The sequence below is a fragment of the Podarcis pityusensis genome (genome assembly GCF_964106645.2).
Source record: "Podarcis pityusensis genome assembly, chromosome: 2".
Classification (NCBI taxonomy): Eukaryota; Metazoa; Chordata; class Lepidosauria; order Squamata; family Lacertidae; genus Podarcis; species Podarcis pityusensis.
The window spans coordinates 73,984,301-74,128,041 of record NC_138029.1 but is presented as its reverse complement, the minus strand read 5'-3'; the positions used below and the strand labels follow the sequence as shown (position 1 = coordinate 74,128,041).

The 143,741-nt window shown below is 44.3% G+C and overlaps 3 protein-coding genes and 2 long non-coding RNA genes across 6 annotated transcripts; 2 read left to right on the top strand and 3 right to left on the bottom strand.

The window, feature by feature from the left end:
• Positions 1 to 3,696: 3,696 nt before the first annotated feature.
• Positions 3,697 to 13,322, top strand: CISH (cytokine inducible SH2 containing protein). The gene is made up of 3 exons (XM_080994280.1): positions 3,697 to 4,566; positions 10,985 to 11,211; positions 11,995 to 13,322. Exons 1-3 carry the CDS (start codon positions 4,520 to 4,522, stop codon positions 12,489 to 12,491), a joined length of 771 nt encoding a protein of 256 aa, XP_080850406.1. The 5' UTR covers positions 3,697 to 4,519; the 3' UTR covers positions 12,492 to 13,322.
• A 1,562-nt stretch (positions 13,323 to 14,884) lies between these two features.
• Positions 14,885 to 28,945, bottom strand: LOC308471516. The gene is made up of 3 exons (XR_013982991.1): positions 28,730 to 28,945; positions 22,650 to 22,716; positions 14,885 to 16,274 (listed from the first exon to the last, which is right to left on the bottom strand). It is a non-coding gene; the product is annotated as an uncharacterized lncRNA (long non-coding RNA).
• Positions 28,946 to 34,130: 5,185 nt separating this feature from the next.
• Positions 34,131 to 37,467, bottom strand: LOC308471785. Its single transcript, XR_013983154.1, has 2 exons — positions 37,123 to 37,467; positions 34,131 to 35,434 (listed from the first exon to the last, which is right to left on the bottom strand). It is a non-coding gene; the product is annotated as an uncharacterized lncRNA (long non-coding RNA).
• Positions 37,468 to 76,420: 38,953 nt separating this feature from the next.
• HEMK1 (HemK methyltransferase 1, mitochondrial release factors N(5)-glutamine) lies at positions 76,421 to 130,531 on the bottom strand. Of its 2 annotated transcripts, XR_013983239.1 has the most exons (12): positions 130,406 to 130,531; positions 128,059 to 128,526; positions 126,165 to 126,256; positions 118,604 to 118,697; positions 100,401 to 100,562; positions 99,859 to 99,923; positions 93,593 to 93,642; positions 91,260 to 91,365; positions 90,700 to 90,795; positions 83,803 to 83,916; positions 82,791 to 83,024; positions 76,421 to 77,893 (listed from the first exon to the last, which is right to left on the bottom strand). XR_013983239.1 is itself a non-coding variant. In XM_080996473.1 (11 exons), the coding sequence occupies exons 2-11, from the start codon at positions 128,308 to 128,310 to the stop codon at positions 82,970 to 82,972; spliced, it is 1,086 nt and encodes a 361-aa protein (XP_080852599.1). In that variant the 5' UTR covers positions 128,311 to 128,526; positions 130,406 to 130,531; the 3' UTR covers positions 82,723 to 82,969. The 2 variants fall into 2 exon arrangements, 1 of the variants encoding a protein (XP_080852599.1); XM_080996473.1 differs by lacking the exon at positions 76,421 to 77,893 and having other exon boundaries at positions 82,723 to 83,024.
• A 2,263-nt stretch (positions 130,532 to 132,794) lies between these two features.
• On the top strand, positions 132,795 to 143,204 carry LOC308472034 (uncharacterized protein C3orf18). The gene is made up of 5 exons (XM_080996509.1): positions 132,795 to 132,922; positions 135,420 to 135,825; positions 136,622 to 136,647; positions 137,007 to 137,136; positions 139,314 to 143,204. The coding sequence occupies exons 2-5, from the start codon at positions 135,592 to 135,594 to the stop codon at positions 139,383 to 139,385; spliced, it is 462 nt and encodes a 153-aa protein (XP_080852635.1). The 5' UTR covers positions 132,795 to 132,922; positions 135,420 to 135,591; the 3' UTR covers positions 139,386 to 143,204.
• The last annotated feature ends 537 nt before the right edge of the window (positions 143,205 to 143,741 follow it).

The window sequence follows — 143,741 nt, the reverse complement described above, 5'->3', positions numbered from 1 at the left end:
GAACCACCGACCTTCTGATTGGCAAACCCTAGGCTCTGTGGTTTAGACCACAGTGCCACCCGCGTCCCTGTGCTACTAATTCCCAGCACGTGCCTTCCAGACTAAGCTCTGTTTCTCAAGGGTGCCATCTAGGCTTCAATAGCAAGCTGGCAAGGATCAATCTGGCTCCACCAACCAGCCTCACTATGTGATTTTCAGTCACAGCAGGGCCTTGTCCTCCTCTCTCATGCTAAGCCTGCCTATCTTGAACAATGTTGTCCACTAGACCTGGATTGTGCCACTGGTCCCATTAGACTGACTGTTACTTTCCACCCCCTAAACCCTGAAACCTGATTACTTGGGGCCTGAGACCTCTTGAATCAGGAGCGTACCAGCACATACATACACACACACCCTCTGTAAGGGTTTCTGCACACAGGCTATTATGCTGGTGCTGTTACATTATTGTTATGTCTTGGAGTCAAGAAACTTGATCTCCCAAAGGCCTTTGATGGTATCTTCCTGGACCAACTTAGTGGGATGGATAATGGAGGCACTGTATTTTGGTGGTTCCACTCATAACTTCAGGGTTGTGTCCAGACAGTAGCACTGGATGAGTGTTCCTTGGCCCCCTGGCACTTCTGCTATGGGGTTCCACAGAGTGCTATTCTCCCTCAGTGCTATTTAATATTTTCAAAGCCATTGGGCGCAGTCATTAGGAGTTTTGGAGCAAGGTGTCATCAGTACACTGATGATACACAGCTCTACTTCTCCATAACATCGGAATCAGGGGCATTTCAGTTCTTTTGCCATCAATTCTAAAAGATCCAGGTAGCTATCAGCCTGGATATATAGCAGATAATTCCTTCCTATAGCAAAATCAGACTGAGTGCCAACAGGAATGTAAGTGGAAAGCACAGAGGATTATATATATATATATATATATATATATATATATATATACACATATATATATATCATATTTAATTTTCATAAGGTCAAGTGTATCGTCACTCTGTAGCAAGATTGTGCCTTGCCACACACACACACACACACACACACACAGCCCATATTCAGGTGAACCTCATAGTATACAGAAATACAAAACATTTTCTTTTCTTTCAAATAAAAGGCACTGTAGAATGAAGTCCATTGTGGAACAGACAAACAAACATGTTCAGTGGATTCCAGGAGCTATGGAGCATTGAGTGACAGAAAAGAAAACCAACGGCAAGGGAATGAATTTGTCTGTTTGCAAGGCACAATCTTGCTACAGAGTGACGATACACTTGACCTTATGAAAATTAAATATGAAAGAGATGTTTTAAAAATACTCTTCTCTCAAGGAGGAAATTCCTCTCAGAATGGATTTCCAGATTTCTCAGAATGTGCAGGATCAATTCACGTGGAAAAAGCAGCAAGGTCTTCCTGGGAACCTTGAAATGCAATCTGGCAGTGGTTGTTCCACATGTCGTCTGCAGCAGTATGCTGTGCAACTCTGGTTATTTTCACTACTCCACTGCAAGCCACACACCAATGAAAACATGGACTTCAAGATGGGAGGGATTCAACTAGCAAGCCTCACCATCAGAAGCCAGCACAATGGCTTTTGATAGTGCAGTGAGGCCTATCTCATCTCATGGCTCCAAACAGTTAACTTGGGCGGGGTTGGGGGGGATCAGGAACAGTGCAAAGTGAGAGGAGTAGACAGATAATATCATCAGGCTAGCAGAAATGCCTGTGATGATGGAGTGATCTGCCTAGTGCTATACAGTGGTACCTCGGGTTAAGAACTTAGTTTGTTCTGGAGGTCCATTTTTAACCTGAAACTGCTCTTAACCCAAGGTACCACTTTAGCTAATGTGGCCTCTCACTGCTGCCGCACCGCCACCTCACCATTTCTGTTCTCATCCTGAAGTAATGCTCTTAATCCGAGGTACTATTTCTGGGTTAGCGGAGTCTGTAACCTGAAGCGCCTGTAACCCAAGGTACCACTGTACTAAATTTCTTCCCCTACATCTGAAACTTGTGCTTTGACACCGGACTATGACCCTGCCCTTTAATAAAATGAGAAAACCTTGCTATATATGCACTCTTGAAAATACACCATTGTAGCCCAGTGTTGCCTGTTCTGAGTTGTAATGACTCCAGTCTATGGTCTCAGGAATGGGTGTTCTCCTGCTTTGCCACTGAGATCTTTTAAGTGGAAAGTCTAGGAATTCAATTTAAGGAAAGTCTAAGCTCCCTCTCAGCCAGGAGGGTTTGAAACCACAACCCCATAGACAACAAGCAAACAAGCGTGCCACAATTAGTCCAGTGAGTCATAGGTGGAATAGCCTCCACATTGTGGCATTTCAAGCAGCCAGCACATGGCTGCTTATTCTTTGAACTGGGCCCGGGATGACATTCTCATTCAACTCTAACGAAAGCATGTGAAGAATCATGGCCTTTGGCCTTGGCTCTCAAAGCAGCATCATGGTGCAAGTCTCATGGGCTGCCAAGCAGAGTGCTTGTGGGAAAATAATAGACCTTGTGCTGCCTGGAACTAGGCAAGACAGTTTATTATTTTATGGGTGACTATACTATATACCCATCTAGATCTAAGACACGTGACTCACTCTCATTCAGAAGTGACAGGGTGGGATGCTCCCTGCTGAGTAGTTTGCTGTCAAGGGCACCTTAAGGTGTGATCTTCTGAGCTTATTACCACCTAGTTCTATGTGGAGCGTACTGGATATTTAGGATGTCTTGAAAAGGAATTCAGGCTGTCAAAATAAAATAAAATAAAATAATCAGGTTGTGGCTGGGAATGGATTAATAATAAAATTGTGAGTCGAGTCCCGTCCCCTTAAAAAAAGGTAAAGGTAAAGGACCCCTGATGATTAAGTCCAGTCACGAATGACTCTGGGGTTGTGGCACTCATCTCGCTTTATCCCCCTTAGGCATCTCAAATACACGCCCCAATTATTGTTCTTTTTTGGGTGGCTTGTAACTATTTCAGCTATGACATTTGTTGCGGCCGTGTTCGATTCACTCGCAAGCTTTATGAAATTGTACTTGAAAGGGGTGAAATCACATGAGAGTATTTTTTTTAGTGGGGTGAGAGTATTTTTTTAGTGGGGTGTGTGATTCTGATCTACTCTTGAATTAAAGGAAGAGCGAAATTCCAGGAAGAGGACGTGCCTTATCTTTCAGCAGCAATGACTCCACTTTCTGCAGAGCGTTATAAAATTGCTGTCGTCCAATTATTATTTATTTCCCAATGCTGCGCCAGGAACAAACGTGGGGTGTAAATCATAGGCTTTTTCAAAACTTCGGCGGAAGGAAACCATCAGCCTAATAAAAGAGGCGGCCGGCAGCTGCCCCACTACTCAAGGCAGGGAAACGTGCTGCTGCTCCTCGCCCTGTCTGGGAGCCTCAAGAAAGAAGCGGCGGGCGCTTGGCCCCTCTTGCCAAATGGCTACTAGCAACGCCCGCCAGGCTTCCCGCTGCTGCTCCCCGCCTCTAACGCCCTTCCTTTTCTGCCTCCGCGTTGGCGTGCGGGTTTCTCCGCGTGTCTACTGGGCTAGGATCATTGCAGCATCCGACGTCATCCGCCCCTGATTGGCAGGGCTCCGAGGCCCGGCCCTGCCCTCCTTCGCTCTGATTGGCAGAAGGACGCGGTCCGGCCCCGCTTTCCTGGAAAGTTCTTGGAAATCTATCAAAGGTATTTCCTTGAACGCAGAGAGCGGCGGCAGCCAATGCTGGATAAGCCTGAAAACAACCAGCAACTTTTTCAGCCGGATCCCTTGAAAAACCCTCTCCCTTTCCAGCTGGGGGATATTTTGGTGATCTGTTGGGGGAATTATTTTAACTCCAGGAGAGCAAGCCTGACAGCAAGGTCTCTGCTACGGACGCATCTATTTATATATTTCTCTCTTTTTTCTTGTTAATGTCGGCACAGTGATGTGAATACAATACAATTCCAGGAATCCACCACTTCCTGGAATAGATTAAAAGGGAGCAAACAAAAGATTACTTAGTAGTGGCTTCCCCCCTCCCAGAGCTTCAAGATTACTTCAAGAGGCAGCGTCGAGGCGAGCTGCAACTCTCTCTGCTCACTTCTTCCACGCGTTTAAGACGAGAGAGAGATTTATTTATTGAGACGTATTTATTGATTTTTCTTTCCAGTTGTTGCTGGTGATTTTATACGCCACCGGGAAGGAGATTTCTTTCCTTCTCTCATATTCTTTTATTTTCCCCGTGTAATTTTTTTAAAAAAATTCACCTCTGCAAGAGTTCAGTGGAAAACTGCTAAGGTTACGTACCTTTTCTTACTCGTAACTTGCTGAGCAAAGACTTTCTGGATACCTCAAACTGTCTGCTTTTCAGCGAGTGATCTCCAAGGTGCTTTTGAGAAGGCTTCTGGGTCTTCATCCAGCCTTCTTTTTCCGAGTCACTTGCTAGCCGATTGTGGTACCTCCTGTTTGGGAACAAAGACCGAGCATAAAGAAGACAACCAAAAGAGGGAGAGCTTTTCCCCCAGTTCCCCGAAGACTTGATGCTCTTTCCTTGGTCCTGGAGTGACATGATCCTCTGTGTTCAAGGGTAAGATCCCTCAAAGACTTTACAATTTTCTTATCCCACTTTAAAAAGTACTGAAAAGGTATTGTGGAACAAGTCCTCAAACCCCCTTTTCTTTAAATAAGGGATTTCAATTCAAATCAGTGTGTGTGTTTAAGTTACTTTATTTCAGTTGAAGGTCACCCTTTGTGCAGGTTCCCATTTTAAAAAAGGTAAACATGCAGCACATCAAGTTAACAAAATTCAATACGCTTTTAAAAGAAGTGGAAGGAAGAGAGTTGCTGTTTCTATTGTGCGTGTTTGATTAAAGATGAACAGTGCAATCTTGTACATGTCCACTCAGAAAAAAAGTCCCACTGAGTTCAGTAGGCCTGACTTCTAGATAAGTGGGCATGCAATTGCAGCAAACAGGCTTTATAATCCTTCTTAAACTGAGGAGCGGTGTGTGGGATCAACTGGAAGAGAATTCCAAACATACAGAAAATACTCTTGAGTTGGTACAGAACAGTTTGTTGTGAGTAGTAAAGGGCTACTGTTTTAACCATCTTCAGATAATTAAAAAAACCCCAACAACACTGCAAAAATATACATAGATTGCTGTAACTGATAATAGCTTATCTACCCAAGACTCTGTGTGTGTGTGTGTGTGTGTGTGTGTGTGAGAGAGAGAGAGAGAGAGAGAGAGAGAGAGAGACAGATGTATACATGGCATGCTGGTCACACAACTATCTACATGATATTGCATTTGTGAAACTTAAGGACAGCACAATTTTTCAGTTAGACTAGATGTATCCCACTGTTCTTATCATCACACCGATGAGTCCCAACTAGAACTCATACTCGTGCTGCCAGACTAACATTTACAGTTGCTTCAGACATCAAGGGTTGGTACCTGTACACTAAGACTGCATGTTGTCTGACATTCCACACTCAAGCCATGTAAAATACTTACCTAGTTATAGTCATTAAGAGCTATGCCATTTAAAACTATTCCAAAAGAGAATCTAGAAGTTTTTGCCCCTTTCCACTCTGGCAAAGGTGGGGGTTTCCACCTCCTCTATTGCTTCTGTGTATTGCTGGCTAGACACCACAACGATTTTCCGATTTCTTTGTTTTCATTGCTAATACTTTCTGTTCGTGTGATGTGTCTCAAAACACATCTGCTCTAATTTAGTCTTTGTCCTCATTCACACCATACATTTAAAGCACTATGAGACCACTTCAGTCATGGCTTCCCCCAAATAATTCTGGGAGTTGTAGTTTGTTAAGGGTGCTGAGAACTGTTAGGACACTCCCCCCCCCCCAGCAACAATTCCCTGAGTGATTTTACAATCAATCCCTCTTCACAGGGAGCTCTGGGATGGGATGGGAATAGGGGGTCTCCTAACAACTCCCAGAATTCTTTGGAGGAAGCCATGACTGTTTAAAGCGGTATCATATTGTTTTAAGTGTAAAGCATTTAAAATGTAACACATTTTAAAATTGCTGTAATGGTGTGAATGTGGCCAAAGACTAATTTTATGTCTTAAATAAAGTGCCAGTAGCATATCTCGTTCCTCTTCCTCTGTTGGTTTACAGTTCATTTGCTTCCTGTGCTGGCTTTTAACCTGGGGCTCTCTAGAATTTTGTGCAGGTTAGAAGCCACTTGTCTCCTGCTCACTTAAGCAGAATTCCCAAGGGAGAATACAAAAGCACCCAATAAAGCACAGGGCTGGAGAATTTCCTGAATCTTCCTATCTTGCCATTTAACTTTGGTTTGCTGGGGAAGTAAGCAACTCCAGAACTTTCAGCTTTAGTTTCAGTGCTGCTAATTTATTTTTTATTCCCCAGTACTAATAATTATTTGGAAAAGGTTTGCAACCTTTCTTTAAAAGTGTGGAATGCCTTTCACATTTTCCTAAGTAGCTCAGCTTGAGAAGTGTACCGGTAGTTGTGTTAATTTCTGATTAAATCATTGTTGCTATTTTGATAGGTTCACCATTCATTAATTTAGAACTAGCTAATGGACCACATGTCTCATATCTCTTTAATCTTAGAAAGACTGACATTCCCCCAAGGGGCCCAGGTGATAGACATGTGGTTCGTCCTCAGAACAAACCTGCAAAGTAGATAGATCCATTGTGCTTCATGGATATAAGTCAAGATGAGAACCAGTCCAGAACAATCAACTACAGCACACTGGTTCTCAGTCTGTGTCCTTCCTCTGAGCAATCACACTTTGATGATGTAGAAGCTTTTCTGATACTCCCTAACCTCTTTTTGCAGGGAGGGTACAATTTCATTTTTATTATTGTCCTGTCTGCCCTGTGTTTATGCCCAGTCTGCTTCAGTGTATGTTCCTCCCAGATCATATTTAGAAAGCTACTACCTCATTTGGCATGAACATTTTTATCTTCTTATCTTCTTGCACACCTACTCAAAGATATTCCCCGGCTTACTACTCGCACCAGCCTTTCTCGTATTCCCAGTTGCACTGGCAGAGCAAGGCAGGTGCGGTGCGCACCAGGTGTCAGCCGTGAGGGCGGGTGACATCGCCGTGCCACACCCACCCCCCCATGCTCGTAGTGCGGGCGGCGGGCCACTAGGGACGATGCTGCCGTGGGCAGCTCTCACACGTCTTCATCATTCCTTCTTTGCTGCAAATGCCTTTCTGTCTCACCCTGGTTGCCCTTCACTTGGTTGAAGCACAAAATTTCACTCTTGTCTCCCTTTCATACCCTAGTTAAGCAGCCAGGATGCATGGACTGCAAGGACTGTTTCTCTGAGGAGACCGAATGCAGGGAAAGACCTAGCAAAAAATGGTATTAACATCACAGAGCACAGCATCACTCCCCCTGCTGCAAAAACAAAACAAAACAAGGGGCAGACTAGAATACTTTTAAAATGTTATTTTAAAGAAAGGACGTGTGCTGCAAACTCCATGAATAAGATTTAAAGGACTGGGATAAGGTTATTTATTTCTACAAACAATAGAGGTTTGGGTTAAGTTACAGAGGAGACTGTTTCCACCATGTCAGGCCCTTTGCCCTCTCTGCCTAGTATTTGTAATCCCAGCAAGCAGACCTATGGTTCAAAGAAGCCCATGCCAAGTATCCAGTTCAGAAAATAAGATGGGTTACAGGGCCTCATGCCCTCTTCTCCTTTTGGCCAAGAAACTCTGAGGCCTTTAGAGCCTGCCAGCTGGAGTGGCTGTTTTGTTAGCTACTATTTGGGGTTGGTGCGTAAGGCTAGCTCATTGTCCGTTTGCTCATATGAGTGGTAAACATCCATCTCTAGGAGGGTGAGAGGAAAGGACGACGACATTACATTTTGTGCAAGAAAGATGAAACCACACAACAAAAGCAGAAGCTGATATTATTAGGATTTCCCTCCACCCTTACTATCAGAAGCATATTAGGAACAGATTTGGCCATTCTGTTCCTATAATATATGGGACAGGGTTTCCTAAGAATCTCTGGATTTTGTTTTGTTTTGTTTTGTTAATCTTTTAAATTATTTATTATTTACGTATGAGCCATTAAAATACACGTAGCTCTGCTGAGTTTCATAAGCAAATAAATGCAGAAACAAAACCCAGACTGAGAGCTTACAGTCTAAAGTAGGCAAGGAAGAAGACAGGGGAATGGGTGACAGAGACAAGGGCTGCAAGGGATTTATGGGCACAGATGCTTAAACTTGATTCCAGTTGGGAATGAGAATTAAACGTTATGCCGAAGATTTAAATATTTAGATTTCTACGCATGTAGCAGAATTCCCAGGACTGCTCAACATTTCCCTCATGAACCAGATATTTCCGAAAACAGACGGGCACTTTCGTTTGCGAGCATGAACCCTCCCACCTCATTATCTCTAATTCTGTGGGACTCCACATCTCCCCTCCCACAGAAAAGTATTAAGAACAAAGCAGATTCAGGTAATGGTGACATTCAATGACATTTCTCTCTTCCCCGTATGGGTGGAAGCAAAAATGAGTGCATCACAACAGAGAAAAGATCAGTCCAAAGTGTACAGTATTCCCTATTACAGGTACTGTAATCTTTATGGACTGCCCATTATAGTAACATTCAGGTCCAGTGATGGACCTGAACCAACTGAATTTGGAACGGAGAACTTCTGTAACGAAGCCTTGCTGGTAATTACAGCTACTTCCTGCCTTTTCACTTTGTTAGTCATTTACTACCATGCAAATTACTGATACGTTCAGATTTGCCGGTTGCTATCACACCCACTTTGGAGAGTAAAGTGGTTACACAAGGTACAAAGAAACTAAGAGCCCGGGCCAACATGTGTAGGTGCTTTTGAAAGGCGGCATTAGAAAAGCTATGGAGTGGAACAGAATTGAGAAACTGAGTTGGCAAATGGTTCTTGGTCATGGTTTGCCTGAGAAGGACTGTGTCTCATGGTTATGGAGGAAAGGTGTGGCCCACTGCAAAACTTTAGCACTGTGAATTTCTAGCAATGTCTAAATTTAGCACACAAATCATATTTGTTACTGTACTGCCTGCCGCCTTGCAGTGGGTGTGTTCCAGATAAGGTTTTTGTGTTTTCGTGCATTTCCCCTTTTGGGGAGGTGCAAAAGCTTGCAGCTCAGAAAACAATTACTTAGAAGAAGAAGAAGAAGATGATCACGGCATTCACATCCCTTGCGGGTGATACATGCACTTTTCTCTGTGCTTTTTTTGTTGACTCATCTTTAGACTTCCATATTCAACTGGGTTAATTGAAGGAAACCAAGCAGCAAGACCACCAGGCTATGTGGAGGGAAAAAATAACAACCAGCAGAATACAGTGGTACCTTGGGTTACATATGCTTCAGGTTACAGACTCCGCTAACCCAGAAATAGTACCTCGGGTTAAGAACTTTGCTTCAGGATGAGAACAGAAATCGCACCGCAGCGGGAGGCCCCATTAGCTTAAAGTGGTACCTCAGGTTGAGAACAGTTTCAGGTTAAGAACGAACCTCCAGAACGAATTAAGTTCTTAACCCAAGGTACCACTGTACCAATGGGAAAGGATGGATATGTAACCTTATCCCTTGTTTTCATCAAGGTGTGGTTGACACTGCATGCAATGTCTGCCATGCGTTGGGGTGGGTTTTTTCAACCAAAGAAGTGGCAGGCTGTACAACCAAAGCAGAAAGGCCTTTTGCAAATGGGACTCAAACACTTTGACTTTGACTTTGCAGCAGAGCTGGATTTAGGGCAATGCAGGCCATTGCCCTGCACAAGAATGCCAGGCAAAATCATTCTTCTTTAACCAGGCCTTTGGCCAATGCCCTTTTAAAATGTGTTTTGGAAGGGGGGGGGTCCTTTGTTTTTGTTTTTATTACCCGTTTCCTGTTTTTTATATTGTAAGTTTATGCCCTGAGATCTACGGGTATAGGGCAGTATACTACTACTACTACTACTACTAATAATAATAATAATAATACGCAGAGTAAAAGAAGGGAGGGCACCCAATTTTGTCCTCACTCAGGGTGCCATATTACCAGAGTCCACCCCTGTTGCCAGTTCCACAGGTTTTCAGACAAGTTCACTTGGGGCTAATGAACAAGCTTCCAGTTTGTATTTCCTGATGGGTGCAGGCTTGTGGGTAGCTGGAAAAGAGTGGTGGGCCGTGGAACTGGCAGAGGAGGAGGAGAAGAGGGGCCAGACAATAAGTGTAGCAAGAACAGATCTGACTGTAGGCTGCCTGTAAGCTTATATGCTATTCTTTGACTCTTCACCTCTTAGAGATGTTGCATAACACACGTGTACACACAAAATCGCTTCAACACTTTCCCCTGCATATGTGTTGGTAATTATTATTCAGGCACAGTAATGTTTGAGATGCAGTAGAATATTGAGCACTATATTTGAATAGCATAAGAGTGAATTTTAAAACTTATTCCAAATTTCTCTTTTAATGGGATATATTTAGGGAATCAAGTGAAGTTCTGTATGCATCTACTCAGAAGTAAGTGGATTCAGTGAGACTTGTTCCCACCTAATTGTTTATGGGTTGCAATCAAAGAGAAAGAAAAAGACTGGGTCTATAGGACTGAAAAGCCACAGGCATGGAGAGAGTGTTTGAGGCTGCAATCCTATATACAGTAATCTGGGAGCAGTTCCACCGAACTCAATAGGACTCTTTCTGAATAGACATGCATAGGTTTGTGCTGTCAGTTATCCTCTGTCTGGGGACAAGCCTGCATGACTCCATTTATGTTTACTCAAAAGCAGATCCCACTCCCTTCAGTGGGTCTTAGTCCTTTGTGTGCTTATTATCACAGTTAAGTGGTGTGCATTTCTTCCCTTTCTTCCTCTGTTTATCTGCTTGTGCAGTGTAACAGGCTGTCACATAGTGGGTTAGTACAGTAGGAAGCAATGCGTTGATTCAACCTGGTTGCCAGGCAAGGTAAAAAAACACACAAAAAACTAATTCTAAATGCCCTTCCTTTCAGATCCCATCCTTTGCTGGCAGAGGAGAAGATCAGGAGCCTATCGCTTGGGGGCTTTGCAGCAAATCTGTCAGAGCAAGTCATGCAGCCTCTGTCAGTCACACCTTTCCAAGAAGAGCCTGCTCCACCCTTCGTGGCGCCCACACCGGACAACAGCCCGCCTCAAGCACGAGACCCAGAAGAGGATCTGCTATGCATTGCCAAAACATTTTCATATCTGCGGGAATCTGGTAAGAGCCCTCAGAGACTCGGTAGTGGAGCATGCCATGTGTGCGAAAGGTGTAAATAACAAGGAAGTGGAAACATTCATGCGGTTGATGGGCAACAATGACTGTTGAAAGCTGCTTGCAGTGGAGATATGGATGACACACCATTGGGTGGCAATGGCGACAGTTCAGAAGGGCATTATGGGACTTGAGAACTGGTTGGCTTTTCATTAGATCTCAGTGCAGCCAGGCAAATGGTGCCATGTTCTTCTGAAAAGCTGGCTTGGGGAGACTGGACCTGCAGCACTACACCATGAATCCCTGCTTAGCTCATTGGGACTTACCATGTGGTCTAGTGGGTAGAGGGTCCAGCTTGGGAAAATGGGATCTGGATTCAAATCCATATTCAGCCACAAGGCTGCCTTAGACTGTCAGCCTGGATAAGTGGGGAAATCCCATAGAAGCCACCGTGAACGTACTGCAGTATGCAGTAGTAAACAAATACATCTCCTTCCCCTGTATTACTTTCTTTTATGATCGTAGATCAGGGTTTTCTAAACTTGGGTCTCTAGCTGTTTTTGGACTACAATTCCCATCATCCCTGACTACTGGTCCTGCTACCTAGGGATGATGGGAGTTGTTGTCCAAAAGCAGCTGAAAACCCAAGTTTGGGAAACTCTGTTGTAGACCCTGCACTGAGCAGGGGGTTGGAATAGAGGACCTCCAGGTCCCTTCCAACCCTATTATTCTTTGACTAGTTTGTACTTTTTCTTCTATGTGTTTCTTATCTCTCTGCCTCTCTTCTAGGCTGGTACTGGGGCTCTATCACAGCCAGCGAAGCCAAGCAGCAGCTCCAGAAGATGCCCGAGGGGACTTTCCTGGTACGGGACAGCACTCACCCCAGCTACTTGTTCACCCTCTCAGTCAAGACCAACCGAGGCCCCACCAACGTGCGCATCGAATATGCTGACAGCAAGTTCCGGCTAGACTCAAACTGCCTCTCCAGGCCTCGCATTCTGACCTTCCCGGACGTGGTCAGCCTGATCCAGCATTACGTTCTTTCCTGCACCGTGGAGAGCAAAACGGACGCGCCTTACCCGCCTCCCCTGCCTTTGCCTCCTATGCAGAAGGAGGTCTCGGCCGTGCACCTGAAACTCATCCAGCCTCTCAAGCGCAGGGACAGCCCTCCTAGCCTCCAGCACTTCTGCAGGCTACAGATCAACCGGTCGACTGCCAAGACAGACCAGTTGCCTCTACCAAAGAGAATGAATGACTATTTGAAACAGTACCCTTTCCAGCTTTGAGGGCGCTGCTGGTTTGCCTCAAGACAGACTATAGAAGCAATTTTTTTAAAAAACAACAAAAACTATAGACATAAAATAAAAATTAAAAACCTGATGGGACAGTGATGGGGCTTTGTCCCACTGACATGGTGTGGTATTATTTTAAGTGGGCACAGTAAGTTAATGGCCAGCAGAAGAGATGGCGTCCATTATACCCTCCCCGTATTTTCTCCCCAGCTATCCTAATTCCATTCCAGTGCCAAGGAGGAGGTGCTGGAATTGTGGCCATTCCAGTGCCCAAACCTCAGAGCTTCTCTTTATTTTCTGACTTTGTCTTTGAGGAAAACACACTTGGCATGTGCACACTACTTGAATTTCAGAGTCACCAACACACCGGGAATGTCGAAGCATTGTTACTGTCGTTATTTATATCCATGGTAGCTTTTATTCTTTTTCACTACTACTAATTATAATATAGATTATTACTATTACTATTATTACTATGTTTGCTTCTTTTTCAAACAAACCTGTAGCTATCCATAGTAACCCTTGGGGGACTTTGAATATCAACCAGTTAAGTTGTCTTGCTGTAGCCTTCTCCTTAATCTATGATAGTGCATTCGTACCCAGATGCCATTGGAAGCCCATGAAAGTTGACCCTAGTCAGCTGTCAACATCTAGACTTCAGGTCCCGTCATCGTAGCACACAGAATACTTCCTTCCCTCCCAAACAAGCCTATTGGGCTCAGACAAATGAGCGTATTTTTGACTCTTTCTATCTTCCCCTCTTGAAGAGGACACACCCATTCTGAAGTAGCCAATTATATACTAATGATTTGCTTTTTAGAAAAATAACACAGTGAAGGCTCCTGAGTACCTTCTGCATGGGGCTGAAGCATTTGTCTTGGTGGGGTGATCCCATCTTCAGTACTCAGACATAGCAAACTTCTATACATGTATTTATATATTTATTCCTTCCTTCCTTCCTTTCTTTGGGGGAAGGAGCCCAGCAGAAAACAGGGCACCTTTCTTCCACCATCCCAATAACACCGCCAACCGGTTGGTTCTTAAGTTTTTATGTCACTGCTTTGTTTAGTACCATGTGGCTTCAGAAAGAGCTGGATCCTGTTATTATTCACTACCTCATTGGCTAGGGGTAGCTTGACTTGTAGGCTGAAGCAGATAGTTGCTTTTTGAATAACAGTGAAATCAAAACAACTAAACTTTAATGTACCTTTTTTTTTTTTTTGCTTCCCTAAAGTTTGCCTGTGGACACTTAATACACTTTTATTCTGATCCTTGTATATGGGGAAGGGAGAGGGAGAAAGAAGCAATCAAGTGTACCATATCCAGGCAACTCTAGCACACTTTGAGAGCCAGTGTGGTGTAATGGTTAAGAGCGGTAGTCTGGTAATCTGGGAAACCGGGTTCGCGTCTCCGCTCCTCCACCTGCAGCTGCTGGGTGACCTTGGGCCAGTCATACTTCTTTGAAGTCTCTCAGCCCCACTCACCTCACAGAGTGTTTGTTGTGGGGGAGGAAGGGAAAGGAGATTGTTAGCCGCTTTGAGACTCCTTAAAGGGAGTGAAAGGCGGGATATCAAATCCAAACTCTTCTTCTTCTTCTTCTTCTTTATATTTCTTAAGTTGCTGGTGGTGCCCAAGACCCCAGAATTTGCTGCGCCTGGGCCAAGATAACAAGCTTGGCATTCATTCTGCCTTCCTCAGCCTTGTGACCTGATCACTGGGGGCAGAGGATTTGTACATTCAAACTAGAATGGTTGGTCTCCCATTATATATCTAAATCCTCAGAACAAAGATGGATACACTTTCCCCATAAGCCTAGAGCTGAGCTGGAGACGAGAGATTTCTGCTATGTTAAGAGACTGAGATTCAGGTAGGGCTAAGGCCCCTTTGCATCAGAGATGGGGAACCTGGAGCCCTCCATGTATTGTTGAACCACAGCTCCCATAATCCTTGACTGATGGGGCTGGTATCCAACAACACATTGGAGAGCCACAATTTTCCCGTCCCTACCTTAAAACAGGCTTGACCAACCAAAAGCTTTCCAATGGGTTTTGGACTACATCCACCGTCAGCCAACAGCCATGCTAGCTGCAGCTGATGTACGCTATGGTCCAAAATGGCTGAAGGGCACCGAAGTTCTACAGAGTAATTTGAAAGATATATCAAACCTTCTGCTCCCATTGCCAATCCAAATGACCTGGGACATTTAGCTAATGTCTGTTTCTTTTTGTGTCCCCCTAACCCCTCTGCCTGGATTTCTTTTGTATTTCTGGTTTTATTTTGGATACTTTGATGACTGACAGAGAATGTGTGCCTGTGTGATGTCTGGTTTGTTGCTCACTGAGCTCTCCCCTGTTCCTGTTCACTGTGACAGACTGAGCAAGGGCAAATGAATGAGAACAGAGAATATATTTAAAAACAACAACAAAATACAATAAATGATATTTTTAAATATAAACAAAACACTGCAATGTTTTATTTCTAGCCTGTTGCAGAAGCCTTTTAAGCATGTTTCACTTTGCTCTACTAAAAGTATTGTAGTTACTTCAGGAAACTCACCTGCTAATATTGCAGTCCTAAATCCTGGCACCAGTGTGTCAGTTTGCTACAGTACAGGGATGGGGAACCAGTGACTGTCTAGGCTTGGCTGGACTGCAACTCCCATAATCCCTGACCATTGGCCATGCAGGCTGAGGCTGATGGGAGCTGGAGGGCCACAAATTCCCCATCTCTGCTGTATAATTGTCTATTGTGACATTGCAAGGTATTAGTCAAGGTATAAAGCTAAGGTGCCAGTATAAACCTAAGGTCACTTTTCATTGAAGAAGGTATTGCATCTGTCGTGTAAAGGTTGGAAGCAGAGGAATGTTGGAACCAGCTGGGGAACCATCAAGGGAAGAAGGCTCAGAACCCAGGGAGTGGTGGTGGGATGACAGGGGTCAGAGGAAGTAACAGGGCTTAGCGAGGTGGGAGAGGTTGTGGTGGAGAGAAGTCCAGAATCAGAGGCAGAAGCTGAAGCAGGTGAGTGGGAGGAGGGAGGCCAAGAGGCAGAAATGAATCAAGCTGGTGAAGAGTCACAAGTCTTGCCCCCTCCTGCTGCAACAAGCTCCCCTCCCACATTGTCTCCCAGAACGAGAAGAGGCATGAAAAGGACAGAGGAGACGTTAGCTACGCGAAGGCACAGTCTCTGATTTCTTGGGAAAAGCCCTAAGGAGGCAGGGTCTTTCAGTCTTGGCAACTGATTTTCATGCAGGAAGACCACCGGAAACGAACTGCTCTGCTCATTAGGCCCGACAATCAAGTCTGTGGAGATCATGTTTTTGCTAATAAAGAGTTAACTCCATCTTTGAACGGTGTGATTACAGGCCTGCACGCTCTTGTGACAGCATCCCTACACCTACATATTTAGACCCTCTGCATGTTTAGAAGCTGAGGACAATTGACAACAGTCTCAGTAGGCTCTTTGATGCAAAGAGATCTTATTTCTTTGGCGTTCCAATGGCACAGGGAGATCCAGTGCCTTAGTTAAATGGTGTAGAATTTACACATTTTCAGGGGCACTCATGAGTCATATCAAAGGAAGACATCTTGTTAGCGCAAAGTCTTCTGCCTGTGCAATGTGACTTCCTCTCCCTGTTCTTTTGCCTGAGAGACATTGCTCTAGCATCCAGGGGCTGCTGGAATCCTCATAGGGTGGGATTAGATGACAGACCCTCTGCCTCAGCATTGGTGGACTGGAGACCATGCATTGCTTGATGGTGGATCCTGCACAAGTAGATCCTGCTAACATGAAAAGCCACATCATCATAATAGCACAATTTCTTACAACAATACAACAGGACAACCCCCAAGAGTTTTATTACATCTTTACATTATTATAGTAGGTCTTCAGAGCTAAAGCAGCCTGTCTGGTCATGCCTCCCTAGCTGATCTCCTATAGGAATATACCCCACATACCTTTGTGGGCAAACATCCAGGGCCCACATGCCACTTGATGGGTGTGGGTGGAGCCACAGGCAAAATAGGCGGAGCAATAGATGTGATTCTTGCATTTGTGCAGTAGGCTATGCAGCAAACAGCCATGAAAAACCCAGATACACCCACCCACCCACCCAACCTCCAATCAGACAAGCAAGAGGGATTATCATAGTTCAAGGGTACATTCCAATCAGACAAAAAGCATTCAATGAGGGCATAGAGAAGGCTAGTGTGACTGTGGAATGATCCCAGGAGTGTCCCAGAAGCTAACTAAAGATGACTGGAGAGTCACATTTGACCTCTAGGCCAGGTGCAGGTGGTTCTTCCTGCTTAAGTATAGAACCTTACATATGTCCCTAGTGAAATTCATTCTGTTAGTTTTGCCCCAGTTTTCCATTCTATTAGGGTCATCTTGAACCCCAATTCTACCTTCTGCAGCACTAGCTCCACCTCCCAATTTGGTGTCATCTCCAAATTTGATGAACACCCTCTCAATTCCTTAATCCAAGTTATTTATAAAGACGTTGAACAACAGTGGGTGCAGGACGGTATCCCACAGCAGTGGCGGAGGAAGGGGGGCGGTGGGGGCAGCCCGCCCCAGATGTCCTCCCTGATGGGGGGGTAACATTGGCACGCCTCTCCCCTGGGACGCTCACCACTCACCGCGGGCTGCACCTCCCTGTGACGCTTGCCATGGGTGGCTAGCCCCACCCTTGGGTGCACAGCATGTGCGCCGCTCCGGGTGCCGGAGCAGCTAGTTCCACCTCTGTTCTGCAGCACCCTACTTGTCACTTTTTGCCAGGATGATGAGGAACCATTAATGTCAGTCAACAAGCTACAAATCCACCTAACTAACCCACATTTTACCAGCTTCTTTGCAAGAATATCATTGGGGACTTTGTCAAAAGCCTTTCTGAAATCAAGATACACTATGTCCACAGCATCCCCATGTTCCACCAAGCTTGTAACTCTATCAAAAAAAGAAATGAATTTTGTCTGGTGGGACTTGCTTTTGAGAAACCTATCCTGGGTCTTAGTAATCACAGCATCCTTTTCTAGGTGCTCACAGATTGTTTAATTATTTGTCCTAGGACCTTTACTGGCATTGATGTCAAGCTCCCCAGTTGGTAGTAAACTGGGTCTTCTTCCCCACCCTATTTAAAAATAGGGACATTTGCCTGTCTCCAGTCTGCAGGGACCTCACCTGTTTTCCAATAATTTTCAACGACTGTAGACAGAGGCTCTGAGATTTCTTTAGTACGCTTAGGTGCAGCTCATAAATGCGGGTATCAGGACCACACCTTGCTGCATGCACAGTTTTTACTCCCTGCCTTTTAGCCTTGGCCATGTTCCATTGCTCTCCTTTGAAGGCAAAGGAGTGGGGAGAGACTGAAGTGTGCCAGTTGGCTAATAGTAAAGGAAGAAACTCCCTCAACAGCAATTTCTGGCTTAGAAGGCATCGTGCTCATCATACTTTTTCATATGGTGAATAGAAATCCAGAGACAGAATGCTGGCTTAAAGCCACAAGAGCCCTAGAAGGTTTGGCCAATATTATACTCCACACCAGAGGGGCCATGTTTGTGAGGGTGCTGAAGCATTGATGGTAAGGTGAGTCAGGGAAAAGTACACTGGGTCCAGGAGACCTGGCTTTGAATTCTAGCTAAGACAAAGACCTGAAGCCTACATGTGACCTTGGACCAGCCTCGGTCTTGCAGACTAACTTATTTCATGGGGTTGTAGTAAGGATAAAATGGGATAATCCTATGCAGGCCACTGCCCTGAGCTCCTTGGAGGAAGAGAGGAATCCATGTAATAAACAGATGCCATACTCTACTGGCTTCCAACATTTCACCAGGAAAAGCAAAGGCATTCTTGTGTGCACATAATACAAAGTCTCATTTACCTGGGAGTAAATCCCATTAGACTCAGTTGTGCTGTAAACATCCACACCAAAATAAGAATGATTCCAACTGACAATAGAACTTGACATTGCATCATTTCCCTCCAGCCTTTTCAATAAACATTAATAACAAACAGAGTGGTGCAGATTCTTACTCTTCAGTTGAAGGGCCTCATTAATTTTAATTTTCAAAGAAGTGCTATTAGGATCACAGCTTTAGCCACAATATGAATGTGGCCCCAGGGAAAACTGTGTTGTGTTACATTGGTATAAATTTGGAGTAATTCAGAACAAAATTTGGGATCAAAACATGTAACCCACTCAGCTGCCCCACTTCTAAACATGTTGCTGCAATGTAGCAGAAACTGCAAAAAAAGAAGCTTTGTTCTAATTACAGTATAGGCCCCTATTTTTCTAGATGCCAAGGGCTTCACATGAACACATTGCCTTGCTTGCTGTCACAATAAATTGTAGAGGTCAAGGATGTATCTCTCTCGCTGACTCCAACTTATTTTATCTTTAATGACCATTTCCCATTCCTGCATTTGGGGAGTTCTTCCAAAGCAGGCATGCTCTGGATCAAAGAACACCAATTTTCAGTAGAGACTGAATTCATTTGTACAGCTAAGTTATAAATCCCTGCAAACAGAGGTGTGAATGGCTATGCAAGCAGGCCTTTAATTATACCAGCATGAGATTCCCTGCTACAATATGCCTTTCACTGCGATAAGCCATTCATGTGATGTTTGCACAATGAAGCACACAAATTAGATTAGAGCAGCAGATTTTGCACAAGCAGTATATTGAATAAAGATTATAGGCATGTGGGGAGTGCATACAAAGCACAACTCAGGTTAGTTCATTGGGGGAGGAAGTAGGGGTAGAGGGGAGGCAGAGGTCGTTGGGGGTGGTAGATGCAGCCCGACTGTCACTGTGCAATGTGTCCGAGTGGAGTCAGTAGATTTTCCTGCCAAATGGTAAAGGAGACTCACACCACTTTTCTTCACCTGATCAGAAACCTCTTGTACATGAACCCTAGAGGCTCATAGTGTGAGGTGACTGCTAAATATAACACAGAAATAAATAGTAAAAGAAATTGGCAGGCCCAATACAGATAACCTGTCTACTGCAAAGCAATTACTTGCACTCTGCAGCAAACCACTACTAGGGAATTGCCTCTTTTATCAGGCCTGAGCCACATCTGTCCATGTGCTCATCCACCACTACCACCAAATTCTAAAGTGTCTAAAACTATTAGGGCTCACCCACACTTCTCCTTTTCCCTAGAAAGCACAGGTCTGAGTGGTTTTGCGTTTGCCTTGCTGCTTCCCCTTGGGAAATCCACTCTTTAGTGCTAAATCGGAGCAAACATCAATCCAGAGAAAACCCTATTGACGTTTGCTCCAATTCAGCGGTAAAGAGCAGGTTTTCCCAGAGGAAAGTGGCAGGGCAGGCGGAGCGCTTTAAAAAGTAATGATTCCCTGCCCTTAGGTTCACACTCTAAAATCAGCAAAAACCAGTGCCAGCAGAATGAGGCCATCTCAGCATCAGCATCAGCTGCATGTGGCCTGCCCTGCAGCCTAGTCAGCTGCCTTCAGGTGCGCAAGAGGATGCTGCTGTCCTGTCTCCAGTACTGAAGAAAGACCAGTTGGCTCCTGAACACACAACTGGGGGTGGGACACACGCCATCTTATCCTTTGTCTCAGGCAGCAAAGTGTATTGAGCCATTCCCGAACAATGCAATAAACTAAGAGGATTAAGAGACTAGGCGGGAGGGATGAGGAAACATGAGCTTATAGAAGACAATGCAGTGCAGAATACACAGGTGTTTTGTTTTTTGTTGAAATGTTTAAAAGAAGAAAGAGAGGAGGAAAGATGATAGATACCCTACCAAGTTCATATGCGCATTGTCAAGGCTGGAGTCAGATGCAGGTCAGAAATCCTTACTGTGCAGTTCAGCCACCAACACACCAAGAAATCAAAGGGTTAACTTATCCTTATTTTGGTCTCATCTAGATTACATGCCACTCACATCCATACTTCCCTCTGGGACATTCAACACTCAGCTGACTAGTTACCACTTGCCATCAAAAGAAAGGATTGGCTTTTTTTATAAGTGGCTTAGAGGTTTCATTGCAATGGATTCATCACACCCACTTGCACAGTTCGGGATTAATTTCTGGGTTCATCTGACCTGCTGGGTAAGGAATGCCATGTGGTGTATATGTTACTGGTGGAAAACTTGCTAGAGAGTATCATGTGTTGGTTGACACTGACAGGGTAACCCTATGCATATTCTCTCAGAAGCAAGTCCCAACTAGTTTGAGAGGGTGAAGTGGACATAGAATTGGGCTGTGAAAGCCATTTCCCAATCCCCCACAGTTCTTGTGGAGGAGGAGCGCATAACTACATAGGAAGAGGCTGTTGGATCAGGCCAACAGCCCATTTAGTCCAGCATCTTGTTCTCACAGTGGCCAACCTGTGTGAAGACAGATGTGTTATTTTTTAAATGGTGATTATAAAATTGAAAAAAAAAGATCAAAGGATTATTCAACACAACTTTCTAAAATGTACACTGCTGGCTACAAATAACTTGGAGGAAATACGAAGTGTTAAGCCAAAACAAAACAGTCAATGATGACTTGACTGACAGGAGTGCTCTGGACTTCACTATTTTGGTCTTATTGTTCCTCAATCACTTGCTCTGGCCCAGATGGGCAAGCAAACAACGACTGTGGTGAGGTGGAGGAAGGGAAGCAGCTGCAACTGCTGGCTTGCTTATTGGTTCTGGCAAGCGAGAAGGTGGCACAGCTGTGATGAGGCCAAGGAGCAGGAACATCTGCCAGCAATGGCAGTGGGAAGGTAGGCTCCCTGCAGGAGGAAGGGCCTATGGAGAATGTCTTGCCCAAGGGCCCCTCAAGACCTGGAGCTGGCACTGGCTTTTTTCCAACAGCAATTAAATTCCTCGCAGAGCTCCTTATTGCTGCATTCAGTTTAACCCGTTTTTCCAGACCACCTTGCAATTCTTGCTGCTTGCCTTAATTAAACTGAGATCCTCGCGGCAAAGACTCTAATAGCAACAGAAAGTACTATTAAGTCATTCCTTGACTTAAGGAGATTATGCGGTTTCACCCAGGAGGCTTTCGTATTTGGTCCATTAATTTGTCACGGCTTCAGGCTTAGACCGAAGGTAATGTCTGCAGACGGTATGTTCCCCAACACCCGTCTCCATCTGACACGGAGGTCCTCCTGACTCTGAAGCTTCTGGGCCATCGCAATAAGTTCAAGATCACCCCCGTTCCCACCTGCTGCGGCAGATGTCGAAATATATCGACAGTTATTTCAGCTGAGCACTGTTGCCAGAAAGCAAGCTATCCATTTTTTGCTCCGAAATACAAAATGTCTGTTAGCTTTCAGTACAAAATGGAAGGAAAGCGGTCTTTAAGGAAGAGACCTGTTGTGGCTGGGTAGCCTGCATCTGGTGTGGTGGGTGGGCCTCAGTCATAGTCCCACAAATTTACAGCGAAGATGGGAACAAGTTCAGCTGTGACCTGAAGCTTTAGTTAGTTCATTGTTCCAGAAACAGTGGCAATACCATGGTGGGGCAGCTGCGGACAGCCCACCAACACTTGAACAAGCCCCTTGCCTGGTACCAAATTTACCAAATGGCTGCAGTGGTTTGGTAATTCATTATAAAACAACCTTTTGATATTACCACTATGTCCCAGAATGATGCTGCACCAGGGTGTTAGGGGAGGGGGCATGAAAAGAGTGGGTTGCTTGCAGGCACCTACTGCAGATCATAGTGATGCAGTGCTTCTGCAGACACTTACTGCAGATGTGGGTGTTTCAGGAGTTGGGACCTGCAGGATTTCTCTTGGGGGTTGAAATTGCACCTGGAGCTGGCTTTGAATTGGACTATCAATTAAAACTTGAAGTTCTCCCTTCAGTTTTAAATGCACTGCACCCACAGTTATTTTGCACAACTAAAGAAGAACCAAACTACATGGCTACTCTGTCAAATGTGAACTATGACAGTAGCTCCTCAGTCATTAAAGGACTTTACTATACAAATGATAACCAATGAAAAATAAGCAAGTAAGGGGGAGAGAGGGAGAGAAATGCTCAGTCTCCCACATTTGGTTCTTGTGTCAGAATTTTTCACCTCATTGTAGTTTTATTTGGTAATAATTTCTAAAGCATTTACACAGAGGTGGGATGGGGGGAATAGGAGTGGCTGGCATGGTGGTACAGAGCTGCCCTACAAACCACTTACCTGAAAGGTGAAGAGGTGCAGCGGGCAGGTGGAAAGATCAAGGCTGGGCATGGATACCTTCTTCAGCCTGAAGGCAACATTTAACACTATCAGCAATATTTATACTGATCTTCTTATGCCGCTTATGGCTTTTCATTCTTATCTAACAACAGCCCAGTTCTCAAGGAGCCCTGTGGGTGCAAACCTGATTGCACTGAATTTCGTGCTCCTCCAGGTGGCTGTTTTCATCCCAATTTGCTTGCTCAAAACAGGGAGTTTATATGACAACAAGCATTCATCCTAATTTGCTTGCAGGATATTCCCAGTGCTGTTTTTCCAGAGAAAGAGGTGCTGGATCTTACCATGAATGTCTCCCTCGTTCTCTAATGATGGCAATGGCACCCACTTGAGAGGTGCAGGTTCCGGCTGAAAAAAAGGCGTTGCATCTTCCCATTAATTGTTTGTTCGCTGCATTTTCAATGCATTTCCCCATCACTTTCCTAACTGCAAAACTTGTGTTTCTTTTTCCAAAAGCAGATTTCCTGTGCTAGGGCAACAAAGCACTTTAATCCGTTTTGAATGCACCAACTTCAGTTTCCCAATATGTGCTTGAATCCCTTCTGCCAAATATAGACAGTCTGGAGGCATCCTCAGTCATCTGAGGATAGTTTGCACAACAATCCTTCTAGCAGTCATGAGAGAACCTGCTGCTATTGAACTCCTTTGTTAATCTTGGAAACTTTTGCAATCTAGAGAAACTTCAAGACACCTCAAATCAGCATAAGTCTATAATCTGTCTATCTATATTTTGTTTCATTGTTCCATGGTTGCTCGTTGTCCTGATTGGTAGGTCATGATTGTGACACACTATTTACAAAGTTTCAGCCTTCTTTAGCCCCTTTGTGCAAGCACATCTGGAGAACACAATGCCAAATGCCACGTCACACATTAAATTTTCAGCGCGCACACACACAAAGTAAAATGGGAGTGCTGAAAACACATGGATCATATGGAATCTCTTATTACTGCTGTGATAGCTCAGCAGTCGATAGGGCATGAGACTCTTAATCTCAGGGTTGTGGGTTCGAGCCCCACATTGGGCAAAAGATTCCTGCATTGTAGGAGGCTGGACTAGATGATCCTCATGGTCCCTTCCAACTCTACAGTGTTGGACTGGCTGCAGGTTCCTGGGTTTCCTCCCATGCAAGGTGTGAAGGGGATTTGAATTCATTTCTCAAAAGAAAGAGGGAAAGCAAGCAAGCAAGCAAGCAAGCAAGCAAGCAAGCAAGAAAGAAAGAAAGAAAGGCTAAGAAGTGAGTGGTAGCACAAGCACATTCATAAACAACCTCCGAGATTATTTTTTAGACCTTGATTTTAACACCAGCCATGAAATCCGTTGTCACTTGGGAGCTTAGCTGTGCCAGGTCAGTAATGCCCACACTATTTTGTACTACCTGTTCCCACTGCAATTTGTCCATTAGTGCACAAGCCGTTCTCTCCTTTTTTTAACTGTGTGAGTAACTTCTTGTTAAATAAGCCACCTGCCCCCCCCTCCTACGCTATCTGCTGCAGTCATTCATAGGCACTATGTACTCAATAACTCGCAGAAGTTGTAGCCATTCCAGCTTGCTGGTATCTACAATGGTGCTCTAGCTACTCATTAGTGTAGCTCGGAAGAAAACTGGGCCAGAGACTGTAGGCCTAAGACAGACTTACGCAACAGCCTTTGGCTTCCTGAGAAAAGGATGAGGTCTGCTTGCCAACCAGAAAGTTCATGTAAAACATGAGGAGGAGGAGGAGGAGGAGGAGGAGGAGGAGGAGACAATGTGACTATTAAGTATTTTACAGGCTGTTGCAATCAGACCTGGAATCTTATTCAGAAAAGAGCAATCAAAATGATCAAGGGGATGGAGCGTCTCCCCTATGAGGAAAACTATGACATTTGGGGCTTATTAGTTTAAGAAACGGCGAGTAAGAGGGAACATGACAGACATTTATAAAATTATTCATGACATGAAGGAAGTGGAGAGAGAGAGAGAGAGAATTATTGGATATCCAATGAAGCTGAATATTGGAAAATTTAAAAGAAAAGCACTTCTTCACACAGTGTATAGCTAAACCAAGCATCCCCAACCTGCGGCCCTCCAGATGTTTTGGCCTACAACTCCCATGATCCCTAGCTAACAGGACCAGTGGTCAGGGATGATGGGAATTGTAGCCCAAAACATCTGGAGGGCCGAAGGTTGGGGGTGCCTGAGCTAAACCATAGAATTTGTTCCCACAGGATGCGGTGATGGCCACCAAAAGAGGATGACATACTGTTACACAGGTGGTACGCCAGCCCCTCAACTTCTGCTGAGTGGTAGCAAGAGTCCTTGGGGTTCCAGGTCCTCACCCTTGGGTCGTGTTGAGAATCAAGACACAGTGGAGGCTGTCGTAGCTTTAAGAAACAGAATCACAGAATGGTAGAACGGCAGGGCCCAATCCCCTGCAATGCAGCCATCTCAATATGCAGTCTCCCATCCAATTTGAAACCATACTAGAACCTGCTTAGCTCTTCAGATGTGCTAACAGTTTTATTGCTGCACCGCTATTTATTCACATATTTACACCTGAAGTTAGACGGCTGGAGTTCAGCTCTTACAGAATGGTTATCTCAAGAGGGCCTTGTTCATGGGCGTAGCCAGGACTTTTGTTAGGGGGAGCAGGCCTTTTGTTGGGGGGGGAACAGAACTTCAGTTTGCCATGTATTTTTATTGATTTTTTATTGATTGGGGGGGGCAGCTGCCCCTCCCTACCCACCTGGCTACACCCATGGGCTTATTTCCCACAGCAGTGCAGTCAAAGGCATTTCTTCAAGCCAGCCTTCTGCCAGCCTGTCAAGATCATTCTGGCCTTTGTTCCCCTTCTTCTTCCCAAGCAACTTCTCCTCATCCATCAATTATCCCAAGCCTTTTTTAAAAGAGGCACATTTTCCCTCTGAGCACAGCCTGCCCTCACTCCCTTTAACAACCCTTGTCTGCCCAGGCCTACGATGATGATCATCAACACCTTTTGTCATGTTAAGGCTTGGAAAGGAAGCTTAGCTTGTACTTTTCCACTGGCATGGAATCTCCCCTTCAATACTCCAAATATTAACTAGATTCTGACATTCATTAAATTCTTGGGTTTAGGAGGTCTTCCCTGCAAACCTGTAACAATACATTCGTGGAAGAGAATGCTAACTATGGCTACTAGCCACGATGTCCATGCTCTGCCTCTTGTGTTCGGGTCCTGCTTATCATAGAACTGTAGAATTGGAAGGGACCCCAAGGGTCATCTAGTCCAACCCCCTGCAATGCAGGAATCTCAGCTAAAGCTTGCTGGTTTCCCATGGGCATCTGGTTAGCCACTGTGTGAACACAATGCAGGACTAGATGGATCCGGCAGTGCTATTTTTTCTAGAAAAAGAGGTGCCGGAACTCGCCATGAACGCCTCCCCTGTTCTCTTATAATGGCAATGGCACCCACCTGAGAGTGTCGGTGAGTTCTGGCTGAAGAAAAAAAAGCCGTGGCTGTTCCTATTTTCTTATGATTCTAATCTCCTCTGGCACATAAATAAATAAATGAGCAGAGTGATATTTAACAACACCGAGAGATGAAACAAATCCGTGGTGTTATATAAAGGCAGCAGGAAGATCGACGTTATGCTGTTGTGTAACTAGCTTTTCCAAGAATACTATCTTAGTCAGACGTCAGTTAAGTGGAGGCAGGGTGGAATAGGACTTGCCTTTGTAATATTATGAAAAGGGAGTGGCTCATTAATAATAGAGCTGGCTTTCCATGAGAAGCCCATTAGCTACCAAAAGCAATTCATCTGCGCAAGCATTTTGAGCACTGCAAAATAGTGACAGCTATGGCTGGAGGAATTCCCACAGCACTTCTCCACATTTGGTTATGGATTTCTAAACTGCTGTCTCTTGCAGTTTTCCCTTTGAGTGATGTGGGGCTGGCTTTACAAGCCCAAGCAAGTGGGGACCCTATTAGATTTTAGAACTACAGCAGCTCAGTTGCCACTGGAAGGAAAGGAATAGACTTCCTAACAGGATGAATAAATAGGGGGCGGGCAGGCTCAGAAACAGATTTGTCTAGAGCTCGAGGACATGCTTGTTGATTTTTGTTAAGCAATTTCTAACAGGAAACTCACCAAGCAAAGGCAGGAAATTGTTTTGTTCCACTGTAGTGGGGATTCCCCAATGGAACTTTTTTTTTAAAAAATGTTTTTATTATGTTTTCTGCAAAATTTTACAGACAAACCACACAAGAGAAACACTAACAACTTTATGAAAAAATAAAGGCAGGAACAAAAAGCGAGTGCCTGCTATTTATATCCTGCTCTACAAGGGAAAGTTAGTTTGGAAAGCACCAACAAAATACATAATAAAATTAACAACAACAACAATAATAAAAGTTCAAGCTGGAGACCAACACTGTTATAGAATTGTACCTAATCCAAACTGAGCTTTTTAATTTAGGTGGAAGGATTTAACCACCTGACTGCAACACATGAACGATCAGTTGGTACCCTGTACTGTCAAGGGTTTGTTTTGATTTTACTCATCTCAATAGTCTGTTACATTATGTTAATTTATCTGCCATGGTCAAAAAACATACTTTCCTCAAATGGAACTTAAGAGAATATATGACGGGTGTTTGGGGAGTTTCCAGAAAATTGGGACTGTGCCAGAGTCCTGAAACCCCACTGTGTTGTTTTCCTGGGAACAGAAAGTTGGATAGGACCATGGAGGTTATCTTTTCCAACCTACTGCTCAGTGCAGGAGATAATAATAATAATAAAAATAAATTTTTATTTCTATCCCGCCCTCCCCAGCCGAAGCCGGGCTCAGGGCGGCTAACAACAATAAAATAAGACAAAAATTTAAAATCATTTCATTAAAAAATTACTTCAAATCAAATTGATGGCAACCATTGGGTAGAGTTCTGTGAAGATTGCCAAAGGAGGGAGTCAGGCTGTGCCCTGGCCAAAGGCTTGGCGGAACAGCTCTGTCTTGCAGGCCCTGCTGAAAGATGTCAAGTCCTAATCCAAATTGAGGTTTTAAATTTAGTTGGAAGGATTTAACCACCTTACTGCAACACATGAACGATCATGGCAGCGCGTTCCACCAGATCGGAGCCACAGCCGAAAAAGCCCTGGCTCTGGTTGAGGCCAGCCTAACCTGTCTGTGGCCTGGGACCTCCAAGATGTTTTTGTTTGCAGATCGTAAGTTCCTCTGTGGGACATACCAGGAGAGGCGGTCCCGTAGGTACGAGGGTCCTAGGCGGTATAGGGCTTTAAAGGTTAAAACCAGCACCTTAAACCTGATCCTGTACTCCACTGGGAGCCAGTGCAACTGGTATAGCACCGGGTGAATGTGATCTCGCAGCGAGGACCCCGTAAGGAGTCTCGCTGCAGCATTCTGCACCCGCTGGAGTTTCTGGGTCAGTCTCAAGGGCAGCCCCACGTAGAGCGAGTTACAATAATCCAGTCTGGAGGTGACCGTCGCGTGGATCACAGTGGCTAGATCAGGGCAAGAGAGGTAAGGAGCCAACTGCTTAGCTTGGTGGAGATGAAAAAATGCCGCCTTTGTTATAGCTGCAATCTGCGCCTCCATGGAGAGGGAGGTGTCGAAGATTACACCCAAACTCTTAACAGACGGTGCTGGCACTAATTGCACCCCCGCAAGAGATGGGAGTTGCCCCCCCCAATCCCATATCGTCCCGACCCAGCCAAAGGACCTCTGTCTTTGGAGGATTTAACTTCAACCGGCTCCCACGCAACCATCCAGCCACAGCTTCCAAACATCTGATCAGTGTGTCTGGGGCCGAGTCAGGATGGCCATGCATCAACAGATAGAGTTGGGTGTCATCAGCATACTGATGGCAGCCCAACCCAAAACTCCGGATAAGCTGGGCGAGGGGGGGGGGGGCATAAAGATCCAGAGCTAGAATATACCAAAAAATGAATAGTTACTCAGTCTCTGCCTAAAGACCTCCAATGGCAGAGACAACTTCCTCAGCTTCCCCCTGAATTGCTGGTATGTTGAGCTGGACTCCTTGCATACCTTACACAGCAGTCTTCTGAATGTTCAGTCATGTAGCTACCACACCATCTGTGCTCTCCTATTGGATAACTAGCAGCTTTGCTGGGCGTCACTTGATGAGGAAAATGGACATCAGGGCAGGGTTCAAGCCCTCCTCTAACACCCACTTAGCACAGTGCATCCCAATCATATTTAGGCCCACCATTTATGATTTGTTCATGGATCTTCCAGTGTCTCTTTTCGTGGCTTCCACAGTGCGAAGACCTGTGGAATTCCCGCCCCCCCCCTTATGTCACAACCTCTGTGACATAGCCAAAGAGCCACAGGACAACAGCCCTTCACCTCTTGCCCTTCAGTTTGTGCCGCAAATAAAAATAAAGCAAATCATTTGCTTTTTTTTTTTAATATATTTTATTAAGGATTTTCTTGTTTTACAGAAGTGTAGTGCCTCGTATTTTTTTTTTCATGTAACATTTTTACAAATCTGTTTCATTTGTTGAGGCATTAGGGGGAGAAGAAAAAAGAAAGAAAAAAGAAAGGGGGGGTGGAGAGAGGGAAGATGGATAGGGGTGGGGTCGGGTGGCGGTGTTTCTATTATGTTTAATGTATGTAGAGTTTGGTGTCAGTGTTGCTTGTGTTGTTCACTTGTGTTCCTTTGGTGGTGAGAGAGGTTGGGGTTGGCCTAGGGTGTGATTGTTTGCTTGTGATTGGCTGTGGTGATCTTTGTTTTCGTGTGTGAGTGAGGTGGGTGGGTGTTTTGGATCAGGTTAGCCATATTGATTTGTATGCTGTTGGTGGATTATTGTCATTGTCCTGTTGGGCTGTGTATGTGATAAAGGGGAGCCATACCGGGGTGGAGGCATCTTCTTCTGTTTGTCCCCGTGTCAGTTTCAGTTTATTAGTTAATTTTTCTAGTAGGGCTGTTTCCCATACTATTTGGTACCATTGGTCCATGCTTACTCCTGACAGGTCTCTCCAGTGTCTGGTTATGGTGTTTCTGGCTGCTGAGAGCAGGTGGGTTATGAGTTCTTTGTGGTGTAAATGGGCATTGTTGTCTTGGAAGATGTTTAGTAGGGCCAATTCTGGGGTGATGTCTATTACTTGCTTAGTTATTTTACATATTTCTTGTATGGCTGTTGTCCAGAATAGTTGGATTTTGGGACACTCCCACCACATGTGGAGGTATGTGCCTGTGGAGGTGCACCCTCTCCAGCATTTTGGTGAGGTTCCTGGGTGTATTAGCGCTAGTTTCCTTGGTGTTAGGTACCACCTGTAGGTGAGTTTCAGTGTGAGTTCTTTTCTTTTCGTTGATATGGATTTAAAGGGGGGTTTAGACCACATTCTGGTCCATTGAGTGGGGTTAATCTCATAGCCTATGTCATTCTCCCATTGTTTTTTGATTGCGTCTAGGGGATTTGCGGGATTTTGGAGTAGTATTTTGTATATTGCGGATACCGTCCCTTTACCGTTTCCCTTTGTTGTTAGGAGGAGGTTTTCGAAGGTTGTCAGGGGCCTAGTTGCTGCTGATTTTACTGTTGGGTTGTTTAAGAGGGCATGAAGTTGGTGTTGTGTTAACCAGGGCATTTGGGTGTCTTCTAGTTTGTCTTGTATTTCTTGTGTTGACAAGGGTTTGTTATTTTTATAAAAGTCTATTAGGCGATATAAGCCTTTGGTTCGCCAGGTTTTTATCTTGGGGTTTTGTGCTGCATGGTGGAATAATGGGTGGTACGCCAGGGGGATTAGTGGGGATGGGGTTGGGGATAGTTTGCCTATTTGTGTTTTCCATGCTTTGAGCATGGTCTGTGTGTACCTGTTAAGTGTTGTGGGAATTTTCTTTAGTTTGTTTGGGAGGAGTGGGTATGTTGTGGTGCAGGTGTTTTCAATTGTGTCCCTCTCTAGGTGTACCCATTGTTTTGTCTCATCTTCTAGTATATATGGGATTATATGGCGTATTTGGTTGGCATTGTAATATGCTTCTATGTTGGGGATTCCCCATCCTCCTTCTGAGGTGGGGAGGTGCAGGTATTTGGGGCTTATTCTTGGTTTTTTATGTGAGAAGATGAAAGAGTGTAGTTTTCTCTGCCAACTGCGAAGTTGGGTTGAGGGGATCCAGATTGGGAGGGTTTGGAATAGGCAGGTTAGTTTTGGGAGTGTGATCATTTTGATCATGGCTATTTTGTCTGAGAGAGTGAAGTTCATGTTATTCCATCTCTTTAGGTCTTTGTTAATTTGTCGCCACAGGGGCTTGTAGTTGTGGAGGTACAATTTATTGAGGTTTCTGGTTATTTGTACCCCTAGGTATCTGAACTTGGTGTGGCAAAGTTTTATTTTGGTGACCTTCGTGAGTTCTTTTTGGGTGTGAGGAGGGGTGTTGAAGCACATAGCTTCTGACTTTGTAAAATTTACCTGTAGGCCCGACACCATTGCAAATGTGTTGAGTTCTCTGATTAGGGAGGTTGCTGTGCTTATGGGGTCTGGTGTTGTGACCATTAGGTCATCTGCAAAGAGCCCTAATTTATAGGTTCTGCCTTTTATTTCCACTCCCTTGATGTCTGTGGCTGCTCGGATGCGGATTGCTAGGGGTTCCAGAGCCAGGATAAATAAGAAGGGAGACAGTGGGCATCCTTGTTTCGTGCCTCTTTGGATAGCTATAGTGTTAGAATCCATATTGTTAGTTCTGCATTTTGCTGAGGCTTGGGAGTATATTTGTTTGAGGATTTGTAGGAAGTTGGGGCCAAATTTCATGTTAGTTAGTACTGCTAGTATGTATTTCCACTCCAAGCAATCAAAGGCTTTGAGGATGTCTAGGGACATAATTGTCAATGGGAGTTTGGTTGCCTTGCTGTGTTCGATCAGGTTCAGTAGTTTCCTGATGGGGTCTGTTATATTGCGGCCAGGGACAAAGCCAGTCTGGTCTGGGGCTATTAACTTGTGTAGGAAGATTTTTAGGCGGTTGGCCAAGATTGATGTGAATATCTTGTAGTCTTGGTTTATTAATGAGATTGGGCGGTATGATTCTACTTTGAGGCTGTCTTTTAGTGGTTTTGGGATGGAGACTATTTTGGAGTGGGTCCAGGTTTGGGGGATGGGGCCCCCTTTTATGATGTCGTTGAATAGGCGGGTCATGTAGGGCATCAAGGGTTCTTTGAATTTCTTATAGAATTCTGCTGTGAAGCCATCTGGGCCTGGGGCTTTGTGTGGTTTCAGGTTTTTGAGGACCGCATCTATTTCCTCTGGGGTGATAGGGCTGTCCATGAATTCCTGTTCCTCATCAGTTAGGGTAGGCATGGTCAGTCCTGCTAGAAATGTTCTGATTTCCTTCTCTGGTGGGTTATGGGAGGTGTATAGGTTGGAGTAGAATTCTGCAAATTCTGAATTCTGAGGTTATTTCTTCGGGGGAGAATGTTATGTTGCCGTCTTTTTTGGTGATGCAGTGTATTCTTGTTTTGAGTGTTTTTTTCCTACATCTATTTGCTAGTGATCTGCAGTTTTTCCCTCCATATTCGTAGAAACGTTGTTTAGAGTATAGAATGTTGATCATTGTTTTGTTAATTTCTGGGGAGTCTAGTTCTCTCCTTTTTTGTTCTATAAGTTTGAGGAGTTTTTTAGATCCTGTTTGTTTGTAGCGTGATGAGAGGGCTGTGATGTCTTGTTCTATTTTGCTAATTTTTGAGGAGGTTTGTTTTTTAAGGAATGTTTTCTCTTTTATGCAAGTTCCTCTGGTGACCGCTTTCATTGCATCCCATAGGAGGGGGGTTGTTATATTGTTTACATCGTTTTCTTTGAAGTAGTTTTGGAGGGTTTTTGTGAGACTCTCTCTAATTTGTTTGTTTGTACTTAGGATGGGACTGAAGGACCATGATGGGGTGGTTTGTGTTCCTTCTCCTATTTTAACAATGACTTCTACTGGGGCGTGGTCTGTGATTTTAATGTTACCTATGTTTGTTGATTCTACTGAGGGGATCAGACCCTGTGTGAGTAGAATGCTGTCCAGTCTGAACACTGTATCATGGCGTCCCGATTGGAATGTATGGCTGATGTCTCCCGGGTTTTGCTCACCCCAAATGTCGTAGAGACCCCTGTTTTTTAGCATTTTTAGTAACTTGTAAGAGTTCCTGGTTGTTGGGGGTTTCCTTCAGAGGAAGGTTGCCCATGGGGTTGTGGGGTGGATATCTTTCAGGGATATACCTTTCATATTTAGATTGAGGTCCCCTCCTAGGATTGCTTCCCCTTCAGAGAAGGAGAGGAATTTGTTTAGTGTCTTCTGGAAGAATTCTAATTGTTTCGTGTTTGGGGCATATATGGAGCCGATTGTCAGTTTGATTTTGCCATCTAGTGTCCCTTTAGCGAAAATGAATCTGCCTTTTTTGTCCTTGAGGACTGTTGTGGCAGTGAAGTTCAGGTCTCTACTGAGTATTATGGCTACACCACGAGCTTTCCCTGAGCCTTGTGCGACCCACTGTTGACTGAAGCGGGGGTCGCTCAGGAGTTTGCTGCCTTTGGGTGGGTTGTGTATTTCTTGTAGGAAGGTGATGGGTGGTTTCATGGTGTTTATGTATGAGGTGATGCGTTTTCTTTTGATGGGGTTTCTGAGCCCCCTCACGTTTAATGTAATTGCTTTTAGGTTAGCCATCTTGCTTATCTATTATGTGGGGCGATTCCCTGCCAACCCGTTTGGGTTGTCTTGTGTCTCTCTCTTCGTGTTGTTTAAAGAACCAGTGGGGTTGCGCTGACCTAGGGTGTGGTGGGTGGGGGGCTAATGGGATTAGAGTAAGATTTGGGTTAAAGAGTAGAGGGTAAGTTGTAGAGAGTTTCCTATATGTAGTCATATAGGTGTTTGTTTGGGGTATTTTAGGCCATCTGGCATTTAGCCAGTTAGTCCTAGGTCTCAGCTGGTGCGGAAGGCCGTGTTCAAGGACAGGCCATCCCCCCTGTTGTTTGCGATAGGGGGTGATCAGTGAGACAGTGTGAAGTGACTTTGTAACGTCGCTGTCAGGTATAAGGTTCATAAGCAATGTTGCCAATGTTATGAGCAACATTGTTGGTGTGTTGGGGTGGGGATGTGGGTGCTGGTACGCTCTGGTGCCACCATAGTGCTGGTTGGGTATCAGATTTTAGCCTGATTGTGGGTTGTGTTATTAAGGTTGGAGGAGTTGTTTTTCCCTAGTATGGAGTATGGGGGTGTTGAAGGTGTGGGTGATGGGGAATGTGGTTGAGGTCGTCTGGACTGGTGTTAGGGTGGGGATTCCTGTGGGGGTGCGGGGCTGGGGGGATGTTGATGGTGTTAACTAAATCTATGTTTTTTGGGGGGAGAGAGGGGGAAAGGGGGGGGGAATCACCAGTCCTTCAGTTTGTGGTTTTTTCCTGGTTGCTTCATTCGGCTGGGGTTGTTGTTGTTGTAGGGTTGTCCATCTGCGATGAATTGGTTTGGTTAATCTTGGTCTGGTTTCTTGTGTCGTATGGCCGGCGGGACGGTTCTGAGCATGATGCTTGCCTGTATTGGTTTGCGTTGTTGTGCCGCTTCTGTTGTTTCTTTTTCTTCTGTACCGTTGTCCAGTTGTTTGCTGTTGTTTCCTCGTGGTTGGGGCTGTCACTTGGTGGGTTTGTCGGTTGCCATTCCGGTGGGAGGTCGAGTTCAAGGTTCTTTAGTAGTTGCAGGGCCTCAGGTATGTTGGTAGCCATGTGTTGTGTTGTATTGGTTGTTACAATGAGGCGGAAGGGGAAGCTCCATCGGTATTTGATCCCTGCTTGTTGGAGACGCTGGGTGCATGGGCGCAGGCTTTTCCTCCAGTTTAGGATATCCTGAGATAGGTCCTGTAAGGCCAGAATGGGGGTTTCTCCATATCGAAGGTTGGTTGAGTTTTTGAGGTGGTTCCATACCTCTTCCTTCTTTTTGTAGTGTGTGAAGCATACAATGATGTCTCTTGGGGGGGGGGGCGCTGGGTTTTGGCATAGGTTTTAGGGCTCTGTGAGCCCTCTCCAAGTCATCTGCCTCAAGTTTCAGGCTTGGGATTGTGTTTTTCATCCAGCGTATAATCAGGTCTGCTGGGCTTTTCTCCTCTGTTTTTTCAGGAAAGTTGCGGAAGCGGATGTTACAACGTCTATTGCGGTCTTCAAGGTCGGCTTGCTTAATTTTCATCTCTCTGTGTTCTGCTTCCATTTGGTTTACCAGTTCGTCCAGTTTCTTGTTCACACGTGCGTTCTCCTCCCGGTATTGCTCTATTATTCTTTCTTGCATTTGGTTCTTGTTCTCTAGAGCTTCCACTTTGGAGGTTAGATTGTTGATTAGTACCTGCATGGGAGCCATTGTGGCCTTCAGTGTTTCTTCTAATCGTGCTTCTAATCTTGCTTCCATTTCCCTCAGATCTCGTTTCGTTATTGGGTGGTCATCATCTTGAAGGGGAGTTACCATCTTAGCATTGTTTGCCATCTCCCTGGTTGGTGTCATCTCGGTCTCCCTGATGGTTTTGGTTTGAGGTTGGCTTGGCGTCCTCTTGGGGTAGGGCGTGTGGTGGTTAGGAGTTGTGGCAGTGGTGATTCCTGGGTATTGTTGGGTTGCTGAGCTGATCAGGCTTTGTTGGCTGGTGGCTTTTACAGAGCGTTTGGATTAGGTGGTCATTTGTGTCACTTCTAGTCTGTGTTTTAAGAACTTCTCTAGGGCTTCTGTAGATGCCTCAGAGATGCCGCCGAGGCGGGGGGGGGGGCAGGTAAGCAGAGATGGGTAGACTAACGGACAGACAGTTCATATAAAGGGAGGGGGGTTAGCAGGTAGAGATGAAAGAGATTAGAGGGGTGGGGCCAGGGGAAATATGTGTTTAGGAGGGGCTTGTATATGCCCAAAAGGGGTATTGGGGTCCAGTTAAGGTGGAAGTTGGGGTTGGGAGTGCGCTCAGAAACAGAGACAGACAAATAGGCTATATGTAAAGGGTGGAGGGAGAAAAAAGGGAAGAAGAAGAAGAAAGAAAGAAGAAGGGGGGAGGCGGGGGGGAGAGGGGAGATTGGAGTAAAAGAGAAGAGAGAGAGAGAGACAAAAAGAGAGTTGAAAGAGAGAGGAGAGATAGTACAGTAATATCAGCAGTATTAGAGTGCAGCAGTAGTTTTAGCTATAGTATGAGGGGGGCAAATTATGATAGGGTGATATGAATGTGTGTATGTGTTTCCTTTAGGGGAAGGGGGGGATGGAGAGAGGGAGGAGGGAAAGAAAAGGAGAGGAGGAGGGGGAAGGGTGGGAAAAGGAAGGAGAAGAAAAGAGAGGGGGAGAGGGGAGGGAGGAAGGGTGAGCTGCTGAAATGGTATGGGGGAAAGTCTTATTTTAAAAGAGGGGGTGGGGGGAAAGGGCTCCCCTCTCAAAAACAAACTGACGAACAGGCTAAAAAGGGGGGGGGTTGATTTAAAAAAATAAAAGGGATAGAAAACAAAATTGGGGATGGAAAATGAAAGGTGGGATAAAAGGAAAAAATGAGGAGGGGTGAAGAGAGAGGGGGGAGAGCAAAAAGGGAGAGAAAAATATAAAAGGGGGGAAGTTGAGGGGGAGAGTATCAATAGCAATAGCAGTGATATGGAGGAAATTTTTGTTTTAAAAGAGAGTGGTGGTCGTAGCTGGGGGCGAAAGATTCCCCCCTCAAGAACAAGCCAACAAATAGAAAAGAAAGGGCTTTAAAAAGAGAAGGGGGGGGGAATTGTATGGTGTGTTGTTTTTTTTAAAAAAATAATAATAATATTTCCCCCTAATTATTGTTATTATTTTTTGTTTGTAAAAAAGTAATTAAAAATGTATGGGTAAAAGATAAAAATGAGAATTAAAGGTAAGGGGAAAAAAGGGGGGGTTGTCTTTAGATAGATAGATAGATAGAGCTTTTTATTTTATTTTTTTAAAAAAATGAGTAAAGTATAGGTAAAAGAGGATAGGTAAAAGAGAGTGGAAAGTCTGGGGCGAAGTGGCAGTCCCAGGAAATGGCCTGTGATGGTTCAGGGCTGTTTTCTGGGTACTGCCATTTTAATTCTTAAGAGGGGAGTTTGAGGTGGAAATAAAATGAGGTTTAAATTGAGGGTGTGTGTGTGGAAAAGTGTGTCTTTAAATAGTGTGTGGAAAAGATAGAAATAAAAATAAAGATTCAAATAAAGGGTGGCTGCAGCAGCAGTGGCCCCTCTTTTAAAAAGAAAAGTGATAAAAGTAGGTATATGGGGGGGGGAGGGATAAAAAAGATATATATATATATTTTTTAAAGGGGGGGAGGGAGGGGTTAAGAAAAAGGGGTTAAAAAAAAAAGAGAGGGGGGAAAAAAGGTAGTTTCTTCCTTTCTGTGATCTCCTTTGTTATGCAGCTTCTCTGTGTTTTCCTTGCCGCTGGAGCTGTCGGGCTCAGCCACGTGGTTTTTTTTTGGAGCCTTTTTTGCCTTCCCGTGCTCACCTACCTCTCCTCTGCTTTCCCATCGGCAGAGATGGGGGCAGCAGCGGTAAGTTTGGGGCTCCTTTTTCTTTCTTTCTTTTTCTTCTTCTCTCCCCCTTTCTTTCTCCCTCTTTGCGTTAGCTCCACTGTCCTCCTGGTTTTGGAGCTCCTCTCGGCTGTTGGGGGGTGGTGGTCGGGTGCCTTTCCAGCTCAATCTCAGTCGTGGGGGGTGTGTGTTTTGGCTCCTTTGATAGATGCCCGGGCACCCCCGATTCCTCTCCGCTGGCGGTGCTGGCGGCAGCAGTCCTGGGAGCCCGGGAGTCGGCTAGACAGAGCCTTTTACTCTGGCTGGCTTCAGGAGCTCTTTTCTGCTGTTGCAGCCACCATGCTGCCTCGCCGGAAGTCCCCAAATCATTTGCTTGTGAGCTCTTAAATCTCTTTTTATAGTAGCCTTTCTGATGATCTGCCTTGCACAGATCACTGGCCATGCACTCTACTCTCATGAGCAGAGTAAAGTTGCAGTGGAAACCCCACATGAGCCTCTTCCATGAAGGGGTGGAGACCTCAACATGTAATATCTATCCATGAAAGTGATGTTGTGATCTTACCTCAGCTCCGTCATCCTCACGTGATTATAACACTTGCATTGGCTGTAATTTGCTTTAGCAAGACAGCAGCTGATGATCATGGGAACAGATCCTTCCATTATATTTTTGTTTCCCACCCTTATCCCATGCCTGAGGTAATACGCACCTGGGATAGCTGTGGAAAATGTGTACCATCTTTTATCCATCCCACCCAAGTAATTTCTAATCCAGCAGGCTGTATTCTACTAGGAAGGTCAAGGAGCGCAGACCATTAGCTCCTGAAGCTGGCCTGAGAAGATGTTTATAGCATTTGTAGTCCATGTATTCAATAAATAAATAAATTTGGCTTCAACAGCATTACCCCAGGCCATTGTGAATTCAGTTACTCCTAATTTTCAGGGCCCCCACTGAAATGGTTTCCACTCCATCTAATGCTATTTTCTTATGGTTATAGCATCCCTCTGATACTTTCTGCCATTTTATGTGGCTTGTGTTTCTCTTCAGTGTATTTTTACATTTGTTCAGGATATAAGTTCAGGGCCTTTTGTTATGGTATGGAATTCCCTCCCCACAGAGTTCCAGCTGTCCTTTACATGAACTGCTTCTGAGTTCTAGCTCAAGACATAGCTGGTCTCTTGGGCCTATGGAATTGGTTGAAAGGTTTGTTTGTTTTTGACTGGCTGGAGGACTGCTTTAAATGTCTTGTTTTTGTTTTAATATTTGGCTTATGTTGCTGCTTTATGGCATTTCTACATTTTATATTCTGTCCTGTACTACCCTGAGAACCTTTGAACGGAAGGGTGAAATATGAATTTACTAAATGATCATCATCATACAAAGCAGAGTGATTATATTCTCCATTGCTGGACCTGTGCCAGTACTCATGTCCATAGAATGGCTCCTTTCTGCTACACAAATCGGTGTGTTTGAAAGAATATGCCAAATGAAAAGCAAAGCTCTATTGGGATTCTGCTAATGCCATCTCTTCAGTGAAGTACAGGAGTGTTAGAAAGGTAATTCGCTGTGACATAGCTAGCAAACACTCAGTTGACAAAAGGAAAAACAGAATGAGTTTCTCGTTTCCTGCATAGACTTATACCTTTCACAAGAACCAGGCCTCTAATTCCCAGAGTCAATTATACTTTCATCATTCATGCTTTTCCAGGAATTCTAACCAGATTACCGAAGGAACCTAATTAAGCATGTTTTATAGCAACAATGCCTTTGTTACTTCTTGGGAGTTTGTTTTGTGAGCCAATACCCTGTAGTAGCACAGCTACAAAAGAGAAGGGGCTGTCCTGTTCTTGGCTTAGGTACAGATGCGAAAGTCAAGCATAGTCAATAAAACATTGGTGCCCAAAGGTGTAAATGTGCACACACCTGTATAACCTCCCACAGCAGAATGCAGCAACTGTTCATCAAGTCACAGTATCTTTAGGCGAGCCAAAGAAGAAATTAATAGCAGAATAATAATATAGAATGCAATCCCTTGAAGGCACACCCATTTAATAAGCAAAAGCAAAAAAAGCAGTGACTATACATATTTCCCCTAAGGGAGTTAATTAAAAATATCCTGAAGCTTAAGTTATTAACACTTCATCTGAATGACATTTTTAATTACACCTGCAGTTACACAGCAATGACCTGCTAGTAAGGACTCTGCTTCTTACTGAAGAATAATTAGTCATTTCTAGAAAGTCTCTTATTTACATTACTCATAACCCTGCCTAATCTTGCCTAGTTGGATTGGGAGAAGGTTCACACCATGACATGTGAACCTTGCAGGATGCACTGACTTGATTTCGGTCTTTTTTTCTAATATTCTGGGTTTGTCCAGACAAGCGACCTTGTCACGTGAGTGTATGTGTTGTGAATTTTGTAATCCAACCTTTGTATGTTTATTAAGTATCACATTTCTTATTTCGAGAATGGCATGCCTGAGGTTGTTACCCCACCACCATTCCTAATCAATGCTTGTTTTGCTGCGTTTTCCAGAAATAAAGACAGATGACATATTGGCTAGGAAAAAGGGAAGCACAAGACATCTGTGCAGGTGGTGACAAATTAGTGATGCTGGCGAGACCCTGACATACTTTCCCCTGCAAAATGGCAGCCAAAGTACACTTTCCTTCTGAAGTTAGAGTGGAAACACACTTCACTTTATCTCCTGAACGAGTTTACTTTCAAATTGTCGGAGAGCAAGGATCACTGAGAGGAACCCATTCCCATGTCACTGAGTCACTGATGTCGGTGTGCTTCCTCTAGTAACAACATCAAAAAGCAACAACACTAAAAGCAGTACGGGGGGAAATAACAAGAAAAGAGGTAGTGTAAAAACATTGGCAGTCTCATCCACAGTATACACTGGAATTCTGTTGCCACCTGCAAATCTGCCATGCTTCAGGAAATCTGATCCCACCCACGGCAGGCTGCCAGTAACAGATAGACAAGAAGATCTTACCAGTGTCTTTTTTTCAATATTCAGAGAGAGGCTTAGAAATGCTGCCTCTTGGAGTAATGGTGTTGATCCGAGTAAGCTTCTCAATTGTCAGCAGCACCACCACCCTTACAGTGGCTGCTTAAGGCCATTTGCCTCTTAGCTCTCTGCTCTCCTACTTTCACTGCTCGCCAGGTTCTGGGAGAAGGGGGGTCTGGAATGCTTTCTAGTGATAACGTGTCAGCCAACTGCTCTGGCTCTGCTTCTCCCCTCTCCTCTTTTCCCATTATCCCCCAGCTTTGCCCCTCTTCTATCTCTGAGCTGTGACCTTCTGCAAACCACTATTGTAAATCTATACTGTCTTCCTCTTCTCTGGAAGGTTGAGGAGGAGTGGGAGGAAGTCTCCACCATTCCTCCTCCGTCCAGTCCCTGACAAAATCACAACACCACTCACTAAATGACACCCTGCATTATCCCTGCATAGAAATCACCAGTCAGCAGGAGGCAGTGACATGAATGCCAATATGACCATGCATTTCACACCCTCCCTCACACATTGTCCCTCCAGGAAGAAAACATGCCTCCCTAAATATACCATAACTAACACCCTAATCCCGCGGAAAGCCATATAATTAGATTTTAATTTGATCCTGACTTGTTTTTAGGAGGTAATTTAATTATTGTTTAATTTTATACCAATGTTATATATTTGATGTTAGCCGCCCAAATAAAAGTTGTTGTTGTTGTTGTTGTTGTTGTTGTTGTTGTTGTTGTTGTTGTTATCATCCAGGGATTAGGTGAGAAGCAACCTACACCTTCAGTGACAAGTCCCCACCCTCTGACAGGAGTGCCAATCTCCTAGTAGCCTAATCTCCACCTTTGCCAGTGACTAGAAAGAGATAGACTCTGATCATCACAGTCAGCAAACAAGAGAGCCGAGTATCATAGAATCATAGAATTGAAGAGTTGCCAGTGTAAGGGGTTTAGTAGCCATCCTACTGTCAGCCAGCAAGTGTCACTTAAAGGTAGGACTGCACCATTCAAAACCATTGAAAGAAAGCTGTGAAACAGATCCATTTCCTGTGAGAACTGTGCATAAGAATTGATAGTGTAAAAACCATGTTACCACTGCAAATTGCAGCTTGTCCTAATGAACTTCCTGCCATGTCACCCGCAGTGATTCGGTGGAATGGCAATCAATTGCACTGTCTTTCCTGTGTAGAAATCCACCACAGATTATATGCTTAGTGTTTGAGCCTTCACTGTTGTTTTAACATGAAGTACCTTTGGTGTAAAATGTGCAGCATGTTATGTAGTAGCCCGCTTACCTTTGGATGAGTTGTTTATTGTATTGATTTTCCCTCATTACTCTGTTGCAGATTTCAGATTGTTCCAAGGAAGATAACAGAGTATCTATCTCAGCTCATAGGAAATGTCCTAGCATTCTGAGAAATATGTTCCTTTCTCCATAAACCAGGGAGGGGGACTCTGTACTGCTCTCTGAACTGCTGGAGAGCAAGTGACAACTGAAAGCGCCTTAGTGGATATATTACCTTAATTGCTTTTCAGTTTTTATGTCATTTCCTGCTCTGAAGAAAAAGAGCATGTGACAGTTGCCTGAATGTGGGGAAATGGTTGTAAAATTAACAGAGGGAGACAACATCAAAAAACAACACTTGCTTGAAGAACCTTCATCATGAAATACCCAGATTCTCTTCACGTATTACATTTGTTGAGCTGCCTTCCTAAGCTGCTTCAGTGTACAGCTGTGAGAGGAGTGCATGAAATGGTTCTCAGATCACTTTTTGCAGATGAGACTTAAATACATCTTGTTGAAAATCTGCCCCTAATTTAAAAGCAAAACAGTGGCCAAGATGTACATTCCCATTTCCTCTTCAGATTTCTTTCTTGCATCAACAGCACCACAAACACCACAACTGGAGGTTCAAAAGTGCTTCTCATTGTCATGCACGAAATTATTTTGATTATATATATATGTGTGTGTGTGTGTGTGTGTGCGCGTGTGTGTATATATATATACACACACACACAGTAGCTTTTATGTTGATCTTGTTCTGTGAACCGCCCTGAGACCTCTGGGTATAGGGTGGTATAGTTAGTTAGTAAGTAAGTAAGTAAGTAAGTAAGTAAGTAAGTAAGGTTACACACACACCTATGATCCTGGGATAAAGACACATCAGTCCAACAACTCGAATGAAACACACAGGATGGATCAGCAGAGAGCAGAAGCAAGGAGAACTTCAACTGTCTTTGATTTAGCAAAGCCAGACATTAATTTTGGTGGCGTACAAGGTAAAAAAAAGTCAACTAGAGTTTAATTGTACAGTATTACTTAGTGGTTGGAAGGGAAATAGCCCTTCCAATGCAAATTCCATATTCGAGGAGAGAAAAAGCATCTTCCTTTGGCTGTAGCTTCGGCCCTGAACAAGCTAGATTCAGAATTTATTTTGATGTTGTTTCTGAAGTGTGCTGAGTAGCATGCGAACGTGTTCCCTTCCGCTTCAAAACCCACCTCACTCCTGAATTTATTAGGTGGATTTAACTATCTCTCAGGCCTACCCCACATGCCTTGTCCTCATTTGCAATGCAGTAATACTGATCAGCCTTGCCAGATTGATGTGAGGATCACTGAGATAATGTAAGGGGAACACAATGTAATTGTGGCTATTATTATTTCTTTTTGCAACAATTGTGGCCACTACTTGTTTTTTTGAAGGGGAAAGTGTGTATCTGTATGGATTTCCAGCATGCTCAGAGCACTGTTGACTGCTAACCTCTCAGGAAGCTATGATCAATAGCTGAAAACCTTTACCCATTAACCTGATACCCTCTTTCCAAAGTCCTGCACCCCTCGGGGGTTAAATCTTCCTTCTCCGTTTCCACGGTCTCTCAGAGTTTCAGAGCTAAATGAAGTAAGAACATATCCACACACACACCACCCCCGCCACTGCTTGGCCCTGGTTTTATAATTAAGCCAGCCAGACAACCAAAACAAAATAAACTATTCTGCCTCTTTTATCCCTCCCCTCCACTATAGGCTCTTAAAACTGCTTTAAGGTCACTGTGACAGCTCTTTTGCATCTGCGTTCCATGGAATGGCAGAGAGGATTCCAGGAAGTTTCTCTTCAAGACCAGCAGCCACGATTCCTAGAACTGGAATTCACAGCTGCTGACTCCACAAAGCTCTTCCTAGAAAAACTGGCCTTTTAATTGCCTTAGGGAGGAGGCGGAGGGTGAGGTGGGGGAGCGGAGGAGAAAATAGACACGTCATGAGGGAATGGGAGGTCATTGGCTCCCAAATTGGAGGGGCCCCCTCCTTTTCCATCAAAACACAGTGGACATTCCTATATTATTTCCTTCTGTGTTTACTCCAGTCTCAGTAAAAATGTTTTTCATTGTATTCCCTAAAGGCTGAAGTCTCTCAAGGCATATCTTGGCCCTCAACTCTCCACTGGAACTTTAACACAGCATTATGGCATGCTTTTCGACAGGGTTCCTGTGTCTCTAATAGCTGCAAAACAGGCAGACATTCAGGAGGTGAAGCTTTTCCCCCTGAATTACATTGATTGGACTTGAGACTTCCAAATGTTCTGGGCCCTTGAATTTTCTGAATAGAAGACAGTAGAGACAGTGTGTGGTTTCTAAGCCTGTTTTTGAATTATGAGGCCCAGAATGATCTGAAATAAATCCTTCACTTATCAGTCACGCAGCGCCACAAGTGCTGTGTTTAATGCTCTGCTTAAATGTTTTCTGTGGAGGACAACAAATGGCTGATTCTGTACGGCATAATCATAAGTTTGGCCTCAAATATAAAGGTTGCAAAAAGCTAATACTCCAATTCTAAACATATTTTTGTTGATACGTGCAGTGGATTTTAGTGGAATTTATTTCCACGCAACTGACTTCAGGATCATGGTCTGAAACTGTTTTCACATATGGCACCAAAATTACATACCCTCCAACATTTCTCTGATGAAAATAGGGACATCCCATTCCATAATGATAATTTTACCCTTCATACCTCATGCATCTTACTGTGTTGCCCCAGCCACTCTGGGCCACTTCCAACATATATAAATAATAATAATAATAATAATTTATTATTTATACCCCGCCCATCTGGCTGGGCTTCCCCGGCCACTCTGGGCGGCTTCCAAAAGAATATTAAAATACTATAATACATCAAACATTAAAAGCTTCCCGAAACAGGGCTGCCTTCAGATGTCTTCTAAAAGCCTGGTAGTTGTTGTTCTCTTTGACATCTGGTGGGAGGGTGTTCCACAGGGCGGGTGCCACTACCGAGAAGGCCCTCTGCCTGGTTCCTTGTAACTTGGCTTCTCGCAGTGAGGGAACCACCAGAAGGTGCTGGACCTCAGTGTCCGGGTAGAACGATGGGGGTGGAGACGCTCCTTCAGATATACTGGACCAAGGCCGTATAAAAACATTATAAAGCATTAAACATTTAAAAAAAACCTTTCCTGTACAATGGCACCTCGGTTTACGAACTTAATCCGTTCTGGAAGTCCATTCTTAAAACAAAACCGTTCTTAAACTGAGGTACGCTTTCCCTAATGAGGCCTCACGCTGCTGGTGCCCTTCCACCGTGTGGATTCTGTTCTTAGATCGAGGTAAAGTTCGCAAACTGGGACACTACTTCAGGTTTTTCGGAGTTCATAAACTGAATAGTTCTTAAACAGGGCTGTTCTTAAACCAAGGCACCACTGTACAGGATTGCCTTCAGACAGCTCAGGGGTCGCATAACTCCATACCCTCCAACATGTCTCCAATGAAAATAGGGACATCCTAAGGAAAAGTGGGACATTCCTGGATCAAATCAGAAACTGCGACAGTTTCTCTAAAGCAGGATGTCCCTGGAAAATAGGGACAATTGGAGGGTCTGAAATTATGCTTGCTTACCTTGCACCTGCAGTTTGCATGTAAATTTCACACAGACTAGAATGTAGATTTTATTTTTTAAAAATCTCTCTTCAGTCTCATTCACTGTCATGTACATGTTCAAATATTATAATGAAGTCTGAAAGGCATATTTAGCATTGTGTGTGAAAATCAGGGCTGTGGAAGCTTCACCCAACATTTGGAGATTTGGATTGGACCCTGACTTGGTACAGATAGATTCAGATATGATCTATCTCAATTCAGACCCCAAATCTGAATCAAAATTTGGAACCAAAACAACCACAACCATTTTGGATTTTAACAGAGGTGCATAGGATTCAGAGATGTGGCAGGCCCCTTAAGAGGGGATTAATCCTGACATGCAGGTGGATCCAGGGAGTTTTCTGCAAGTAATATTTAAGGCACCCCCAAGCAACCTGTTTATTGAGAACTTCCGATTTGTTAGCACAAAATCATGCAACCTTGGCTGCTCATTGAGCACCCCCCTTTTTTTTCAGGGAGTGCATATTCCTGTCACTTTCCTTACTGCAAAAAAATCTGGGGATTTTTGCAGGGAAGTGTGTTTGTTGCACAAGAGCTCCAAATCCACTTTAATTGTGCAGCCTGAATTCACTGATATGCCACAGAATCTTAGAGATTAATCTGGAAGCTCCCAAGGTGAGGCAGTAGCAAAAGGTCTGGGAATCATTTAACAGAAGCGGGGGAAACAAATAATGATGATAAAACTCCTCATCTCTCTTTATACAGAGGTTGGAATTTCATCAGTTGCCTGTGATATAGTGCCTTGTAAAAACTAGTATTCACTGAGAGGAAGTGCCTTGATCGGCAGACAGTAAACTCAGATAGCAGGCCTTGTCTAACCCTTTCATCTACCCATGCCATTTACACACATTCTTTTGCTTGCCCACTTGGAGTAGCTGCGAGGATTAGCAACCTGAGAGTGTTCTGTCCTAAATCACTTTAGGGGAGGAGGGATTACAAACCGTCCTGGGAGGTACTGTGTCTTAAACTATGCACATGGAGCAAGTCTTCCACCCCCAACCCCTCCCACCCACAAATGGAATCTAGACGAAAAAACAACACCATTCCAATCTCCAAAGAGTGAAATCTTTGTTCTTTACAGTGAGTAAAGAGAAGGGTATCAGGGGCAGCTGAAACAAGGGTGGAGAAAGGGAGGGCATCACTGACGAGCCATGGCGACATTCTGTTTTTTGAAAAATTGGTGCGTGGGTTTTATTCAGAGCTGAAGCTAATATTTACAGATTTTCAAAATGTGTCCTTTTTAAAAAAAATAAATTAAAAGTTAAATACTGTATGCAATTTTGGGACCTGGACTTTTTACAGTGCAGTCCTATGCAGTTTTACTCAGAAGTGAGTCTCACTGGGTTCAGTAGGGATTACTCCTCCAAGTGGGTTTTCTTAGGATTTTTTATCTGTAATATAAACATTTGCTTCCACAGCAGAATTTATAGTGTTTAAATCAGTTGGAATCTCTTGGATTGTAATCTTGGGAGTAAGCAATACCATAGAATAGACATACATAGGCTTGCTCTGTTGGTTGTTTTTTAATTTCTTCAAGTTTCTAATATATAATTTCCACCATCAAATGCTCAATACTGCTGGGTGTCAACAATTGAATATTTTCAGATACAAAATACTATTGCATGTCAGCTATCAAATTCTGTTGGAACACTGAAATCAATTGTAAACAATATCAAACACTTGGTGAACATTCAACATAAACAATTACTGAGGAGACTGTCAGGGAGCAAATATACTTGACCTCTGGTTTTGCTCATGCATAAGGGCTTTTTGCCAAACTGATGCTACCGATGTGAAAATGTCGCAGTGTAGAGTGTTGCTGTTGAGGATTCCAAGCATTCCTTGGGGAGGGGGTTGTCCCTCCTTTTTGCACACTCCTGCAAACTCAGGATTCCCCCAAGGCTGCTGAAACATCCCTCTTGTGTGAGGGTGGTGCCAGTTTGGATTGATAAGTATCAGCACTCAATTACTGAGAATATGAAATAGATGAAACTACCATAGGCTTGCCATACGCCAGGAAAATTCCTGACATGTCCTGGTTTTCGGGTGTCAAAATGGTGTGGGGGGGGGGAAAGCTCAACAATTTGGGTTCGTTCCCTAAAAAAGCTCAACCATTTTGGTGGTTTCCTTAGAAAAGCTCAACAATTTCGGGGTCTTCCTAAAAAAAAGCTTTGCGGGTGTCAGGAACTTTACTTTTTGAAATATGGCAGCCCTAAGATAACCATGCACACATGCCATGCACATGTCTGTAGCACTATGCAATCTGGAATGAATCATTTGTGGCAATTATTGGGAGTGTTCCTTCCTTCTGGCGAGGGGTTGGACTCAACACTTTTTTTTGCTCCTTTCGCACAATATGATTTATGAGCAGGCATCAGAATTTGATCTCTCATCTCTGGTTAGGTTTCGCTCTGCAGCCTCATTTTACACAGATGCCAGAATCTGTAGGCAGTAAAGGATGCATAAAGCACTACCCCATTTCCCCCGGTCCAGTTCACAGTACAAAGTACAAGTATCAATAAGTGTCATATTACCAACAGTTACCTCCCATGGCCATAAACACAGTGGAGCAGGTTGATGAAATTCCTAACTTTAGATCTAGGAGTTAGGGTTGCCTCATCCTACCACCACACCAGTCATTTTGGGAAGCTATAATCACTAGAAACTCCGTGAATCAACTTGGAAAAAATGCTGCTGGCTGCCAGAAGAGGAGAAAGCGAGGGATCTCATCCATGGCAGGCAAGGGAAAGGGATGTCCAACTACTTCAGAAAACCAGAAAAAGGGATGGGTCCCATGACTGGGCCTGTTTTGCAAAGGAAAAAAAAAAAAAAGTCCCCCACTAACAAATGCTCTCACAAAACAAACACCCATTGTGGTGTACGTTTTATTATCCAGATTACCTCAGTATTTACGAGATCTTCTGTGGCTGACATTCCGTTTCATCAGAAGGCGGAGCTTTTATTAAAGGAGATCTGGATATCTCCTAGTGTGAGTCAGTGCTGGATATAAGTGGGAGGCAAAAGGGGGCATGAGCACTGGGCTGTAGGATGTGGGGGCACAGCAAAATTACAGCAATGCGCTCTATGTGGGGCTACCTTTGAAGGTGACCTGGAAACTACAATTAATCCAGAATGCGGCAGCTAGACTGGTGACTGGGAGTGGCTGCCGAGACTATATAACACCGGTCCTGAAAGACCTACCGTACATTGGCTCCCGGTACATTTCCGAGCACAATTCAAAGTGTTAGTGCTGACCTTTAAAGCCTCAAACGGCCTTGGCCCAGTATGCCTGAAGGAGTGTCTCCACCCCCATCGTTCAGCCCGGACACTGAGGTCCAGTGCCAAGGGCCTTCTGGTGGTTCCCTCCCTGCAAGAAGTGAGGTTACAGGGAACCTCCCTGTGGAATACCCTCCCATCAGATGTCAAGGAAATAAACAACTATCTAACTTTTAGAAGACAGCCCTGTTTAGGGAAGTTTTTAATGTTTGATGTTTTTAATATTCTGTTGGGAGCCGCCCAGAGTGGCTGGGAAAACCACTGGGGTATAAAGATATTATTATTACTATTATGATTAGCCTGCTAAAAATTGCAATTATCACTTTATTTATTGGGCATTGCACAGGAGGAGGGGAGGTGAAAGAGAAAGGAGATGGATGTGTGGGAGCACTCAGATAAATTATCAGGAGAAGGACGGAAAGCAATAGAACGTGGCAATTTTGAGGCAGGTGTTTGGAAGGGGCATGGTGGGAAAAGCAGTAGGCACAGGGGGAGCCTCCATCTCTTCTAATCTGGCACAAACACACTCCATGTCTCATTGACTGGCTCCCTCTCTGTCTGTCTAAAGAATACGTCATAGGCCTGTTTCATGTTGTAGTTTTGCTGCCCTATTACCTTCTGAGAAAAACACTCGTTTACAACTTAAGGAAGTTCCAGTAAAGCAAACCATACTCTGGCCACCAACCATACTGGATGAAGACAATTTAAAGAAATAATGAATGTTTTGAGTAAGAATAATAATTTTTAAAACATATTTCCTTTGGATTTGGCACAAGTGTTGGCATTTCAAGGCCCGCAGTAAGAAGCTCAAAAATGCAGAACAATTTCTTTTTCATACGATTCAGGCCACAGGAAGAAAATCAAATTCCAATCTGCTATAAGGCATGTATGGAAATGGAACACGTGGCCTGGTGCTATTGCTCATGTTTGCCCTGTAAGTACAGGTTTGTTTGTTTTTAAATGGCAACTCTCTAGAATCGTTTTTTAAAAACTCTGTCAGTATTCTTTTTACACACTTGATTATGGGTATTTGCTTATCCAGAGGCTGAAAAGGAAAACAGCACCTACTGTGTCAAAAAACAGCCGGGGAGCAAATTCTGCTCTATTCTAACTGCTGAACTTGGCCAAGGAGCAAAGTTTGCCTGATTATGATTACTTACCCTTTTTGCCATTTGTGTACTGCCAAAGAGCCCACTCTTAGCATTATTGGGATAGGCAGAAATAAATAGCCTGAGATAGAAAGAGCTGGCCATAACAGGTTTTTAGAAAATCCTGTAATGCTATTAGCAAAAAGTTCCATTTAGGAGAGCTAAGTCTTGGAGCAACATTCCACAAGCCTGCCAAATTCAGTTTGAATGCTGGTAGGAACTTTTGGACCTATTTTAAGGTCAAAGTGACCCAGCACACATTACACAACTGGCATCTTTCAAGAAAATTTCTAGACACTTCCAAAGCATGTAAGACACAGAAAATCAAAACCATGGCATTACGCACTAGCTTAAGTAGGCCCTGGGGAACTGCTGCAATATGCCAATCCTCAGCTGAAACCTGTCATTACCTCCAACAGGCGTCAGGTGTTTTCTCTTGCTTTCATTTTACTCTCCCATGGGTCACCAATTTTTGCTTAAAATGTATTGGCTCTTCTATTTTATAGTCCTATTTAGCTCCCCTCCTCATGTGACAGAATCCTGTTAGTATCATAGAATTGTAGAGTTGGAAGGGACCCCAGGGGTCCTCTAGTCCAGCTCCTGCAATGCAGGAATCTCCACTAAAGCATCCATGACAGATGGCCATACAAGCTCTCCTAAAAAAGGCCCCATCCATTGAAGGTGAGTCCACCACCTTCCGAGGGAGTCTGTTCCACCGTCAAATAGCTCTGTTTAGTCAGAATTTTCTTTCTTGTAATTCGAATCCATTGGTCTACCCTCCAGAATAGCTTGCTCCATCTTCCATAATGAGGGGCCTTTAGATATTTAAAGATAGCTATCTTATCTCCTCCCAGTCTCCGCCTCTTTTCCAGGCTAAATATACCCAACTCCCTCAACCATTCCTTAGAAGGCTTGGTTTCCAGACCTTTGATCATCTTGGTTGCCCTTTTCTGTGCATGTTTTGTCATGTCAATATCCTTCTTAAATTGTGGCGCCCAGAACTGGACACAGTACTCCAAGTGTGTTCTGAGCAAGGCAGAATAGAGTGGTACTATTACTTCTCTTGACTGGGGTACTATACTTCTGTTGATGCAGCCTAGAATAGCATTAGCTGTTTTGCTACTGTATCATGCTATGAACTCATGTTAAGCCTATGGTCTACTAAGACCCCTAGATCCTTTTCACATGTACTGCTGGCAAGCCAGATGTCCTCCCCCATATTATATTTGTACAACTGGTTCTTCCTGCCTACGTGTAGAACGTTACATTTGTCCCTAGTGAAATTCATCTTGTTAGCTTGCACCCAGTTCTTCAATCTGTGAAGGTCATCTTGAACCCTAATTCTGTCTTCTGCAGCATTAGTTATCCCTCCCAGTTTGGTGTCATCTACAAATTTGATGAGCATCCCCTCAATTCCTTCATCCAAGTCAACAACAACAAGTTGAACAACAAAGGGCCCAGGACAGAACCCTGGGCATCCCACTAGTCACTTTTTCCCAGGATGACAAAGAACCATTAATGAGTACTGTTTGGGTTCAATCAGTCAACCAGCGACAAATCTACATAATAGCTCCTCATCCAGCCCACATTTTACCAGCTTCTCCACAAGAATATCATGGGGGACTTTGTCAAAGCCTTTTAGAAATCAAGATACATTATGTCCACAGCATTCCCCTGATCCATCAAGCTTGTAAAGCTATCAAAAGAAAGAAAGAAATGTGTTTCATCTTGCATGACTTGTTTTTCAGAAACCCATACCAGGTCTTAGTAATCACAGCATCCTTTTCTAAGGGTGCATAGATCAACTGTTTAATTATCTGTTCTAGGATTGTTCCTAGTATCAATGTCAAGGTTGGTAGTTACTTGGGTCTTCTCTCCCCTCTTTTTGAAGTTGGGGACAATATTTGCCTGGCTCCAGTCTGCAGGAACCTCACCTGTTCTCCAAGAATTCTCAAAGATTATAGACAGAGGCTCTGAGATTACATCTGCATGATCTTTATTTAGTACCCTTGGTTGCTCGTCAGGTCCTGGAGATTTGAATTGATTTAAAGTACATAGGTGTTCCTTTACCACCTGTTTTCCTATTTTGGGCTGCAGCTCCCTCCTTGCATCATTTATTATGTTGGGCACTGCTTTCCTTTTGGGTGAAAACAGAGGCAAAGTAGGTGTTGAGCAGTTCTGCCTTCTGTCTGTCACGCAATAGCATTTCTCCCTCTTCTCCATGCAAAGGACCTACTACTTGCTTGTTTTTCCTCTTGCTTCAAACATAGCTGAAGAAACCTTTTAGTATTATTATTTTTAACCTCTCTTGCAGTCTCAGTTCAAGGCTGCCTGACTTTCTCCTTGCAACTGTTGGCTACTCATGCATACTCTTCTTTCATGATTCTCCTTTTCTTCTCTGTCTTATATATTCCCTTTGTGAATCTCGGCTTATCTGTAAGCTAAGCATAAGGATGCAGGCACACTGGTTTCATTAGATGCCTTCCACTTTTCTTGTTAGAATTGTTTGCATTTGTGCCTTCAATATTTCACCTTTAAGAAACTCCCATCCATCTTGGACTCCCTTCTCTTTGGCCAAGGGATCTGGCCAAGGGATCTCACCCAGTAGTTCCTTAAGCTTTTTGAAATCAGCCTTCTTAAAGTCCAGAGTGCATGTTTGACTACACTCAGCTTTCCCTTGCCTCTGTATAATGAAACCCAAGAGCACACAATCACTTCCTCCCAAGGTTCTCAGCACTTCCACTTCACTGATCAGAGTTTAGGAATTTGTTGAACTTACATTTTTTGACAGTGTTTGAGTTCCAACAGGTATGAAAAGCTTCATCAAGAGGAGATCAGGGACATAGTATGCACATATTCCTCAGCAGTAACAAATATCACCTTTTGCCAGCAACCACATTCCCATAATGCTGATCATTGCTGCTCCTTATTCTGAGACTGAAGTCATGAAATATCCATCACTTAATGAGCAGGTTAGATCAGCATTTGGTTGAATTTGTCAAGGTGGGCTTATAAAGTTCCTGGTCATCATCATGTTAAGCTCAATGCTGTTATTCATTAGATATGAGGTTCAAAAAGCTCCTGGTTATGGAAGAAGGTTAGCCTTCAGTTGAACAACCCATGAAATCCCTTCCAAATCTGTTTTTAAGATTCTGAAAAAAATGCACCAGGCTGACTGCCAGGTACATACAAAGACATCCCACATGTCTGAGGTTCATTTGTATATTTATTTCTTTGGGGTACTTCTATACTGCTGGTCATCAACAAATGATAACAGAGCATTATGTTAGGCCTGCATAAAACCACAATTGCAGGCCCCAGCTTAGGATGAAAAACTCATGCTATAAATGGCATAAACTGCAGTGCCATTATGCCATGTTGCCACTGACATAACAGAATAACTTTAACTTTTTATTTTAATGGATCTGGATTGCTCTGTATGTAAGAAATGCAATATTTATTAGGGCTTGCATTTCTCCTATATTGAGATTAGCATGCACACACACACACACACACACACACACACACTAGAAAGCTTGGAACTGCTTGGCTGGTGCCCATTTAGAAATGCTATGGAGACCCTTTATATTGCAGGGATGAGTCTCCTGACAGCAGCTGTTTGCAAAGGCTGTACAGGAATGTTGCGCTCCAAGAAGTTTCTCAGCCAAAGCCCTTCTGCCATCAGCTTCCCTCAGAACAGTCCGTCCTTCTCCTTTTCGCTTGTGGCTCAAATCTTCCAGGAAACCTGGCAAGGTGAGAGCCAAACCACTCCTTGGATAGCTGTCCAATCAGACAGGAGGGAGCGAGATTCTAAGAGGAGCCTAAATCTCTGCAAAGAAATTGCCACTTGCTGCTTCCCAGGATTCAGCTTCTGTGTAGTCATCGCATTAACCTGCAGGATTGCAAGTAAAGTAAGGCCTGAGATAAGGAGGGGGGCACCTGTCAAATTTGGTTTCTCTGATTCTCATTTTTCCACTCTTACGTCCAGTTCTGTACATTTCCACATCAGGTAGTTTTTTTAAATACTGTTACTACTACTACTACTATTTTATTTAATAGTCCTCATAAAATTCTTCAACATTTTAGTGTGCATCTCTCTTAATATATACATTTTTGAAGTGCTTTTTTTTCTGAGGGTACTCAAGGGTACGCAGTACTGGCACCTGCCCCCCCATGTTAAAAGTGTGACACTTACTGTAACAACTTCATGGTGAGTACCGGCACATTTTTTTCTTTAAAACGCTCTACATTTTTGTATGCAATTCTGCCTAATAGACACTTTTGCAAAACAATTTTCCCTAATAAAATACATTTTTGTATGCCATTTTCATCAATATGCATTTTTATGCACACTTTAATATATACATTTCTGTACACAGTAGTTTGCTGGGGAACTTCACCGAAAATGTCAGAGAAGTGTGAATTTTAAAGGATGGAAGTGAATCAGAGGGAGAGGGAAATGTTTCAAACAGTGCTGTTGAGAAGAGCTTTAAGGTGGTTCCTGCCTCCACCGCCCCCATTTTGGCTGTGTGGGAGCTGCCTTAAATCACTTCACAAAAGATCTGTTTGAAGCAGCTCTCATGTTTCTCCTACCCTCTTGCAGGAGAAGTTTGACTCTAAGGCTGGGCGTTCCAAGTCTCTGCTGTAAACATTTCCTCACAGAACAATTGCTCCAGCCCCTTGATCATTTTGGTTGTCCTTTTCTGAAACTTTTCCAGCCCCATAAGTTCCCTTTTGAGGTGAGGTGATCTGAATGATGCGTAGTATTCCAGGTGTAGTTGCACCACAGATTTTCTAAGAAGCATTACTTATTTATTTCACAAAAATTTTTATACCGTTTGATTGTTAAAAAATACGTATCTCAAAGCAGGTTACAAAAAGAATAAAATGATGGAATGATCAGTAAAAACAGAAAACTTTCAAAAAATAATAATTAAAATAATAATGATACGGACAGTTTTATTTCCAATCCATTTCCTAATGGTCCCTAATATAGAATTCACAAACTGGGTGACATTTTCATTGGGCAGTTTCCTGGGACCAAGGTCAGTCACCTCCAGTTCAGACTTCATGACCTTCTAGATGTTGCTGGACCACAACTCCTATCACCCCTGACCATTGGCCATGTTGACTGGGGTTAATGGGAGTTGAAGGGCTACAGTATTTCTCCTCCTCCCCGCTGTAATGTATTAAAACAGAAGCACTAGAAGATGCAGACACGCTCTAAGAATTGCTGTAAGTGTTTTGGGTAGAATGTATTATCAACTCCATGCTATTTTGGGACGTGAGGCAGATAATTTGTGAAGCAAATTCGCAAAGCTTGCAGACACATCAGTGGATGCTTATGATGGGGATGTGAGAAACCTGTCAAGTTATTTAAACATATCTCTTGAGAACCTTGCACCACACTATGTAAAGTGTGGGAGGCGGTGGGAAATCTAGGTGGTAGTCCAAACAGAAGTTTTTGAGTGACTTTCTAATGTCCTGAGTATCCAGATTATCACCCCACTGGCCCTAATGCCAAAATCTGGCTCAACTGAGATCCCAGGTTGGGGAAGAACACCTGCATCTCAATACAGCTGTTATGATGGATATTGCTCAAAACGGTAGAAATCCCAGGGAGTGGAATGAGGGAGAAGAGAATAAATGCTCTGTTAATCATTTGATCAAAAACCAGCTGCTTCTATGCATCTTAGACTGGATGGTGAAGTTCCACAAAGGTATTTGGCTAGAATATTTTGCAAAATTGATTCATTCTGTTGGGTTACTCTTACTTACACTGGTATAGTGTGGTAACAACAGCTTTAGCTGAGTGTGTTAGTAAAGAAGTATAAGCTTGCCAGCTTCATTCAAAATAGTAGGGAAGAGGGGGCATTTAGCCATGGTAAGAACTAAGTGTGGGATCACTGTCGTGAAGGAATTTGACTACACCATTTTACATAGCTCCTTGTGGATTCAGACGAAAATGTCCTCCTCTCGGTTATATCAGAGAAAGAGTTAGAACCCACAAAGAGCTATTATTTCTAAGGACATATGCTGAATACAAAGTTTATTACTACTACTCTCTGTGTTTGTGGTCTCACTCAAGACTCACTGCAGGCCAAGTCATGTTACTTGATTTAAACCAATCTAGAGCCTTTAAGTCAAAAAGAGTATTCTTTTTGACAAAACATACAGAGAAAAAGACATGAATAAGTACATCTTATCAATCAATCACGGTTCTAACTTCTGTACTTGAGCTTCAAGACATAGAAAATTACTTTCTATGGGATTAGAGCTATAGGCTGGGGCAACCCAGCCAGATGGGTGGGGAATGAATGAATGAATGGAAATAATAATTAGCGCTGCCCCTAGTGATTTTCTACACCCCCATACACTCCCAAAGAGAACCCTCTCGCCTGCCCAACTCAAAGAGCACTTTGCAAGGTAGAATCTTAATTTGGGAATATTAGCCAATAAAATATTGGAAGCCAGGCTCAGTGTCACGTGCTCTTTTAGGCCCAGGTAATGTGGTCTTTGTAGCTCTAGGAATTAATTAAATCACAGGAAAAGGAACAATTGCTTAATGGATAGCAATGGCTGGTAAAGATGGCCATTTCTTTATTTTATTTTATTTTTAAAAAAAAATATGCCTCTTGATTGCAATAAAACCTCAAAGTGGCTTACAAAAAGAATAAAACAGGCTGCATCTGGGAGTGTGAGTGATGGTGTCTTGCTCCCCTGAAGGAGCAGATACATAGTCTGGGGGATCCACAACTGCCATTGGAGGCCCAGGGAGTGCCTGTTGCCAGGTATGGTTGGTTTGCCAGCTATGGACATTCCTGGCCTGGAACAGCCTGGTAACAACATTGCTCACTCTGGTAACCTCTCATCTCGATTACTATAATGTGTTCTACGTAGAGTTTACCTTGGAAGACAGTGCAGAAACTGCAACTCATGAAGAATGCCACTGCTAAAGTATGGACGGGTGTCTCTAGATATGGTCACAGAATCATAGAACTATAAAACTGGAAGGGACCACGAGGGTCATCTATGTAGTACCTGTTTTCTGAGATCTGGACAGGCTGTTTATAGGCCCAATTTAAGATGTAGATGTTATTACACAAAGCCTTGAATGACCTGGGATCTGTGCGTTACATGCTGTGTTATTTTACTGGTTGTGTTGGAAACTGCATTGTCACTAGTAGACAATGGTGAAAAGCGTCTACAGATTCTGGAAATAAGCAATGAACTCAATGCTACTTACTTTTGCATACTGTATAAGATTGTAAGTGGCACGAATGTGCAAAGCATTACTTAGATGCTTCAATAAACCAGCTCAGAATTGTGATTTAGATCTTGCCAAGGTTCCAGTGACTGAGGGAGAGGCGGGCAAGTTGAAACCTGACCTTGGTAACTCAAGCCAGAGAGAATAAAATAGAAATAAACACTATTATTCCTGGAAAGAAGCTCTCCTGCCCCCTTGCTAAAGCACACTGCCATCCAGATCAGATTAGTCTCAGATTCCTTTCTCTGCTCCACCTCTCATTGTCAGGGCAATGTTCCCAGACCTGGACAACAAAACTGCCATTTTATTCAGACCTCTCTTCTACAGATTTGTCAAGTGAGAGAAACATCTGCACACAGGGCACACTCTTTTGCTGAGCCAAGTGTTTGGGACACAAGCCTGCTGATCTTCTTATTTAAAAGGATAAAACAATATTTGACCCTACTAAATCATCAGGCCATGTCACTTGCCTTGCCATGGGTTTCCACACTGTTTTACTCTGGTAGTATTTTAGCACATTAAGAGCAGCACACATACCACATTGTGCTCTTCAGCAGCTGTGCTTAACTAGCCTGGAGGTAACTGTAGCGTAAACTTAGCTTTTGTTTTTGTTTCAAATCCTGATCCCAAAGCCTCAATAACCCTCTCAGAACATACCACTTGTTTATGAACCTACAGTTGCCGAAGACGCTTACACAGAAATTCTGTGCCATTTCCCTACTTACTGCAAGAAAGCATGGGCATGTACACATGTAACCCCCTATCCTCATCAACACTTTTTGTCCTATCCCAAGAGGATATTAAAATGTACTGACAGCATAATTCAATGCAGAAGTAAGTTCCACATACTTCAGTGGGTCTTACACCCAGGTAAGTAGGTCTAGGATTGCAGCTTGAATCCTTTAACTCAATACATTATCCCAGGGGTCACCAACTTTTTAGACCAGCAGGCACGCCTTGAATTTTGACAAAGTGCTGTGGGCACCACTCACAAAATGGCTGCCTTGGTGGCATGGCGTAACACAAAATGGCTACCATGGGGCATGGCATAACACAAAATGAGAGTGCGGTCCTTGTTGCTTCCTCCCCTCTACAGTGGTGCCTGCACTGTGGAACAGACCCAGCAGGCAGCTTCAGTAATGTGCTTCTTCCAGCAATTAAAAACACTTCTGTTTATCCCAGCATATGTGAATTGCTGATCACTGGATCATTTACTGTTTAATTGTGTTTACTGTACAGTTTCTTTTTGGGAGTGTACACTTTTATTAGCTTTAATGAAATTCATAATATTGTTTTAATTATGCTTGGTTACCCAGTGCAAAAGAAAGGAAAAAACCCAATAAATAAAACATTCAGTCAGCAGCCTGCTAATGGGATCCTTTTCAGTGGCCATGTGCTATCTGTCATCTCTCAAAACAATAGTTGACCCAAAACTTCCTTTGGAGCGCTTATGGGTGGATGGATGTGGGCTGATTCTTTCATTATAAGTCAAATGAGGTGACACAAACAGGACTGTTTTGAAGGTGACTAGCTTTTCCTTTCAGGTTTAGAGGCCAAGGCTGCCTGTTACCCCCCCCCCCCCCGGTCCGTACTGAGCTTTGTGACAAGATCCTTTTATTCTGCTGAGCCATAATGAAACAAACATAGCTAGAAGGAAGTGAGTCAGGAACCCCGGTCTGCTTCAAGGGAAAGTGTGATTCAATGCTTGCGACATCGGCCTTGTTCCCCAAAGGCTCCACAGGATGCTGCAAAATGAAATGAAATTGTGTAATCCACAGAGACAACTCACTGTACATCCTAAATCTTCTGATCTTCCCATAGGAGGGGTGCTTCTGCTGAGTACTGTATGTTAGCTGATTTCTTAGAATGAAAACACCCAAAAACTCTGTGAGCGAACTGAGCCGAAGGCGCTGGTGCTGGGCTGCCTGCCCACACTGACAGCTGAGCTAGGAACCACAGGCGTATCAAATTTAAGAAGAGCTCAGCAATGATTTGGCAGAGAACTCCTGAGTCCTGTTTAGTCTATGCTTTCCTCCTCTGCAATGTGCCAGGGCTAAAGATATCAGTAAAGGAGATGGACTGACTGGTGGTACTTATAGGCCACTTTCCCACAACTAGCTGGGCTCAGTGTGGCTTGCAGCAAACAAACAAAACCTTCAAAATAGGGAACACTGGAAATACAGAATACAGTGGTATCTCGGTTTTCGAACATTTCCATTGACGAATGTTTTGGTTTTCAAACGCCGTAAACCATGAAGGAAATGCTTCGGTTTTCGAACACACCTCGGAAATCGAACATGAAACATGACTTCCGCTGAGTGCAAGATCCTGAGACCTAGCTGTTGGCTATTGAGTTTTCAGTTTTCGAACGTTTCATTACTTGAACCATCTTCTGGAACAGATTACGTTAGAAAACTGAGGTACCACTGTATACAAAATACATAATAGTAAATTTAAAATAGCAGGAACCAACAATTTAGCAAGAACAGAATAAATTCAATATTACAAAGAAAAAAACAATCTAGGTATTATAAATACACAGAGAGAAAAAAGTTAACCAACAAAACAGTTGGTACAGCTCTTTCTGTACTCCAAGGAGCCTGGCTTAAATGCTGCTGAGAGGCAAGTGGTAGAAGACATACAGCTGGCATGATGACAGGGGAGGAGAAAGTGAGGCTGAAAGGTGGATAAGGCAGCTCCAGAAGACATGTAGTGAAAGCAAGGCAGCCCTATAATACAATGCAGGGGGAATGGCAGTATCTCAGCGGCCGAGTTTCTGCTTTGCATGCAGAAGGTCCCAGGTTTAATCCCTGGCATCTTCAGGTAGGGCTGGGAGAGACCCCAGTCTGAAACCTTGGAGAGCTGCTAACAGTCAGTGCATGCAATATTAAGCTAAATGGACCATTCAGTATAAAGCAGCTTTCTATAATCTTATATTTCATTGGAATCTGTCAATCCATCATATTACCTGGGTGCAACACTTTTCTTAGTGTTATTTATTTAATGCCTTCCTCTGCATTGTCTCTAATATCATACCAGCCACTTAGTAAAATAACTACCATTTTGGAATTACTGAGATGGAGCAAAAGGAAAACAAGGAGTCAGGTAGCACCTTAAAGAAAAAAATGAATTTATGATTGCATCTGATGGAAGCAGAGTCTAGTCCACAAAAGCTTACGCCATTAAAAATGGTTATTGTTTAAGGTTCCACAAGGCTGTGGCTTTTGCTGCAACAGGGAGAAAAAACAGACATGGACACACCTCTTGAAATTGAGATGGAGAATGTTGCCGAAAGGGTAGGGAAGGAAAGAAAGATCATGAGGAAGAATCATGGGTCCTGAAAGAAGAAGGAAAATAGAGATGTGAAAGTGCATTAAAGGGTCAAAGGGTAAATGCAGCAGAGGCACTGTGGGTGCTTCAACCAGACTTTTAGCAGGCAAAGGAGGGGCAAGCGCTATCTTGAGGTTGCCCTTTCAAGCCATTGCCATTTTCTGTCCTGATATTTGTGTGCATGTATAATTCACCTTGACAAATACCAGATCAAGAAGACTTTATGAGGGTGCACTGCAATGGCATGCTTATTCCTAAGTAGACCCACCCAGTACAAAAGGTAGGGGAGTTTGGTTTTTCCTTAAAGCTGCTCTCCTTCTCCTCACCACCCCCACTGGGGATCTTTAGAGGGTAGCATTATTACTAAGCATACAAATATCATTGGAAAGTATTGTCTTGGGCACAGAATTACTGAGAACCAGCAGCACCTTCAGCCTAACTTTGATTCAGGCCCCTGTGGTCAGCCATGAATTTTTGAGTTGCTTTGGGCTAATCACTCTCCTACCTTTTGAGCTTCAGGGTACCATGTGAAGAATTATAATGTGGTAAGTTTGGGTGGTTGGATGGGAGAGGATGAGTGGAGACTGTAAGGAATGCTGGGAAGTCCCTTAATGGTCTTGGCAAAGCTGCCAAGTACCTCTTTTGCTAGGGAGACTACAGGTAATATGTTTCTGTAGAAACTAGTTGTTAGAAAACCTTCCTGAAGTCTTCTAAAAGAGCAGAAGCAGAACTTTGCTCCTTCACCTCCATCTAGATGTAAAGGTGGACAGGGTTGCTGTGCCTTTAGTAGTTGTGTAGAAGGGGGTGGGATTTCATCAGTTGAAGCTCGTCCTGTGCCCTCTTTCACACCTGACCGGATTCCCTCCATCCTCAACTAAGGATGATGCAATCTATGTGTCTCTGTGTGAAGAGACACAATAGAATACCGAGGTTTTGGAAAGACTGAGACACAAGAACCATCTTCAGGTGTTCAAAGCGAATGTATGAAGGGGCAAGGAGGAATCTGCAGGATGAGCCCCACCACCTTGATGATGCTATGTGTGCCAGACACATGTGATCATTGTTGGTCTGAAGGGAACTGTTTTCATCGGGTCAGCTAGGGTTCCTGTCCCCTTTTTGGAAACCCTGTATTTGAGTAAGGCAGCCCCTTCAGTCTAACACCAATCCTGCATGAGCTGGGAAGCAGGTCTGGCATTTGAAGCATTATGGGAGCAGGGCTTGCATCTTCATGTGTTCAAATGAAATTCCCAGAGAGCCAGAGAGAGCCAAGCATTTGTGGGTACTGACTTTCTGTATCTGGAGATTTGATGTGGAAGCAGTCGTCTCTGGCTGTCTGGTAGAGCGCTTAAGCTGTCCCTCCACCATACTTAACTTCTATATTTTTAAATAAATGCAAACATTGCAAAACTCCAATAAAACTCCACAGACCTTCCAAACGAAGTGCTGCACCCTGGAACTTCTCATCATTTGGAGAAGCAGGGTGAAGCTATAATGGCTTGTTTTGCAGTGTTGTTGTTATGGCGAGCAACACTAAAACAATTTGTACAGAACAGTGCTGCTCCTGCATGGTAGATCCCCAAAGGGCAGGCAGGGCCTGCACTCTGCCCATTTTTCTGAAGAGCCACGGCTGCAACCCAACACAAGATTAGCATGTGTTTCTCTCGATGTCAAAAAAGAAAGGGTGGGTGAACAGAAAAAGCAGATTGAAGCCAAACCCCAGTTTGGAATATAGCCACCCGCAAACATCCTAAGGAGTAAAGAGTGGGCTCACAGTGGAAAAAACTAATCGCCCACTTTGAATACAATAGTATCACTCAACTGTCAAGAATGCAAATGTATTTTAATATGGTACTTTCCAGCTGCTTCTTCACACCTCCCACACAAAAGGAAACCCTGAGTTATGCATCACCCAAAGTGGTTCTGAGTGTCTGCCTAGGAAGTAATACTTTGTATAGGCCACACTGTAACTGCCACGTAACACAAGCAAACAGAATGGACTTTCCCTTCTCAGCAGTGCTGCTGGTTTGTGTGTTTGTGCTGCTGAAGGAAGGAGGGCTCTGCCCAATGTGTGGCAGTGGGGTTGATGGCAGAGGGAGAAAAGGAAGAGGCCTGGCAAGGAAACTTTGCAGTAGCAGGAGTGAAGGATCTGCTGGATAACCCACGCCACCCTGGGGTCGGGACCCACCGAAAGCTAAGGAAGGAAATGGTAGAAGAGGTCATGAAAGACTTAGTTAAACCCAAAGGAAATCCCACTACGCAGCAGGCCTGCACTGAACCGCCAACACAATCCTGACCACAGAGTATCATCAGCAGAAATAAAGTACACTACGGGGGAGGAGGAGGGAAATGAGATCACTGAAGAACAAAGAGTTTGTCGTTGACTCAAATACAAAAAGGCAAGTCATGTGTTGCAGCAGAAAGCCACCATCCATTTAATAAGGTAGCAATGCCCCTTGCAGATTCTTAAATTTGATTCAGAGGAAAATATCTTTTGACCAGAGATATTGGACAGACTGAGCATAGCCGTTGATCAAAGATCACCAGTGTTGAAGCAATGATTCTTCAACATCAACTTTATTGGACTGGTCATGTTGTGTGGATGCCTGATGATCGTCTTCCAAAGCAACTACTCTATTCCAAACTTAAAAATGGAAAGCGTAATGCTGGTGGTCAACAAAAGAGGTTTAAAGCCTGTCTCAAGGCAAATCTAAAAAAATGTAGTATGAACACTGACAACTGGGGAACACTGGCCTGCGAGCGCTCCAGTTGGAGAGCAGCCTTTACCAAAGGTGTCATGGGCTTTGAAGACACTCAAAGGGACGCAAGGGAGAAACATGCTAAGAGGAAGGCATGCTTGGCAAATCCACACCATGATCAACTCCTGCCCGGAAACCAATGTCCCCACTGTGGAAGGATGTGTGGATCCAGAATTGGCCTCCACAGTCACTTAAGGACTCTTTTTTAAAACTGTGTTAATGGAAGACAATCTTACTCAGCTACGAGTGATCACCAAAGAAGAAGAGCCGTTGATCAAGGCCATCAGAATCAGCATCACAGACGGTATCATATCAGACTGCAGGCGAGGATTTGTTTGACTGAATGCTCTCCCGTGCAAAAATAATTCCCTGCACATAGAAAACTAGATGTGAAGAGGGAAAGAGTTTTAGCCCACCCTACTCTTGGACCTGCTGGTTTTAACAAACATTGTACCTTGACGTTTCATGACTGGCATGGTTACCTCACACAATTCTCCTTAGGGTGGATACGTTTGCACTGGCAAAAAAGAGAAAATGCATCACCAAAAAGGAAAGTAGAGGTTTGCACAAAACTGCACACATGCTATTTTGTATGTATAGATGCAAATTTAGAAATCATTACTTTAATATAAATAAATAAAGAAATCTCACATTATATTGGGAGGAGCCTATTGGGACCAAGTGACCTTTGTGTGGTAGGGAAAGATGCGTCCATTTCAGTTCTCCCAATTTTTCATTTTTCCAATCTTAAATTCAGTTAGCCACATTTCTTCAGCATTTTTTTTTTATAAAAAAACCTTCTGAAAAATTGTCAGCAATTTGGTGCAAAATTCCCCCAATAATGCACATTTCTGTATGCAGCTTTCTCTAATGTACACATTTCTGCAAAGCAATTCCCACTAATGTAATGCATTTTTAATGCACACTTTATTATATGCCCTTTCGCACACATTGCTTGCTGGAGAACAGCATTGCAAAATTCAGGGACATGCGAATTTTGAAGGATGGCTGCTTTTCAGTTGGTGTATTGTTACAGAAAGTGCAGATTTGGTAGGTTTACCTTTAAATGTGAACTTAACATCAAATTGCTTCCCCATCCCCAGGGCTTTTTTTCAGCTAGAACTCACAGGAACTCAATTCTGGCACTTCTAATTAAAATATTAGGAACTGTGTTATACATTAGGGTAAAGAGATTCCGGTCCTCCCTCTAGTTATAAACCTACATTCAAAAAATGACAAAGTAGGTATTTTATCCAATCATGCACACTGCAGGTGGGTTCTGAAGGGGTTATTCATATGAAGCTTTCAAGCTTAAGGAGTCATTAGTACACTTTACACTAATTATAGAGAAAAATAAACACCATCTCATAAAGAGAAAGAAAGGATATAAGGTTTCTGAGAGGCCTGAAAATAGGTTGCGGAAAAATAGGCTTATTTGGTTTCTTTCTTTCTTTCGAACCAAAACACCCGAACTTTCTCGGTTCAGACTGACATAACCCAGAAAAACTGGGGAAAGGACAGTGGCAAGGTAGATGTCAGAGCCACTTATTTTTTTCCGCCCAACAACCCCTGGCTACAGAGAATGCCTGTTTCTCACTTTAAGTCCCACGGACTTCCAGGAAGGAGTAGTGAGCTAAGCTGAACTGCTATTCCCAGGAACAACTGAGGGGGTGGCAGGGATAGAACATGACTATGTTCTTGGAAAACCCCGGGGGGGGGGGGAAACCTATCACAGAGCTGTACAAATTCCCTTTCCCCTCCCTAAACTAACTGGACTGAAACCTCAAGCCTACTCAATTTGACCAAATAAACACACACACATTTTGGAGCTGATAGTGGAGATAAGCCGATGAAATAAACAATGCTCTGGAAGCTTTATCCAGAGCCATGTCAGACCTACAGATCCATTGAGAAATACATTAAATGTATATAAATATATATATTTTTAATGAATCAGCTTGTTGTGGTTTTTTATTGGACTCATCTGTTTAATAAACCATGACTTAGCCTGCAATCATAACCCCACTTCTGAGTAGACATGGTTAGGATTGCACCGTTGGGAATTAACTCTTGAATACACACACACACACACACACACACACACACATGCGTGTGTGTGTATGGTTTCTTTGTGTCCAGCAACTTTTTGTCATTAAAAATACAAATTATTTTTTAAAAGTCATTTTTTTTTTTTTTTACATTTAAATCAGAAACAAAAAGTAAGGCATGGATCATGATGTTTATTAACACACTTAACTACAAAAAATATAATCATATATCACTTTTTCAATCTAAAATTCAGTTCTAATAACAATAATAATAATTTATTATTTATACCCCGCCCATCTGGCTGGGTTTCTCTAGCCACTCTGGGTGGCTTCCAACAAAGTATTAAAATACAGTGGTGTCTTAAACATTAAAAGCTTCCCTAAACAGGGCTGCCTTCAGATGTCTCCTAAAAGTCTGGTAGTTGTTCTTCTCTTTGACATCTGGTGGGAGGGCGTTCCACAGGGCGGGTGCCACTACCGAGAAGGCCCTCTGCCTGGTTCCCTGTAACTTGGCTTCTCGCAGTGAGGGAACCGCCTGAAGGTGCTGGACCTCAGTGTCCGGTCAGAACAATGGGGGTGGGGACGCTTCTTCAGGTATACTGGACCGAGGCCATTTAGGGTTTTAAGGTCAGCACCAACACTTTGAATTGTGCTTGGAAATATACTGGGAGCCAATGTAGATCTTTCAAGACCGGTGTTATGTGGTCTTGGAGACCGCATAATGTTCTGCACATTTCCACATTGGCATGGTTTTAAAAAGGCCCTCCTGAAAATCCACCAGTATTTTAGGGCAAATTTATGCCAATACACACATTTTATATGCAATTTTTTCTAATATAAACATTTTTCCTAAGCATATTTTACCTAATATAATGCATTTTATGTTCCACCCCCCAAAACATTATATACACTTTTTTTTTTTTTTTTGCACACTTTAACTTAGTATATGCATTTTGTACAGATTACTTGGCTGGAGAAGTGTATTGCAAAATTCCAGGGAATGCAAATTTTGAAATGTGAACTGAACTGAATTTCTCCCCTTCCACATATATTTCGGAAAGTACAAAATAGTTTGTACTATTGTAGTTTGCTTGCTATGCATCTGGGCACCTCTTTAGTTATCATAACCAAATGATGGTTTTTGTCTTTGCTTGGATACAAGTCAGTAGCATTTTGAATCAAGATGGCAGACGGAACCTTTTAAATCTGTACAGTACTGTTTTTTTCATTTGTTTCTTAGAATTCCCAAAGCAATACTGGAGTCATTCTTTCAATGCTAGCTATTTTCCATTGTTCCAGTATTAAGTACATACTGATCTAGCACTGCTAGCACAGTGTTCTTCTCAGTTCACTATCTGATTTACTGTGAATGGGCCTAGCACAGAAAGCAATGCCAGATCAGACACTGGGATCTTGCATGAGAAGATTTCTTTCTTTCTTCCTTCCTTTTTAAAAAGAAAAAAAAAATGTTTTAAGTCCTTGTAGATTTACAGAGAAGTACAGGTAATAATAAAATAGCAAGTAAGCTCACAAATTCTTCTCGTTACATATCGAACCTACATGCATTTCAGAAGGGCCAAACAATGACCCAGCAAGAAAGATGAGCAAATGAGATTTTTTTAACACACTAGGAACTCAAAATAAAAAAGGAATAATGAAAAACAAGGAAGTACAAAAAGGAAAGGAAAGCTGCTGTCACAAATTATCATGTAAGGGCTACTCTTTCTCCCTCTTCGCTTTGCCCCAATTGATTTAGGTGTCCCAGGACATGAGAACAGAAATTCGGTAGAATGCACATAATTTAAAAAAGAATCATCAAATTTCAGTTTAGTGGATCCCTTGATTTGTGAGGAAATATTATTTTGTATTAACACTTACCAGTCTTTATCCTCTGGTGTGGCCCCTACCAGCAACGCAACAGGGGACAGTTCTACGCTGGAGGCCTTCAGCAATGTGTAATATTGGGGTGGGGTGATAGGAGAGAGGCAGGCAGTGATCTTTAGCATAAGTCTAAAGGAGTTAGAAGGTGAAATATACTCGGAGTCAAGAGTGGATTTCATGCTCTTTATTCAGCTCATAGTGGTGAGGAGGAATGGAAGTTCCCCCAGAATGTCTGCTTTATATACAACAGAATGGGCCCCATGTGGTTGGCTAATTCCGGGATTCACCTGTAGGCCAATCCGGTTGCGGATTCACTTCCACCTGGAGCTGGATTGGGTGGCTCCTGTGGACCAATCAGACTGCTGCATTCTGAATCCTATTGTTCTAGGGCCAATCAGACTGCTGCATTTTGGATCCTATTCAACTCAGAAGGCCCCATGGGTGCCCCTAAAATCAGCCGTGAGCTGTTGGATGGCAAAGAGAAGTCTTGGGGTTTGGGAGGTGTAGTGGAGAGAGGGCCCAGTTCCCTCAGGGCAGTCTGATCTGCAGAAGGGCTGAGAAGCAGATGGTGCCAGGGATGTTTAAAGGTTCTCACCTCATCTCTCTGCAGAGGCTGATGACAGCAGAACCAGCAGCTAATCTTCTGCAGATCACCGAAATGTCCTGAAATAGCTCAACCCCAAAAGTGACAACAACCAAGGCTATCAACCTCTGATTGGCCAGACCTTTTGGCTGGTGTAAATTGTCATTACTTCACTGACACGACAAAGTGATAATAAATTTAACCAGCACAGATATCTGAGCCATTAACTTTAATTAGAACAGGCTGGCTAGGACTCAAGTCTACATAAATATTCTTGCCATTCAAAAGCTTAGGTTTGCATTGACACAGGTCTCTATATTTAATGTACAGTACTCTAAGTGAAGCAATCAAAATAGATCCCCAAATAGACATGCAACTCTGCAGTTAATGAAGGATATAGATGGCTTTCTTAGAATCGCAGACAGAAAGATTTATGGGAAGAAGCCACAGAAGGGAAGCAAGCAAGTCACTGTGCTTACTTTTTTCAAGCCACACACATATGAACCATGTCCCAAAAGTTTGGATGAAATACTGGAGAGCGATCAAAACATAAAGCTTCAGTGATTATGGGTAATGCTGGAGGAATTAGTGACCACATAGATATTCAGGGAAACAACTGTACTTGGCAGAATTACCGTCAGTATGGAGGACGCTTATCTGTATCCAGAGGCCTGGGTCAGTAGCTCCCCCAATAGGTTTGCAAGATAATTGCAAAAGCTGGAAGTTCTCTAAATTTCCAAGATCTACCCTCACAGTTTTGTGACACTCTGGATGGCCTGATAAAGGCATTGCGCTAATATGGATTTTGGAGATTTTCTTATGGGCCAACCGAGTTACATTTATATTTACATTCACAGTTCCGTCCCAGTGTGTTGAACCAAAGGTGAACTCCTTGCTGTGGTGTCCGTCCCGCACATGTAAAAGGCTAGGAGACCTGCCAGGCTGGTAAGTCTACACCTTTCTTAATAAAGCACTAGAATTGATCATGCTGTTGTCTGTGGCACCCCCCTTTTTTTGGCATACCTGCACCCAGCCACTCCCATGAACCTTCCTCTTGGTCTATGGTTTAGAACACCCAGACAGTAGAATACAGAGTCTCTCTTAGCCTTCTTTGTAAAATTGCCATGTAGGTCACATCAAAGCTTAGATCCTCTAGAGCAGGGATGGGGGACATGTGGCCCTCCAGATGTTGCTGAGACTCCATCAGCCCCAGCCAGCATGGTCAGGGATGATGCAAATTACAGTCTAACATCTGGAGGGGCACAGGTTCCCCATTCTGGCTCAGGACAAAGGCTAAAGTAAGGGTAGCCAAAGCGGTGTCTTTCACTTTTACTTACTAGATGTGCGTAGTACAGCCCCCATCAACCCCAGCAAGCAAGGCCAGTGCTCAGGGATAATACTAGTTGTAGTCCACAATATCAGGAGGAAACGACATGCTGTGAAGTCACTTGTTGTTGCACATCACCATTTAAGCCATGCAGTGTGAATCTGCTGGGCATTGGGGCTGGCTGTGCCAGAAGAGGAACAGACAAGTTAAGAGTTGCAGCTGCTGGCCAAACATGTATGAAACCAAACAATCACAATTCAAGGACTGCAACCCTAACTCCTAGCAGCACAAATGCTTTAATATTTCTGAGTCCTTAAATTAATCTGTTATTTCATGTGGATAGTGATGCATAGTTGCCTGCCCTGGGGGCAAGACCAGAACCTGCCTGCAGCTGCTGCCTGGCGGATCTCCCATCTCCCTATACCTGCTGGACCTATGGCCTCTTGGGGGACTTCCAGACCAGGACTTGCCTGCAGTTGTGCAAGTAGGGTAGGGACCAGACCCCTGGGTGGGCAGGCAGCATTGGAAACACCTGCTGCCCCAGCCAGGCATGCACTAGTTGCTGGGGCAGCTCTATAAAGCCTACCTGGCCTTTATTGTCCCTTTGGGGGCAGCACTTTGGAGAGTGTTAAGCACTGAGAAGAGATTAGCACTATACAACAAATCTTGGAAAGTGGTCCTATGTGTTGTACCACTATCTTCTCTCTCTTTATTGTATGGAAATTTATGCATTTTACTAAAACAGTATGGCCAAATGCTCCTTTAAATTAAGGTGTGTAGGCACCTTAGCTTTCCATGAAGGATGAATCACATCATTTCCAGGGATTACTTCATTGCACATCCACCCTACTTAATGCCCTTGTGGGAGGTGTCTGGAATCTGACTGATTTATCGCTTTTATTTCCTTTGATGCAAGGAAATGCTGGGGGAATGTTACCATGCAAAATGGCTTTTATTTAGTTCATTTCCTATTTATATGGGTCAGTTCCCAATAGTTCCTATGTTTCCCGTCTTTGAGGGATACCTGAACGTAGCAGCTGTGAGAGATTGCATGTGTCCTGCATGTAGAAACCAGATCACTGAGAACTGATCCATACAGCTTGAGAGGAATTGTGGAATTAATAAAAAAGTGAGAAATGGAGGTCAAAACCAAGACCTCTTCAACCACAAGTTGAAAACAGCTGCAGGGCCATATCTTTGAGCCTGTCCCTTGTCACACAGTTTTTGCTGGGATAGGGAACTTTAGGTTTGAGGGCCAATCAAGATATAGTACCAGCCTCTGCCTACTAAACTACCAATCATGACAAAATGCCAGTCACTTTCACTAACCAGAAGCTACCCAAAGCCTGTATACACGAAAACTTTCACTGCTCTCTTAAAACCATACAGCAGTGATGGGGGAACTGTGGCCCACCAGATGTTTCCGAACTACAACTCCCATCATCCCTGATCACAGGCCCTGCTGACTGAGGACAATGGGAGTTGGAGTGCCACAGGTACTCCATCTCTACCAAGAGGAAGTGCATCCAGCAGATTGATTTGGGGAGTACTTCTCAATATTCAGATCCAAGTAAATATTTGTGAGAGGATGATGATCAGCAGTTAATTCACTAAGGCCGTATTCATCTCATTGTAACTGCTTACAGCACAACCGCACATTAGCCATTTTCTAGCAGCACATGGATTGAAAATGATTGTGTTAAGGTTTCATGCTACCCTGAGACATGCTGGGGCAAAGAAACATTCAAACTATTGCTGTTGCTAACTCTGAAGGTATGTTGCCTACACAGCAGGTTTCTAAGAAAAGGTGTGGATGCTAACGCATCATTTGCAAAGTGCTATTTTACCCCGTGTTCCTACATCCTCTAGAAACCTATTTCTCCAGTTAAAGGAAGCCTTTACCCCTGGAAGTATAACGACACAGAAATGATTGCTGTGGGTTCCATCATATAGAGTAATTCCTTTAAAACTATGCTAGGAATAGAAGTTCCTAATAGGAACCTGAAGTTCACAGCAGTTAGGCTTGGGACTGGGAGCTTTTGTAAATTTTCCCTCTTGCTGCTGCTTTCTCACTGATGCAGGGACAATAAAAGGAGTATTTATAATCCCTCCAGGCTGGCTTGTCTTTCACATGAGAGCCAGTGTGGTGTAGTGGTTAAGAGCGGTAGTCTCGTAATCTGGGGAACCGGGTTCGCGTCTCTGCTCCTCCACAAGCAGCTGCTGGGTGACCTTGGGTCAGTCACACTTCTTTGAAGTCGCTCAGCCCCACTCACCTCACAGAGTGTTTGTTGTGGGGGAGGAAGGGAAAGGAGAATGTTAGCCGCTTTGAGACTCCCGAAGGGGAGTGAAAGGCGGGATATCAAATCCAAACTCTTTTTCTTCTTCTTCTTCTGTGACTTGTCCTTCCATGTTTTACAAAGGAGAAGAGAAACCAAAGAGAGGGAGGCACTGACTGCAATTTCAAGCTTTTCTATTGGGGATCAAGTTTAACTGGATCGCTGCCCATAACCTGTTCTCCAAAATGGTAAAGCGATTGCTTTAGCACATAGAAATACCTTGCATTCCCAACCTCCGCACAGAAACATCTAGCCTGCTGGAGTAGTTTCTAGCAAGTATGAAGGTTATCAGAAAATAGGTATGTTAGGATAGAGCTGTTCCTTCTATTATTATCTTGGTCAAGCGATGGAGCAGGCATTTTAGTAGGCCATTTTCTCTGAGCATGGCTGAGGTTGGAAAGCCCACAACCAAACCGGGGGGGGGGGGTATGGAGAACAGCATCAACCATCTTGTTCTGTTATGCAGATGGAGATGGGAAGAAGGCAGGCAGGGATGTACTGAAAGGGAGCCAGCCTCCAATAAGATTGCAGCAGGAGAGATAATAATAAAGTAGCAGCTGTCATAGTCAAAGCTAACTGACAAAAGGATCCAGCTACCAACTGCACTGTCTTGCTGGATGTGTCTTGGGAGCAGAGCTTTGCTATGGCGAAAGGAGCTGAGCCAAGAGCTTCTGTCTGAAGTGTGAGGAACATCTGGCCCTCTGGATGTTGCCAACAAGCATGGCCAATGGATAGGGGTGATGGGAGTTGGAGTTCAACATCTGGAGGGCCAAAAGTTCATCACACCAGCTCTAGTTCTTCTACCATTTTATAGTATTTATGAATGGTGCTCTTCACAGCGCAGGTGGCATTCCTTCCGGATCTTACAATATTAATTACACATTGGACTGTTTTGACACCCCGCCATGTTCTGCACCTTGAAAAATATTTCTGGAGCCCTTGAGAACAGATATGGCTGTACCTTTTCCACAAACAATTCAAGAAAAAAACCCAAGATTATTTGTTTAAAATATTTATATCCCACTGAAGCAAGTAACACCACTTCGTAAAATAGTACCTCAGTGAAATAAGAACAATGCTTAAAAATTGCAACATAAATAGCATCCGGCAGCAGCACCTCAGAGGCAATCATCAAAAGTGTGCCATTATCCAGATGTCCGTGATTTAATCTAGACCGGCCAGGTTAATTACCTACATACCAGCCCCTGCACATCACAGATGACATAAATGGTGGTGTGTGGTTTAGAGGCCTCTGCAGATGCTGTGCCTTTCCTGGGATGTGTCAACTTCTTCCCATCCTAGATCACTAGGTAGGGGAGGGAGTAGTCCAAAGGAAATGATCTGCACACGAAAGGACACATAAGGTGATGGCAGATGTGGCAACTTCTAGCCACCTTAAAATGCCCATTGCACCTGATCACGGTATATGTGACTTGTGCCTAGGCTGTTGCCTATTTGTGGCTATAATTATGGAAAAAACAAACAAAACAAAAACCCCACCTACTGGTTCCACACACCCTCATTTCAAACATCAACTATCATACCTCCTCATTACAAAGAATAATACAACAAACAAGGGTTAAAGGCTAAGCCAGCTCTCACCAAAACATTATTCATGGCTAGGGCTGCTGAAAAGTTGGTACCAGTGGAATTGATGTGCCAGCCCCACAGCCCAGGTACATGTATTGTCTGGTACTGACATGTACTGTATGTGCCATACAGCTCATCACTGGCTTCACCCAGAGAATCTGCTTCCTAATATTCCTATGCATTCTTGATTCAAACTTTCCATACAGAAGATTTCCCTCTAATGAGAGCTGGAACCTGGACCATTCTTTTTTCTTCAGAATATGCTGTCCTTTTCTGTAGGGCCACAATCTTCCCCCAAACACCGACTGGCATAGATCCCCTGCTTCTTTCAGCCTTTGCGGGCTGAATTATATTTCCAAGCAGATTTGTTTCTATTCTCAGAAACGTTGGCTGTTGTGTAAACAGGGGTTGCTTAAGGTTGTAGAGAGAAAAAGGTTCTCTTGCTCAAGAGCTCTCACTCTTGCATCTGCATGGGAGATGGAAGCTTTGGCTGATTGATATTATACAGCCTTTTAAATGTGTTTGTGGAAGGGGGGCTATTGTTTTGTGGTTTTTAACTGTTTATTTGTCTGTTTTCTCTTGTGTTCTTTTTATCTTGTGAGATCTTTTGATGAAGGGCGGTGTATAAATTTATTAAAATAAATAGATAAAAAAAAAAAAATCTGTTATCTTGCATTCAACTGAAAGCCAGCGAGGAAGGGCTCCAAAAAGTCAAGATGAAAGCAACAGACATATTGCTACTGCTGGGGCAAACAGTTCTAGTTCTACAATTACGCATGTCTAAGAAACAAATAGAGAGGAGTCTGAGGAAGGCTGCATGCCTGTTCTGTACTTCTTGCAAGAATCTGCTCTCTCCAAAGCCCAGGGCTACTGGGGTCTAGCACAGTGGAGTATACAGTGGTGCCTCGCAAGACGAAATTAATTCGTTCCTCAAGTTTTTTCTTCTTGCGAGTTTTTCGTCTTGCGATGCACAGTTTCCCATAGGAATGCATTGAAAATCAATTAATGCGTTCCTAGGGAAACCGCTTGCCAGGCTGGCGGTGCGGAGAAGGGCTTTTCTCCCCACCGCAAGCCTTCAGGACAGGTACGGGAACAGAGGGGAAGGCGCGCAGCGCTTTCCCTCTGTTCCCGGGGCTTGCGTGGGAGGAGGGTTTTTCCTCCCCACCGCCAACATTCAGAACAGCATTCTGAATGTTGGCGGTGGGAAGGAAAACCCTCCTCCCACCCCAAGTCTTCAGGAAAGCCATCCGATGCCGGGTGGCGGGAGAAGGTGTCTCCCCCCCCGCGCCGCATCCCCGCGCCCGGCATCGGAGCTTCGTTCCGATGCCGGGCAGGGGGGAGGAGGCATTTCCCCCCCCCCGGCCCGGCATCGGAGCTTCGTTCCGATGCCGGGCGGGGGGGGGAGGAGGCGTTCCCCCCCGGCATCGGAGCTTCGTTCCGATGCCAGGCGGGGGGGAGGAGGCGTTCCCCCCCCGCCCGGCATCGGAGCTTCGTTCCGATGCCGGGCGGGGGGGAGGAGGCATTTTCCCCCCCCCGCCCGGCATCGGAGCTTCGTTCCGATGCCGGGCGGCGGGAGGAGGCATTTCCCCCCCCCCCGCCCGGCATCGGAGCTTCGTTCCGATGCCAGGCGGGGGGGGAGGAGGCGTTCCCCCCGGCATCGGAGCTTCGTTCCGATGCCGGGGCGGGGGGGGGAGGCGTTCCCCCCCCCGCCCGGCATCGGAGCTTCGTTCCGATGCCGGGCGGGGGGGAGGAGGCATTTCCCCCCCCCGCCCGGCATCGGAGCTTCGTTCCGATGCCGGGCGGCGGGAGGAGGCATTTCCCCCCCCCGCCCGGCATCGGAGCTTCGTTCCGATGCCGGGCGGGGGGAGGAGGCGTTCCCCCCCCGGCATCGGAGCTTCGTTCCGATGCCGGGCGGCGGGGGGGGGGGAGGAAGCGTCCCCCCCCGCCCGGCATCGGAGCTTCGTTCCGATGCCGGGCGGGGGGAGGAGGTCCGAGGACAGCGGGGAAGACGCGCTGCGCTTCCCCGCTGTCCCGGAGATTTCCCTATGGGCTTTCGTCTTGCGAAGCAAGCCCATAGGGAAATTCTTTTTGCGAAGCGCCTCCAAAACGGAAAACCCTTTCGTCTAGCGGGTTTTCCGTCTTGCGAGGCGTTCGTCTTGCGGGGTACCACTGTACTGCATACTGAATAACTGTTTAAGTTGCACATAGCAACTGCAACATTTGCAGAACACTCAGTCAGGCACTGGTGTGAACCAATCAGTCAACATGCTAACAGGCAGCTCACTCTTCTCTGCCAATTAGAAATATATCAGGCTATTTGGACGTATAGAACAATAGATGCCAACCTTTTTGGACCCAGGGGCACATTTGGAATTTTGAGAGAATGTCACAAAATGGCTGCCATGAATTGGACATAAAACTGGGATTTCTGGTAGGCCTATATAAAAAAACATCAACTGATTGGTTGACCTGAGAGAGAAGGGTTCAGATCCACACTTAATTATGATGTTCAATGGGTGTTTTGGTGCCAGTCATCACCTCTCAGCCTAATGTACCCCACAGGATTGAATGTGAGGGTGTAATGGGGAGGGGCATAACCACGTATGCCACCTTGAGCTGCTTGGAGGGCTATTATTATTATAAATACAAAGCAATACAATACTCAGCATCTCAGATTACACAACATTTTCTAAGTTTAAATATCATGAGTTCTTCCTAGACTCCCACTTCTTTCTCTCACACACTGCTGGGCTGGGGCTTTCTCGGTTCCTCATTTATGCTTGGCTGCTGACCCTTTGCTCTCTTCAGTGATAGCTGCTGCCTTTCCTGATGCATCATCCAGTCCGTTTCACAGACATATGCTGCCACACGGCTGTGCACAGCTAAGGGGAGGACGGAACCGGGAGAACATAGCACTCCTTTCCACAAATATTTTCTGTTTTTAATTATTCTGCTGCCAAAACACTTTCTGTTTTAATTATTGATTTGCTAAACTAGCTTTTATTTAATGATGCGCTCTGGTGATGTGCTGTATCAGAGGAAATGACAAACAGAATATCTCATACCATAAAATGGTTTCTTCACAAGGTCAACACTGGCTTCGGGTAGAATGTGTGTGTGAGTGAGAGAACTGGGGTGAATATTGGGTGAACAAGTGGATCAGACGATAAAGTAGGCTCTGAAAGCTTGACCAACATCCACCATCTACCCAATGTTGGTTGTAGTTGTTTGGGCTCTATTGAAAAGAGACCATTGTAACTTAGTGATAAACACACACTTTGCATTCGTAAGGTTCAGTTGGTCACTGGGCTACACCATCATAGTCTGCACCATATCACTGCCATCCCTGCCAGGATTCCCCCTGTTAGAAACCTTTTCAACCTGAGGACCACATGTCTTTGTAGACAACCTTCCAGGAACCATAGGACAGTGGTAGGTGGGGCCAATGCCAAAGGGAAGTGAGGCCAAAGCCACAGACAGACCCTATTCACACACCCTAATCTCTCTCTCCCAACCCTCTCTGTGACAGCTTGTAATGTGACGGCTGAAGCAAGGATTCCCCAAAACTAAAATTAGTGTGTAGTAACATCTCTAGACAACAGGCTGGTATCAGACAGTACCAGTCTATGTAACAGTTGTGAATAATAAAGACTGATGCAATGCCTTAGAGACAGACATTGCAGGTAGGCTACCACCAGCAGCTATTAATTAACTGATGGTGATGATGATGATGATGATGATGATGATGATAATTTATTTATTTATACCCCGCCCACCTGGCTGGGTTTCCCCAGCCACTCTGAGCAGCTCCCAACAGAATATTAAAAACACAATAAAACATCAAACATTATACATTAATTTTATATACCGCCTTTCATCCAAAGATCACAGGGCAGTTCACAACATAAAAAATGAAAGCATATAATAAAACAAGAAAAGGAATAAACCAATACCTCCCCCCCAAAGCACACACATTTAAAAGTACATAGAATGTTAACTAGCCAAAGGCCTGGTTAAAGAGAAACATTTTCACCTGACACCTAAAGTTATATAATGAAGGTGCCAGGTGAGCCTCCCTGGGGAAAGCATTCTACAAACGGGAATTCACTGCAGAAAAGGCACGTTCTCGTGCTGCCACTCTCTGGACCTCACGTGGAGGAGGCACACGAAGAAGGGCCTCAGATAGTGATCGCAGGCTCCGAGTTGGTCCATATGGGGAGAACTGTAGGTAATTGCATCCTTTCAGTGTACACAAAGCCAGTAGAGGACGCAGGTGGCGCTGTGGTCTAAGCCTCTGAGCCTCTTGGGCTTGCTGATCGGAAGATCAGCGGTTCGAATACCTGTGACGGCGTGAGCTCCCATTGTTCTGTCCCAACCTAGCAGCTCAAAAGCATACCAGTGCAAGTAGATAAACAGGTACCACTGTGGTGGAAAGGTAAATGGCGTTTCTGTGTGCTCTGGCACTAGTCACAGTCCTCCATGCACCAGTAGCAGTTTAGTCATGCTGGCCACATGACCCAGAAAACTGTCTGTGGACAAACGCCAGCTCCCTCGGCCTGAAAGCGAGATGAGCACCGTATATGGTAGCTGGCAGGACAGACATGGATTCAAATCCTTAGTTGACCATAAAGCCCACTGGATATTATCTGGTCACTCCCCAACTCTTAACCTAACTTGTTTCACAGGATTGCTGCAAGAATGAAATTAGACACTTTTTCCCTAAGGAAGGGGAAGAGAGCGATTTAAGGTAGAAATATAATTTTTGTAGCCGGTGATGTATTTTATCGTGTGCAGCAAAAAAAAGCTAAAAGGCCCCTAAAGGCTGTGACACGACTGACAAGGTTTGTTGGTGCTTGTATTCCAACTGCAATGCATGCCTTGTTTGTGTTTGTTTATATGACGCATATAAGCAGGAGGTACCTCAGTTTTGAGCGTCTTGGAAGCCGGACGTTTCAGTTTTTGAACCCCGAAAACCTGGAAGTAATTGCTTGCGTTTTTGAACGTGCCTCAGAAATCGAATGGCTTCTGCTGCGTGTTTTTCGGTTTTTCCAATTGAACTTGCAACCAGCCCTTTGTGCCTTGGTTTTTGAACAATTCAGAAGTCAAACGGTCTTCTGGAATGGATTACGTTCGAGAACCGAGGTACCACTATATTGGAAAAGGATGTAGACATTCTCAGTATTGTGTGTAGACATTCTCAGCATTGTGAGATGCAGTGACTTGCATTTTCCTGCTGTGGTCTTCTCACTGCTGTCAAGAGAGAGAGAAAATGCTTTAAAAATTTGTGGCAAGAGGGCCACTCTAAATTCCCCTTTTGGTTTTATCTTAATGTCAAAAACAACACTGGAAGCCAACACAGGCTAAGAATATTTTGCTAAAGGTTGTGTTTTTAGCATTGGCTGGAACAAAATCTGAACAGCTGACAATGATTCATGCAGTAATTGTTAAAACTACATGTGGTTGTGTGGAGGGTTTCAGAATAAGTTTGAATCACAATTGCTCTTAGGGCAGTGGAAAAGTATTTGGTCCAAATAACAGGAGAAATCAGTCTGTCCTGGACAACTTTTTGTTATGGAGCAGCAAACAATAATTGTTGTTAAAAACAGTTACCCACAGTATACCTGTCATATTGCATCAGGCCTACTTACCCATCACATGTAGCCTAAGGTAGGTAGTGAGAGTCATAACCCAACTCCCTGCTCTAAAAAAGTATAATCTAATACAAGTCAGTCAACAGTTTAGTGCACCATGATACTTGACAAAGAGCAAAACTATCAACCTCAATTAAAAAACACCAAACTGAAGTTAAGGTATTTACTGAAGCACATCCATTCACTTCTTTGGAGGAAGTGTCAATTTCACTTCTGGGAAAGAAACTTGCCTCACATAGAATGCAGAAGGATCAGAGAAATATTTCTTGGAAAATAAAACACAGATGTCTAGTTTGCTCCCCCCCCCCTTGGAAAAACAAACAAACAGCAGACGATCTTATGATTCACTACTTATGGCCCATTATCGCAATCACCTCAGCACTGTATGGGAAGAAAGTCTGCCCAGAAGGACTGCAGCAATTCACAGCCTATGGAAGATAGCTCAGCTCACCTGCAGGTCTGCTCACACTTGACCAGCTTTCATACATTGAATCGTGTCGAACAGGTTGCCTCTTGACTACTTTAGCATATGGCAGCTAGATGAAAAAGCTTGCCCATGTTGGCTGCCAATCCATGCCAAGCAGATGATGCATACAGGCTTCAGATTTGGCACATTCATCTTTGGAGTGGCAGAAAAAAAAGCTTAATTCTGTGCATGATGATATGTGCCCACAACTGGGTCTCTCCCATGATCACCAGCCATGTGGTGAGGTGGCAAGGAGAATAGGCCCTTATTCAACATGTGCAGTTCATGTTGGCTACTATTACTGATCTCGTTTGTTACACTGGCCATTTTCCAAGGAGCTCAAGGGAAAAGGCCCAGTATTATTCCCCTTTCACTCTCAGCAATTATGTGAGGTAGGTCAAGGTGCCAAGCGGTGGACTTATTGGCTGAAGGAGGATTTGACTCTCCGGTCCAACCAAATGCTCTATTCACTCCACCAAATTGGTTGGCTATGCCTATCTGTGCCTGAAAGCTGTGCTCCCAAGACGACTTCACATATACAGAGATTTAAGACTTTTCTTTTATTCAGCCTGCAAACAGAGTTTGGTGATCCGTGTTGTGAGTCTCCACCATTTTTGGGGGATATGGAAGGTAATGGCAAAGGCAATCACAAACATTGCACGGGCTTCAATCAGGTTGTGGTTTCAGTGTGGTGTAGTGGTTAAGAGCGGTAGTCTCGTAATCTGGGGAACCGGGTTCGCGTCTCCGCTCCTCCACATGCAGCTGCTGGGTGACCTTGGGCTAGTCACACTTCTTTGAAGTCTCTCAGCCCCACTCACCTCACAGAGTGTTTGTTGTGGGGGAGGAAGGGAAAGGAGAATGTTAGCCGCTTTGAGACTCCTGAAAGGGAGTGAAAGGCGGGATATCAAATCCAAACTCCTCTTCTTCTATTTCTAGTTTCATTTCATTTCAGAATGGATGGCTCTGTGACAGATCACAGAGCAGCCCTGTCTCCACATCAGGGTCTTCCTGGAGAGAATCACCATGGGCCTGTAGTTGGAATTGCTGCGCCACCTCCTGGTACTCTGGCAAAGCCCATGTTATTTCCAGACACTTTTCCAGGAAAGCTCAAATTGTCAGATGCAGTGCGTTGTCCCCAAAGAAACCTAACCACCAGCAGCCTCAGGGGGGAAAACAAAACCCTCTGTAAATTTCATTTAAGGAAAACACTCCCACCCCCTCCTTGCTGAGGCTCCAAGGAATTGAAAACATGTGCCAACTGACTAGGAATGAGTTCTATTAAATTATGATACAATTATGTAAAATGAGGAAAGCAGTAATATTACCTGCCCGCAGCTTTATGAAGCAATTAGAAACTCTCTAGTGAACTGGTTGTCAAATTACAGACTTTCCATGGTGGAACCTACCCACTTGGGAGAAGTCTTTGGCCTGGGGTGTCACTGGCCCCTTGGAGCCTGTCACGTTAATATGTTCTCAGAGGCTTCTGAGATGAAGTGTTTTGCTAAACGTGTATTAGATGCTGTGGCACACACTGTGCCGAAGAAGGCATGCTTCCTCTACCAGGACGCTTTGGCAAAGAAACTCATGCAAAAGAAAGTGGCAATTTTCTCCCCTCGTGTCCTAAAGAGGTCAGCACATGCCATGTGATCCTAAAGATCATTGGCTCAAAAACTGTAACAAACTTTTATAAAAGGAGACAAAATGGGAAGGTAAGTATAGGCATATAGCAGCATGGACCAGTTGGACTTGGGTTCAATTTCCCTCTTAGCTTGAGGGGCAGCCTTAGGCCAGTTTCTTCTACATTGTGCCCAACTGTAAATTAGGACTAAATGGTCATCAACCTCTGAAGACTGTTGCCAGGAAAGAATGAGATTAATAACTGCAATTCAGGTTGCTTTCTCAAAATGCTTAAGAAGTTAGGAACACTGATATAATGCTGGGATAGTTCAGCCAGTACAGCAGGAGACTCTTAATCTCAGCATTGTGGATTCAAGCCCTGCGTTGGTCAAATAATTCCTGCATTGCAGGGGGTTGGACTAGATGACCCTCATGGTCCCTTCCAACTATACAATCCTATGCTGAGTCAGTCCAGCTGAGTACCATTTTGTACAACGTAGCCTAAAAGGCACACTGAAAAATACAGCTGTAACATATTTAATGACTACACCAGAGTGTGAAATTATAAAGCTGATGGACAGAATAGTTAGCGTACCTCTCAACAATCCCACAGGAGCATGTCATGTTTAGTGTGAGCTCCCTAGTTGTGTGGCCTGAAAATCCTCTCTAAGAAACCTGAACAAGTGTACATATATATATCAGGGTTACAGCTAATAAGAGCCTGTCCTCAAGAATATTCACTGAAATGTTGCCTCTTAGTCCACTTCAGCCATTCTAATTGTGTGAATAAGATAGGTAAGGCGGCAGGATCTACCTGCTCTTTCAGGTTTCAGCTTATAAGATGAGTGGAAAGGAATTCCTGTCTGTGCTCAGAGGCTGCAAAAAGACTCCAATTTACCCCATACAAAAGATGTAGGGAAACAGTAGAGTTCCTGCTTGTATACACATGGAAGCAACAGGTATCCCCTCCCTTACCAAACTTTAGCCCACAGTAGGGTGGTATAGCATAAGAGGCACTTAACCAGTCACATGACCTTTAAAATGCACACTGGAGGGCAGTTTTTATGGATGCAAGGATGTAACCAGCATTTACTAAATCCAGAATAACCAGGATTATCTTATGACTGCCCTCCTTTAAGTTTCTGTCCAGATGTTTAGTCAAACCAGAGTAAACTGCAAAACCTAACTTTTGAGTAGAAGCCACAGGACATTTCTTTCTTTGTCCCATTTGTACCTTCTGTTCATATTCGGTCCGAAATCTTCTAGCTGGTTCCATTTAGGGAAGAAGCTTGACTATTGATACATGCACTTTTGTCCTTTCCTTCAGCAAATTCATCTCCTGTTTCTCCAGACATTCCTCCTGGATGAGTAATTTTCCCCTACCAAAAACCCTGGATAAACAAGTCTGGACTTGGATCTGAACTAGAGGCAGAGGTCTAAATTTGGTTCAAATTCACTGAGGTCAAAATCTCGTAAGTTAACATGCCAGCTCATTCAGGGCTGGGTCAGACATTTTGCTGCAAACCCAAATGTTTTGCCCCGGCGTCTGCTGCCACATTCCAGTGGAACCTGGGGGCAAGCACACTTCTTGCATCACACACAGCATAATGTTTGCCTGCCAAGTAACTGCTTTGGTTGTCTTGCCCCGCATGGTTGGGCTTGCCCGGTACTTATATATTTCTGGTAGACTCCAGATTAAAAGATCAAGAGGAACAGGAGCAAGTTTTCACCCAGTCTTCATAAGCAACCTGTGTGCTTCACTCCCCAAAGATGCAGTGATGGGCCACCAACCTGGATGTCTTAAAATGAGATTTCCACAAATTCATGGAGGATAAGGAGGTTAGAAGGGTATGTTCTGCATCTGCTGTTGCAGGTAGTATGCCTCTGCACACTAATTGCTGGGAATTCCAAGTGGGGAGAGTCCTGTTTCACTCACGTCCTGCTTGCGAGTTTCCCATAGGCATCAAGCTGGCCACCGTGAGAACAGGGGGCTGGACTAGATGGGCCTTTGACTTGGTCTAGCAAGGCTCTTCTTACATTCATTGGAAGGTTCAATCAATTTAAGGTCTTCACATATGAAAACGTTCCCCCTTGACTTTTGTTAATGCAAAGTTGAACTCTATCATATTTTACCAATATAAACTTCTATTCGTTTTTGTGAGGCTTATGGTACCACAGTGTGGGCTTTACTTTCAATGATCTGCTTAACCGTATTTGGATAGTGGCACTATTCCACCTGATGAAAACCACTTGCTGGCAAAAATCATGGCAGAAAGAAAGAGAGAGAAAATGCATCTAGGTTGGATGCAGAGCACACACCTGTCATGTGAGAACAGCTACAACCGTTTGAAAGTTTGACAGTTTAAAACTTTATTTACGTAACATCTATCACACAACGGGGCCTGCTGATCACCTGAATGAAGTGTCCACCAGCATGGAGTGTTCTTACTGGCTGTTTGAGAATATACCATCAGAGTTCACTGGTACAGGTTCCAAACTCCCATCCCTATTGCAGCACTGAGGTCTAACAGAAGGATTCTTTTCTGTGTTGACTAAAACTAAAGGCAGCTGTGCTGGGATGACAGAACTCATTCAGTATCTTCTGTTGTTTTCTCCCCCATGTTTCTGGATATGCAGGAACCTTGGCCTATATAGGAAGACAACAAAACACAGCATTGACCCCCATAGAGAGACCAAAAGGGCTACAATGAACAAGAAAATCTCTCATGGCACAAACCTCTCTGGACTAGAATCCACTTCATCAGATACAGGAAGTGCTCATAATACATTCATGATATGCCTGAGTTATTTTGGTGGAGAGCTGTAGGTGACAAATGGCGTTCACCCTCAGTTACTTAGGCATGATGCCCAAAATGCATTAGGACAAAAAGAGAATAGAGGTTTTTTCATGTGATTAATGGATTTCCAAACTGTTATTTCTTTTCCGAAGGCCGTCCTTCCATGGCATGCATGCCATGGAAAGAGAAAAACATTTGGCTCAAACTTTTGTAGCAGAATACGTATCAGCTGGAGCAGGGGTCAGCAACCTTTTTCAGCCATGGGCCGGTCCACTGTCCCTCAGACCATGTGGTGGGCCGGACTATATATATATTTTTTTTGGGGGGGGGGAATGAATGAATTCCTATGCCCCACAAATAACCCAGAGATGCATTTTAAATAAAAGGACACATTCTACTCATGTAAAAACACGCTGATTCCCAGACCGTCCGTGGGCCGGATTAAGAGGGCGATTGGGCCGCATCTGGCCCCCGGGCCTTAGGTTGCCTACCCTTGAGCTGGAGCATCTTTCCACTGAGACTCACAGCATTCCAAGCAGGGGGCAACACTTGCCAGTGCTCATTACGCTTCTGTGAAACTACTCTAGTAGACAGTAGAACAAGAATGAATGTAAAACAGGCTCTTACTTTCCACAAAAGTCGTTATGGGTGGCAGACACAAAGAGAAGCAAGTCGGGGTGACTGCACAGCCAGTTCTCCACCATCTCTGGATGCCTGCGGTCAACTTCTAGAAACACACTCCTGAAAGCAGAGAAGCAAGAGAATGGGCCAACTTGATCAAAACTTCCTAATAGACAGGGCACTTCACATGATCAAATTGGCATGTTGAGAATGTGGGTTTAGTGGATCTGCACAGAGTTTTAAGCACACACTGAAGTGATTTGTGCAATTGCTCAAATACACTGAGCTTCCAAATGTTTTTGGCAGCTTTGAGGCTGCAAGTTGAGCATGGATTAAATTAAGAGCTGGGTGAATCGTGATGCAATCACATGCCCAGTTCAATTAGGTCATGATAGTTGGGAGCCTCAAGCTACCATACGGTGGTTCATAAAGTCCAATATAGACTAGTCCAATTGATGCAGGCTCCTCATCTGAATACTCACTTCTTATTTCTGCACTTCAGTTCCCAACCTGACAGAATATAATTCAATAGTGATTGAATTAACAATTAACAATGGTGTTGAAGGAATGGTGGTGCAAGCAGTAGAAGATGGATTCTTTTGGTGGAGCAGGGGGTAAAAACCTGTTACTTGGGACCAGAAAATAGAATTCTATGAACCTAAGAACTGCTGGTGCTGAATCTGACCAATGGTATATTAAGCTCAACACACCATCTCCATACAGGGGCCAAGAGCAAGCAAAGCAAGATTGAGAAAGACACTATCTGCTTTTGCCCTAAACACTTAAAACCATATTCAGCAGCTATGGCTGATATTCAGAAGGCTGATCGCCGAAGAATTGATGCTTTTGAATTATGGTGCTGGAGGAGACTCTTGAGAGTTCCATGGACTGAAAGAAGATCAAACCTATCCATTCTTAAGGAAATCAGCCCTGAGTGCTCATTGGAAGGGCAGATCGTGAAGCTGAGGCTCCAATACTATGGCCACCTCATGAGAAGAGAAGACTCCCTGGAAAAGACCCTGATGTTGGGAAAGATTGAGGACACAAGGAGAAGGGGACGACAGAGGACGAGATGGTTGGACAGTGTTCTCGAAGCTACAAACATGAGTCTGACCAAACTGCGGGAGGCAGAGGAAGACAGAAGTGCCTGGCGTGCTCTGGTCCATGGGGTCACGAAGAGTCGGACACGACTAAACGACTAAACAACAACAACATGGCTGATATTCAGTACTTTTGGGTGGGTGTGTAACGCTCTGTGCTAGCCTGAAGCACATTCTTTTTTTCCACCCAAAAAAGCACTGCCATTGGTGGACCTGCCTGCCCTCCCCCAAGTTGGAGGCTACCAGAATCTCTGGTTGCAATTAATCCTCTACGGCAGGCACGTCTAACCTCAGGTTGCCTGCAATCTACCAACAAGTATCAAAAACTGGCAGTGATCTACCACCCTCCGTAGTCATTTCAGTTAAATAAATAAATAAATAAATAAATAAATAAATAAATGATCTTTATTTCACAGATACAGTAGTTATGTTTGGATATCACTATGACAGATCCCAATAGTTACTAGATGGAGAAGTAACTAAACAAGTGAGAAAAGTCAAACTATATTTTTATAATAGTTTGCACGGATCTGAGGAGTCAGCTTCTCTCTCTCTCTCTCTCTCTCTCTCTCTCTCCTGTCAAAGGGTGTCTCGCAGTTGATGGGGATCCACATAGTGCCTTGTGCCTCTCTCTGTCTCCACTCGCCCTTGTGCTGCTCAGGGTTGCATCGCTGTGGAGACTGGCAGCAGCAGCGGCTGCTGCTGCATCTGAGGTTGCAGAGAAAGGCCCCACGATTGACCAGAGACAACCCGGCAGTTGACCGCAGGCTCGCGATCGACATGTTGTACATGGCTGCTCTACAGTATGCATATTGTGAAAAAGTATTTTCTTTCATCAGTCCTGAACCTACTGCCACTCATTGTCATGGAATCACCTGAGTTCTAGTATTATGAAAGAATCCTGGGGGCATCATTCATACATGCCTAACAAACATAATCCCCTCCTTATCTGCCAAATCAGTTATTTGTTCATGCTGAGCATTAAGCATTAATCTGTCCTTGAGTGCAACAAGGGCTAGAACACACAGTATTTTATCTGTGTATTACTGCATTTAATGCGCCCTTCTGCTGTTGTTAATTAGCAGTTGTGGTTGGGAAGGCATTCAGGATTGGGACCGCAGTGGAATGGAAGAGGGTTTTTTGTTTTTAAGTAACAAACAAACCAGGAGAGAATTTCTCCAAGAAAAAACAAGCGCTTCGGGGAAATAATAGGATTTTCCTCAGGACAGTGAAAGGACAAAGCACTACAAACCTTTCCTCTTGTGCCAAGGGTCCAGATTCGCATTCCACCTCTGCTGTGGTTGCTGTTTAACAAGAACTAACCCAGATACATGAAATGCAGGGCTGCAGTTAACATATCATGTAGTTTGGTTCCCAGAGGACATTTTCTATTCAGAGATTCAGGATTCCACACCTGTCACCAGAACTAATTATTTTCTGCTACTGGACTAGGAATCTTACAATCTAAGTTTCTAGTGCACCCTGATAGACATCTTAATGACTATACCCAAACCCATCCCTAATGATTCTCAGCTTGAACACAGCCAATGGCAGTTTTGCAGGCTAAATAATAAACTGATGGAGAATGAGCCAAGCCTAGGCAGTGAGTGCGTTCAGAGCTTTCCCACACGGAACATTCCCTCTGAATCAACCCGGCCCAGTCACACACACAAAATGGGCATGTGTGACCTTCAAAATGTTTTCCCTTCAATTCCTCCTCCACCTTTTTTGAGGGGGGAGTTAATAAATAACTAAAATAAAGAAAAAAACTCCACAGATTCTAGGAAACACTGGTTATGCTTTGAGGTTAACAATGAAAAATGATATTATAAACCCTGGAGTATGAGATGGCAAGATTTGCGCTCCAACTTTGCAGGAGGGATTTCAAGTTGCTTTTCTTTGGCTGTTAAATCATCAGTGCCTTTTTAAAACCCACAAGAATGTAGCAATATACGTACTACCAGTTTTGACTTTCTCATGCTCCGGGAAAAACACTGCCATCCCAGCTCTCTCCCTCCCCATCCCAAGAAACTGCTTGGAAATATTTAGCCACCTTCCAATTATTCGTCTAGGCTTAACAAACTTTGTTTATTATTAAACAAAATAAAAATACTAAGTTCTAAAAGACTTTAAACACTTTTCTCTCTTTTTGGTTAGTGCATTATTGAAGTCTGCTGGTTGAGGAATTCTCTATGCCCAGAGATGATCAACTTCTTCAATACAGTCACTGCCACCATTACATCACTGCTAACCCTCCCCTTCGGTTAGAGTAAAAGGTAAAGGGACCCCTGACCATTAGGTCCAGTTGTGACCGACTCTGGGGTTGCGGTGCTCATCTCGCTTTACTGGCCAAGGGAGCTGGTGTACAGCTTCCGGGCCATGTGGCCAGCATGACTAAGCTGCTTCTGGCAAACCAGAGCAGCGCACGGAAACGCTGTTTACCTTCCCGCTGGAGCAGTACCTATTTATCTACTTGCACTTTGACGTGCTTTCAAACTGCTAGGTTGGCAGGAGCAGGGACCGAGCAACGGGAGCTCACCCCATCACGGGGATTTGAACCGCCAACCTTCTGATCGGCAAGTCCTAGGCTCTGTGGTTTAACCCACAGCGCCACCTGCATCCCTTTGGTTAGAGTACTCTGAGCCAATAAAACAGCCTTTCCCTTAAGCTCGGACAGGGACAGCAGGGAAGGAGGTGCCAGAACAAAGTTGACTTCGATCAGGACAATGTAGTGCCCAGTTTCCTCAAAGTACAGTATATTCATCAGGAACAGCAAACACATATTAGACGCAGCATGCAAAAATTAAATTAATTTAAAATGCATAAAATAAAATGAAAACCCTTCCTGACACAATAATAAAGTGTTTGTTACACGACAATCCAATGATACCTAGTTACTGTAATAGTGATGAGAAGGACGGCCGCTCAGAGCAACTGCTTTGCATTCAGACGGCCCCAGGTTCAATCCCCAGAATTGACAATTTCGACTAAAACCCCAGAGAACCTTTGCCAGTCAGTGTAGAAAACACTGAGCTAGATGGATCAACTGTCTGACTCAGCATAAGGCAGCTTTCTATGTATGTTCCTATTGTGTAAAATTGGTATTTAAATAGTTCCCGACTTCTTGTTTCAGTGCTATGTGGTCAAGGATTATTTCCCCCTTTTTTGCTTTTTTACTGAGTTTTCCTCTCTCGGCACTGTTCTTCATCTAGTGCTGGCACTGGAAGGCCAAGGCATGGCCCAGCTCAGAAGGGACATGACTCTCAGGAACCCTGCACTGAGAAGCACAGCCTAGGTGCTGTGCACCTGGGAGCTGCATGAGATTTCTAAGCTACCCCTCCACTTCCCAGCACTAAAGGGCAAGATAGCACAGGGAAGTGATGCAGAGGCCTCTGGGGCATTACTTCCTATAGTGCTGCGAAGGCAAAGGGCTGGCTGGCTGGCTGAGAAATGCTACCTCGCCCACCACTGCTGGTTCAAGTGGCACTGCCTGATGACACTTTTGACCTGTAAGGTGCCAGGAGTGTAGGTAAAGGAGGATTGGACCCTGCCACTAAGGGCTTTAGGCTAGTTAAGGGGGCACACACAGTTTCCCTCTCCCAGTAGGAAAACAGCCAGGGGAGCTGCCCCTGCTGCCCACCTCCCAGCATTTGTCTGAGGCAAGTGCGCCACACTTACATAATGGTAGGGACAGCCCTGGCGTTGCTGCTGTTTACCGCAGATCAGATCTCTACATGTATTGTTCAATTCGCTTCCACTGGTGGCTGTTCCACTAACCATCCTTTGTACAGTGGAATGAACTTAATTCATTCTGGAGGTCCGTTCTTAACCTGAAACTGTTCTTAACCTGAGGTACCACTTTAGCTAATGGGGCCTCCTGCAGCCGCCACACGATTTCTGTTCTCATCCTGAAGCAAAGTTCTTAACCCGGACACGGAGCAATGGATCCAAACTACAAGAAAGAAGATTCCACCTAAACATTAGGAAGAACTTCCTGACAGTAAGAGCTGTTCGACAGTGGAATTTGCTGCCAAGGAGTGTGGTGGAGTCTCCTTCTTTGGAGGTCTTTAAGCAGAGGCTTGAAAACCATATGTCAGGAGTGCTCTGATGGTGTTTCCTGCTTGGCAGGGGGTTGGACTCGATGGCCCTTGTGGTCTCTTCCAACTCTATGATTCTATGATTCTAACCCGAGGTACTATTTCTGGGTTAGCTGAGTCTGTAACCTGAAGCGTCTGTAACCTGAGGTACCACTGTAGTAGCTGTGCTCCACTGAGAGAGCACAGAGCTGACTGCCATACCCCAATTCTCCCTGATCTGGTACACTAAAAGTAACTGGAGGCACTGAGAGAACTCTCAGCCTCCAGAGAGGTGTCCAAGTTTTCCACAACCACTACCCAGAAATATTATCTGACATTTTCAATTATTTGTGATTTGTGGGGTTTTCTTCAAGTGTTTTGAAATCCGCCGAAACATCGTAGTTGCGAAAGGAAGCTGTGGGTTGTTTCCTAGGATTGAGTTCAAACTGGACTTGTAATAATCTGGCTAATGAAGCAAACATTAAAGAGATCTTTCTCACACTTGTTTATTACACGTTCTGTGGTTTCTCTCCTCCCAATCTATCTTAATGGAGATCTTGGCCAGCAAAGCTACGTTTTCTGGTTGATGGGTGTGTTCTTAAAACTACAGAGCCACAAATTGGAACATCTCAGCCACAGCAGGGTATTTTGAGATGCAGCTGGCTGCTGGCCTTTAAGTTCCCAAATGAACTTCCCCAAATCATCACAATATAATATCTTAGGATCACTTCCCAAGTGCCACCTGATATAACTTCTTCAGCTCCAGTGATTCCTTCAACTATTTTTAAAATTATCTTTTTGTAACTCCTTCTCTCTCTCTCCATACCAGCTCAGGCACCAAATAATAGATATAAGGTGCCGATATCTTTATGGATTGTTGAAAATAACCAACGAATTAATGACACAGGCAGGATGGTTGAATGGTTAGGCGGGGGGCTGTAGACCCCCACATGGGGGTTTAATTCCTCCTCCTATCAGTAAAAGGGAGTCCCGTGGTGTTTCCACACCAAAATGCAAATTTGGAGGTGTACTTTAAAGGGGCTGGGCTAGGGGGTTGGATTGAGTGGGGGTGCCCCTGTTTCACCCCTGCTGGCCTCTACCACCCACTGTCTGTGGAGTGAATGCTGGGCCTCGCTCCCCCTCCCACCTGCCAAACATGTGAGCATGCCAAAGCGCTCCTGACAAGATCTGCACTGGTGGCAACAGAAGAAACCCCCTAAATGGCACTTTCTAGGTGCAGGGATAAGCCAGCCTAGCTGCTGTCATGGGATGACACCAGGCTTGACTGCTGCTCCCGCTCCAGGCTGACATAGCAGTCTGTCTGCCTCCCCTCTCTTCTGCCCTGGTCACTGTGTGCAACAGGGCAGTGGATGTTGTACTTGTGCCATGCCATAAATGTTTTTTTTTTTAATTGCTCTCTAACTTGGTGACTTTCAGACATACTAATGGTGGCTATCTTGATTTTTAAGCAAAGGGAACAGGTAACAAGGGAGGATTTCTCACCTCAGTTGTGGTGTTTTTCTCAATCCCCAATCTCTGAACCTGAGACAGAAAAGGAAGAGAACTGGGAAAGACAGAAACTGCTCTCATTTGCACACTCCTTTCATTCTCTTCCTCCAAATTATTTTAGCTGTGGTGGCAGATGGTGTCCCTCAGGAAGTCTTATTCCCTGAAACAAAGCTCCCTTATTGTCAGAAAAGAAGCAGCCAGCATTAGCCAGAACTTACCTGCCATCTTTGAGGACGTATGAAGCCAATTTCAGAATCTGTTTTATTACACTCATCCCATCCTTTCCTCCATCCAGTGCACCAAGATCCTCATATCTAGAAACCAAAGACAAGGTCTAAAAACCAAAGCACTACCTAGCTTTACACACAGCAGCAAAACAAACAAGGCTGCCTGAAAAATATGTTTGCTACTAATAGGCAGTCACAGCTCTCCAAGGTTTCATTCAGGCAATATTTTTTCTGGCCCTACCTGGAGTTGTCAGGGATTGATTCTGGAACCTCCTGCATGCAAATCACGCATTCTATCACTCAGCTATGGCCCATTCTTTCAAGGGAAATGGAAAAGGTCATGACACCTCAGAACCAAGCCAGGGAGATGGGGAAGGGGTTCAGCAGCTGCTACTATCTCTTCAAAATATGGCGAGAGCCCCTTTGAACTCAAAGATCTCCCCACATCATACCTAGACTGGCCTTTAGAATACCAGCAGTCCTCACCAAAGAGCAAAGGGGGGGGGGCAGAAATGTAGTGAGGAACAAAGAGGGAAGAGGTTTCTGGCTACCTGAGGATTTCTGCCGCCAACTGAGTCATGTCTTCATGGAAAATGTATGGTGGATTACTGATTATAGTATCTATCAAACCCCAGGGCAGTAGGCATTCCCAAGAACCTACATTGAAGAAAGAATAAAAACAAATGTTAGGTTGACAGAAATGATAAATATCACCAAAATTAATGCTACTGAATATTTTTGATGCAACCAATGTGTACATATTGTCAAAAGAATTGATATTATATACGATCTTAGCAACACAAATTGCAACTCAGTGGAAAACAGCCAAAAATCTTGCACTGGATGCTTGGTACTGCTCACTCTGGAATATAGCTATAATGGAGAAAATCACATATAATTTGAGATTTCAGCAAGGACTAGAACCCCCCGACACTTTTTATATGGTTTGGCATTCCTTTATGACATATATAGCAGAACCAGCATTTTCAAGACAAGCCTGGCAAATCTGGAACTAGAGTTGACAGTCCTAACTTGGGCTCTGTTGTTTTTAAATCATGTGCAACTACTCATTCTATGTGCCTATTTTATAATTTTGTTTTTCACCATTTAATTTTTGTCTGCTCTTATAATTGTACATTATAGAACGAAATAAAAATTATAAAAAGCTTTACCAAAAAAACAAAAGCAAAGCAAAACAAACTTTAGATATAATAACAGGCTCAAAGGTAACTTGCGAAATTGTATTTGTTTATCCCTCCCGACCTTCCAGAATAACTAGCAGGTTGGTCTGGATCACATGTGTAATCCAGCCTTCATAAACCATGGTTCATAAATCAAGGGTGTCAAGCACTCCTTCCCTCCTCTGACAAAGAGAAGATGAAGGAGAAGTACCGTATTTTTTGCTCTATAAGACTCACTTTTTCCCTCCTAAAAAGTAAGGGGAAATGTGTGTGCGTCTTATGGAGCGAATGCAGGCTGCACAGCTATCACAGAAGCCAGAACAGCAAGAGGGATTGCTGCTTTCACTGCACAGCGATCCCTCTTGCTGTTCTGGCTTCTGAGATTCAGAATATTTTTTTCCTTGTTTTCCTCCTCCAAAAACTAGGTGCGTCTTGTGGTCTGGTGTGTCTTATAGAGCGAAAAATACGGTACTTGGTCCAGAGACTAAACAGCAGCTTATAAGGCCTACACTGATCATCTAAATGACACCACGGTCCCCCCGCCCAATAAAAAAACAAATTAGAAAACCCTTCCAAACTTATAAACTGCAAAACAATGTTTAAGGGAACTGTATACTGTTAAAACAGTGGTGTGAAAAGCAGCAGTAGCGCTTTCCCAATAAGTGTGTCCTGCTTGTCAGGACTGGGAAAGATGGTGGCAAGTTTGGGGGAAGCTACAGGTTGGTGGAAGCCTTGCAGAGGCCTCTACCATCAACTTGGAACTCCCTGGCCTCACTGCCTTGCCCCTCTATTCCTGTCCACTGGGAGGGCACTGCTGCCGCTCTATTCCCCGCATGGGCTGCTGCTGCACAGTTGTACCTGGCCGGATTATAAAGAATAACATATGAAGCTGTGGCAATTTTGGAATAAATAATACCTTAAGGGAGCCATAGCACCACAGGTTTCATAGCACTATATTGGGTACTGAAACAGGCCAATGGTTATATAATGGCAGCCTTATAACGCAAAGTGTTTCCCAGCATCATGAATGCCAATGCTCTATAGTTCTCAAAAGCCAAATTCTGGTTATTTTTATGTCCATTCACATCCTGCCTTTTTCCCTGACAGGGACTCGTACCTGTTAAGTTTTAAAAATCTGGCAAAATGGCCGCTTCAGAATTTTGTGAAGACATTTAAAGTGACATATTTGAAAAAGGGACTTTTTCTTCAGGGGAGGAAAAAGGTTACTGAAGTGCAGCCAGGTTTGCTTACCTCAGCATTCAAATTGTTTACAAAAATCAGCAAGCCACTGCTTTGCAAGTACTGTGCTGCCATATAAGGCCTCAGCTCAACACATTTAACTCATTCTTCAACTGAAAATAATAATATACAGTACAGGGCTTTTTTTTTTTTTTTACAAAAGCTCATGACACATTAAAAAAAAGCAATAAATCAATAAAATAACTGAAAACAGAGAGCACTAAAAGGAATAATAAGCAGAATACAAAATATGACGGAGGTAACTGGGCAAATTATTGATGCATTTTGAGTACCACATACTGATACAGTGTTGAATGTACAGAAATGGCGATTGGCAACTGTGTTCTGCAGGTCACTTCCGACATGTGAGAATTAGCACTCCTGCATTTTAATACACAATGGCTCTTGTCTTTGACCTTCCCCTGGTACCAATTAACATGAGCAACTGCATATATGAAACTTACTTGAAGACACATCATGGTGAAGGATCTTTACCCTGTCCTGCAGATGTAACCTTTTAGAGAAGAGATCATACATGAGATACAGATCATCTTTTAATGTAACAATTGAAAATGGCATTAAAACCCATCACATCCAATCTAATGAAGAAAACCATTGCAACAATCAACAGCACAGTTTTTCAGTCTGAAAACTGTGAAGTAATTATTATGGTTCTCTTTGGCACAAGCTCAAAAGAAAAAAAGAGAGAGATGTTATTAGTGTAACCATCAATTATGCAAAACTTTGATTAAGCAAGGAATTTTGCACTCCTCACTGCAGTCCTCCTCTGTAGGAAGTCATTAGAAAACTAAAGACTATCAGTCTCCGTGGCCGGCAATTACCGTATTTTTCGCCCTATAGGACGCACTTTTTCCCCTTCAAAAATGAAGGGGAAATGTGTGTGCGTCCTATGGGGCAAATGCAGGCTTTCGCTGAAGCCTGGAGAGCGAGAGAGGTCGGTGCGCATCGACCTCTCTCGCTCTCCAGGCTTCAGGAGAGCCCCACCGCCAGCCCCACAAGCTCGGGGGACAGCGGAATGGCGGCGTTCCGCCTCCCCGCTGTCCCCCGACCTGGTTTGGAGGCTGGCGGCGAGGAGAAGCGTGCTTCTCCCTGCCGCCAGCCCCGCAAGCTCGGGGGACAGTGGGGAGGCGCAGCGCCATCCTGCTGTCTCCCGATGTGGTTTGGAGGCTGGCGGCGGGGAGAAGCCCGCTTCTCCCTGCCGCCAGCCCAGCAAGCTCGGGGGACAGCGGGGAGGCTTCGCTATTGCTCTGGGAGCTTGCGGGGCAGGGGAAGCCCGAGCTTCGGCATCGCTCTGGGACCCGTTCTGGGGGAGGGGGAAGCTCGGGCTTCCCCCGCCCCTAGCCCTGCATGCTCCCAGAGCGGGCTTCGCGCAGCTCTCCGCAAGCTGTGGGAGCCCGGCGCAACTTCACGCTGGCCTCCAACGGCTTGCGGAGAGCTGCCTGTTCTGGGGGCTGGGGTGGGGGAAGCTCGGACTTCCCCCTCCCCAGCCCCGTGCCTTGGGGGGGAAAATAATTCCCCCCCTTTATTCCCCCCCCCCAAATCTAGGTGCGTCCTATGGGCCGGTGCGTCCTATAGGGCGAAAAATACGGTACCTTCTTCCTCCCCATCTCCTTTCCAACATCATAATATACCGCTAAATCACCAAGTTTAGCTGGCGGTATATTATGATGTTAGAAAGCAGAAATCGCCACACCCTGGCTGCTGCTGTGAGATGTTCAATACCACCGTGTGTCTGCAACATTGCTATAGTGGGGTTTGTATATATTGTTTATAGTGGGGCATAGCAGCGGTTGTGGAGAAGGTGACCATGGGTTGAGTAAATGGCCTCAGAGACCAAATTAGGACCCCTGCCAGCCAAATTTAGCCACAGAAATGTTTGCCCACCTCTGCCATTGAAGATGGGCAAAACAGAAATGTGATTAAACAAAACGAAATTTTGCAGCTGTATAATATTCTGCAGAATAGTTATTACGTAAGTGGAAGCTGAGAGAACAGTTGCTTGACAAGTCCTTACGTGGGTAAGCAACAACAGTTGGTGGTGGAATTTAGGAACTGAAAGAAAGGGATGCCAAGTCCCATGGCTCTGGCTGAGTTTCTCAGTACAGGGATCATAAGCACATGGCAAATCCTGACTAGGAATAAAGGGCCCCCTAAAAAGAAAAGAAAATCCACCAGTCTGCAATCACATGCCTTTGGGAGATATGGGTGTGGGACTCATTAACAGGGAATGGGTCTTACCCAAGATTTGCCCACAGGGGAGCACTAACATTATAACATGCCGCTTAAAAGGTGCAGCAAGCCCACAACTGGCTTAGATGGGAAGATAACATGGCTTAATATGGTGGCCTTGTGGAAAACGGCTGCAGGGGGACAGGCCTTGACAGCCTCTCAAGATTAAAATGTAAAAATGAAAAGGTGAATTTGCAAAGCTCCATGTTTGCTTCCTACTCGCATCTCCTTATCAGATTCTCCAGCACTAGCAGATTGGGAGATAGTTCACCTGACATAACATCTAGAAGTCTGAAAATCCTGTGGCTGGTGCCTCTTTCACCAGCAGCCTGTAAGAAAAAAGCCACGCGTGGGAAACAGGTGGCTCTGCTCTGCTACAGGCAGCTCGTATCTACTCTGTGGGCTAATTTAGACCCACAAGATTCAGTGGTGGTGTTCATTTTCTCAGGGCTATTATCCCGAGACAACGAAATGTGTATACAAACTAAGGACACGTGCTTTAGCCGCCTCAACTTATACTGCAGATCACCATTCCTCCCCAAAGTGAAAGTAGAGTAAACAGAGAACCAGGATGGGTGACTCTTTTTCAACTCATTTCTGGGTTGGCCTGATTTACCAGTTCAATGAACAAAAATGACTCAGAATCTGAAAACACCATTCCAAGACTATGCAAACAAATCTGTAGTCCTTTAGGACTCATTTACGCCACCAAATATTACTAATAGTCTTGGTTAGCAAAACTATTTGCAGAGAAGAAGAAGAAGAAGAAGAGGAGTTTGGATTTGATATCCCGCCTTTCACTCCCTTTAAGGAGTCTCAAAGCGGCTAACATTCTCCTTTCCCTTCCTCCCCCACAACAAACACTCTGTGAGGTGAGTGGGGCTGAGAGACTTCAAAGAAGTGTGACTGGCCCAAGGTCACCCAGCAGCTGCATGTGGAGGAGCGGAGACGCGAACCCGGTTCCCTAGATTACGAGACTACCGCTCTTAACTACTACAACACACTGGCTCTAGAAAAGAGAGCATATCTTTTCTAGAAATAATCTACAGTAGGATAAGAGAGTCCCTTCTGATAATTAACTCATCAACAGGCTGCAGTCCTCTCTATTACTGCAAGTGCTCCTGGATGACACTGATTATTTGGATCCACTTCAGTCTTGGTTTAGGCCTGGTTTCGGGACTGAATCAGTCTTGGTCACCCTGATGGATGGCCTGTATCGGGAAAGTGGCAGGGGAAGTGCAACCCTGTTACTCTTACTTGATCACTCAGCAGCTTTTGATGTCATTGAATATGGTCTCTTCCTAGATCAACTGTGTGGGATACAGTTTGGAGGCACTGGACTACAGTGGTTCTGTTCCTACCTGCCCGGTCACCTGCCTAATTTTCCTCTTCAAGCATGCAAGTAGGCAAGCAATGGAGCAGAACCCTCCACTTGCCCTGTCTGGGGAAGATGAGAGCCCAAAAACATCTGGAATGCCATTGGCTCCCTACCACTGCTCTAGGAAATTGTGCAGACTGGGTCAGAGGTAGAGGGCAAGTGAATAGATGGTGGTGAGGAGCTGACAGGCCCCCAAGACTTACAACTTGCACCAATAGCTGTGACATGCCTAGCTGGGCATATTCAGTCTCAAGGATGAGAGAGAAAGCTGTCTCCATTACTGAAGCAGAGGGGCTGTGCTCTTCTCCAACCACTCACCCCTGATCTGATCCCTTGAATTTTCTTTTGTGAAGACTTGCAAATAATAGCCAAAGTGGGGAGGGCAAAAATGCTTGTGACTAGCTCAGCAATAATTGGAGCAGAATGTGGTGGCCTAAAAGAGGCCCAGCAGTCTAACTCAGAATATCGGAGATTCCACCGGCAAGCTGCAATTTTCATGATCTTAAACTAAACTAATGCAACTGTCTCCTGCTCACATGTTAGTTGGTTCAACTTTTCCCCAACTCTGCTGCCATTCTGAATGGATCCCTCTCCCCTCCACCTGCACCAGCACAGCGGAAAAGTAGTCATGCTTGTTAATCAGAAATTCACAGGTATCAAAATACTCCTCCTGTGAGATAGCTCTACTGTGTTGCACCCATTGTTATCTACTGATATTACAACACAATCTCTGAATTACTGTGTAAACATCCCAGATGGGTCTGGGTGCTACAGGAAGGGGAATAAAGTAAAGTCTCTAGCTGTCAGAAGAGAACAAAGCCATAATTAAGAAAGGGTAACGCTTATGAAATAAAAGGAAGGCATATGTTTATTGTTCCTTTCTTCACTCTTCACTCTGGTGATATGTAGCAATTAATGTAACTTGATCATGATGATAGAGCGAGCCCATGTCTTATATTGTAAAGCTTGTTTATATTTAAAAACCTGGGTAAAATTAAACAATGTATGAATAAGAAGAATAAGAATAAGAATTTGTATACTGCTCTTCATCCGAAGAGCACATGGTGGTTCACAACATAAAAATACAAAATGAGAACACAAAATACATAAATAAAACAAAAACAAACCAATAACCCACCTCCCACAATCAGATTTGTAGAATGATGATCAGCCAAAGGCCTCGTTATAGAGAAATGTTTTTGCCTTGCACCTAAAGATATGTAATGAAGGTACCAGGTGAGCCTCCCTGGGGAAAGCATTCCACAGAAGGGGAGCCACTGCAGAAAAGGCCTGGACCTCTCATGGAGAAGACACACAAAGAAGGACCTTAAGGACGCCTCTCCCTGTACAGTGGTGCCTCGCAAGACGAAATTAATCCGTTCCGCGAGTCTCTTCATCTAGCGGTTTTCTCGTCTTGCGAAGCAACCCTATTAGCGGCTTAGCGGATTAGTGCTATTAGCGGTTTAGCGGCTATTAAAGGCTTAGCGGCTAAAAGGCTATTAGCGGCTTAGCGGCTTAGAAAAAGGGGGGGGGAGCGAAAAAAATCGCAAGACTCGCAAGACTTCTTCGTTTTGCGAAGCAAGCCCATAGGGAAATTCGTCTTGCGAAGCGCATCGAAAAACGGAAAACTCTTTCGTCTAGCGGGTTTTTCGTCTTGCGAGGCACTCGTCTTGCGGGGCACCACTGTATAAACCATGACAGATTCTGCATCCATCATCTGAGGCCCTTTTTTGTGCGCTAATTTCCCCCTCTGCGAAGGGGGAAAGGTGCTGAAAGCCTAAATTTCAACAGAAAGTAATCTGACCGTGACAAGGGGCTGATGTCAATATCATTCACTTTCAGATCACCCTTTTTCTGCTCAGTTGAGAGAATAAGGTCCAGAGTGTGGCTTGCCTTATGTGTTGGTCCGATGACATGTTGGGACAGCTCCATGATAATCATGGCAGCAATGATGTCCTGAGCCAGTTGCCTAGGCACGAATGTTGAAGTCTTCCAAAACCAGCGGTCTTGGGAGTCCCCAACACCACTTCCAAGACCAGTTCTGTCAGCTCAGGCAAGGAAACTCAAGGGCAATGGTGGTAAACTAGCAGAATCTCTAATCTGTCCTGACTGCCCAATGCCAGGAACTCAATTCTAGTCCCCCCAAACTGGACAGAGAGCCTGGAGAGAGAGAGAGAGACAGAGAGAGAGGAGATTTCTATAGATGACAGCAACTTGCCCTCCCTGTCCCTCAAGTCTGCCCTGATGCTTGAGTACCCAGGTGGGCACAGCTGGGTGGGACGAACTCCATCCTGCTCACCCACCCAGGTCTCAGTGATACAGACCAGATCAGCCTCCTCATCCATGATCAGACCATGGATGAGAGGGGACTTACTCAGAGAACCCCTGGCATTCATCAATAGAGTCAAGGGCTGACTGATAGGACAACTTCAACCTGCCAGGCTGGAGAAGGGGCTGGCACATGGTACAGCCACTAACAGCCTGTGGCATTTGCCCTTTACCTGGCCTGCCCTCCTACCCTGAATCACTGTGATTGGGGTCGCCCCTGTTATTCCCCGCTCTTCTCTTCCTAGGCATGTCTAACTCCCTTATTTTAAAAACAACGAAACCCCCAAATTTAAAAGGTAAAAACCAGTTAAAAACAATTTAAAACATTGTAAACAACAGGGGCAACACCAACAGCAACAAAATCCACTAAGCTATACCCCAACCCAAGAGTCTGTTCAGCTGCCTCAGCTTTTGTAGCTGGAGTCAGTCAGGGAGCAGGTTCTCACAGCCAAGATCTTAATCTTGTCTTATTTTTTTAAAAAATCTGATCGAGTTACTCCAGTAATTATAGGTTGGTTGTATGATAGTTGATTTAGTAATGCTTTCTAATATACAAGTGCAATAGCACTTGGAGAGTTACGGCAGAGTTGTTTACGCTGCATCCCACGGTTTTAAATCCTGACCATTAAAAATGTTTGTTTATACAACCCAGATGCTTTGTTTAAACTGCCTGAAATTAGGAACAGAGCACCAGTAAACTGACCAAATGTCAGACACATTGGTAAAGAAATAGAAAATGTTGGCTATTAGTATATACAGGGAGCATACTCTTACCTTGCTGCATTTTCCCTGGCGAGATTCACAGCAGCTTGTGATTTATCTGTGGCAATGACTCTGCTCTAAGAAAGAAAGGGAACAAGAACAACAGAAGCAAACATGAAATAATTTCTTGGGCACAGCTGGTAAAAAAAATGCCATTTGGAGCATCTGAGATGAGCAAGGCCAGTGTAATGCTTTGGAACCGAGCTCTTTCTAAGCCCCCATCTGCACTATATAGTCAAAGCAGTTTCATACTACTTTTATATGGCTTCTCCCAAAGAATCCTGGGAAGTGTAGTTTATTGGGCATGCTGAGAGCTGGTAGGAGATCCCCTATTCCCCTCACAGAGCTACAATTCCAAGAGTTGCCTGCAAAGAGGGAATGATTGTTAAACCACCCCGGGAATTCCTGAGCCAAGCCAGGTATGAGACTGCTAGTGCAATAAATAAATGAATGAATGTGATGTTTGTTCTTGACTTATAGACCTCAGGTGGCAAACTTTTGGAAGCAGTGGCAGGTCTCTCAACATTATTGTCATAAATGAAAATTTCACTCACATGAGGCAGCTTCTTCAGAAGACTCAGAGCAATCGCTCCTGAGCCACAGCCAACCTCCAGGATCACAAGCCCACTGTTCTCTGGAGACAGCTGGGGATGCTTGCAGTTTGCTGAGGTCGATCGCTTCCTGCATTCTTCATCCACAATAAGGGAGACCAGTTCCTAGCAGGTAAGAAGCAGGTTCTGTGATGAGTCCACAGAAGTCTGACCCTAATTTCTCAGTTTACTGTCCGAATACAGAGCTTTCTGTATGATACTGTAAAATTAGCTGGTGTGTTGAGGCATGTACTGAACACAATATATTATATATTATAAAGCCAAGTGCTGTAAAAAGGGTCCTCGTTTATTTCTTTAAAAAGGATGCTGCAGTAAAGTTAGTGTTTGCTTAGAAGCTGTTCTTTGGTCAGGCAACGAGAGTGAGGCCTTGTGGGAGACCAACGAGCCACAAGGACCATGGGAAATGAGTTTTGTCCCTTTAACCCCAGACCAGCAGGCTCCCAGGGTGTGAAAGGTTTATTATGGGAAAGGAAACCCCTGATTTAATGGAAGGTTTGACACCTGGGTCCGAAGTTATGTGCATTCCCTCAGTGATGTTATCTGCCCTTGATTGCCTGGGAATGTGCATCTGCATAGGCTCCACGGAAAGGGAGGAAACCCCTTTGATTTAGGCTCTGGGTTCTTAATTGGTCCAGCTGCCAGAAGTTAGATTGATTAGCCCGCAAGCTGGTCATTAGAGAGTTTTGAAAATAATCAAGAGTTATGATTGGTTTTGGGGGTTCCGACGCCACGTGCAAATTGGGGATAAAAGGTCTTGGGAATGGCTGAGAAAGTGCGCTCTGCAATCCGCAAATTGCCTGGCTGCTAATGCTCCACCTAAGTAGCCGTCCTTTCATCCTTTGTGATGGAGAACTGCGAAAACCTCTGAATGCGGATCATTGAAAGGACTCTAACTATTCTATCTGTGTCTTAGTCGTGAGTATGTAAGTCAGTTAGATTTCACAATGTTCTTGTTTTCTTGCTTGTAACTTACTAAAGATGTGCCTGCTTTTTTAGCATGTTTCCTTATGTTTTTTTAAAATAAATTTTAAGAAAAACTGTTTTAGTTTGTGTGCCTTTCCAGGGGAAAAGCTAATTCCTAGCCTTACGCTTGGTTGTGCTCTACCATAGAATTTCTGTCTGCAAGTCTGTGGATACAACTTGTGGAGTGGGGGTAACCAGCAATAATGGGGCACAGCCTTCTCCCTGGGTTGTGGCTCTGGGTTCCCCGGGACAAAGGGAGTGGTGGCAGCTTTACCGGTTCTATTTTGTCCTGTTTCTGTAAAACGTAAACGTGTCTGCCAGCCCTGCTCAAGAAACCTGGTCTGGCCAGAGAGCAAAGACAGGTGAGGGAGGGGCGAGCGGCTGGAGGCAGTTTACCACAGATGCCTAGGAACCCTTAATAACATTACCACAATAGTTTTGTATGCAGTGAAAACCTGTACAAAACCCCTTCATCATGCAGAAACAAAGCCTGTAAGAACAACGCAAATGCTCCAAAGTGCAAAGGCAAAAAAATGAACAGGCTTTAATAATGTTGAGTTATTGTTAGTATTTTTGTTGTGTTCATTAATGCCTGCATTAGTGTGCAATGGAGACTTTTCAGAAGGGCAGCTTACTTCACCTGAGTGGCTTTAGACCAAAAAGTTTTCCCCAGGAGAGACGCCTGTTTGCCTGTTACACCTGTGTATTTGCATACCTCCTCCTCTGGAAATTGAGCAACCAGAAAGTGGGTCATAATAGTACATCTGAGGCTACAGAAGCCTAGAAGGAATCCCATCTGTCTCTTCCAGTTTTCTCCCACGTGTTTGCAGCATGGCTGGTTGCTGTGGGAACTATTAGGATGTTGAAAACTGGTAATGAAATGTAGAAATTGGGGCAGACGAGTCCTTCAGGGTTTGCTGCAAAACAATTACCCGTGGGGAGTGGGTGACTAGAGATATTCACACTGACATGGGGAAAAGGGAGGGATGATGCTCAGCATAGGACTCTTAGCCTGCAGGTTGCTCAATTCTATGAATGCTCTAGGACTATAGCTCCCATGAGCCCCACCTTGTCCAAAACATCTGGAGGGCACTAGGTTGGTGAAGGCTGTTTTAGGAGGCCCTCAATGCCTGAGGTTATGTTCATATGCATTCCAGAATTAAATTAATTTTCCTAATCTAAAAGTGAGAATAATGGATTATGTACAAAGCAAGGGGAGAGGGGGACAGATGACAGTATGCAACAAGAAACACATCTTGGGCTACATTCTCACAAATGCAAAGCTGTAGTGATGAAAAGAAAAGGATTAGTATTTTTGGTGTAGGAGAGTTTCCACCTTTTTTTCCCTTCACAAGCAGCATATGCTCACGCACAGAATATCCTTAGAGCTCCCACAAGAAGCCTGGAGATTACACAGAAACTCAGGAAACACAGGTCTCTAGTACTCTCTACTTTCATTTGTTTTGCTCTCTTTTTCAACTAAGAGATGGGAATTGTGCTGCCGGCAGCGGTCATAAAAAGGGGCACTTCCACGAATTTGCAGGTGAGGTTTGTACCCATACTTAGAAAGCTTTGTCAGCAAAAGCACCCTTGAACGTGCTGGCTTTCTGGTACTTTGCAGCAATGTGTGTTGTACATACAAAGGCCTCAGCACTTCAGGAAAAATTTCAAGCACCAGGATGGAATGCTGAGACGTATAACATGAGCATACAATACAGGAGCTTATATTCACGGTGGTATTTATATAACAGTTGCATAAGGAAGGGCCCTGCTTCCGCCCTTTTCCTTGTTAGCTTACCGCCTTAAGGATCAAAATTCCATATAAACAGAGGCAGATCCATGCAAACCTGGATCTGTGCCCAGTAAAAAAGAGGTGGGAGAAAAAGGAGCACAGGGGGAAAGAAGACTGCTAGATCTTCCACACTAGCCCTAAAGGTAAAGGTAAAGGGACCCCTGACCATTAGGTCCAGTCGTGACCGACTCTGGGGTTGCGCGCTCATCTTGCTTTATTGGCCGAGGGAGCCGGCGTACAGCTTCCGGGTCATGTGGCCAGCATGACTAAGCCGCTTCTGGCGAACCACAGCAGAGCACGGAAACACCTTCCCGCCGGAGTGGTACCTATTTATCTACTTGCACTTTGACGTGCTTTCGAACTGCTAGGTTGGCAGGAGCAGGGACCGAGCAATGGGAGCTCACCCCGTCACGGGGATTTGAACCGCCGACCCTCTGATTGGCAAGTCCTAGGCTCTGTGGTTTAACCCACAGCACCACCCGCATCCTACCCATGTCTTAAACCTCCCATAGTTTGTCCTCCCAGAGGCTTTCCTCATCAGTTGGCTCTTGGGTTGGCTTATATGTGCTTGACATAGAGCGAGGCCTGCCATCACCACGCCTAGTTTCATCCTTAACCAGTGGACCGGTGAATGCCATTAATTTATGGGTATTTAAGAGAGTGGGTTTAACTGGATTACCCATTCAGCGTGTAGGGTATTTTGATTCACATTGCGCTGAATTTAGTGGGACTTCCAACTAGGTAAATGCAGACAGGACTCTAGAACTTGTGGACATCCAATGAAGCTGAACGTCGGAGGAATTCAGGACGTATCAAAGAAACTGTCAGGACTGGTCCTTGTCCTCTTCAGATCACCACACAAACGCTTCTTGTTCTTTTATAAAACTTTTTATTGCGTATTAACAAAACAATCTTATAAACAGTTCTTAACTATTATTCCTCAGAGTCACTTATTTCAGATACCTTCTGAGCTCTGCTTCTCCATGACCAGCCACTCTCAAAATGGCGAAGGCGCCCTTCCCTTCGCTTTCCCGCTCTTTTTTCTAACCTCCTGGCTAGAGCTGGCTTGTATCTCCCCTCCTCCGAATCTGAGCTAGAACTTAACTCTTGCCTTTCCTGTGAACAGCCATTCCCTCCCTGTTGTTCCTCTTGCTCTCTTCTGTTAGATTCACTGCTCTCCTTCCCCCCTTGGCGAATGCTTTCTCCCTCTGAGAAACTGGAAACTTCTAACTCTTCCCTGACAGAAACTACTTCTTCGCATGGCACATTGTTAAACTATGGAACTCACTCCCATAGGAGGCATTGATGGCTTTGAAATTCATGGGGCACAAGGCTATCAATAGCTACCAGCCACAATGACTATGTCCTACCTTTGCTCTTAGAGCCAATGGGCCTCTGAATATCAGTTGCTGGTACACACACACCATCTTGAATTTGAACCACTACATCTATGCACCCTGGCATATTAGTAATTCTGAATTATAATTTCTTCTAGGAAAAGCTAAATCTTGCTGCATCATTATCTCAGAAACTGGTTACTCTCACTATCTCCATTAAAGGCTCCCCTCCCACTTTTTTTTAAAAAAAGCAGACTGCATCGTATTTCTACTAGGGTGCAAATGGATCAATGTCAGAGATGCAGCATTTATCAAGAAATACTACTACTACTACTACTACTACTACTACTACAAATAAAACTATGCTGGTAATCCCAGGAGAACAAGGAGCTAGCGTAGGGCAAAATGTTCCAAGATTAGAAAAATTATGAGGTTAGAGGAATCAGTAGCACATTGGTCACAGTTTCTTCCATGTTGTCTGCAGCCTTTTCCACATGGCATGCTAAAACACTGAAGAGGCATCTGACCTAGTTTCATGTATACCCCGCAGCAACTGGATAGATGAGTCATCAGCGTGGTGGTAACAGACTCGACCTATGGGAATATCACAACGCACGTAACTGCTTAAGAGCACTACCTACTAGTCATTCACTATGAGCACATCCCACATGCTAGACACCCTGCCAGTCTGAGTCACTGGCACAGGTTACGAAAAGCAGTTTGAGGATTTTAGTACCTCTTTCCTAGAACTGGAGGCTGAGCAAAAGCATTTCAAAATGAAACCTCCCTCCCTCCCTCCCTTCCGGCCTTGAAAACAGCAGCACCAGCTTTTTCAACAGCTTTGCTCTGGTATATATTGAACTATCATTGGGAGAGACATTGAGGGAAGGGCATGGGAGAGAGAGAAACCAAAAAAAGAGGACTACTTGGTTTTCATTTGCTTTAAACGATGATCAAGACAAACAACAGCATAAAATGCTGTAAGAGGAATGGGGCAGGATGCTGCTATAATAAAAACAACAACAACAACAACAACAACAACAACAACAACAACAACTTCTTCTTCTTCTTCTTACAGTGGTACCTCAGGTTAAGTACATCAACAAATTTATCAACAAATTTAAAGTGCTGGTTTGGGCCTTCAAAGCCTTTAAGACTTAAAATTGCTTGTGACCAGCAGGGCCCTATCTTCTTTCAGATAAACCTCCTTGGTTAAAACTATTCAGTATGTGGAACAATATGTAAGAAAAGCCCAGTGATCAATTTCCTTCCTCTAAAGAAGCCTTGGAAAGGACACCCTGAAGTGGAAAAGGCAGTTACTGTGAAAGAGAAAGGGGGTTGCTTAACACTTTTCCAACTGAAATCTAGATTCGCATAATAAGGAAACAATTTTTGTGATGTGCAAGGCAGGCCATCTGAATCAGAACAACTAGAATATGACAGCCCTATTTAAGGTGTGAATTTCTCTTCTTTTAAACTTCTCCCTGGCCTATTTGACGTGTGTGTGTGTGTGTGTGTGTGTGTGTAAAATCAGTCATCATCTCCTCATTTCCATTTACTTCCCTGGCTGATTCAATTTGATTTCTTTAGTCTTTCCTACTCTTAGGTTAGACGGTTAACTCTTTCCCCTTATTTTACTGTCTCTTCCATCTAGTGCAAGGTTTCCACTTTTCTTCCCTTCTTTAGCCACAGATCTGTGTTTGTCTATTATTGTATTGTTAAGGGTTTAGTAGGCCATTACAATAGCAGGTGATGATTATGTTTTACTAGATATTTTGTTGATTATTGTGCTGATGCACAAAATATTTTACTGCCTTATACAAACATGTCTACAGTTTTAGTTTTAAATTTTTAGTTGTGGTAAACATGTATGTGTGTGCACCACTGTGTAACCTGCTTTTAGTGGAACACTGGCATATGAATATTCAAAGTAGAATATAGGAACAATGCTGAAGGCAAGAGGGCTGGAGCAGACTCTCTTCGTTCCATGAACTTTGTGGGTGCCTTCACCAGAAGATACATTCCTGGAAGTACAAGTTTCTAATCTGGAAAACATTTCCCCAGAAAGTTAATTCTGGGAGTTTTGTAAGGGAAGATCACCTCACCTGAACAAACAATCTATGTGTCTCCAGATGTCGTGCCAACAACTTGCAAAGGCTTGACTGGGCCAGAAATTATTTAGAAACAACCCAGTAAAGCATTCTGAAATTTTTGCAAGTAGTATGTTGGCACTGTATGACAACATACACTGGTACCTCGGGTTACATACGCTTCAGGTTACATACGCTTCAGGTTACAGGCTCTGCTAATCCAGAAATAGTACCTCGGGTTAAGAACTTTGCTTCAGGATGAGAACAGAAATCATGCTCCAGCAGCGCGGCGGCAGTGGGAGCCCCCATTAGCTAAAGTGGTGCTTCAGGTTAAGAACAGTTTCAGGTTAAGAACGGACCTCCGGAACGAATTAAGTACTAAACCTGAGGTACCACTGTACACGAAAACATTATTTTCCCTGACTAAATTATTGACAAAGTGCAGTTCAATGAGATAATGCAAACTTATTTCATCATGCACCTTAACTCTGCTGCTCAGGGGATCAATATAGCATGAGCTATATATGAGCTATATAGTATGGTTTCATTTCATTCCTCTAAAGGAATACTAAACAGTTTCTCCATATTCCAATTTGCTTCCCAGAAATACCAAGGCATTCCTCCTGTCCAGTTATTTGGGGGGGGGGGGAAGGCAGCGGTCACACACAAGATCAATATCTCCTAGCTGTCTTATAGCTGGGTAAAAGGTAAGATGAAAAAAGGAAGTCTCTCGGTTCTCTAGGATGTAAAGGATGTTATGATGCAAAGCTAACATCCTAAACTCTTAAGACACCATTGTAAGAAACAAGAAGTGACAGAATAGCCATGCAATCTTTACTAAGAAACAATAGTTGCATTAGGAAGGACCTTCACTGCTGTAAGAATTCCCCCATGAGAAAAGGCCACAACGTTTGGGACTTTTTAGCTCAGAAAGGTAGTTAAGGAGGAACACGAGAGATGCATAAAATCATGCATAGTGTGGTGAAAGGGATGTTACCTCCCTGCAAACTCCAGAAGTAAAATAGTTTGGCCAGAAAGCAATGAAATGTATTAGTTCCATAGTATGTAATGGTGCAGAACGGGACTGACACAGAAAAAGGACAGGTCCAAAACAGGACTACAGGAATGAAAACCGCTAACAGTTCCCAAGACATAGCTATACACAGGTAGGAATGGTTGATGGGGAAGAGCCATGGAACTGGCACCACTGCTTACTGGGATGGCAAGCGGCAGCAGCAAGGTTGGGGCAGTGTGGGCACATTACCCAGTGGTGGCTGGTGCCCATTGGGAATGGCAGGGCAGAAATCAGGGAGGCTAAGGGTAGGTAAAGCCAGAACCCATGGAACAGAGAGATAGAGCCTACGACCGACCATGCCAACTAATACTAGTTTGGGTCTCTGATGAGTTATACTCTGATGAGTTATACTGCTTGGCAGGGGGTTGGACTCGATGGCCCTTGTGGTCTCTTCCAACTCTATGATTCTATGATTCTAACCCTAGGACTAAATAGGAGGAAGCTGAGAGCCCTGGACTGGCTGTAAGAAAGCAGGTAGGTGGGGGCAATTGAGGTTGGCGGATCAGTTCCCTGTTTGCCCTAATGGACAAGCCTCCACGGCCACTGACAGAGCCAATTCAGTGCTACTGCTGGTGCCTGCTATTAATGGCGGAATACTGATCTCTGGAAGTGGATAGATTCAAGCCTTTTAAATTCATGGAGAAGTTATTCAGGGGGGAAAACCTATGATTTTCTTTCATGTGAGGAGAAGGCATTTGGGTTGTATCCAGCTAAAGCCGTACTCAGAGAAGACCCACTGAAATCAACAGACTTAAGGTACCCATATCTGTTGAGTTTTAATGGGTTTCCTCTGAGTATTGCTTAGTGGGAGACCGTGTGCCGGGGCCCTTTTAAGTGCAACAGTGCTGTGCAAAGAAGTCCTTCATTTCATCTGCTCTAAATTTTCCAACATTCAGCTACATTAGATGATCCCAGGGTTCTAGTAGAGATATAAGAAAAGCCCTACTGGATCAGGCCAAAGGCCCTCAGCATCCTGTTCCCACAGCAGCCAGATGCTCCGTGAGAGCTTGCAAGCCACACCCAAGTGTAACAGCATTCCCCACACTTGTGAATCTCTAGCCACTGGTACTGAGAGGTGTGGCCTGTGTCTGACCCTGAAGGCAGTGCCCCCATTAATTGATCATTTTGGTTGCCTTTTTCAAGTGAAAAAGTAGGGCAGTCTATCCCATATTAAGAACATAAGAAGAGTCCATCTGGACCAGGCTAATGGCCCATCTACTCCAGCACCATGTTCTCACCAGCTGCCTATGTGAAGTCCACATGTACAACCCGAGTGCAACTGCATTCTCCCCTTTCTCAGCAACTGGCATTCAGAGGCGTATTGCCTGCAACAGCAGAGGTAGCACATAACAGTTGTGGACAGCAGCCATGGATAGTTTTTGGCAGTGTGAACTAACATGCTGCTTCTTCAGATTAAACCAGGGTGGGTTTAAAACCATGGTTTAAACATGTGATGTGTGAACTAAGTCACTGTATGCCATAACAGTGCTCTGGTTCCAACGTCATCTCCAGCATCAATACTTGCTGATAGAAGAAGGCATTGCAGGACACAGAGTCACCTCTTATCCTGGCAATCCCTACAGAAAACTTCCTTCAGTTTACACACAAGATACAGAGCAAGGAAGAGCAGTTGTTGTTTTCTCCTGTTTCGGAAGGTAGGAACTGGACCAATGGATTCAAGTTACAAGAAAGGAGATTTGTGAAGGTAAGAGCTGTTTGACAGCTTAAAACATGACTGCCCTCTGGTGGCTTAACAAAAACCCGTAAACAGAAGACAGTTGGATAGCGTGTGCTGCAGAAAATCCTAGAAATATAAACAGCAAAGTTTATTTAGCTCATACTGTAGATTCAAATCGTATACACAAATCCTTTGAGGCAGCTGAGGAGTGACACCCTCTCCCCCAGCTTGGAAACTGAACAAATCGTAAGTAACAAGGATTGTTTTGGATTGTTCCGGGGGTCTTGACCTTGCCCTGATGCCCAAGAAAAAGCAGCTGCTGCGGCAGAAAGTGCTTACCGTGCCAAGCCGCTTGACCAGATCCAAATCTAAACAACTAAGTCTGACTGACTTCTCAGACTGGATAACTCCTGAAACAGCACAAGAGGCTACTGAAGGACTAGGATCAAGGTCGGAAGAGCAAACGGAGGAGAGGGATAGTCTCCATAGCGTGACAAACAGTCCCTAGATAGTTCAAATTCTCAGCAGTTAGACAGGGTCTGGGAAGATCCCCCCAAGCAGCCAAAAGGCCCTAGATCAAAAGGTTTAAAGAAAACAGACCTACAGGAAAGCTCTCAAAGATCAAAGCAAGCCAAGCAGCTCAAGCAGCAGCCCATACCACCGCCCAAATAACATCTCAAAAGCTACCCAAACTGCCTGAAGCAACAGAGGAGTTATTTACTGAAGAATTGCTAAGCTTGATTGGAGAGCAAAGACTGGAAGGTCTCTGACGTTGATCTTCTGGAAGTTGGAGAGCATTGGGGATCATGTGGCGAGGGGTCAGAAGGAGGAGAGCCTGGTGCGGTCCCCCAAGCCCCAGGGAAAGAATGCTGAGAATGCTCAACCAAGCAGGCTGGAGCCCTTCAATCCTTCAAGGAAGAGCACCCAAGAAGCTCAGATTAAATTCTGTCCCCGGAATAAGACCAATGGCCCACATCCCACTAGAAGGTGTTTGCAGTTGGATCAGATAGCTTTGATCATCCGAAATAATTGGGAGAACAAAGGGCACTGGATTACCAGACCAAGAGTTTGCTCCTCCTTATCTGAACTACTGCAATTAAACATAGGTTCTTTGGACCTAAAAACAATAGAAAAATTGCCGAGCCATCAAATGTAATAAGACTGCTTCTCAAATTTCATAGCCATGCCATTCCCCTGCTGCTTCCTAAAATGTGTGACTTTTTAAGTAGATTTCACATTTCATTCAGAAGGGTGTTTGCAGACTTGGATGCTGTGCCTTTATTATCAGGCAGTCAAAAGCCTGCTAGTCGGCTAACTCCTGAGCTAAGAATAACATCACTCTCAAGGTTAAACCTTCCCAGAAATCAGCCAGCCCCTCTGGCTGATTCTGCCACAGCTCCAGTTAATCCAGAGAGGCCTCAATTAGTGCCTCTGAAGAAATCGTAGCTCCAAATACTGAGGAAACAACAGCAATAATTAAAGCACCAACTAACACTATTCTAGCAGAATTAGAGGATTTAACAAACCGGGTGGCGCTGTGGGTAAAACCTCAGCGCCTAGGGCTTGCCGATCGCATGGTCGGCAGTTCGAATCCCCGCGGCGGGGTGAGCTCCCGTCTTTCAGTCCCAGCTCCTGCCCACCTAGCAGTTCGAAAGCACCCTTAAGTGCAAGTAGATAAATAGGTACCGCTTTATAGCGGGAAGGTAAACAGCATTTCCGTGTGCTGCGCTGGTGCTGGCTCGCCAGAGCAGCTTCGTCATGCTGGCCACGTGACCCGGACGTGTCTCCGGACAGTGCTGGCCCCCGGCCTCTTAAGTGAGATGGGCGCACATCCCTAGAGTCGGACACGACTGGCCCGTATGGGCAGGGGTACCTTTACCTTTATCCAAGTCTTGCTGTGTGATTTCAACAAGACCAAGGCAAAACCTCTGTATCCGGCCAATGTGGGTTGCACGAATATGAACACTAAAAGGTCTGTTAGAGAGGATATAGATATGGATGACAAGCAAGCTAGATTAGAAGTTACTCAGAAGCAAGGGGGATATTCTAAAAACAAACAAGAGATATCTCTCGGGATACTGGACGTCCTGGGCTCTGAGCCTCGACCGAACTCAGCCGAAGCCCAACAAGAAATTCCCCAGGAAAGAATCACAATGCCAAACTTGCTGAATTCAGTACATATCACTAATCAACTCACTCTCCCCCCAGTGTTCCAGGACTGCCCCAAAGTCCATCTACAGGAAATTGACATTTTAATACATCAATCCATGCCCCGACCCATAAATGCTGGCTTGGTCACCAGAGGTCATTTTAACAGAGGAAATCCCTCCAGGAGAAACTACAAGGGAGTACAATTCTGGCATTGCTCCAAGTTCTAGTGAACTTACCCTCCAAATTGACAACCCGAGTACGATCAGTTGCTAGTTCAAAAAGTGATGACACCAGGGTCCACGGACTAATAACCGTGGCCCCAGAGGTAGCGGAGGAAATACATCAGGAACCGTCTGGGGCTCCAAGCGATAGCCAACCTTTCAACATGCACCTAGATTGACTTTATGCCATGGCCGGGAACCTGGTGCAATATTCCTCTTTGAAGTTGTTATCGTGGAAGCTGTGTCTCCCTGACTTTACAAAGTTAATAAGAGCACATGATATTTAGAGGAAAATATGATGAGCCAATGGGAACTCCTCCTATACGCAGATGATATGATTTTGCTCTCATGGACAAGAATTGGCTTAAAATGATTGTTAAACTCCTGTATTGACTATCTGTCCAGAATGAAATTGTGTATGAACTTTGATAAAAGCAAAATAATGGTTTTGGGGAATTCATGCAACAGCTATAGCTGGGCATTTGGTGGGAAATCCATTCAGCAAGTATTCGAATTTAACTATCTGGGAATTACATTCCATCATAGGCTTCTATGGTCCTCACACCGTGCAACGGCGGTGAATGCCAGTAAGATGTCTATGCAGGCCATAATGCGTGTCTTCAAAACAAGAGGTAATCCGAACATCCCCTCTGCCTTCAAGGTCTTCAACGCCAAAATTATAGGTCAACTGCTCTATGGAATTCCAGTCTGGCTGCAAGGGTTTACCCAGCTGGTAGAATGAGTGCAGGCAGCTTTCCTTTTTAAGATTTTTTGCTGTCCCACATTGTGTACCCTATGCAGCCTTGTGTCTAGAGGGAGGTCAACACAAGGTAGAGACCATTGCCTGGGCGAGATTTCTTCTATGCTGGTTAAACATCTGCCTCACAACAGATAAAGATCCTCTCCTCAGTGAAGTTTTTTTAGACCCCTTTCCTTCCCCAGGGCTACAATGGTTTAACATAAAGGTACAGCAATTTGGGTTGTCAGTGGAACTTTTGTGAGCGATGTCCCCACCATCTGCCAAGGCTATAATGAAAACAAGGTTGTGGGAGACTGAACGTCAGGAACTAACAGCAGCAGCAGCAGAAAAAATATGTTCCCCTCTTCACTTTCAACTTTCTTGGGCACATGAAATTAACCATAATTATCTTGAATTTTTGCTTAACCCTCAAGAAAGAAGGGCATTTTCGCTGGCCAGGTTAAATTCAAATCCATCAAACCTCCTTTGGGGAAGGTTCTCTGGAATGGTGGAAGGAGACAGAATTTCCCCATGTGAAGATCATCAGGTGGAAACTCTTACACACATGGTCCTTAAATGTAAATTATATGCTGATCTCCGCCAGCAGTTCCTAGATCAACTCTGCATCCCCAAATAGAAACAAGAGTTGGAGGTCATACATTTACTATTATTGGGGAATGATTAGGAGCTCACCAAGTTAGTAGCTAAATAGCTTTATCTGTTTTTTTAATTGTCGAAACACATTGCTGATGTCTCATCTCCCAGGAGACCTAGAGATGTAACGTTAGACTGCTTTGCCTCTTTTCATTTGACAAATATTTTGTGTCACTGGGGAGGTGGTAATTCTGTATTGATTTGCTATGGATGTTTGTATGTGATGCCAATAAAAGGTTTGATGATGGTATACCGTATTTTTTGCTCTATAGGACACACTTTTCCCCCTCCAAAAATTAAGGGGAAATGTGTGTGCGTCCTATGGAGCGAATGCAGGCTCCTTGGCTTCAGTGATAGCAACACAAAGCCTCCAAAGGGCAGAGGGAGCGCTCCCTCCGCGCTGCTTTTGCTGAAGCCTGGAGAGCGAGAGGGGTCAGTGCGCACCGACCCCTCTCGCTCTCCAAGCTTCAGGGATAGCCGCCTGAAGCCTTTGGAGCGCAGTGGGAACCCGCGCTGCGCTCCGAAGGCTTCGGGTTCCTTTTACTGAAGCCGGGAGAGCAAGACTCTCCTGGCTTCAGCAAAAGGAACCTGAAGCCTGCGGAGCACAGTGGGAACTCGCGCTGCGCTCCGAAGGCTTCAGGGATCTTTGAGGCTGGCGGTGGGGGAAAGCAGCGCTTCCCCCCAGCCCCACAAGCTCGGGGGGCAGCGGCAAGGCTGCGCACAGACCTGCGCTCTAGAGGCTTTGGGTGAATGCACCTTGAACGCACCTTGTTTTAGAGGGGGAGAACAAGAAAAAAAATTTCTCCGTTTCTTCCGCCGCTTCGCTGAAGGGGCGCTGAGCAGAGAGGGGGAGATTTTTTTTTTCTTGTTCTCCCCCTCTAAAACAAGGTGCATCCTATGGTCGGGTGCGTCCTATAGAGTGAAAAATACGGTACATGTCTTCTCCCACAGAAAATTACTTCTGATTTTTTTTTTATTTGCCTGGACCATGTGTTAAAAATATTTGTGAAAAGAAAAGGATTCAACAATATAAGATTAGGCAAGTGAAACCTGCAACAAAATGTTGGAGTGTATTCTCCACCTAAAATCTAATCATATGAAGGCTGTAATCCTGGGCACAGTCACTACAAAGCAAGTCCCACTGAAATCAGTAGGACTGACTTCCTAGTAGCCATGTATATTTCCAAACTTCTTCAGATACCCAAAGCAAAACATAAGAAGAGCCCTGCTGGTATAGGTCAAAGGTCCATCTGGCCCAACATTCTGTACAGTCAACCAGACACCTATGGGAAGCCTAAGGTAAAGGTACCCCTGCCCGTACGGGCCACTCATGTCCGACTCTAGGGTTGTGCGCCCATCTCGCTTAAGAGGCCGGGGGCCAGCGCTGTCCGAAGACACTTCCGGGTCACGTGGCCAGCGTGACAAGCTGCATCTGGTGAGCCAGCGCAGCACACGGAAACGCCGTTTACTTTCTTGCTAGTAAGCGGTCCCTATTTATCTACTTGCACCCGAGGGTGCTTTCGAACTGCTAGGTGGGCAGGCGCTGGGACCGAGCAACGGGAGTGCACCCCGCCGCGGGGATTCGAACCGCCGACCTGATGATCGGCAAGTCCTAGGCACTGAGGTTTTACCCACAGCACCACACGCGTCCCTAATGGGAAGCCTACAATATTCCAATTCTCTCCCCCGCTCAAGTAAAACATTATTTACACACATGCACCTACTCACACATACAGAGGTAGATCTGTATTGTGGCAGGCACTGAACAAATGGGTTTGCCCCCTCCCCTTATATCAATTTATCAACAAAGATCATCGTAGGAAAGTTTGTGGCAAATGGCCAATTATCACTCAAGTATTAATAAGAAAGTTTTCTAAGTATTTCACAGATGAAAACTCAGCTACCTGGGTAACAAAAATATGCTATATGATCCTTGAAATGCAATTTTTTAATCATCCAGAGTTCAAATGAAATTCTGGGGTAAGTACCTGCAAGGGAAATCCTGTTGTTTTCAAATGCTACATAATGGCCTTGCAGCCCACGATCTTTGCTTAAAGAAATTGGTCAAGTACACAGCCTGAGCAACAGGTTTATATGTATAAATGAAATGCTGGCAATTACAGGACGTCACACATTCATACGGCATTATCTCACTGCTTGAACACTCAGTCTCCCTCCATTCATATCCAAGTATCCATCTCTTAATTTGACCTTAAATCCATGTGGTTATTGTGCAAAAGATGTGGACATTCTTTCCACCAGACCTGTGCATCTAAAGCACCAGCAAATGCATGAGAGCAAGCATTCCTAACAACAACAAAACAACAACAACATTTATTTTTAAATTTAAAGTGTTCAAAGTGTTTCTGATAAAGCCTCACAATGTTCCTGGAAGGTAGACTAAATTAGATATTGCTAGAGGGATGGAGGGCTGAGGCTACATGCAACTACAGCTGAGGCAAGATTTCAATTGAAGACTTCCCTGTTGATAGCTTGCACTATGTCTAGAAGCAGCAGAATAGAAAATGATCCAAAAGCAGATGGAAGTGGATTTGCTCTGCCTTCCAAATTTAGATCTGTGTTATTGCTTTGGTGCTTGGCAACCTGCAAATATAGCAAAGTCCAAGAGTTCAAAAACTGATGGTTTGGTCAGCAACTAAGCATGCCGTGATCTCTTCCCTGGGTGATGAGAGGACAACACGGAAAATAAAGAGGTGATGCAACAACAAACCGTGTAGAAGTGTAGAAGCAGCTCTGTGATGGTGACACTGCTCTTTTTAAATTTTGAATCTCGCATGTCGTTATTTTGGAGGAAACACTTCCCTATTTATTTATTCTCTCCTCCACCATGATCATTTACACAGCTGCTGTTTTTTGTTAGCAAGTTACACCCCCTCCCCAAGTCTCTCTAAAATTGGCAGCCCAAACTTCTGGCAAATTCCAGGTGTTCTCGTTAATCTGTGAAATATTCCTGGAAGGTCAACTGGCATCAGTCCCATACTGCTAGGTGGAAAAGAAGACCTTCAGCCATTCTACACAATCTGGTTCTAAAATGATGCCTTCAAACTGCTGTTCCTAAGTCCCAAGGGGCTTAATATGAATTACTGGCAAGCAGATCAGATATACCCCCTTACAAACTGTGCAGCCAGTTGAGAAACACTGACAAACTCCACAGGTTCAGATCAGGCCAAACCAGTGTTTACGTGCTTTAGCAAAGAGAAGGATCAGGGAAGAAGTTCAAGGGCTTTGGGGCTTGAAAAGGAGGTCACATTACAAATACTTTGTTGTTTTTGCTTTTTTTTAAAGTACAGAGGTTAGCACTTAGTCAATGGTTCACATCAAACACAGCATTGAATTGCAAACTAGGCTGGCACGAGCAAACATCGATCATGCAAGCATATGGGCAGAATAAGCAACACACTCTTGTGTTTACTATCAACACTTGCATCACACACAGCAGGCATTTGTTTAATGATTGCGGGGAGCGATACTGCGTGAAGATAGTGACAACACAGCATGGAAAACAGCGATATCACCAGATAGACTTGTGTTGGGCCATCCACTATCTTGTAAGTTCCATTTGGCACAGAAGGATTTGGCACCCAAAATATTAACAGATACTTTGAAGCTGGGATGTCTTTGTTAGAATAGTAGATATCTATGCAAAGGATTCCAAGGTTCCTGCTTTTGTATAGGACATGGGCATTCATTTTGTCTAATTAATAAACTTCAACTTCCAGTCCTGAGGACACAGAACCTTGGAAACTTCAGTGAACTTTCCACAGGTTGAACTTCAGGTTTCTAGGTCTTGTGATTTTAAGGAACAGCAAAATGCAAAAGGAACAATCAGAAGAGAAAAAAGCACATTAGAAACCACTTGGATAGATCAGAGGAGAAAACAGAAAATAACTAAAGAGGAGCCAGAAAATTATGAGATGATACTCCTACCTTCTTGAATAGCTCAAACCACATTTTGTGATCCCTGGGACCTTTGCTTCTGGAATATAATTTGCCTCATGGTTAGGCAAAACTGAGAAATAATTTGGACTAAAGAGGCATATGGTGCCTCTTTCATGCACCCAAGTTTTTGTTCTTTAGTCTAACCTCTCTGTTTAAGCTCTACCCAATAATGTTGTTTTGTTTTTATATTGTTTCAGAGGTAGCTTATACCTCAAAAGAGATATATACATTTTTGAAACAAAAAGCAGAATTTCACAATTGACGACTATTAGAAGAGCACCATCTTTACATATGTAAAGACTACCATATATGTAAAGATCACTGGACACCGGAGTCCTGAAGGGTTGGAGGTTAGCAGGGAAGGGACTCTAACTTTGCAATTCTTAGGCTGTGCCAAGTTACTGCTGAAATTGTCCTGCCCTACTTTCTATTCCGCTCTTGGAGCAGAGGAATGTCAGTTTGGAAAAGGAGCATGAAACCCAGGCCAAAATCACATGTGATGCTCAGTCACATGCATTTCCAACCTCCCACCCCCTTCTAATTCTTTTTTTTTTAAAAAAATAAGCACAACCCAAAAATAACAGGAGTGGCTGCAATCTTGAGTGGAAGACCAGTGGGAGGGGAGGAGCTGCTTGTTTCACTCATTAACACATAAGCTGCAGCCAAGGTCTGTTCTTGGTTTACAGCTCATGGTTTGTCTGGAGCAAGACAAACTATGAACCAGGGTTTGGACAATACTTTAAGCCAAACCATGTCTTAGCTCACAGCAGCCAAAGCAAGACTGGAGAAGCAAAGTGGTCATGATCTTGTCTCCAGCAGCCTGGACATTCATGGTCTGGCTTAACATTACACGTGAGTTGGGTCATTGCATACATACTTTGCCATTGTGTGTGTGTGTAAATCAACTACATATATTCTAAAGATTTTCTATCTGAGATTTGCTGCAGCCGACCAAGGTAAAAATATGTACCTCATCATATGTGCTTATGATAGTGCTCACCTCTCCCACTCTCCCCAGGCAGCAAAGACTACCCATGAGAAAGGAGGCAGGGGAAGGAATGTCCTTATGGCTGCCTAATACAGTGGTGCCTCGCAAGACGAAATTAATCCGTTCCGCGAGTCTCTTCGTCTTGCAGTTTTTTCGTCTTGCGAAGCACGGCTATTAGCGGCTTAGCGGCTATTAACGGCTTAGTGGCTTAGCAGCTTAGCGGCTATTAACGGCTTAGCGGCTTTAAGAAAAAGGAAACAAACTCGCAAGAACTCGCAAGACGTTTCACCTTGCGAAGCAAGCCCATAGGGAAATTCATCTTGCGGAACGACTCAAAAAACGGAAAACTCTTTCGTCTAGCGAGTTTTTCGTCTTGCGAGGCATTCGCCTTGCGGGGGCACCACTGTATTGTGCTTCCTGTAAGTGGAGGTGGGCGTATGTGTGTAGCAATGCAGCACTCTGGAGAAGAGCTGAGGTTTGTCCCTTATGATGACTTGCCTCTGTCTCTGGTCGAGGAATGAAGACCGGAGGTTTCATCTTGAGTGTCAGATCCTGGAAATCCCACTCACCCAGAACATATTGCACTGGCATCCTGGAACAGAGGACGTGAATTACACTGTGCACTTGGCCAAGAATCCAGTTGCTTACAGTAACTCATCATCATGCTCAAATATACCACCCTCTTCCAAAGCACAAACAACTGGACAGGCAGTACCTTCCCTAATGGGTGGAGTGGGAAGGAAAAAGAACATTCAGTCCTATGACAGAGAGATTTCAAATGTTCCCCAATGCGAAGTTTGAAGCACTGTACTACCGTTAGCTAAAACTGATACTACAGGTTTTCCGTGACAGACTATCTGCAACTCTGCAAGCTACTGACCAGGAGCCAGATGAGAATGTAAGAGCCCTCCCGGATTAGAGCAAACACCTATCTTTATCCAGCATTCTGTTTCCTACAGTGGTCAACTAGATGCCTGTGGAAAGCCTGCAAGCAGGACACGAGTGTGACAGCAGTGACCTCTTTGTGCTCCCCACATCTGGAATTCAGAAGTCTCATCCACTGGAAGTAAAAGTAAAAAAATCCTTCCAGTAGCACCTTTAAGACCAACTAAGTTAGTTCTTGGTATGAGCTTTCGTGTGCAAGCACACTTCTTCAGATACACTGAAACAGAAGTTGCCAGATCCTTCTATATAGTGAGAAGGTGGGGAGGGGTATTACTCAGAAGGGTGGTGGGAATGGGAGATTGGCAGATAGCTGTGATGAGCCTGCTGACGACTCTTAACGACTGTAATAGGTCTTACAGGAAAAGGCAAGGGGTGAGAAGGTGAGAAATGGCTTAGTCATGTATAATGGGATAAGAATCCAATGTCTTTGTTCAAACCAGGTCTCTCCATGGTTTTAAGTTTGGTAATGAGTTGCAATTCAGCAGCTTCTCTTTCCAGTCTATTTCTGAAATTCCTTTGTTGGTGGCCAACACCACACCTGGTGGAAGCTAATTCCACAGTATCGTGCTGCATGAAGAAGCGTTTCCCTTTGTCTTTACTGAATCTCCCAACATTCGGCTTCACTGTATTATCTCGGGTTCTAGTATTATGAGAGATGGCCTATTTTTTCACACTGTGCATAATTTGGCACTTCTATCATGTCCTCTCTTGATACGTTCCCCGCTGATCATGTCCCCACACAAATCCCCAAACTTTGCAGCCTTTCCTTACAGGGGAGTTGGTTCCACGCCCTTGAGCGCTTTGGTTGCCCTTTCCTGCAGCTCAGGTTCAGTTCTCTCCTCCGACCATTCACTGAGCAATGAAAACATTCATAATTCTGGATAGAAAGTCCCTTAATAACCACTTTGAGCAAACTGATCCAACCAAGCATTCCTCTTTGTTACACTTCCTTTTGTGGGTGCTGAATCCCCAGTTCCATGCATCGGAAAAAGTCACCACTGGCATATCACATGGTAGATTCCATCCAGCAGGACAGAACTTATTCTAGATTCCTGACTCTAAAGTCTGTCATTTCTGATGGTGCTTAGTATAAAGCTAAAATATGACAATCAGGCTCGTAAGGCTACAGTAGGGATGGGAAATCTGTCTCCCACCATGCCCTCCTGGCTCTGTCACAACTCCCCACCATATCCCTCCTGCTAAGCTGCAGCCACGCTAGTGACCAGGTGTGTGTTGCTGCCCCTCCCTGACGGCCACTCCTGGAAGCTGGAGTGCAACATCTAGAAGGGCAGTCTCCTCACCCCTGTACTATAGGAAGGCCAGGCAGCTGTCATGTTACCATAAGCTTCTTGGTCAGGTATTCTTGCCATCTCCCCACAAAAAGCAAGCCACACATTCTACTCTGAGGAATCATAAACTAACCAAGGTACTATTCTCACTCCCCACCCCCTTTATCTCTCAATATACACTCTTACTAGCGTCAAGATAAGGATCCAGCATGTTTAATTTAGAATCCAATAAGGTTATATATTTTAGCTTCCAGGTATGTACAGATCCAAGAAATGTAGATAAGAAATCTGCTGGCATCCTTATTAAATAGGCAACACACTCTCTGGCAGTTAAATCATTCTTCATGGGCAAAAGGCATTGCGAATGCCCACTTGTCTTAAAGGCATCCACATTGCTTAACAGATCTGATGTGTACCTAAACTCAATCATGTGCATTTTTTTATTCTGTAATCTTTTCTTATAGGGAAAAAAGAAAAAGAAAAGCTTAGAAGGCTGCATTGTCTTTCAGCTTCTGAAGCTGAACCACTGAAAGAAATATCCATGCTACCCACTTCTCTCTCGCTCTCGCTCTCTCTCATTCTCTTGTAACATTAGATGGTCCAAGAACAACCAGGAACTGAAGCTTGGTGAGTTGGTTGCTTAGCTTGGCCTACAACTACAACTGCAACAATTATTGTTGGGGTTTGCATGGTTTATTCATACTTTGAATACCTGAGTCTCCTTCATGATTTCTGAGCAACTAGAGAACAAAGACAGAGACAGGAACTGATGACTTATATGCATTTCCGCCTACAGCAACATAACCTTGAACTGTTTTTGGTTCCAAAGGCTCACAGCATCTTTGTATCTCGACATCTACTTTTTTAACTGCTTACTGAACTGGGAGCAAAGCTTGTGTTAACTTAACAATGGACTTTCCCATGTTGTCAATGTTGTCTTCTTTCCCAACTTTGCTGACAGGGTTGTTCTTTCTTTTGTAAGCCTCCACATATACAATTCACTTACATATTAAATGTGCTGTAAATGCAATCTTAACAACACTAAGTTTCATTAAACTCACTAATTAAGCATAAATAGAATTGGGCTGCATGTACTACTTTTGCGGGGCTCTTAACTTTACATGCACTAATGATTGGGGCACAAATGAGCACCTGAAATGCAGCAAGAATAGCACTAGGAGCCAGAACTTCTGGGAGGCTGGAGAAAAAGATGTAACCTCACTGTCTTCTCCTGCACATCCATTTTGCAGCTGCAAGTCTCCTCTGCAGGAGTCAGCTGTGAACCATTTAGCTTTGTGAGAAGGCAGTGCCCTCTCTGACCTGTTGGTCAGGCTGCTCTCTGCAGCAACACTAGCAATGTGCATTAACTTTATTTGTATATATTTACTTTTTGGTCACTTAATTTTGGTTCAGCTCTTGTTATATATTAAGTCTAGATTATTTCATTGTAGTAATGAATTAATCTTGTGCTTATTGCATTGCTGATTGTCTTATTTCAATTTTTTATGTCCTACAATACATTTTTCCAAATGTTATGTATCTTGATAATAAGTAAATATTTATTGTGAGCCCCTTTGGGAATAGTTAACTAAGGAAAAGCAGAATGCAAACAAACTAAAACCTAAGTACAGTATCTGGCTTTTATATCTTAATTTTGCCTTCATGGGAAGCAATCTACTTACTATAATTAATAGCTGTGGCAACATGTACCTGGGCTAATAAATATTGATAGAGAGATCAAGGGTAAAGTTCCTCCATCTGTATATTTCCTTGGTAAGCAAATGCTTAATTCCCCTGAATGGGCAGAAAGACCTGGCTGTCTCTTCTCACTTTGACCCAAATCTAAATGGAAGGTATAAATACTCAAAAATTGTGATCTGCACATATCAGGAAGTATCCAGTGGCTATGGAAGAGGAAGATCCCAGATGCCTAAAGAGGCAGGTGATACTCAATTCAGATAACCACGCCACATCTGGTGGTAGCAAATGCCAGCAAAAATATGTGTTTGTGTTACAGCGGTTAAGAGTGTTTAACTGCAATTGAGGAGACACAAGTCAAATCCCCACTCAGCCATGAAGCTCAATGGGTGAGGTTGGGCCAGCAACTATCTCTGCCTAACCTACCACACAGGATTGTTCTGCCGATAAAATAGCAGGGAGAGCTATGTAAATGACCTGGAGCTCACGGAAGAAAATGTATGATACAAATGTAGTCAATAAATTATAATATCACTAGCTGCTTTGCATACATGGTTGGAAAAAACATTAATAGCTAGATGGCTAAAACACTCTAGCATGGAAAGGAATGCCTGAAGGGAAGCACAGGTTCAGAGTAGGCTGTACCTGCTGTATCTCTCCCATGTTTCCAGAAGTGCCTTGCTATGGAACAGAAGCATAACTCATGGGTGGGGAACCTTTTCTGGGCAGAGGGCCACACTACTGCAGTGGAAAGCTGTCAGGGGCCACATTCCAGAAGTGGGAATAGTGAGCACAGTGGGCTAAATCCAATCACACATGATTAACACATGCACACAATGCTATTTCCAATGAATACAAGAGCGCTGAATTCTTAGTAACCCCACACAAGTTTCACCTTCCATTTTCTCCATAGGTTTCCTCCACCCCACTCCTCTGCAAAGATAATTGTAGGTTGTTGTGTTTTTTTAAGGAAGCTGAAGCTTTCCTCTGTCCTGAGTATTCAAAAAAGAACTCATTGATTCATATACAATGCAAATAATACCCAATGCACAGCTGAACAGCAAGTCTTGCCTTTCAGCTATAAAAAGCACCAAACTTAAAATATCTATTTCAAAAGAAAGCACCAAACTTCAGAATGCAATTGCACTCCAAAACTTGCACATCAGGTGGAAAATGCATCTGGTCTGGTACCCTGTCACTGTTTCTACCAGAAAGTAGAAAGAATAGCAGAGGAAAACAGCAAAGGAAATTACACAGACAGATTTCCTAAGCCCAACATGAAACAAACCATAATGGTCAAGTATGGACTACGGCTACCTATATAAGACTGTAATCCTATGCCTACTTACTCAGGAGTAGACCCTGCTGGACTCAATGGGGCTTACATCTGAGTAAGCAAACACACAGGTTTGCATTGAAAAGTTTCATGAACTGTGCAAATACAACCTCTAGTGGTGGCTGGGTCAAAGCGCATATATTTCCATAACCAAAAGTGAAGTGCAGCAGCTGAAAAATCAACTTCCAAACTGAGGCACACAATGTAAAAAGACACAGAGAGAAATGGGGAAGTTTGAGATCAAAAAGCTCTTCTTTTACCAATCTTCTACTGCACCTGAGGGAGGCTAGTTAAGGTCCCAGGGTAGGCTATGTGGCATACATAGCTCACAACAGAGACAAAGGGCCTGGGAGGGTGGAGAAGACCTCAGGAGCAACAGCCAGGCAACCGCCCCTGATTACTGAGGTGGTTGCTTCTCTCTAACGGTGGTGGGTAACCTCCAAGCCACAAGGCCATTTCCCCCAAACCATTCCCACGCATCAACTGATGTCATTGGTGACATCAGCTGGTGGGCAAGAGGACAGAGCTAAATCCTGCACTGACTGTGCACACCTGCTCTCAGCAGGAAAGAGATTTTCACAGCCAAAGCAGCAGGATTTAAAGCCTACTCAAGAACTGATGAGCGGGGGTTAACTCCTGCTCAGTTTAAACAGCCCACATTCCTGTTTGCACCTCTGATTTTCTGAGGCTCATAGTGTGTGAGCACTCTGCAAAAGAACTGCTCTTGCCTGGGGTGGGGGAAGGAGCCTTGTGTGATTTCATAGGTGGGTGGCTTTGCTCACCTGTCAAATGAGGCCCGCAAGTCTGATCCTGATAAGGATCTGACCTGCAGAGCCAAGAAGGTTCTCTACATGCTGTTCTAGGCCTCATATAGGACATCAGGTGGTGGTGGTGGGGACAGGTAAAAATGTGACTGAGCCAAAAGGGGTTTTCCAACCACTGCCAATCACCTGATTGGTGACACCTGCAAAGTGCTTTGTGAAGCACTATGTTCAAGTGTCAGAAATCAGCTGATCGTCAGGGCTCTGTACACAGTGCTGTGCAAAAACAGGTCACTTGACATCACTGTGACATTGGATGATTGACATGTGGGCAAACCTGTCCAACATGGCCCACCAGGGTGGGTGGGGAGAGATAAAGATTCAGCCCACTTTAGAAGTCTATTGATTTCTAAGCTTTCAGCAGCTATTACTATAGCTGGCCCACCCATGAAACAAGGTGAAGCAACTGGCTCATGTGGCAGGATTCACAGGGGCAGCAGATCACACTGTCAATCCTACTTCCTCACCTTTTGGACCTTCCTTCACCCCTTCTTCTCCGGCAGGGAGGGAGGCACCATTCTGGGGTCCACCTCAGGTGTCAAAACTTCTTGGGCCAGCCCTGGCTATTGCCCTTCATCTTCAAAACGTTTATTCAGTACCCTCAAGAGCTAGATGCTATTATTGTCTTAGTGGGGTTACAGTACAATAAGGGATGCAGGTGGCGCTGTGGTCTAAACCACTAAGCCTCTTGGGCTTGCCCATCAGAAGGTTGGCGGTTTGAATACCAGCGATGGGGTGAGCTCCCGTTGCTCATTCCCAGATCCTGCCAACCTAGCAGTTCAAAAGCATGCCAGTGCAAGTAGACAAATAGATACTGCTGCAGCAGGAAGGTAAACGGTGTTTCCGTGCGCTCTTGTTTCCGTCACAGTATCCTGTTGTGCCAGAAGCGGTTTAGTCATGCTGGCCACAGGACCTGGAAAGCTGTCTGCAGACAAACACCGGCTCTCTTGGCCTGAAAAGCGAGATGGGTGCCACAACCCCATAGTCGCCTTTGACTGGACTTAAACATCCAGGGGTCCTTTACCTTTAGAGTACAATAAAACAGACCCCAGATTAAAAGAAGTCCAGTTTTCTGTCCGATTCTATATTGTGAAAAATATGGAATATTAACAGTGGGGCTACTTGTATTTCTCCTAGGTTTTAAAGCATAAACATATTAACACAGCAATAACAGCTTATTTGTTTCAACAGGAGGATTAATTAGTATGCAGATTGCTATAAAATCAGAGCCAAAGAGACAGTGGGCAATTCGATTCACTATCCAAGATAATGAGTTCCAATACTGTACTGTCATTTTCTTAACCCTAATTGTTCTAAACTCACAAATAATTTAAGAAATTGTGGCTTTAAAATGCATGCAAAATTGTCATTATGAATGCTAAGAAATCTACAGAACTGATTCAGCCACCATAGATGAACACATTTCAGCGATCCAAGCCTTAAATATTCTCCATCTACCCTGGACGTCTCTTTGCTGGAAATGCCTCATTTATTTAAATTATTTAAGGCCGCTTAATTGTTGAATGGCATTATGTAAGCCTAGCAGCCCAGCTTGTTACTTGCACCTCTCTGCTGGCTCAGTTCTTGCAAAGGCCCTATGGATTTAAAAAGGGATTTGCTCATGATTTATTAAAGTGCTAAATGGACGACTAAATGTTTGCTACTATACTGCAGAGTGGTAGTGATAGCTCAGCAGCTACTTCTAGCACTAGTACCTACTGGTTTGTCTTGCATTTTATTTTTATTACTAAGTAATATGTAAGGGTGCATATTTCTAAGCTAAACTGAGGTCAATTCCCAGTAAAAGAAATGAATTTAAACGTATCCCTCCAACCTTGAAGACAGGACTTGACCCCTGTCTTCATTTTAAAACTACTTTAGCTGCCTGACATTCCATAGGCATCCTAATAGAACAGTTTTTTTTCTGCAAAGTCCTTGAGAAAGTGAAACAAATCAGCGTAAGTACCCACCTTTGTAGCCGTTTTGCACATAGTTGCTGGATCTGTTCTTGTTGCTTTGCGGAGAGGGGAGTAGAGATGCTGCTGGCATTCAAGCTCTGGAACTGAAAAGTTATTTACAGGCATTTAGACTAAATTCTGGTAGCCCACAAAACTAACTCAGCACCCAGGAGGGTTAAATGCTTTTCTTGATGGTCAGCCCACCTACCCTCTCCATTGTACTGTGATAAGAGATCTGCTGGGTGAGACCAAAGGTCTACCTAATACAGCATTCTGTTTCCCAATAAACAATTAGATCTGGAGTGGAGAACTTGTGGCTCTCTGGATGTTAAAGGTAAAGGGACCCCTGACCATTAGGTCCAGTAGCGAAAAACTATGGGGTTGCGGCGCTCATCTCACTTTACTGGCTGAGGGAGCCGGCGTACAGCTTCCGGGTCATGTGGCCAGCATGACTAAGCTGCTTCTGGTGAACCAGAGCAGAGCACGGAAATGCTGTTTACCTTCCCGCCAGAGCGGTACCTATTTATCTACTTGCACTTTGAGGTGCTTTCGAACTGCTAGGTTGGCAGGAGCTCACCCCATTGTGAGGATTCAAATCACCACCCTTCTGATTGGCAAGCCCTAGGCTCTGTGGTTTAGACCACAGCGCCACCCACGTTGCTAGACTACAACTCCCACCTTCCCTGACCATTGGTCATGCTGGCTGGGCCTAAAGAGAGCTGAAATCCATCAACCTCTGGAAGGCCATAGAACCCACTAAACCTGATTAATCTGGAAAACCAACAAGCAGGGAATGAAGGAAATAGTCACACAACCATTCACTGGCATACTGCCTCATGAACAAAGGTTCCTAATAGCTATTATGACCAAAAGCTGTTAATAGGCCCATTCTACATGATTTTGTCGCTTTTAAAGTAGCCTCACATTTAACAACTGTAGCTATGCAGAGGAGCAATTGGGCTGTAGAGGATGGTTTGTTCACAGAAGTGAACAAGGATGGTGGCTGAGGGGTGGAGTGTTGTGATTTCCCTCCACCATTCTGCCTTGCCATGCAGAAAGGAAAGACCCTTCCACCAAGACTAGCACGGAAACCAAGCGGGCTGGCACAGAATGAAGTAAATGCTCCATCCCTACTTTTTTAGTTCACTTAATGGAAGGCACGTTTATACACTAGACTGCTAAGAGGCTACTAGCCTGCATTTCCATGCTGACCACAGAGGATTTCCACCAAGGAAATGCAGGCTACTAATCTCTTATTAAGCTAGAAAGGTTAGCTATTGTTTATTGGTTGCTTAATAGATTAATTATTCATTCATTCCTTTCTCTCTCTTTTTTGCTGGCTAGTAACTAACTGTGTGGGCTCATTTACCAGTCTTGTAAAAAGTCTTCTGAGCAGTCTCTCCCTTTCTGATGGCATAGCAGTAAAAAATCTAAGTCCCCTGCAGTACTTCAAACCAAAAATTATGGGCTTATGAAAATTGGGGCAAACTTAAATGTCAGACATTTTGACCAAATAGCATGCTGCCAAACATCCACAGTGGTACAACTTATTTCCAGTTGTGGAACTGTTTAAGCAGTTATTTAGCCATTACAATCTATGGCAAACAGATATAAATAGCAATCCAGAAAAAGCATCAATGATGTAAACAGGATAAACTGTACTTGGATGCTACTGCAAACAGCCGATGTGCTTGGTGAACCTTGATCAGAGCAGAGCAAAGTTATTTAAAAGGAGGTCAAGGCTTAGCCTCTCTGTCTACAAGAAGCACTATTTACTTCATTGGAGAAGCTTGTGATATATTAGAGCGCAGAATTGCTGGCTAGTGAATCAGACATGAAGCAGATCTTCCAACATTCATTTTGGTGCTCTGCACAGACAACCACTATTTTACCCACATCACTTAACTGTTTTTGCTCCCAGGACATGAGAAACAATATATTCGGAAGATGCCTGTGCTTCGGGGATCTCATTCACTTCAAACACGCCTTGCCAGTAGTTGACCAAGTCAGCAGCTGTAACCACACCTGCCTTATAACAGAAATACTTTCTTAGCAGTCTGTGACAGGGATTTAGATTGGAGCCTTTGGCAGGACTCTTCCCAAGATGAGGGAACAAATGCAAAAGCTTCCTGTACAAAGAGCTAGTAAGAACTTTCATGGCTCCAGAAGGTTATGGTTTCCAAGAATGAGAACAGGCTCAACTTTTTATAGGCCACCAAAGTACACCACGAGTCTCTAACACCAGCAGTCTGGTTTCAGAAAATATATCAACACAGGACACTCCAGTCTCATCAGTGCTTATACAGCAGAATGTTAACAGGAGATTCTCTTGTCCTTGCAGAGCACACAGGTGATTCATTCATCCAGTAGTAACCTAGAGAAAAAGAGACAACCAAAGGAAATCATCTCAAATTCAGGATAAGCTCACTTACCATTTAGGCTGAAGTAATTTTTAAAGAGGTCATTATAGACACAGCATAAATGATGAACTCATACGACACATGAAAATGAAGAAGGCATAATGAATTTCACTTTCCATAATTATGATTCTAACCACATTTGAATAAAATTAAGCAGTACTGAAACTGCCCAGATTTGCTTTTCACCAACACTCAAGCTACAGGCTAGTTCACAATCAGGAGGGTGCTAGTATGCTCATGTCCTCTTTGTGGGTTTCCAAAGCGCATCTTATTGACCACTGGGGGAACTGAATGCAAACTACAAGGGCTCTTGTTCAGGTGTTACATAATTCCTACACACCTTGTTTGTCACACATATACTATACACCAAGGGTACACAGACTATAAGCTTGTGGGATCTGGTTTGTTTTTTACTTGAACTCTGAGATATACCAACCGGAGCTTAGCACAAAAGACTTAGAATGAAAGAACTCTGAGCCCAGGAATTTGTTTTGAGTAGCAGAATGGAATGGAACTCACAATATACAACTATATCCTCTGTGGCTTCTCAAATAATTCAGAGAGCTACCAGTAGGTCTGGATCTTTCTTCTGCTAATCCCAGCTATATACATGATGCAATAGTGATATTGTCAATTATGGCTTCCCAACACAGTTATGCAGAGTATGTTTGTTGTGTGTGATTGTCTTGACTACATGTGGATTTCCTTTTAACAGTGCCTTCTGTGATCTGTGGCCTGGGACATTCATCCTAAATATGTTTACATAGGAGATTAGGCCCAATAAAATGAATCTAAGTGAGGTGTGGGTTCCACAATCCGCAGTGGTAGGACTGATATTTGGCCAGCTGTAGACTGATTAGACTATAAAATATAAAAAAACCACCTTTTTAATTCATGCTTGACCAGTTCACAAATTGCCCACATAGGGAAAAAATTATAATGGACAGGTGATGCAGGCAACAAAGCATAGGAATATAGAATGGGAGGTGCGGACAAAAAGAGCCAAGGCTCCTCTATAATAAAGCATATAAAAGGTATCTGTGCTATTTTGCATTTTTAAAAATGTCTTCCTGTCATGATCCAAGCAGATCAGAATGTTATCCCTTTTCTCCAAATAATCAGGAAGTAGCCAGAGACAATGAGAGTTGACAAAATAGTCTGAAATAGTTGAAAGTAGTATGATACAGCTGTTTCCTATAACACACACACACTTATTTTGTTCTGGTGTCATTTCTGATCAAACAGGTAGCAACGACAGGAACTTGTACACATAGATGATAGTGGAATAAGCACAAATGCCTCTGGCAACAATCCCTGCCTCCATCATCCCATCACCTTCTTCTGTGAAGATACTGTACTATCCTCTGTGAGCAGTGAGAGTGTCACATACAGTTAACAGGAGAAATAGGAACTTCCTTTCCCATAGTATTCCAAGCCCAGTAGGGCGCTCCTACGCATGCCTGCACGAGTTTAACGGGATTTACTTCTAGGTTAGTGTGCAAACCTTATGCTGCAAACGACTGCAGTTTAAAATACATTATTCGTTGGGTGGAAGAAGGCGAAACCATTTTGAGCTAAACCTTCACACAACCTTTTCCGCCGCCCGATCAATGCAGCTGAACAGCAGATAGATGAAGTCAGAGAGAAATTCTGAATAAAGCGCGGGAACGAAGCTTGGCTTAAGAACGGTTTCCTATTTAAAGACGGGGAGAAGGAGGGAGACCAATTCGCAGGTCCTTCCTTCCAAGTGAGAAGCCTTACGGAAGGCTTTTATGGACACGTACATTATAACAAAATGTGGCGGCAATGAGATATTTTGTTCCTTTTTTTTACCTGCAAATTGACAAAGCACCAATGCAACTACCGCGCAAGAGCAGGAGGCGAGACTCTTACGCAAATTACGAGACTGGCAAGCGACGCGCTTCCGGTTGGGGCCACAAGCAACACGGCCTTACTCGCTAACAGCGACGGCGGCGTACAGTTCCGCCTGAAAGGGAAAGCCTCAAAGCGTCAATTTTCCGTAAAAGGCAGAGCGAACGAGGCAAGGGGGACCCCGCATGGAAGCCTTAGCCCATTGCAGCAGTTCCACAGGAGTGGCTACGGCAGAAAACTGTGCACGAAAGAGAGAAATAGAGTCTTCCTTGCAAGTTCACTTGGAAGGAAGTCCTGCAGTGTTCAGTGTTTCTTAGGATTTAAGCCTTAAATTTAGCACGGGGGCGGGGGGGGGGGAAGCCTGATTGTGTTCATGGGGCTTCAATCCAAACAACTGCATAGAAGATTGCACACAGGTGCTGTTCTGCTGTTGTCTCTTAGCATCTGTCTCTTTCTGGAGACAATGGAGGAGTGTGTCAGAGACTGGCTGGAGGAAGAGGAGTAGGGGGAGGCAGGGAACCCCCAAGGGGAGCCCAGGAGGCAGAAGGCTCAGAGCCAGGAGATCAGTGGTGGGACACTGGGGAGAGGACAAAGGGAGAAGATTGGGAAGAGGTGCCAAATGCCAAAGGGGCAACAGGGTTTAGTGAGCAGGGACAGCCTGTGCCAGAGAGTAGTTCACATTCAGCAGCTGAAGCAGAGGAGGGGAGTCAGGAGGCTGCTGAAGAATCCCAGGAATCTGTCCTGCTTCAACAAGCTCCCCTCCCCCATCTCCCAGAACAAGCAGAATAATGAGGAGGGAAGGACAGAGACCAGAGGTATGCACACGCAATTTGAGATTGCTGGGGAAGAGCCTTAGAGAGGCATGGAAGACAGGGACCTTCAGTCCTGGCAACTGCTCCATAGGGGCAAGACCACTAGTTTGCTGAGATCACTAGGTCGAGTTGTGTGTTTGTTTCCTTGAATAAAGAGATAATGGAGATCTGCTTCCTTTATTGCTGACCTGTGTCTGACTCCAACCCTGATAGAGTGTGCCTTTGTGAGTGAAGTCAAACTGTTGTAAGGTTACAGCGCCTGCTGTGGCTGTAGAGACCAATACAGGAGATAGTTATATATATTGTAGCTGGGGCAGATGAAGGTATCAGGTTGTGCTGCTACAGATGCATCATGGTGTTTCTTCTCTCTGTGCTCCTCCCAGTGGTCATTCCCCTTTGGCCACTGCTGTGGATTCACAACCTGACTGTTTCCAGGTACTGCAGGGATTCCCAAATGGCAGGGTTGATGTTGCTAGCTTTCATGTCACATTTGCATACATCTTTGTAATCCAGAGTTGTTCTGCCAGCAGGCCTGATGCCTGAAGCCAGCTCCCTGTAGGGGATCCTTTGGGATCCTGTCATCTTCCATTCTGTGGACATGACCAGCGTAGATATCTGCAAACATGTTGGGAATGTGGGCTTGAGAGAGCACTTTTTCTTTGATATTCTGTCCTAAGTAGATTTAATTTGAGAACTGTTAACTATTTCATAATACTACTACTAATAATCACATACTGGTTTTCATAAAAATATCTAGAAGCATCACTTTGCTAACTGAACTGGGCCTCAAGCCACTTTCTTGTCACCCTCATTGGGGTCTCAAAGGTAGAGGTTTGTCAATAAATAAATAACTGAAGTGGTTTTGATAATGGACTACATGCATGCTGAGTGGAAGCGCAGATCCAGCAGGGGGGTTCAGACAACAATGAGTGCTGCGTTTTGGGTGGGGAGGAAGCCTCCCACTCCCAGCATTTGATATCTTGCAAGAGACAACTGTAAGAATCATGAGACGGAGCCTCTGAGCATGGGCAGAGCACCCACCTCTCAAAGGTAGTTAAAACAACAGCAAATGTATGTTGCACACGTTAAAGAACCCGCCCCCCCCCCAAATTCCACACATACGCGTTTTCTTCATTGCTTTATTGTTAGGGAATTCGAGGATGGGTTTGGAGGCGCGCAGGCGGTAAAATACAGTCCTGCTGAGTAGGCAGTCTGACTGGTCGAGGACCACTTTGCGCTAGACGATGGATTTGTCCCGGTCAAGGGCACAGCAATAAGGGGCAGCTGCCGAGAAGAAAAACCCTAGTAGAGTTTTCACCGACTCAAGCGCCTGCTCCCTCGCCCTGCCGGGCACGCGAGCTTCCTTCGGCCGACCGCGAGACGCGCCCGGATCCAGGCTTCTCGCCGTTCATCTCCAGGGCTCGCATTGCAGCCCATCTCTTCGCGGTGGCATCTCCCCGCTGTGAGTGACATCCCGGCCGGCCAATCCCGAGCCATAGCGCTGTCCTCTACTGGCCAATCCCAGGGAGAAGGGGAGATCAAAGCGGAGCATCAAGAGGGCCGGTGACAGGAGGGCGGGAGGAAGGGCTTCACCCAGCATCTCGGGAAAAACAATGGCAAGTAAGACTATGGCAGCAGCAGCAGCAGCTCCTGCTTTCCTGTGCAGGTAATCCGAATAGCAGCAAAGCCCCTGGAGCCACCCAGTCTCCCAGCAGCCAGAGCGATGTGCTGAGGTCCCCAGCCTAGGCGGCCATTGCATGGGAAGCGGAGAGGGGGGCAAGAGTCTTCCACGTCCAGCACAAGCGCCCCTGGCTGGTCCTCATCTCTTTGCCCTCCTCGCCAGGGCCACTCTCACAAGTTGCAGACGGGGCTCCGCCAGAGTGTCAAAAGAAGGGGGCGGGGGGGGGGCTAACGTCTGCCTCCCTCTTTGGCCTCCGCGATCCTGGGCTGGGCGGGGGGCTGCATTCCCAACCCAGGCAGAACAGCGTCTCCGGGACTTGCAAGGGACCCGGGTCCTCCTTGCCCGGCGATCGCCTCCGTAAGTGCTGGTGTCATCATCATGGTTTTGTTTAGGCTGCTGCTAACGGGGCCCGGCACGGCCACGCGCGCCCGGCAGGGAGCGAGGAGGTCGGCGCTGACCTCTTAAGCAGGCCACGGAGATGGGTGGAGGCGGTCGGGAGGAGCGCCAGGCCAGCCAGCCACCCCAGGAAAAAAAACCCCAAAATCATTCTCGGTTCCCTGACATCCATCATGTGTTGTACCTTTCCCTCGAAGGCTTCCTTTCGCTGTCCTGGTCTGTCACGTTGGGAATTGGGGAAGTGGGACGGGGAGCTGGATTTAGTTCAGAAGTGGCTGGGAACCGACTCATCCCTTGCAATAAGCAGAGCTCTGCCCGGACAAAGTTTCTCTTTGACTCTCTTTCTCTCTCTCTCGGTGCTTAAACGCACTTCCATGCAAGGCCCCAGCCAAGCGGGTAATTCTTCTTGAGGTTCAACAGGGCCTTTGGGAATAGGGGTAAATAGCTCCCCACCCACCTCCACCCAAAAAACCCAGGCTGGTCTTGTATAACAATGATAATCAATCTTGGGAAATGAAAATCCATTTGCATGTTTGAGCCACACAGTTCTCACTACAGAGCAATTAAATAAGTGAATGAAAAGTCGGGGTGGAGTTTGCTTTAGAAAATAGACTTCTATATAAAAAAGTGTCCCAATGTTCTTTCCTGGTTTCCTTCATTCTCATGAGCATGCTCCTCTCCTGGGAAAAGAAGGACACCTGAAGTGATGGGGAAAGAGTCCTAACCACATACGAACTATGATGGGTGAGGTTCAAAGTGGTTAGGGCTGCTTAGGGATGTGATATTGTGGTCACGGTTGAAAGTTCTTTAAAAATGTCAGCTCTGATGACAACTCAGCTGTAGCAATATTAAGGTAAAAATAGTGTCTGGTTAAAAACAACAACCCTCAAGGGTTAAAATAAAACTGAGGCTGTTGCAATGCGCTGCACATTTACGAGAGAGTAAGTCCAACTGAACACAGTGGGACTGCTGAATAAACATGCATAGCACCTGAATGCTGGCATATATGTGCAGGGTGAGTTTCTAGTTTTCTCATTTAAAAGAAAAGCATGGTGTGGCAGGAGGAGGAAATGTAAAAAAGGGGGCAAGTGCATTCTAGGAGTTAGAAGAGAAGAAAGGTTTAATCATTAGGAACTTTTAACACAGGGGAAAAAGGCATTTCAATGGCATTTTTATTTTTTTTAAATGTAGTAATAAATACTATGGAGTGCCCAGGGATAAAATATAACTGCAGTCTTATGCCCACTACCTCCTGTTGGGAGAAGATGCCATTGAACTCAGTAAGACTTGCATATGAGTAAAGATGCCTAGGGTTGTACAGTAATTCTCTTAAAATTCAAGAATTCATGCTCTTTCATTAAAACTAACTTAGCAACAAAAGGAAGTGCTTCACACAATGCATGCATGTAGTTTTTTTTCCGAACTTAACATCACAGGATATTGTTATAGTGAGAATATGTTTAAATGACTTGATTCAGTTCAGGAGAACCGATCTGTTGTTAACTAAGTTTCATTGCCAAAAGTGCAGTAGTAAGGATTAATAACAGGCATGGGATATTGCTATTGAGTCTTGCCTTGAAGGCACCTCAAGTACTGTGCCCTTGTTGCTTGTCCACACTCAAGTCCACTCACATGATACTTCTGTAGGTCACCTGACTAGGCCATGTGAGATTCCAGAAGGTCAGCTGGCCACCTGGTGAGTTACTTGATACTCAGCTAAACTTATTTCTACTTTATTGACTCACATCTATGTTTATAGCACATGCCACCATCCAGAAGGCTTGAGCTGAGTAACTATAGTATAGCCTTCCTAACAAAACAGAATGTTCAAATTAAAAGAGGAATTCATTGAGACTAGCTTCTGGGGAGATGTGCCTAGGATTGCAGCATTAGTATTTTAAGGTGGTTAAGAGTTTGGTTCAGATTTCAGCTCAACCATGAATGAACTGGGCTGGTCTTAGGCAGCTCTCCCTCCTCAGCTCTTCATCTATAATATGGTCCTAAGAATACCAGTCTAATTTATAGGGCTGCTGTAAGGATACCTTGGAAGGTAATGACTGATTTATTCTTTCCCCTCTATTGCTAGAGATTAGCCAATAGGACTTCAGAAGAGCAAGGGAAGAAAATGCAAGGAAAGAGCTTTCCCATCAGGCTTCTTGACTGAAGAGGCAAGGAAATGCACTTTGCAGCAGAAAAGTAAGAACTTGGTTGTTCAAGACATCAGTCAAGGAGAAGACAACCAAAAGCTCTGGCCCAAAATGAATTATAGCACATCCACTGCGAACACTTTGTACCACAGTGGCACTCGCACTTCCGAGCAAGACCATGGGATGACTGTGGACGGGGCTGGATCAGAAACTGCTACGCTGACCCCTGAAACCAGCAGTTTTAACAGCACCAAAATTCCAGATGTGGCTGGCAATGGTTCTGGCATGGGGACCATGCTGCTGTCCTTCGGCATCATCACTGTGATTGGGTTGGCTGTTGCTATGGTAAGACGGTGTCTACCATGTGGTTCCTACGGGAGGGCTGCAGATTGCTTAGTTCAGGAGCTCCACTATAATATTTCAAGTAGGGTACAAAAAATGCCTAAGACTGGGCCAGTCCTTGGGGGCCAGTCTACCTTGATCATATAGCAGTTTAAATGGCATGGCTTTTCACCGAAGGACCCTGGGAATTATTTTCTCATTTGGGTGTTTAAAAGCCTCTGTTAGAGATCCCAAGACACCCCCTCTCTCCAAAAGCACAGAACTGCCATTTCCTAGGAAAAGGGAATAATTATTAAGTCTAGCTATAGGGTTGGCTTCAGAGATGAAGTGCAAGCCAGTGCGTGTCTACTCAGAAGTAAGTCATGTTGCGTTCAATGGGGCTTGCTCCAAGGTAAGCATGTGTATAGGGTTGCAGCCTAAGGTTGCAATCCCATTCATATTTTCCTGTAAGGCCCGTTGAACACAGTGTGACTTACTGGTACTTCCAAGGGTTGCACTGTAAATTAAGCTGCAATCCAATATGGGCTTATTTGGGAGTGAGGTTTCCTTCTGATTATGCATGTCTAGGATTGCTCTCTTAGTTACTGAGTTACCTCTTACTGAGGTAAAGTAAACTGGGTTTCCAACTAGTTCTTCCTAGTGTACATGAATGCCCCAATCCTACACCTGCTGTCCTAGGAGTAAGCCCCATTGCACTCAATGTAATTTTGCATGCCAAAGAGTATACAGTACTTGTTTTTCCTAGGAATTGGTGTGAAAAGGTTTCTCCAGTACTTACAACAACTTTCTGCTTTTCTAGGTTTTATATATCAGGAAGAGAAAACGGTAAGTGCTCCTTGCTGTTGGTAAAGTAATGTTTAGAGACTGATTGTTTCTGTATTTGAAAATCTCCTGTAATGACCTCTGCACTTAGGCAGCAGATACTGAACCAAGCCAAAGATTGTACCATTAAAGCAATCTTATACATGCCTCCTCAGAAATAAGTCCCATTGAGTTCAATGAGATTTTTCTCTCAAGTACATACGTATAGGATTTCAGCCTAAATGCAACTTTGGTGATGTGGTCCCTGCTCAGAGTATTTAAATTCTAAACGGTTGCTGAGCAAAAACTGGAACGTTGATGTTCCTGTGCAGTCCGATAACTTCACAGTGGTGGAATTTTCACTGTCTGTTTCCCCTCTGTAGACTAGAGAAGTTGCGACATCAGCTCATGCCCATGTACAACTTTGATCCTGCTGAAGAACAGGATGAGCTGGAACAAGAGCTGTTGGAGCATGGCAGAGATGCTGCTTCTTTGCAGGCTTCACAGAATAAGGTAACACCCCCCCCCCCCGACCAAGGCATTGATAGTTTGGTATCTTAAAGGGATATTGTGATCATCTCTGCTTGGATGGCTCCAGGCTAGACCCACATCAGGTTAGAAGAAGATTGTCTGTGCTGCTTTTCCTTCTGAAGCCATGACTCTTTCCCCCTTTTTCAAAGTACATATATGGGATTGGAATTTGTGATCAATTTTAGTGCCAAAATTAAAAGGTTTCTGTAAGTGATTATGAAGGATTAGCTGAAGTTATTGCAACAATATGTGTGTGTGCGTGCTCACATACACACAACTTTCTGATTTCAATGGGAGCTGCTTTGAGTAAGTGCACAAAGGATCACAACCTCTAATGCTAATAAAATGAACTGAGTGGAACCTGAATGCAGGAGACACCTGGAAGATTCATTTGTTCAGCTGTTTAGATGGTAGTTGTAATGGCCCTATAATCCTTGTCCTAAATGTGTGAAACTGCTTTTATACTGCAGACCATTGGTTCACATAACCCAGTATTGCCTGCTCTTGACTGGCAGTGGCTCTCCAAGGCTTAAGATACAATTCTTCAGACATAAATTCTTTAAGTGTCATTTCTGGGATTGAACCTGGCATCTCATGCATGTAAAGCAGGGGTGACCAGGCCTGCAGGATCTCCTTCGGGGTGTGTGTGTGTGTGGTGTGTTTTTTTTATTACTAGCACTGTGAGGTTCCCCAATGACAGTTGGGTGTAAAATAGTAACTCAGGCCGGCTGGAAGCTCAGCCCAGGAATTTGCGATCAGCACCAGAACCAAACTTGCAAGTTCTTTCACTCACAAATACATGCCTGGTTCCCCTCCCGCCCCCCTGATAAAAAAAATACTTTGCAGCAACAAAATTTGTGGGAGTAAAGAGTTTTTGTTGTCGTTGTTGCTGATTCACCCTTGAAAATACTAAAACCTTGCTAATCTACTGCAAATAGCCAGCAATCATCCATTAGATCCTGACCTACCTTCTGCCTTCATTTAATGTAAAGCAAGTATTGAAGTCAATATGATACAGAGTGGAACCTATATTGGCTGCAACTCTCAGAGTTCTATAAAAATCATGTGTTAAAAAGTGATGAGGGAGAAACGCTTCACAAATGCTCAGAAGAAATCTTTACTATTGCTCTGCATGCTTCAAATTAAGCTTTTGCATAGAAACAAGTTCCAGAACTGAGCCATGGCTTCCGTAAAGAAGGAGAGGAAAGGAGAAGCGTTAGCTGATCTCACAATGTGTGTTTGTTTTCTCTTCACATTTTCTCTAAAAGCTTAGCCAGCGGGAACAGGAAGATCCGGTATGTTTCTGTGCAGGTGGCGGGAATGGAATAGAGTAGACCCTTCTCTTGTACCTGAACCTATCCTGTAAATAGATCAGTAGAGAAATCCTGGTAGCTTTGAGAAATTTATCTTGGCCGTGATCAGAGCGACAAGCTCATGCCAGCAAAGAACCTGTTTACATTCACATTGATAACTAAGGAGATTACGAGCTACTGGTTCAGTGTGATGAAATCAGTTCTGCAATATTATAATTAAAAAAACAAACAAACAGCTTTTGAGGCAGTTTAGCGGGATTTTAAGCCAAAGTGGAACATGCTTAGAAATAGCAAATGGCTCTGGTAGGCTTGGAGCTGCCCCTGGCTATAGGGTGGTAGTGATTGGGTGCCACTAAGTTGGGGTTCTGAAAAGTCAGAGGAGGGTAAGGCTACCTCCTTACCCACCTGGCAGTGCCATCTCCTTGGGTCCCCTTCCTGACAACACTCCAGTGAGGCGGGTACTGCAGGGGCCTCTCCTAGTGTGATTTCCTCCCTATTCCAAGTCCAGGGCCATGACAGTAGCAGTTGCAACACCTGCATTCAATTTTTGCTTCATTTCTCCCTCCCTGCCCACCTGGTGTTTTTCTTCCCCTAACAATATTTGTTTGTGGACAACCACTTCCTGCTACCCAGGCCACCAGAGAGCAAGAGATTAGTTGTGTGTTTACTTTTACGATACATGGACCTTTAAGAATCTGGCTCACTATTACTTCTGTCATAGGATTGCCTATGAGGGCAACATTTTACAGGTCCCAGAGAAGCAGATGAGGGTAAAGTACACACAAATTCCTTCTTAAATCTGTTTCCACCACCGTCTCTTTCCAATTTCTTTTTTTTTGGTTACAGACAAATCAAGGGGTGCTCCAGAGACCTAGTCGCCTTGTGTTCACAGATGTTGCAAACGCCATCAATGCATGAGCAGTGCTTCCTCAGTCCGAGAGGCAGGAGGGTGACACCAACCAGCTAGCAACTTGCCACGGACAGTGACCATTGATTCCAGCTGGGGGAGAAGGTGCCAGGAACCAATGTGAAGCCTGTCGGGAATCTGTTGCCATCAAGAAGCTACTTCACTCAGAGCTTGATTGGTAATGTCAATACCGAGCTGTGTGTGCTGAAAAGTGCAAGGTTATTTGAGATAAATTGATAAGAACATGCATTGTGACAGGCTAGAGTTAGGAACGAGAGCATCAGTTTCTAAGGCCTTCCTCCATTGGGTTGTTGTCAGAGTATCCTAACGTCAGAATCTTGCAGGTTAACCCAATCCACTCCATGCAATAGACTCCCATTCTCAGATATGTGGGTGCATCTTTCTGGCACTGGAAGCCTGGGCAGTTGTCTCTGTTATCTGGACTCAAGCCTATATTATGATGTGCACCTGGTTGTCCCATCTCATGTTTCATGTGCATAAGAGGCTGACCTTAAGCATGAACACAAGGTCCAGAATTTTCCTTGCGACCTTCTATTAGATTTCTCCAGCCCAGGTACTCTAGCTAGCTCACCTTGAGGAGCATTTGCAAGCTGATGCTGTAGAGTGTGGCTTCTAGAAGCTGGGGACTCTCCCATATCAGAAGGGCTACCTCTCATGAGCACTTAACTAAAGGGAGAGTCTTAGAAGTAGGAGCAGCAATATGTAACTCATGGATTTTGAGATGATTTATCCCATCCTTCTTCAGCCAAAGACAGTAAGCCTTAGCTGAAGACCTTTGTGTGCATATGCATATTCTTGCATATACTTAATCAGATATGGGTTCATGTCCATACAGAACTGTTAAAAGCCTGATCTGTGTCTGCCACAGGATCTGCATTCAAGGTTCTTTTTGCATTCTTTTGAAAATATTCAAGAACATTACAAGAAAAGCAAAAGGCGCAGGACAGTTTTGTACATTAGGTTCTTGTTCTGACCTGGCTCTGTGTTCCATGCTGAAGATATTCCAAATTTTCTGATAGTTACTAAATCGAATAAATCCTACAATGCAGGCAAACCTCAGTACATGTAAGTTAACACAGTTTTATTTTACACTCCTGGTAGAGTGGGGAGGAGAATGTTGTTATTTATTTATATATATTAAGATAATTTGTATCCCAGCTTTCGACTAAAAATAGAATGCTCGAAGGGCTCGGGGGGTAGAATGCAGATTTTGTTTTGCCCCCCCCCCCCTATTTTCAGCATAGTACCAAGGAAGAGAGGGGATTACCATTCCTCTGGAACAGCCTTTTCCAATCAGATGCCCTCCATATGTCTTGGACTACACCTCCCATCAGCCCCAGCCAGCCTGAGGGCTGATGGGAGTTGTAATGTGAAACATCTGCAAAGCACCAGGCTGGCAAATGCTGATGTAGAACACAAGGGAACAATAGTGATGCTGATGTAAAGGGTCGTGTGCTGAGCAAAGAAGCCCCACACTGTCTCTGCTGGGAGCTCAGGTTCCTTATGAGTTAACAGGGATATTTTGGGACACTGAAATTTTCTTTTAGAATTGTGGATATGATAGTTTTGTTCTCCTCCCCAGTGGTGGCTTACATACTCAGGAATTTGCAGTAGCAGCCAGGTGCTGCATTAGGTCAGTCTTTGTGGTCTGATGATGTCTATGCCTGTTTCCGAAACCCTCTTGATATTTACGTATTTATTAGATTCCTATCCTGTCTTTCCATATCCACGTTCGAGGAGACAAACCAAATAGCCATTACACGAAACTGCTGTAACAAATCAGTCAAGAAGCATCGAAGTAAAGTACAATCAAAGGGACAGTGTTTCTTGATGGAAAATGGGAGAGCCTGGTTCGGACCCTCCTGCTGCTGGTAGCCGGTTGTGCCCTACAATGTCATTAGTGTACAAAGAGAAAAGCCGAAGTGTGGGCAGGTAAAAAGCCCTTCTGCTATCCACAATCACTGTGCAGTTCAGGATCATAGCTCCTTGTACTCCTCCAGATGTTTTTGACCACAACTCCATCAGCCCCAACCAGGATGACTAATGGTCAGGGAGGATGGGAGATGGAGTGAAGCATAGAAGGGCCACTGTGCAAGTATTGACATTTGTGGGCATCTGTGCACTTTAGCGCAGGTTCCGAAGCTAACCACAAACTACTTATTTATGTGTGTGCTGCTTATCAGGGCAAAGGAAAGTGTGGCGCAGTATAAGTAGGATTTCATATTGAAGTGTTTGTGGGGGATGAGAGTATCCTGGCTGTTCTCTTCTGTGCTCCCAAGGGAGCTACAGCATCCGAAACGCACTTCTGTCACCTTCTTCGGTTTCCATTGGGAACAAAATGGGAAGCTGGGGGGAAAACGTCAGAGAAACCTCATTCCAATCCTTTAACCTTCTAACCCCAGTTTCTCTTTTCTCCCTTGATATAATTTTTTTGCTTGGCACACTTGTTTCATGCAAGAGGCAGGTTGTGATCATGTAAAGCTGGATCCATAGGATAGATTTGAGATGCTCTGCTGTCATGCAGATGAGTAAGTGGCCTGACATATGCAGAGCAGTACTGTTGATGTGTTGTCACTGAATGTGCCCCCCACCCCTGGCCTGTGCATGCAAGTTTGCCACTCAGGTCTTTTCTAGACCTGTAAAACGTGTGTGTAGAGGTGTATAATGCATATGACTGGCGACGTGAGTATATGGTGTCAAACTCCATGAATTGGAACTTTGCAATCAGTGTTAAGTCTCCCTACTCCCTATGTATCTTCTTCACTTTTGGGGTGTATAATCGCATCGGATCATGAAAACTTTCTCATTCAATGATCATTTCCCGAGGGCATTCACACAAACACCAGTAACACAATTCCCTCCGCCAGTCCTACTTGACACTCCTTTTGAAAGAAAGAAAGAAAGAAAGAAAGAAAGAAAGAAAGAAAGAAAGAAAGACTCTCAAAAGATTCCAAGGGCTCAGCTGAATCTACAGTTCACAGATAGCTTTCACTGTGACTTCAATTTCCATTGCAACCCAGATCTATAAGACAGCAACCCTGGCTGGCATTGATGGCATTCAATAAGGCTGTAGCTTATAAAGTGAAGTATATTGAGGCATTGGAGGTTGGCAGTAAGGCCTCCAACACTGAATTATCAGGTGGTTTGTTAGCAGGCAGCAGCTGCTACTCAGAAGTTGTGCATCACCCTTTGCCAACCATAAGTTTTGGACTACAGTGCTCACCTACCCAGGACAGTATATCCCCAAAACATTTGGAGGGCACCTGGTTGGCAAAGGCTGCTCTATTCTTTGCAGTGCTGGGTTTCTTTTTCTCACTGACAGCATTGGCTCTTTAGCATTCTCATCACTGAAGCAAAAAAATAAAATAAAAAATGACTGGAAAATGAAATTTGTTTCCAAAGGCAACAATATGCTCCATGAAGTGCCATTAACTGAAATCCTTGCAATTCTCAGGCACTTGAAAACATAGAGGCTGAGTGATTAACTTACTGCATATTTGGTAGAAACATGCACTTTGATCATAGGCTGTTTCTGAAGGGCATGCTATATATAGTATGAATGGTTCTGGAAAGGAAATGGGATATTATTACCAGTTCCTTTCTGCCCTGCATCTGGAAGGCTTTCAGTAATGTAGTGCTGATGGCTTCACTGAAAGGGCAGCGCAGGTATTTGTTAGGCTTGTGTACCATCGTATTCTTCGAATGCAATAGCCCTTTCTTACATGGTACTTGGAAGTCTCTGCGTAATGTAGGATAACCATTGCAATATGTTCCTGTATTTGAGACGTTATTAAAATATTTATGTGAAATCAAGCGTGTGTTTTACTTGCTCTGCTTGCTGATCCTGAAGAGTATTACTTGGTAAATGGCTGTCAATGTTTTGTCTGGTATGTGACAGCTTTCAGTAGTAAACTCATAGGGTGAAAAACAGTTGGTGTCCTTGCGCTTATGGGAGGACTTTTGATTCAGCAGAGATGTATGCTAATAGGAGGGGAGATAATTCTTGCTCTATTTGGGACCCACCAGGATGGGGTGGAAGGTGGCCCCCCAACCATCTGGAGGAAATTTTGAGGTGCACTAGTTGCAAGCATGTTTTTAGTCAAATTCAAAGTGCTGGCTATAAGGTCTACAACAGCAGATCTCCTAACCTGCCCCACTACTTAGATCAGCAAGGTTTGGGGAAACACAAGAAAGAAAGTCTTTTCTGTGGTGGCTCCATGGCTCTGGAACGCCTGACCAGCTGCTCTCCAGAAGGCTACCTTACTTCAGACATTTTGGAAGGCCTTGGAGTCCTGCCTGTTTTATATGGCCTATTCATAATCAATGCATTTTGGGGGCTGGTATTT

What these genes read in the sequence shown, in the direction of transcription:
- CISH (XM_080994280.1), top strand. Translation starts at nt 4,520, where the DNA reads ATGCTCTTTCCTTGGTCCTGGAGTGACATGATCCTCTGTGTTCAAGG. An exon ending in ATGATCCTCTGTGTTCAAGG is followed by an intron (nt 4,567 to 10,984) that starts GTAAGATCCCTC and finishes CCTTCCTTTCAG; the next exon opens with ATCCCATCCTTTGCTGGCAG. An exon ending in TTCATATCTGCGGGAATCTG is followed by an intron (nt 11,212 to 11,994) that starts GTAAGAGCCCTC and finishes CCTCTCTTCTAG; the next exon opens with GCTGGTACTGGGGCTCTATC.
- HEMK1 (XM_080996473.1), bottom strand. Translation starts at nt 128,310, where the DNA reads ATGAAAGTTCTTACTAGCTCTTTGTACAGGAAGCTTTTGCATTTGTTC. An exon ending in TACGTCCTCAAAGATGGCAG is followed by an intron (nt 83,917 to 90,699) that starts GTAAGTTCTGGC and finishes CTCTGCTTTCAG; the next exon opens with GAGTGTGTTTCTAGAAGTTG. An exon ending in CATAACGACTTTTGTGGAAA is followed by an intron (nt 83,025 to 83,802) that starts GTAAGAGCCTGT and finishes CTTCCTATATAG; the next exon opens with GCCAAGGTTCCTGCATATCC.
- LOC308472034 (XM_080996509.1), top strand. Translation starts at nt 135,592, where the DNA reads ATGAATTATAGCACATCCACTGCGAACACTTTGTACCACAGTGGCACT. An exon ending in TATATCAGGAAGAGAAAACG is followed by an intron (nt 136,648 to 137,006) that starts GTAAGTGCTCCT and finishes TCCCCTCTGTAG; the next exon opens with ACTAGAGAAGTTGCGACATC. An exon ending in TGCAGGCTTCACAGAATAAG is followed by an intron (nt 137,137 to 139,313) that starts GTAACACCCCCC and finishes TTTTGGTTACAG; the next exon opens with ACAAATCAAGGGGTGCTCCA.